At 45.5% G+C, this 129,362-nt stretch overlaps 8 protein-coding genes across 16 annotated transcripts; 3 read left to right on the top strand and 5 right to left on the bottom strand.

Moving 5' to 3' along the window:
* Nucleotides 1-9,259: 9,259 nt before the first annotated feature.
* On the bottom strand, nt 9,260-20,039 carry LOC115178072 (gastrula zinc finger protein XlCGF57.1-like). The gene is made up of 9 exons (XM_029739103.1): nt 19,795-20,039; nt 16,689-16,838; nt 16,144-16,577; nt 15,947-16,041; nt 15,442-15,627; nt 13,408-13,569; nt 12,820-12,881; nt 12,038-12,326; nt 9,260-9,508 (listed from the first exon to the last, which is right to left on the bottom strand). The coding sequence occupies exons 1-9, from the start codon at nt 19,843-19,845 to the stop codon at nt 9,366-9,368; spliced, it is 1,572 nt and encodes a 523-aa protein (XP_029594963.1). The 5' UTR covers nt 19,846-20,039; the 3' UTR covers nt 9,260-9,365.
* Nucleotides 20,040-23,982: 3,943 nt separating this feature from the next.
* LOC115178073 (zinc finger protein 391) lies at nt 23,983-35,064 on the bottom strand. 2 transcript variants are annotated; one of them, XM_029739105.1, is made up of 7 exons: nt 34,732-35,064; nt 33,689-33,824; nt 32,786-33,316; nt 32,416-32,490; nt 31,410-31,474; nt 31,043-31,235; nt 23,983-25,365 (listed from the first exon to the last, which is right to left on the bottom strand). In XM_029739105.1, exons 1-7 carry the CDS (start codon nt 34,738-34,740, stop codon nt 24,824-24,826), a joined length of 1,551 nt encoding a protein of 516 aa, XP_029594965.1. In that variant the 5' UTR covers nt 34,741-35,064; the 3' UTR covers nt 23,983-24,823. The 2 variants fall into 2 exon arrangements, with proteins under 2 accessions (XP_029594965.1, XP_029594966.1); XM_029739106.1 differs by lacking the exon at nt 33,689-33,824.
* Nucleotides 35,065-37,172: 2,108 nt separating this feature from the next.
* LOC115178069 (zinc finger protein 91) lies at nt 37,173-57,112 on the bottom strand. Of its 3 annotated transcripts, none has more exons than XM_029739093.1 (18): nt 56,702-57,112; nt 55,770-56,321; nt 55,371-55,434; nt 52,219-52,460; nt 51,241-51,634; nt 47,488-47,806; nt 47,066-47,155; nt 46,866-46,961; nt 46,567-46,696; nt 46,169-46,352; nt 45,388-45,884; nt 42,375-42,653; nt 41,770-41,929; nt 39,154-39,312; nt 38,903-39,076; nt 38,281-38,647; nt 37,781-37,852; nt 37,173-37,695 (listed from the first exon to the last, which is right to left on the bottom strand). In XM_029739093.1, exons 1-18 carry the CDS (start codon nt 56,708-56,710, stop codon nt 37,449-37,451), a joined length of 4,035 nt encoding a protein of 1,344 aa, XP_029594953.1. In that variant the 5' UTR covers nt 56,711-57,112; the 3' UTR covers nt 37,173-37,448. The 3 variants fall into 3 exon arrangements, with proteins under 3 accessions (XP_029594953.1, XP_029594956.1, XP_029594954.1); XM_029739096.1 differs by having other exon boundaries at nt 39,154-39,297; XM_029739094.1 differs by having other exon boundaries at nt 55,770-56,318.
* Nucleotides 57,113-57,128: 16 nt separating this feature from the next.
* LOC115178074 (zinc finger protein OZF) lies at nt 57,129-66,898 on the top strand. 5 transcript variants are annotated; one of them, XM_029739109.1, is made up of 9 exons: nt 57,129-57,217; nt 57,902-58,091; nt 58,169-58,228; nt 58,354-58,767; nt 58,992-59,110; nt 64,854-65,047; nt 65,721-65,889; nt 66,012-66,233; nt 66,302-66,898. In XM_029739109.1, the coding sequence occupies exons 1-9, from the start codon at nt 57,206-57,208 to the stop codon at nt 66,353-66,355; spliced, it is 1,434 nt and encodes a 477-aa protein (XP_029594969.1). In that variant the 5' UTR covers nt 57,129-57,205; the 3' UTR covers nt 66,356-66,898. The 5 variants fall into 5 exon arrangements, with proteins under 5 accessions (XP_029594969.1, XP_029594968.1, XP_029594970.1 ...); XM_029739108.1 differs by having other exon boundaries at nt 66,012-66,270; nt 66,333-66,898; XM_029739110.1 differs by having other exon boundaries at nt 58,992-59,098; nt 66,012-66,898.
* A 3,752-nt stretch (nt 66,899-70,650) lies between these two features.
* On the bottom strand, nt 70,651-72,860 carry LOC115178075 (zinc finger protein 436). Its single transcript, XM_029739112.1, has 3 exons — nt 72,719-72,860; nt 71,866-72,518; nt 70,651-71,144 (listed from the first exon to the last, which is right to left on the bottom strand). Exons 1-3 carry the CDS (start codon nt 72,837-72,839, stop codon nt 70,833-70,835), a joined length of 1,086 nt encoding a protein of 361 aa, XP_029594972.1. The 5' UTR covers nt 72,840-72,860; the 3' UTR covers nt 70,651-70,832.
* A 1,002-nt stretch (nt 72,861-73,862) lies between these two features.
* On the top strand, nt 73,863-101,993 carry LOC115178660 (bifunctional apoptosis regulator). 2 transcript variants are annotated; one of them, XM_029739917.1, is made up of 9 exons: nt 73,863-74,194; nt 75,813-76,142; nt 82,087-82,185; nt 86,533-86,632; nt 87,875-88,044; nt 88,464-88,608; nt 94,784-94,966; nt 99,510-99,706; nt 100,859-101,993. In XM_029739917.1, the coding sequence occupies exons 2-9, from the start codon at nt 75,820-75,822 to the stop codon at nt 101,049-101,051; spliced, it is 1,410 nt and encodes a 469-aa protein (XP_029595777.1). In that variant the 5' UTR covers nt 73,863-74,194; nt 75,813-75,819; the 3' UTR covers nt 101,052-101,993. The 2 variants fall into 2 exon arrangements, with proteins under 2 accessions (XP_029595777.1, XP_029595778.1); XM_029739918.1 differs by lacking the exons at nt 73,863-74,194; nt 75,813-76,142 and adding an exon at nt 77,542-77,639.
* A 3,582-nt stretch (nt 101,994-105,575) lies between these two features.
* Nucleotides 105,576-108,148, bottom strand: LOC115178659 (phospholipase A2-like). Its single transcript, XM_029739916.1, has 4 exons — nt 108,044-108,148; nt 107,319-107,547; nt 106,130-106,236; nt 105,576-105,827 (listed from the first exon to the last, which is right to left on the bottom strand). The coding sequence occupies exons 1-4, from the start codon at nt 108,084-108,086 to the stop codon at nt 105,679-105,681; spliced, it is 528 nt and encodes a 175-aa protein (XP_029595776.1). The 5' UTR covers nt 108,087-108,148; the 3' UTR covers nt 105,576-105,678.
* Nucleotides 108,149-114,231: 6,083 nt separating this feature from the next.
* On the top strand, nt 114,232-125,570 carry LOC115178054 (thioredoxin domain-containing protein 11). Its single transcript, XM_029739079.1, has 11 exons — nt 114,232-114,588; nt 115,982-116,198; nt 118,527-118,624; nt 119,914-120,043; nt 120,739-120,832; nt 121,256-121,368; nt 122,329-122,532; nt 122,795-123,578; nt 124,125-124,279; nt 124,701-124,813; nt 125,205-125,570. Exons 1-11 carry the CDS (start codon nt 114,464-114,466, stop codon nt 125,287-125,289), a joined length of 2,118 nt encoding a protein of 705 aa, XP_029594939.1. The 5' UTR covers nt 114,232-114,463; the 3' UTR covers nt 125,290-125,570.
* Nucleotides 125,571-129,362: the final 3,792 nt, after the last annotated feature.

Raw genomic sequence — 129,362 nt, 5'->3', positions numbered from 1 at the left:
TGCCAGTCATCAGGTTTCTTAGCACCATCAGGTAGCTTCAATAAAGTAAAGATAATGTGCTGTGTTGCGTCAATGAATTAAACATAAATATCTGCAATAGCGTACAGTAACTAATGATATCATAATCAATAAGCCATTGATTATTTAATAATCAATGGCTTTGATCAGGTCCTTCAAATAGAGTCAGAGCAGGAGTGAGGATTGTGTTTGGGCTCCCGAGTGGCGCAGCGGTCTAAGGCACTGCATCTCAGTGCAAGAGGAGTCACTACAGTCCCTGGTTCGATTCCAGGCTGTATCACATCTGGCCGTTACTGGGACTCCCATAGGGCGGCGCACAATTTATTTATATATATATTTTTCAAATTGAACCGTTATTTAACTAGGCCAGTCAGATAAGAACAAATTGTTATTTACAATGACGGCCTACCCCGGCCAAACCCAGACGACGCTGGGCCAATTGTGCGCCGCCCTATGGGAGTCCCAGTAACGGCCAGATGTGATACAGCCTGGAATCGAACCAGGGACTGTAGTGACTCCTCTTGCACTGAGATGCAGTGCCTTAGACCGCTGCGCCACTCAGGAGTCCAATTAACCCAGCGTCGTCTGGGTTTGGCCGGGGTGGGCCGTCATTTTAAATAAGAATTTGTTCTTAACTGACTTGCCTAATTAAGTAAAGGTTACCAAAAAAATGTATTAAATAAAAATACAAAATTTAATTCAATAAGAAAAAATATAATACATAACTGTTTTTTAAAATATTAAATAAATTAATAAATAAATGAATATATATTGAGAATATAAATACATGTAAAAACTTTATCAGGTTCTCTGTGAGGTGTTCTCTGTGAAGTGTTCTCTGAGGTGTTCTCTGTGTGGTGTTCTCTGAGGTGTTCTCTGTGAGGTGTTCTCTGTGAGGTGTTCTCTGTGTGGTGTTCTCTGTGAGGTGTTCTCTGTGTGGTGTTCTGTGAGGTGTTCTCTGTGAGGTGTTCTCTGTGAGGTGTTCTCTGTGTGGTGTTCTGTGAGGTGTTCTCTGTGTGGTGTTCTCTGTGAGGTGTTCTCTGTGAAGTGTCCTCTGTGAGGTGTTCTTTGTGCGGTGTTCTCTGTGAGGTGTTCTCTGTGCGGTGTTCTCTGTGAGGTGTTCTCTGTGAGGTGTTCTCTGTGTGGTGTTCTCTGTGAGGTGTTCTCTCTGAGGTGTTCTCTCTGAGGTGTTCTCTGTGAGGTGTTCTCTGTGTGGTGTTCTCTGTGTGGTGTTCTCTGTGAGGTGTTCTCTGTGTGGTGTTCTCTGTGAGGTGTTCTCTGTGTGGTGTTCTCTGTGAGGTGTTCTCTGAGGTGTTCTCTGTGAGGTGTTCTCTGCGCGGTGATGGTGACGTTTTTAGCTGTGTGATTTTCCTTCATGTTTGAAAAGCAAAAGGAAAAATTATAACCACAAATGTGTGCTAAGTGGCATAAAAAAAATCAGTCCAGGCACTGGGGTGGGTCCAGCCACTGGGGTGGGTCCAGCCACTGGGGTGGGTCCAGGCACTGGGGTGGGTCCAGCCACTGGGGTGGGTCCAGGCACTGGGGTATGTCCAGGCACTGGGGTGGGTCCAGCCACTGGGGTGGGTCCAGGCACTGGGGTGGTCCAGGCACTGGGGTGGGTCCAGGCACTGGGGTGGGTCCAGCCACTGGGGTGGGTCCAGGCACTGGGGTGGGTCCAGGCACTGGGGTGGGTGCAGGAACTGGGGTGGGTCCAGGCACTGGGGTGGGTCCAGCCACTGGGGTGGGTCCAGGCACTGGGGTGGGTCCAGCCACTGGGGTGGGTTTGAAAGTTAACAAGACTTTATTGTTTAAAATAAAAATACAATTATTTCATGAATATTCATGAGTCGTAAATAACCCATTGGGTGATTGGTTGAGCTTTCTTGAGCACGTGACGTCACGCAAATGCTCTACTTTACTTACTTACTTACTACAGCCGTCTGGTTAAGCTAGCACCAAATTATTACTTACTTACTACAGCCGTCTGGTTAAGCTAGCACCAAATTATTACTTACTTACTACAGCCGTCTGGTTAAGCTAGCACCAAATTATTACTTACTTACTACAGCCGTCTGGTTAAGCTAGCACCAAATTATTACTTACTTACTACAGCCGTCTGGTTAAGCTAGCACCAAATTATTACTTACTTACTACAGCCGTCTGGTTAAGCTAGCACCAAATTATTACTTACTTACTACAGCCGTCTGGTTAAGCTAGCACCAAATTATTACTTACTTACTACAGCCGTCTGGTTAAGCTAGCACCAAATTATTTGGGAAATAAATAAATCAGCTAGCTACCTATCTATTTTAGTTTCACTGTCCGATAATTCCAAAAACGAACCCAGTAATCCAGGCCGTGATTGGGAGTACCATAGGGCGGCGCACACTTGGCCCAGCGTCGTCTGGGTTTGGCCAGGGTAGGCCGTCAATGTAAATAACAATTTGTTCTTATCCGACTTGCCTAGTTACCTAAAGGTTAAAAATAAAAGGCATTGGACAGAGGATTGTGTTGTTTTGGTGGATAAAGTGTATGTCAACTGTAGGGGTGCCCATGTTGCTGGGGATTGGAAGTGTCTGGTGTGAGAGAGGCAGGTTGAGGTGGCAAGAGTCAGAGTAGTGCAGAAGCTGTATGCTGAGGCAGTGAAGAAAGTAGAGGAAGATGGGTAGGACATCGTCATTGTAAGTAAGAATTTGTTGTTAACTGACTGGCCTAGTTAAATAAAGGTTAAAAAATATATTATATATAAATAATTGGGTCAAGGGATCCTGAGAGGGTCACAGTGGGTAGTAGATCTGTGCCAGCACAGAGGGATGGGCCAACGAGTGATATATGCTTCAATAAGATTGACTTCTTAGCAATGGTTATCAACTGAACTGCAGAAATGGAACGTAAATCACAGAAAATAATTGTTGTGGTAGAACTTGGGTATACGAGATTTGACTTCAGAAGAGTTGGTGCAGGAGCAGATCGGGTCTGTGCTTCTACATCTGCATTGCTTGCTGTTTGAGGTTTTAGGCTGGGTTTCTGTACAGCACTTTGAGATATCAGCTGATGTAAAAAGTGCTTCATAAATACATTTGATTCATTGATTGATTGATAGGGTCAAAGCAGTGGAATGGGGTAGTGCGTTTTTAATTAGTGTGGAGTTAGTTGGAAGGGTTATTAAAAATAGGATTTTATTTTTCCCCGTTTCCCCGTTTCCCCTTTTATATCACAAAGTGTAATGGATTTATACTATAGTTCAGTTGGGGGCAGTAAAAGACAGATTTAAATTTCCTGCGGGGGAAGGGGTGGTCCAAAATAAGTGAGGGTTGGCAAACCTTTTTTTGTTGTTGCTGTGGGGAGAGTAGTGAGTTTTTCCCCTGGTTACATTCGCTCTTCTGCTCATATTTTCCCTTTAAACAACGTCTTGACTTACTTCTGATATTACCCTAATGAAGGTAAGAAACGTTTGGGAAGGTTTGGTGTGGCTGTTATTAAGCTTTAGCTACTGCAGGCCTATGATATGAAGGCAGTGTGGCCCTGGTGCTCCAACTGACTCAGACAGTTGAACTTGAGGTGAGGAAGACTGTTTCAGACCTACCAGAGTTACTCCTGTAATCTAACAATATATAATGCTTATCTTTATACAAATGATCAAATTACACTCCTTCTGTACATCTAAATCTGTATAGAATACAGCAGTGCTTCCCAAACTTGTTATAGTCCAGTACCCCTTCAAATATTCAACCTCCAGCTGTACCCCCTCTTGCACCAGGGTCAGCGCACTCTCAAATGTTGTTTTTTGCCATCATTGTAAGCCTGCCACACACACACTATACGATACATTTATTAAACATAAGAATGAGTGTGAGTTTTTGTCACAACCCGGCTCGTGGGAAGTGACAAAGAGCTCTTATAGGACCAGGGCACAAATAATAATGTAATAATCAATAATCTAGCTCTTTATTTAACCATCTTACATATAAAACATTATTTGTTCATCAAAAATGGTGAATAACTCACCACAGGTTAATGAGAAGGGTGTTCTTCAAAGGATGCACATAACTCTGCAATGTTGGGTTGTATTGGAGAGAGTCTCAGTCTTAAATCATTTCCCACACACAGACTGTGCCTGTATTTTGTTTCCATGCTAGTGTGTACCGAGAATCCACTCTCACATAGGTACGTGGTCGCAAAGGGCATCATTGTCTTGACAGCACGATTTGCCAAGGCAGGATACTCTGAGCGCAGCCCTATCCAGAAATCTGGCAGTGGCTTCTGATTAAATTTAATTTTCACAGAACTGCTTGTTGCAATTTCGATGAGGCTCTCTTGTTCAGATATCGGTAAGTGGACTGGAGGCAGGGCATGAAAGGGATAACGAATCCAATTATTTGTGTCGTCCATTTCGGGAAAGTACTTGTGTAATTGCGCACCCAGCTCACTCAGGTGCTTCGCTATATCACATTTGACATTGTCCGTAAGCTTGAGGTCATTTGCACACAAAAAAAATCATACAATGATGGAAAGACATGTGTTGTCCTTGTTAATTCAGACAGAGAAGAACTCCAACTTCTTAGCCTCAATTTTGTCCCGCACAATTGAATATAGTTGCGGAGAGTTCCTGTAATCCTAGATTCAGATCATTCCAGTGAGAAAAAACATCACCCAGATAGGCCAGTCGTGTGAGAAACTCGTCATCATGCAAGCGGTCAGACAAGTGAAAATTATGGTCAGTAAAGAAAACTTTAAGCTCGTCTCTCAATTTAAAAAAAATGTGTCAATACTTTGGCCCTTAATAACCAGCGCACTTCTGTATGTTGTAAAAGCATTAAATGGTCGCTGCCCGTATCATTGCATAATGCCGAAAATAAACGACAGTTCAGGGGCCTTAATTTAACAAAGTTAACCATTTTCACTGTAGTGTCCAAAACATATTTCAAGCTGTCAGGCATTCCCTTGGCAGCAAGAGCCTCACGGTGGATGCTGCAGTGTACCCAAGTGGCGTCAGGAGCAACTGCTTGCACGCCCGTTACCACTCCACTATGTCTCCCTGTCATGGCTTTTGCGCCATCAGTACAGTACCAAAACATCTTTACCACCAAAGTCCATTTAATGTCACAAAGCTGTCCTGTTGTTCTGGTTTCCAGAAGAGGATGTCTTCCTTAATTGACCCCCCATAAACGTAACGGACATATACCAGGAGCTGTGCCAGGCCCGCCACGTCTGTTGACTCATCCAGCTGTAATGCATAGAATTCACTGGCTTGTATGCGAAGCAGTAATTGTTTCAAAACATCTCCTGCCATGTCACTGATGCGTTGTGAAACAGTGTTGTTTGATGGAGGCATTGTCTGTATAGTTTCTTTGGCCTTTTCCCCCTGCATTGTCCCAGCAGCAGGAAGAATTAAATCCTCTACAATAGCATGGGGCTTGCCTGTCCTAGCCACTCGGTAGCTCACCATATAAGACGCTTCTAGCCCCCTTCTTATTAATGGTATCTGTTGCTTTTATACATGTCTTACTACTCGAAAGTCGTCTTAATTCTCAAAAAACTACCGTGGCTTATTTTTCAAATTGGCATTTTGCGTTTCTAAATGTCTGCACAAGAGTGAAGGTTTCATTTCATTTTTATTTGGCGTAACCCCGACGGCATTGCGCGCACCCCAGTTTGGGAATAGTCGGAATACAGTATATACATATGACATGAGTAATGTCAGAGTGGCATAGACTAAGAAGATACAGTAGAATAGGAAAGAAAACAGTATGTACATATGAGATGAGTAATGCAAAATATGTAAACATTATTAAAGTGACTAGTGATCCAATTATTAAAGTGGCCAGTGATTTCAAGTCTATATATATAGGGCAGCAGCCTCTAAGATGCTAGTGATGGCTGTTTAACAGTCTGATGGTCTTGAGATAGAAGCTGTTTTTTAGTCTCTCGGTCCCCGCTTTGATGCACCTGTACTGCCCTCGCCTTCTGGATTAAAGCGGGGTGAACAGGTAGTGGCTTGGATGGTTGTTGTCCTTGATGATCTTTTTGGTCTTCCTGTGACATCGGGTGCTGTAGGTGTCCTGGAGGGCAGGTAGTTTGGCCCCGGTGATGCGTTGGGCAGACCGCACCACCCTCTGGAGAGCAGACAGAAGCCATCTGACATAAAGAAATGCATGTCGGTGTCGTAGCCACCAGCATATCTCTCTCTCTGGGGTTAGACCTTCTCCTCCTTTGTATACAGTGCATTTGGAAAGTATTCAGACCCCTTCCCTTTTTTCACATTTTGTTACATTACAGCCTTATTCAAAAATGTATTAAATAAATAAAAATGATTCATCAAACTACACACAATAACCCATAATGACAAAGCAAAACAGTTTTTTTCCCAAATATTTTTGCAAAACATAAATATCTTATTTAGTTAGTATTCAGACCCTTTGCTATGAGAGTTGAAATTGAGCTCAGGTGCATCCTGTTTCCATTGATCATCCTTGAGATGTATCTACAACTTGACTGCTGTCCACCTGTGGTAAAATCAATTGATTGGACATAATTTGGAAAGGCACACACCTGTCTATATAAGGTCCCATAGTTGACAGTGAATGTCAGAGCAAAAACCAAGCCATGAGGTCGAAGGAGTTGTCCGTAGACAAGAACACAGTGGCCTCCATCATTCTTGGAAGACGTTTGGAGGCATGGGCTTGGGGAATTAAGGAGTATAAAACCAATGTAAAAGATAGGGAGAGGAGCGGAGATTCTGGGGAAGACAGATAAGGAGCTGACTGATGTATTAGAAGGTGCTGACTGATGTGTTAGAAGGAGCTGACTGATGTGTTAGAAGGAGCTGACTGATGTGTTAGAAGGAGCTGACTGATGTGTTAGAAGGTGCTGACTGATGTGTTAGAAGGAGCTGACTGATGTGTTAGAAGGAGCTGACTGATGTGTTAGAAGGAGCTGACTGATGTGTTAGAAGGTGCTGACTGATGTGTTAGAAGGAGCTGACTGATGTGTTAGAAGGAGCTGACTGATGTGTTAGAAGGAGCTGACTGATGTATTAGAAGGTGCTGACTGATGTGTTAGAAGGAGCTGACTGATGTATTAGAAGGTGCTGACTGATGTATTAGAAGGTGCTGACTGATGTGTTAGAAGGAGCTGACTGATGTGTTAGAAGGAGCTGACTGATGTGTTAGAAGGAGCTGACTGATGTGTTAGAAGGAGCTGACTGATGTATTAGAAGGTGCTGACTGATGTGTTAGAAGGAGCTGACTGATGTGTTAGAAGGAGCTGACTGATGTGTTAGAAGGAGCTGACTGATGTGTTAGAAGGAGCTGACTGATGTATTAGAAGGTGCTGACTGATGTGTTAGAAGGAGCTGACTGATGTGTTAGAAGGAGCTGACTGATGTGTTAGAAGGTGCTGACTGATGTGTTAGAAGGAGCTGATTGATGTATTAGAAGGAGCTGACTGATGTGTTAGAAGGAGCTGACTGATGTGTTAGAAGGAGCTGACTGATGTATTAGAAGGAGCTGACTGATGTGTTAGAAGGAGCTGACTGATGTGTTAGAAGGAGCTGACTGATGTATTAGAAGGAGCTGACTGATGTATTAGAAGGTGCTGACTGATGTGTTAGAAGGAGCTGACTGATGTATTAGAAGGAGCTGACTGATGTATTAGAAGGTGCTGACTGATGTGTTAGAAGGAGCTGACTGATGTATTAGAAGGAGCTGACTGATGTGTTAGAAGGAGCTGACTGATGTGTTAGAAGGAGCTGACTGATGTGTTAGAAGGAGCTGACTGATGTATTAGAAGGAGCTGACTGATGTATTAGAAGGTGCTGACTGATGTATTAGAAGGAGCTGACTGATGTGTTAGAAGGAGCTGACTGATGTGTTAGAAGGAGCTGACTGATGTGTTAGAAGGAGCTGAGATGTGTTAGAAGGAGCTGACTGATGTATTAGAAGGAGCTGACTGATGTGTTAGAAGGAGCTGACTGATGTGTTAGAAGGAGCTGACTGATGTGTTAGAAGGAGCTGACTGATGTGTTAGAAGGAGCTGACTGATGTATTAGAAGGAGCTGACTGATGTGTTAGAAGGAGCTGACTGATGTGTTAGAAGGAGCTGACTGATGTGTTAGAAGGAGCTGACTGATGTGTTAGAAGGAGCTGACTGATGTGTTAGAAGGAGCTGACTGATGTGTTAGAAGGAGCTGACTGATGTGTTAGAAGGAGCTGACTGATGTGTTAGAAGGAGCTGACTGATGTGTTAGAAGGAGCTGACTGATGTGTTAGAAGGAGCTGACTGATGTATTAGAAGGAGCTGACTGATGTGTTAGAAGGAGCTGACTGATGTGTTAGAAGGAGCTGACTGATGTATTAGAAGGAGCTGACTGATGTGTTAGAAGGAGCTGACTGATGTATTAGAAGGTGCTGACTGATGTGTTAGAAGGAGCTGACTGATGTGTTAGAAGGAGCTGACTGATGTATTAGAAGGAGCTGACTGATGTGTTAGAAGGAGCTGACTGATGTATTAGAAGGAGCTGACTGATGTGTTAGAAGGAGCTGACTGATATGTTAGAAGGAGCTGACTGATATGTTAGAAGTTAGAAGACTTTTGAGGTATTTAACGAGTGTGACTCACCCGTGAGTGTGTTGTCGGGTCAACTAGAAACGCTAGCAGGAGTGTCTGAGACTATGCCGCGCGCATACAAATAACCTGGTATAACCCCACGGTTGAACGTATCCTGCGTGAAATACGAGATAACACGCAGTAAGAACCTGGACACGCTAAAATAGCGCCCGAGCTCACTATAAATAAATATTGGATTGCTAGTTGGTGTTGTACACAGAAATAGCCCCCCGCTGACGGGTAGTATACCGTGTCACAAACTACCCGGTAAAGTGTTAACAGTAGGAAGGAGTGAACTAACCTCTGTGGCAAGCAGAGATGTACCAAGAGGGGTGACCCGGGTTGATAAAGTGAAGCCCAGGGCTCCATTGCTAACTCGGGTAGGAAGACAGGGAGGCCCTGTCTTAATAATTGTAATTAATGCAGTATGTTTTGTCATACTGCAGGTAGCCTAGGGGTTAGAGCGTTGGACCAGTAACCGAAAGGTTGCAAGATCGAATCCCCGAGCTGACAAGGTAAAAATCTGTCGTTCTGCCCCTGAACAAGGCAGTGACTCCCTAGTTAAATTAAAAATACCCGTGGTATACTATATTATATACCAGGCCAATCAGCATTCAAGGCTCAAACCACCCAGTTCATAATGATTGGCAGGTTGTTGCAACCATGATTTATTAAATCAAACACAATTATTAAATATCTGCAATAGGATACAGTAGCTAATGAACCTAATTATTTAATAATCAATAGCTTTGATCAGGTCCTTCAAATAGAGTCAGAGCAGGAGTGAGAATTGTGTTCTCTGTGTGGTGATGGTCTTTAGCTGTGTGATTCTCCTGCTGGGGAGGTCTCTCCTCACCGTCTGAGCACTGGTTAGGACTCTCTCCTATGGGAACAGTAAGTTCAGGTTACATATAGTACACAATATGGGACATATTGGGACGCAACCTAAGATTTGAGATGTTACCCAAATGGCACACTATTCCCCATTGAGCTCTGGTCTAAAGTAGGGGATAGGATGGCACCCTATTCCCCATAGAACTCTGGTCTAAAGTAGGGGATAGGATGGTACCCTATTCCCTATTGAGCTCTGGTCTAAAGTAGGGGACAGGATGGTACCCTATTCCCCATAGAGCTCTGGTCTAAAGTAGGGGATAGGATGGCACCCTATTCCCTATTGAACTCTGGTCTAAAGTAGGGGACAGGATGGCACCCTATTCCCCATAGAGCTCTGGTCTAAAGTAGGGGATAGGATGGCACCCTATTCCCTATTGAACTCTGGTCTAAAGTAGGGGATAGGATGGTACCCTATTCCCCATAGAGCTCTGGTCTAAAGTAGGGGATAGGATGGTACCCTATTCCCCATAGAGCTCTGGTCTAAAGTAGGGGATAGGATGGCACCCTATTCCCCATAGAGCTCTGGTCTAAAGTAGGGGATAGGATGGCACCCTATTCCCCATAGAACTCTGGTCTAAAGTAGGGGATAGGATGGCACCCTATTCCCCATAGAACTCTGGTCTAAAGTAGGGGACAGGATGGCACCCTATTCCCTATTGAACTCTGGTCTAAAGTAGGGGATAGGATGGTACCCTATTCCCCATAGAGCTCTGGTCTAAAGTAGGGGACAGGATGGCACCCTATTCCCTATTGAACTCTGGTCTAAAGTAGGGGATAGGATGGCACCCTATTCCCCATAGAACTCTGGTCTAAAGTAGGGGTCAGGATGGCACCCTATTCCCTATTGAACTCTGGTCTAAAGTAGGGGATAGGATGGCACCCTATTGCCCATAGAACTCTGGTCTAAAGTAGGGGATAGGATGGTACACTATTCCCCATAGAACTCTGGTCTAAAGTAGGGGACAGGATGGCACCCTATTCCCCATAGAGCTCTGGTCTAAAGTAGGGGCTAGGATGGTACCCTATTCCCCATAGAGCTCTGGTCTAAAGTAGGGGATAGGATGGTACCCTATTCCCCATAGAGCTCTGGTCTAAAGTAGGGGATAGGATGGCACCCTATTCCCTATTGAACTCTGGTCTAAAGTAGGGGATAGGATGGTACCCTATTCCCCATAGAGCTCTGGTCTAAAGTAGAGGATAGGATGGCACCCTATTCCCCATAGAACTCTGGTCTAAAGTAGGGGATAGGATGGCACCCTATTCCCCATAGAGCTCTGGTCTAAAGTAGGGGCTAGGATGGTACCCTATTCCCCATAGAGCTCTGGTCTAAAGTAGGGGATAGGATGGTACCCTATTCCCCATAGAGCTCTGGTCTAAAGTAGGGGATAGGATGGCACCCTATTCCCTATTGAACTCTGGTCTAAAGTAGGGGATAGGATGGTACCCTATTCCCCATAGAGCTCTGGTCTAAAGTAGAGGATAGGATGGCACCCTATTCCCCATAGAACTCTGGTCTAAAGTAGGGGACAGGATGGCACCCTATTCCCTATTGAACTCTGGTCTAAAGTAGGGGATAGGATGGCACCCTATTCCCCATAGAACTCTGGTCTAAAGTAGGGGACAGGATGGCACCCTATTCCCTATTGAACTCTGGTCTAAAGTAGGGGATAGGATGGCACCCTATTCCCTATTGAACTCTGGTCTAAAGTAGGGGATAGGATGGCATTTGGGGCACAGAGATAGTAAGTCCTCATTACTTCATGTTTCTCTAAGTTCAACAGCCTCCCTCCCTCTACTTACTAAGTTCAACAGCCTCCCTCCCTCCCTCTACTTACTAAGTTCAACAGCCTCCCTCCCTCCCTCTACTTACTAAGTTCAACAGCCTCCCTCCCTCCCTCTACTTACTAAGTTCAACAGCCTCCCTCCCTCTACTTACTAAGTTCAACAGCCTCCCTCCCTCTACTTACTAAGTTCAACAGCCTCCCTCCCTCTACTTACTAAGTTCAACAGCCTCCCTCCCTCTACTTACTAAGTTCAACAGCCTCCCTCCCGCTACTTACTAAGTTCAACAGCCTCCCTCCCTCCCTCCCTCTACTTACTAAGTTCAACAGCCTCCCTCCCTCCCTCTACTTACTAAGTTCAACAGCCTCCCTCCCTCCCTCTACTTACTAAGTTCAACAGCCTCCCTCCCTCCCTCTACTTACTAAGTTCAACAGCCTCCCTCCCGCTACTTACTAAGTTCAACAGCCTCCCTCTACTTACTAAGTTTAACAGCCTCCCTCCCTCTACTTACTAAGTTCAACAGCCTCCCTCCCTCCCTCTACTTACTAAGTTCAACAGCCTCCCCCCCTCTACTTACTAAGTTCAACAGCCTCCCTCCCTCCCTCTACTTACTAAGTTCAACAGCCTCCCTCCCTCTACTTACTAAGTTCAACAGCCTCCCTCCCTCTACTTACTAAGTTCAACAGCCTCCCTCCCTCTACTTACTAAGTTTAACAGCCTCCCTCCCTCTACTTACTAAGTTCAACTGCCTCCCAGTCCACTTCTTCTACTGGGGACTGAATGAATCTGCTGACTTCCTCGTCCTCTTCTTCTTTAACCGTCACCCCAACAGTTTGACTCAAGTCCTCCAGCTCCTCCTCCTCCACTACTTTAATGTTCATCCCCAGTGTCTGACTGAAGGTCTCTCTGTCGTCAGGACCCAGTGTCTGACTGAAGGTCTCTCTGTCGTCAGGACCCAGTGTCTGACTGAAGGTCTCTCTGTCGTCAGGTGACCTGGGTTTGGATCTGGATTGGTCACCCGGATTCTAGAATGAAAACAGTGATCAATAATAAAGGAAGTAATATTTCCTCTGAAGATCAGGGTCTGTGTTGATAAAACATCTCAGAATAGGAGTGATGATCTAGGATCAGGTCCCCTTGTGCATGTGATGTTGTTCAGATCAGATCCAATAGGAGTGCTGATCTAGGATCAGGTCCCCTTGTGCATGTGATGTTGTTCAGATCAGATCCAATAGGAGTGATGATCTAGGATCAGGTCCCCTTGTGCATGTGATGTTGTTCAGATCAGATCCAATAGGAGTGCTGATCTAGGATCAGGTCCCCTTGTACATGTGATGTTGTTCAGATCCAATAGGACTGATGATCTAGGATCAGGTCCCCCCTTGTCCATTATTTATAATCTAAAATGCAAAACTGATCTTAGATCAGCACTCCAACTCTGAGATGCTTGATATATTTGGCCCCTGAAATAGATGACATTAGTTTACAGTAAAATGTATAAAGCTCATTTTCTCCCACCTTGTTGATGTCTGATGTAGGAGGACTTTCTTCACTACCAGAGCCATGGACAGGACTCTCTCCTGTAGAGATAGGTTGGTATTATGGGTTATAATGAGACTACCAGAGACATGGACAGGACTCTCTCCTGTAGAGATAGGTTGGTATTATGGGTTATAATGAGACTACCAGAGACATGGACAGGACTCTCTCCTGTAGAGATAGGTTGGTATTATGGGTTATAATGAGACTACCAGAGCCATGGACAGGACTCTCTCCTGTAGAGATAGGTTGGTATTATGGGTTATAATGAGACTACCAGAGACATGGACAGGACTCTCTCCTGTAGAGATAGGTTGGTATTATGGGTTATAATGAGACTACCAGAGCCATGGACAGGACTCTCTCCTGTTCATCATTTGATGGAAGGATGGATGGTCTAAAGTAGTACACTATGTAGGGAATAGGGTGCCATTAGGGATGTATATTAGGGTAAAGTAGTGCGTTATGGAGGGAATAGGGTGCCATTAGGGATGTATCTTAGGGTAAAGTAGTGCACTACATAGGGAACAGGGAGCCATTAGGGACGAATAACCTGCCTCCACTTACTAAGATGAGAAGGGTCCCAGCCGACGTCCTCTCCATCAGAATTGATCAGACCACCAACTTCCTCCTCCCCGTCTTCCTGTCCCCCATTGTGTGTCTGTAGGTGTTTTCTCAGAGCCTGCTCTGTAGGGAGGTCCTGTCCACACACTGGGCAGCATTGAGACCCTGGGGAAATGGTTTGTGAACGTTAGAATGCTAGCAACAGCATTCTGTTTGTTTTGTGTCGGCAGTGAGGTGGCCGACAGTCTGAGAAGGCAGTGAAGTGGCCGACAGTCTGAGAAGGCAGTGAAGTGGCCGACAGTCTGAGAAGGCAGTGAAGTGGCCGACAGTCTGAGAAGGCAGTGAAGTGGCCGACAGTCTGGGAAGGCAGTGAAGTGGCCGACAGTCTGGGAAGGCAGTGAAGTGGCCGACAGTCTGGGAAGGCAGTGAAGTGGCCGACAGTCTGGGAAGGCAGTGAAGTGGCCGACAGTCTGGGAAGGCAGTGAAGTGGCCGACAGTCTGGGAAGGCAGTGAAGTGGCCGACAGTCTGAGAAGGCAGTGAAGTGGCCGACAGTCTGAGAAGGCAGTGAAGTGGCCGACAGTCTGAGAAGGCAGTGAAGTGGCCGACAGTCTGAGAAGGCAGTGAAGTGGCCGACAGTCTGAGAAGGCAGTGAAGTGGCCGACAGTCTGAGAAGGCAGTGAAGTGGCCGACAGTCTGAGAAGGCAGTGAAGTGGCCGACAGTCTGAGAAGGCAGTGAAGTGGCCGACAGTCTGAGAAGGCAGTGAAGTGGCCGACAGTCTGAGAAGGCAGTGAAGTGGCCGACAGTCTGAGAAGGCAGTGAAGTGGCCGACAGTCTGGGAAGGCAGTGAAGTGGCCGACAGTCTGGGAAGGCAGTGAAGTGGCCGACAGTCTGGGAAGGCAGTGAAGTGGCCGACAGTCTGGGAAGGCAGTGAAGTGGCCGACAGTCTGGGAAGGCAGTGAAGTGGCCGACAGTCTGGGAAGGCAGGGAAGTGGCCGACAGTCTGAGAAGGCAGGGAAGTGGCCGACAGTCTGAGAAGGCAGTGAAGTGGCCGACAGTCTGGGAAGGCAGTGAAGTGGCCGACAGTCTGGGAAGGCAGTGAAGTGGCCGACAGTCTGCGAAGGCAGTGAAGTGGCCGACAGTCTGGGAAGGCAGTGAAGTGGCCGACAGTCTGAGAAGGCAGTGAAGTGGCCGACAGTCTGAGAAGGCAGTGAAGTGGCCGACAGTCTGGGAAGGCAGTGAAGTGGCCGACAGTCTGGGAAGGCAGTGAAGTGGCCGACAGTCTGAGAAGGCAGTGAAGTGGCCGACAGTCTGAGAAGGCAGTGAAGTGGCCGACAGTCTGAGAAGGCAGTGAAGTGGCCGACAGTCTGAGAAGGCAGTGAAGTGGCCGACAGTCTGAGAAGGCAGTGAAGTGGCCGACAGTCTGGGAAGGCAGTGAAGTGGCCGACAGTCTGGGAAGGCAGTGAAGTGGCCGACAGTCTGGGAAGGCAGTGAAGTGGCCGACAGTCTGGGAAGGCAGTGAAGTGGCCGACAGTCTGAGAAGGCAGTGAAGTGGCCGACAGTCTGAGAAGGCAGTGAAGTGGCCGACAGTCTGAGAAGGCAGTGAAGTGGCCGACAGTCTGAGAAGGCAGTGAAGTGGCCGACAGTCTGAGAAGGCAGTGAAGTGAAGTGGCCGACAGTCTGAGAAGGCAGTGAAGTGGCCGACAGTCTGAGAAGGCAGTGAAGTGGCCGACAGTCTGAGAAGGCAGTGAAGTGGCCGACAGTCTGAAAAGGCAGTGAAGTGGCCGACAGTCTGAGAAGGCAGTGTGAGGTAAACATGAGTATCTGTTTCCTGTCTAAACTGCCACTACAAATAATACATGTTGCTATGCAGGCTTTCTATTACATGTAGTAAGATTAGCATTTGCAGTTTGAATACATAGAAAAATTACCTATTGGCAGCTTCGCCGTAACATTCTGGAATGTTCATTCAAATCATTCCTGAAATGTGTTACTCTGGCAACATGTTGGCTGTAAAGGGAAGTGTTGTTGAACTCACCTCCTGTCTGGTTCTCTCTTGCGTGGGTCCGGAGGTGGTACTTCAGAGTGGCAGGCTGGGCGAACCTCCTCCCACACAGGGCACAGAAGTACGGCTTCTCCCCTGTATGCACCATCTGGTGTCTCTTCAGGACGTCCGCCTGGCTGAACCGTCTCCCACAGTCAGGGCAGGTGTATGGCTTCTCACCTGATAGATGGATGGATGGACAGACGGGTGGGTGGGTGGGACAGACAGACAGACAGTGTCACTCCATAATAATGAGCCATTTACTTTATGTTCGTATTATTATGTTTTATTATTTCTTATTGTTGTTGAATTGTTGAGAAGGAACCTGCAAGTCAGTATTTCATTGGACGGTGTATACCATGTGTATCCCGTACATACGACAAATCTGTAATGTATGCTGTCAATTGCTGCATAAAGTTTCAAGTTGTATTAAAGAACCACATTGTGGACAACTCAGAGTTGAGACACTGATATCCTTTGATCGTTAAATCAACCTCACCTGTATGCACTCTCAAGTGGACTTTCAGGTGCCCGTTGTCACGGAAACCCTTCCCGCACGAGGGGCAGATGCAGGGTTTCTCTCCAGTATGAGACCTAAATCAAATCATACTTGATTCAAAGTGCATTTAAACTTGAAACAGACTTTACAGTAAAACAACAAGGAGATCAAATGAAAACAAGAATGAAATAAATGACCTCTGGTGCATCTTCAGGCTGTCCTTCTGGGTGAAACTTGCGCCACACTCCAGGCACTGGTAAGGCTTCTCCCCGGTGTGAATCCGCTGGTGTTTCTTCAAGTTTCCTATCTGAGCAAAGCCCTTGCCACACACAGAACAGGAGTAGGGCCTCTCTCCCGTGTGTGTTCGCTGGTGCACTTTCAAAAATTCATTTTGGGTGTAGCTCTTGCCACAGACGGAGCAAGAATAAGGTCTCTCCCCCGTGTGTGTCCGTAGGTGAACTCTAAGACTTCCCTTCTGGGTGAAGCTCTTCCCACACACAGAGCAGGAGTGAGGCTTCTCTCCGGAGTGTATCCTCTCATGTTCTCGGAGGCCTCCTGAGTGGGCGAACCTCTTGCCACAGTCAGGACAGGGGTAGGGCTTCTCCCCTGTGTGTACTCTCTGGTGTCTCACCTTATGGAACACAATGGAAATAAGTTGACTTGTTTTGTGTTATCCCATCACGTTTCATGTACTGTGTATATGTCATTTTTTAAACTGGCAAATAAAACCCATCAAACTCACCAGGTCACATGGGCGGGAAAACTCTTTCCCACAATCCAGACAACAGTGAGAAAAGGTTTTGGTTGGTTCTGTTTGGTTCTCTTGACCAGGTTCTCCTGATGCAGGGGGGCTGTGGGATGGGGACAGGCTGGGCTGGTTGTTAACATCATCCTAAAAGAGGATGAAGGGCAGAAGTCAGCCTTGACTAGTTCTGGAGAGGGGAACATGTGTTTTGTTGTGGTAGACTGTATGAGTGTTGTTACGGTAGCCCATATGAGTGTTTTGTTGTGGTAGACTATACAAGTGTTTTGTTGTGGTAGCCCATAATCTGCGTTTTGTTGTGGTAGACTATACGAGTGTTTTGTTGTGGTAGCCCATAATCTGCGTTTTGTTGTGGTAGACTATACGAGCGTTTTGTTGTGGTAGCCCATAATCTGCGTTTTGTTGTTTGTAGACTATACAAGCGTTTTGTTGTGGTAGAATACACAAGCGTTTTGTTGTGGTAGCCCATAATCTGTGTTTTGTTGTGGTAGACTATACGAGCGTTTTGTTGTGGTAGACTATACGAGCGTTTTGTTGTGGTAGACTATACGAGCGTTTTGTTGTGGTAGACTATATGCGCGTTTTGTTGTGGTAGACTATATGCGTGTTTTGTTGTGGTAGACTATACGCGCGTTTTGTTGTGGTAGCCCATAATCTGTGTTTTGCTGTGGTAGACTATACGAGCGTTTTGTTGTGGTAGACTATACGAGCGTTTTGTTGTGGTAGCCCATAATCTGTGTTTTGCTGTGGTAGACTATACGAGCGTTTTGCTGTGGTAGACTATACGAGCGTTTTGTTGTGGTAGACTATACGAGCGTTTTGTTGTGGTAGACTATATGCGCGTTTTGCTGTGGTAGACAATACGAGCGTTTTGCTGTGGTAGACAATACGAGCGTTTTGCTGTGGTAGACTATACGAGCGTTTTGCTGTGGTAGACTATACGAGCGTTTTGCTGTGGTAGACTATACGAGCGTTTTGTTGTGGTAGACTATATGCGCGTTTTGTTGTGGTAGACTATATGTGCATTTTGTTGTGGTAGACTATACGAGCGTTTTGTTGTGGTAGACCATAATCTGTATTTTGCTGTGGTAGACTATACGAGCGTTTTGTTGTGGTAGACTATATGAGCGTTTTGTTGTGGTAGACTATACGAGCGTTTTGTTGTGGTAGACCATATGAGCGTTTTGTTGTTGTAGACTATATTTTTATTTATTTATTTTATTTCACCTTTATTTAACCAGGTAGGCAAGTTGAGAACATGTTCTCATTTACAATTGCGACCTGGCCAAGATAAAGCAAAGCAGTTTGACAACATACAAAAACACAGAGTTACACATGGAGTAAACAACATACAGTCAATAATACAGTAGAAAAAAAAATAAGACTATATACAATGTGAGCAAATGATGTGAGATAAGGGAGGTAAAAGCAAAAAAATGCCATGGTGGCAAAGTAAATAAAGTATAGCAAGAAAAACACTGGAATGGTAGATTTGTAGTTTGAAGAAAGTTCAAATATAAATAATATGGTGCAAAGGAGCAAAATAAATAAAATAAATAAATACAGTAGGGGAAGAGGTAGTAGTTTGGGCTAAATTATAGATGGGCTATGTACAGGTGCAGTAATCTGTGAGCTGCTCTGACAGCTGTTGCTTAAAGCTAGTGAGGGAGATAAGTGTTTCCAATTTCAGAGATTTTTGTAGTTCGTTCCAGTCATTGGCAGCAGAGAACTGGAAGGAGAGACGACCAAAGGAGGAGTTGGCTTTAGGGGTGACCAGAGAGATATACCTGCTGGAGCGCGTGCTACAGGTGGGTGCTGCTATGGTGACCAGTGAGCGGAGATAAGGGGGGACTTTACCTAGCAGGGTCTTGTAGATGACCTGGAGTGTTATATGAGTGTTTTGTTGTGGTAGACTATACGAGCGTTTTGTTGTGGTAGACTATACGAGCGTTTTGTTGTGGTAGACTATACGAGCGTTTTGTTGTGGTAGACTATACGAGCGTTTTGTTGTGGTAGACTATACGAGTGTTTTGTTGTGGTAGACTATACGAGTGTTTTGTTGTGGTAGACTATACGAGTGTTTTGTTGTGGTAGACTATATGAGTGTTTTGTTGTGGTAGACTATATGAGTGATTTGTTGTGGTAGACTATATGAGTTTTGCTGTGGTAGACTATATGAGTGTTTTGTTGTGGTAGACTATATGAGTGTTTTGTTGTGGTAGACTATATGAGTGTTTTGTTGTGGTAGACTATATGAGTGATTTGTTGTGGTAGACTATATGAGTGTTTTGTTGTGGTAGACTATATGAGTGTTTTGTTGTGGTAGACTATATGAGCGTTTTGTTGTGGTAGACTATACGAGCGTTTTGTTGTGGTAGACTATATGAGCGTTTTGTTGTGGTAGACTATACGAGCGTTTTGTTGTGGTAGACTATATGAGCGTTTTGTTGTGGTAGACTATATGAGCGTTTTGTTGTGGTAGACTATACGAGCGTTTTGTTGTGGTAGACTATATGAGTGTTTTGTTGTGGTAGACTATATGAGCGTTTTGTTGTGGTAGCCCATAATCTGTGTTTTGTTGTGGTAGACTATAAGAGCGTTTTGTTGTGGTAGACTATACGAGCGTTTTGCTGTGGTAGACTATATGAGTGTCCAATACTTTGATCAGGGAATCAGGGCCTGTATTTCACAAAGCATCTAACAGTAAGAATACTGACCTCAGACCCTCCCTGTCCAGTTAATCCTAAAGCAAAACCCAGTGGCATTGTGTCAAAGTTGCGACTGCAGACTGACTGAGCAGCAGCAGTAAACAAACTGCCAGCTTGATACTTTGTAACATTGACAACTACACTCAAATCAGTTTTCAGATGACTGAGCATAAACGGACCTGGCATAACCTGTCTGTGGTATTAATCCAACTCTGTCACGCATTGTCTTGCAATAACAGCAATGAAGTTTTCACAACCCGATTTGGGACAAAGCTTGCCCATTCATGTCATGTGAGGCATTCGAGTCCGAAGGGCTAGGACAATGTTAGTAGATTTGGCTGGCTAGCTAACGGGCAGTCGTCCCTCCCGTGTCTTACCTCGTCCATTGTGGGTCGGTCAGAACCGGGAGGAGTGAATTCTGCCGACATGTTATTGATTGTTGTTCTTTTACGTTCACTTCAGCTCGAGGTCACTCACGTAAGTTGAACAATTTACTGGTCGTGAAACGATTTGAAACCTAACCAGCCATGTAAACGAAGGCAATAGATGCAGACATCCTATATGTTGCCATTTTAACAGTAACTAGCTAGCCTGTTTTGAAGAGAGGGAAATAAGCCGACTGTCTGCGTTACTACCTGGTGCAATAGCGCCACCTTGTGTACAGGAGTGAGAAGGCAGGCAATACAAGGCGCTTACAACCTGCAGGAATCTGCCTCAGTTTGTATGATGGCAATTTGCATATACTGTTGTTATGTTTTGAAGAGTGATCAGATGAATTGCAATTAATTAACATTTCCACTGCATTAATGCAGAAGGCTTCAGGGCGCCCAAGAAAGTCCAGCAAGCGCCAGGACCATCTCCTAAAGTTGATTCAGCTGTGGGATCGGGGCACCACCAGTACAGAGCTTGCCCAGGAATGGCAGCAGGCAGGTGTGAGTGCATCTGCACGCACAGTGAGGCAAAGACTTTTTGAGGATGGCCTGGTGTCAAGGGCAGCAAAGAAGTGACTTCTCTCCATGAAGAACATCAGGGACAGACTGATATTCTGCAAAAGGTTCAGGGATTGGACTGCTGAAGACTGGGGTAAAGTCATTTTCTCTGATGAATCCCCTTTCCGATTGTTTGGGGCATCCGGAAAAAAAGCTTGTCCGGAGAAGACAAGGTGAGCGCTACCATCAGTCCTGTGTCATGCCAACAGTAAAGCATCCTGAGACCATTCATGTGTGGTGTTGCTTCTCAGCCAAGGGAGTGGGCTCACTCACAATTTTGCCTAAGAACACAGTCATGAATAAAGAATGGTACCAACACATCCTCCGAGAGCAACTTCTCCCAACCATCCAGGAACAGTTTGGTGATGAACAATTATTTTTAAAATTTTTATTTCACCTTTATTTAACCAGGTAGGCAAGTTGAGAACAAGTTCTCATTTACAACTGCGACCTGGCCGAGATAAAGCAAAGCAGTTTGACACATACAACAACACAGAGTTAGTTACACATGGAGTAAAACAACATACAATCAATAATACAGTAGAAAAATAAGTCTATATACAATGTGAGCAAATGAGGTGAGATCAGGGAGGTAAAGGCAAAAAAGGCCATGATGGCGAAGTAAATACAATATAGCAATTAAAACACTGGAATGGTAGATTTGTAGTGGTAGAAAGTGCAAAGTAGAAATAGAAATAATGGGGTGCAAAGGAGCAAAATAAATAAATAAATAAATACAGTAGGGGAAGAGGTAGTAGTTTGGGCTAAATTATAGATGGGCTATGTACAGGTGCAGTAATCTGTGAGCTGCTCTGACAGCTGGTGCTTAAAGCTAGTGAGGGAGATAAGTGTTTCCAGTTTCAGAGACTTTTGTAGTTCGTTCCAGTCATTGGCAGCAGAGAACTGGAGGAGAGGCGGCCGAAGGAGGAATTGGCTTTGGGGGTGACCAGTGAGATATACCTGCTGGAGTGCGCGCTACAGGTGGGTGCTGCTATGGTGACCAGCGAGCTGAGATAAGGGGGGACTTTACCTAGCAGGGTCTTGTAGATGACCTGGAGCCAGTGGGTTTGGCAACGAGTATGAAGCGAGGGCCAGCCAACGAGAGCGTACAGGTCGCAGTGGTGGGTAGTATATGGGGCTTTGGTGACAAAACGGATGGCACTGTGATAGACTGCGTCCAATTGATTGAGTAGGGTATTGGAGGCTATTTTGTAAATGACATAGCCGAAGTCGAGGATTGGTAGGATGGTCAGTTTTACGAGGGTATGTTTGGCAGCATGAGTGAAGGATGCTTTGTTGCAAAATAGGAAGCCAATTCTAGATTTAACTTTGGATTGGAGATGTTTGATGTGAGTCTGGAAGGAGAGTTTACAGTCTAACCAGACACCTAGGTATTTGTAGTTGTCCACATATTCTAAGTCAGAACCGTCCAGAGTAGAATTGTCCACAATGCCATTTCCAGCATGATGGAGCACCTTGCCAAAAGGCAAAAGTGATAACTAAGTGGCTCGGGCTGCCATCAGTCAGGATGTGGCCCAGAAGTTAATTGACAGCATGCCAGGGCGGATTGCAGAGGTCTTGAAAAAGAAGGGTCAACACTGCAAATATTGACTCTTTGCATCATCAACTTCATGTAATTGTCAATAAAAGCCTTTGTCATTTATGAAATGCTTGTAATTATACTTCAGTTTTCCATAGTAACATCTGGCAAAAATATCTAAAGACATTTACATTTTTTTTACATTTTTAGTCATTTAGCAGACGCTCTTATACAGAGCGACTTACAGTAATGAATGCATACATTTCATACATTTTTTTTTTCTTCTGTGCTGGCCCCCCGTGGGAATCGAACCCACAACCCTGGCATTGCAAACACCATGCTCTACCAACTGAGCTACAGGGAAGGCTAAAGACACTGAAGCAGTAAACTTCATGGAAATTAATACTTGTGTCATTCTCAAAACTTTTGGCCACAACTGTATATATTTTTTTATTTAAACTTTATTTAACTAGGCAAGTCAGTTAAGAACAAATTCTTATTTACAATGATGGCCTACCCCGGCCAAACCCGGATGACACTGGGCCAATTGTGCGCTGCCCTATGGGACTCCCAATCAGGGACTGTAGTGATGCCTCTTGCACTGAGATGCAGTGCCTTAGACCGCTGCACCACTCGGTCCTCAAACCAACGTTAAAGGTGCCGCCACCTACTGTGCTGCTGGAGGGTCAATCACGGTTTACAACTTTTCTAAATCCTCCTACCTCAGTGCTTCTGAGAAAATAAAAAAGAGCCCTACTAACTTCTAAATCCTCCTACCTCAGTACTTCTGAGAAAATACAAAAATAGCTCTACTAACTTCTAATAGACCCTCCCCATCCCCCAAATCCCCGTCCAACCTCAATGACCCTACACTTCAATCTTTCCCTCTGTTCAACATACTTAAGACAATATAACAACACATGCTCCACCGTTTCATCGACCGTACACTCCAGACACAAACCATTCACATGCTGATGTGAATGATGAGTAATGATGAGTTCAATGTTAATGTCCTAAGCGCAATCACCACCTCTTCCTTCCTAATCTGACCTTTGAACCTTGGTCCACTGACCTTTCTGTAGAGGGCATATAAATGCCGGCCCTCGGGCTCAAAATGGCTCTGATCTTACATTTGGCCTCACCTCTACCCAGTGGAACGTTAATATCAATTATATCTCATTTCAAAACTCTTTTGGCTAACTGGTCTACAATTTCATTCCCTTCCACACCCGAATGTGCTGGGGCCCAGCAGAATACCACTACTGGCCTCCCAAGTGGCACAGCAGTCTAAGGCACTGCATCGCAGTGTTGCAGTGTCACTACAGCCTGGGGTTTGACCCAGTCACAACCGGCCGTGACCGGGAGTCCCATAGGGCGGCGCACAATTGGCCCAGTATCGTCCAGGTTAGAGGAGGGCTTGGCCGGGGGGGGGGGCTTTACTTGGCTCATCGCGCTCTAGAGACTCCTTGTGGCGGGCGGGGCGCCTGTAGGCTGACTTCGGTCATAAGTTAACGATGTTTCCTCTGACACATTGGAGCAGCTGGCTTCCGGGTTAAACGAGCAGGTGTTAAGAAGCGCAGCTTGGCGACCTTCGCCTCTCCTGAGCCCGTTGGGGAGTTGCAGCGTATAGTATTGAGAGAATACTACACCCATTCTCTCAATTCTTCATAATAACATGAATACCTCCAATAGTAGTTCACTCCTATCAGATTTACCAGATGATAAACTATTCAAGACAGACAGAGAATCTGAGCATACTATAGTTCTAACAGGTTGGAGGGCGACTATCATCGCCAACAGTTCAACTGAGTATACTGACAGTTCCCCTGCTGTAATCATAGTAAACACTTCAATACAGCCCTGTTACATTTTCTGCACGCCGTATAAAGCCCACGTTTACCAAGGCCGTCTTCAGGCACAGCAGATAAAACCTTATTCTTGATCTCCATCAGCTTGGCTCAGTAGTGTGAAAAGAGTTTGCATAAAATGGTCCCGAAAACAGAAACTGATTTTTTAATAGATAAAAAGTTAAGAGGCAGGTTTTTGTAACCTATTTATTCAATCACCATGACACACCTTTGTTTACTCTCTTATAGCGGCGTAAAGAACTGAATGAAATCATGGACGGAGCCATAGCTCGCTCTCTGTCATCAAATGTCCTGCGACTGAACATCATTTGGATGTCATCCAATAAAGAACAGAATTATTATATCAACATTTTTTTTTAAACAATCATTTGAACTGGGTTCCTCACACAGGATGGGGTGGACAGAGAACAAGCATTCCACGATTCCAATTTAGAACACCGTCTAGAGGCCATTTTGGGTTCCCTTTCTCTGGTTCAAGTTCAATAACAAACTAAAGACGGCACTGGTTATTTCATGTCTCGATCAGAACTGGGTGCTTCCTTCAAGTGGAATTTACAACCATGTCCATTGTAATTGTTCTAACCGAGCCTATCGTTCTTCATCATAAGTTTAATAGTTGTGTTTGTCCACCCTACTAACACCCACCCATAGTTCTACTGTCAACACTGATAAAGCCTCCCCATTCTTTCCCCCAACGGAGTAGGGTGAAGTTGCCCCGAGACGCTGGTCAGTTTTGCATCTCCCCCACTAATGGTTAAGGTTAGGATTCAGGCAGGGGAACTTGTGGGAATCTTCACCCAGCGTCTGTCCCCTCCCCCGCAGCCTGTGTCCTGCATCAGAATTCTGTGAATCGTTTAGGTGGAATTTAGAACTATGTCTATTCCAATGGAGTCTATTGTTCTCCTGTCTGATGGTGACCAAAGTGTATCATTGTTTTTGTCCAGCCGGCTAACATCACCTATAGGAATACTAAGCTTATCATGTCTTATGTTCAAAGCCTCCTGGTTATTCACTCCGTCTCCTCTCCAGTATCAGCGTGGGTCCTGTCACTGTGGTGTGTTCGCTGGTGAGCCCGTAGCTTCTGACAGCGGCCGTATCTCTTCCCACAGTAGTCGCAGCTGTACGGCCTCTCCCCTGTGTGAACTCTGTGGTGTATCCTGAGGTCTGACGCTCTAGAGAACCCTCTCCCACAGACCAGACACAGGTGAGGCTTCTCTCCACTGTGAGACTGCTGGTGCTCCCTCAGATGTCCTGATTGGGTGAAACTCTTCCCACACACAGGGCAGGAGTAAGGCTTCTCTCCCGTGTGTGTGAGTAGGTGTCGTCTCATGGCTCCCAGGTGAGCGAACTTCTTGCCACAGTTGGGGCAGGGGTACGGCTTCTCTCCCGTATGGATTCTCATGTGGATCTGTAGTACCGAAAGCTTGTAGCACTCTCTGCCACACACTGAGCAGCAGTGGGACGTCTTAGGTTTGGGACTCTCATGGTGTTCACGATGTTCTGATGTAGCGGGACTCGCTTTGCTGTCTAAGCCACAGTTGGGGCTCTCTCCTGTGTGAATAACAGTGGGTTAGGTATCGAGGCAAGTGAGTCGACTTTCATTCACAGGCCGTATCCCAAATGGTACCTTATTCTCTATCAAGTGCATCCACTTTGTCCAGGACCCTGGTCAACAAGTAGTGCACTTCATAGGAGATAGGGTGAATAGAATCCCAGTCAACTAAAGAACAGTCAGCTTCCTGCCTCCACTTACTATGTTGAACAGAACCCCAGTCAACTAAAGAACAGTCAGCTTCCTGCCTCCACTTACTATGTTGAACAGAATCACAGTCAACTAAAGAACAGTCAGTGTTCTGCCTCCACTTACTATGTTGAACAGAATCCCAGTCAACTAAAGAACAGTCAGCGTTCTGCCTCCACTTACTATGTTGAACAGAATCCCAGTCAACTAAAGAACAGTCAGCATCCTGCCTCCACTTACTATGTTGAACAGAATCCCAGTCAACTAAAGAACAGTCAGCATTCTGCCTCCACTTACTATGTTGAACAGAATCCCAGTCAGCATTCTGCCTCCACTTACTATGTTGAACAGAATCCCAGTCAGCATTCTGCCTCCACTTACTATGTTGAACAGAATCCCAGTCAGCATTCTGCCTCCACTTACTATGTTGAACAGAATCCCAGTCAACTAAAGAACAGTCAGCATTCTGCCTCCACTTACTATGTTGAACAGAATCCCAGTCAGCATTCTGCCTCCACTTACTATGTTGAACGGAATCCCAGTCAGCATTCTGCCTCCACTTACTATGTTGAACAGAATCCCAGTCAACTAAAGAACAGTCAGCATTCTGCCTCCACATACTATGTTGAATAGAATCCCAGTCAACTAAAGAACAGTCAGCATTCTGCCTCCACTTACTATGTTGAATAGAATCCCAGTCAACTAAAGAACAGTCAGCGTTCTGCCTCCACTTACTATGTTGAATAGAATCCCAGTCAACTAAAGAACAGTCAGCGTTCTGCCTCCACTTACTATGTTGAATAGAATCCCAGTCAACTAAAGAACAGTCAGCATTCTGCCTCCACTTACTATGTTGAATAGAATCCCAGTCAACTAAAGAACAGTCAGCATTCTGCCTCCACTTACTATGTTGAACAGAATCCCAGTCAACTAAAGAACAGTCAGCATTCTGCCTCCACTTACTATGTTGAACAGAATCCCAGTCAACTAAAGAACAGTCAGCATTCTGCCTCCACTTACTATGTTGAACAGAATCCGAGTCAACATTCTGCCTCCACTTACTATGTTGAACAGAATCCCAGTCAACTAAAGAACAGTCAGCATTCTGCCTCCACTTACTATGTTGAACAGAATCCCAGTCAACATTCTGCCTCCACTTACTATGTTGAACAGAATCCCAGTCAACGAAAGAACAGTCAGCATTCTGCCTCCACTTACTATGTTGAATAGAATCCCAGTCAACTAAAGAACAGTCAGCATTCTGCCTCCACTTACTATGTTGAACAGAATCCCAGTCAACTAAAGAACAGTCAGCGTTCTGCCTCCACTTACTATGTTGAACAGAATCCCAGTCAACTAAAGAACAGTCAGCATTCTGCCTCCACTTACTATGTTGAATAGAATCCCAGTCAACTAAAGAACAGTCAGCATTCTGCCTCCACTTACTATGTTGAATAGAATCCCAGTCAACTAAAGAACAGTCAGCGTTCTGCCTCCACTTACTATGTTGAATAGAATCCCAGTCAACTAAAGAACAGTCAGCATCCTGCCTCCACTTACTATGTTGAACAGAATCCCAGTCAACATTCTGCCTCCACTTACTATGTTGAACAGAATCCCAGTCAACTAAAGAACAGTCAGCATTCTGCCTCCACTTACTATGTTGAACAGAATCCCAGTCAACTAAAGAACAGTCAGCATTCTGCCTCCACTTACTATGTTGAACAGAATCCCAGTCAACATTCTGCCTCCACTTACTATGTTGAACAGAATCCCAGTCAACTAAAGAACAGTCAGCATTCTGCCTCCACTTACTATGTTGAATAGAATCCCAGTCAACTAAAGAACAGTCAGCATTCTGCCTCCACTTACTATGTTGAACAGAATCCCAGTCAACTAAAGAACAGTCAGCGTTCTGCCTCCACTTACTATGTTGAACAGAATCCCAGTCAACTAAAGAACAGTCAGCATTCTGCCTCCACTTACTATGTTGAATAGAATCCCAGTCAACTAAAGAACAGTCAGCATTCTGCCTCCACTTACTATGTTGAACAGAATCCCAGTCAACATTCTGCCTCCACTTACTATGTTGAACAGAATCCCAGTCAACTAAAGAACAGTCAGCATTCTGCCTCCACTTACTATGTTGAACAGAATCCCAGTCAACTAAAGAACAGTCAGCATTCTGCCTCCACTTACTATGTTGAACAGAATCCCAGTCAACGAAAGAACAGTCAGCATTCTGCCTCCACTTACTATGTTGAATAGAATCCCAGTCAACTAAAGAACAGTCAGTGTTCTGCCTCCACTTACTATGTTGAACAGAATCCCAGTCAACTAAAGAACAGTCAGCGTTCTGCCTCCACTTACTATGTTGAATAGAATCCCAGTCAACTAAAGAACAGTCAGCATTCTGCCTCCACTTACTATGTTGAATAGAATCCCAGTCAACTAAAGAACAGTCAGCATTCTGCCTCCACTTACTATGTTGAACAGAATCCCAGTCAACATTCTGCCTCCACTTACTATGTTGAACAGAATCCCAGTCAACTAAAGAACAGTCAGCGTTCTGCCTCCACTTACTATGTTGAACAGAATCCCAGTCAACTAAAGAACAGTCAGCATTCTGCCTCCACTTACTATGTTGAATAGAATCCCAGTCAACTAAAGAACAGTCAGCATTCTGCCTCCACTTACTATGTTGAACAGAATCCCAGTCAACATTCTGCCTCCACTTACTATGTTGAACAGAATCCCAGTCAACTAAAGAACAGTCAGCGTTCTGCCTCCACTTAATATGTTGAATAGAATCCCAGTCAACTAAAGAACAGTCAGCATTCTGCCTCCACTTACTATGTTGAATAGAATCCCAGTCAACTAAAGAACAGTCAGCATTCTGCCTCCACTTACTATGTTGAATAGAATCCCAGTCAACTAAAGAACAGTCAGCGTTCTGCCTCCACTTACTATGTTGAATAGAATCCCAGTCAACTAAAGAACAGTCAGCATTCTGCCTCCACTTACTATGTTGAACAGAATCCCAGTCAACTAAAGAACAGTCAGCGTTCTGCCTCCACTTACTATGTTGAACAGAATCCCAGTCAACTAAAGAACAGTCAGCATTCTGCCTCCACTTACTATGTTGAACAGAATCCCAGTCAACTAAAGAACAGTCAGCATTCTGCCTCCACTTACTATGTTGAACAGAATCCCAGTCAACTAAAGAACAGTCAGCATTCTGCCTCCACTTACTATGTTGAATAGAATCCCAGTCAACTAAAGAACAGTCAGCGTTCTGCCTCCACTTACTATGTTGAACAGAATCCCAGTCAACTAAAGAACAGTCAGCGTTCTGCCTCCACTTACTATGTTGAACAGAATCCCAGTCAACTAAAGAACAGTCAGCATTCTGCCTCCACTTACTATGTTGAACAGAATCCCAGTCAACTAAAGAACAGTCAGCATTCTGCCTCCACTTACTATGTTGAATAGAATCCCAGTCAACTAAAGAACAGTCAGCGTTCTGCCTCCACTTACTATGTTGAACAGAATCCCAGTCAACTAAAGAACAGTCAGCATTCTGCCTCCACTTACTATGTTGAATAGAATCCCAGTCAACTAAAGAACAGTCAGCATTCTGCCTCCACTTACTATGTTGAACAGAATCCCAGTCAACATTCTGCCTCCACTTACTATGTTGAACAGAATCCCAGTCAACTAAAGAACAGTCAGCATTCTGCCTCCACTTACTATGTTGAACAGAATCCCAGTCAACTAAAGAACAGTCAGCATTCTGCCTCCACTTACTATGTTGAACAGAATCCCAGTCAACGAAAGAACAGTCAGCATTCTGCCTCCACTTACTATGTTGAATAGAATCCCAGTCAACTAAAGAACAGTCAGTGTTCTGCCTCCACTTACTATGTTGAACAGAATCCCAGTCAACTAAAGAACAGTCAGCGTTCTGCCTCCACTTACTATGTTGAATAGAATCCCAGTCAATTAAAGAACAGTCAGCATTCTGCCTCCACTTACTATGTTGAATAGAATCCCAGTCAACTAAAGAACAGTCAGCATTCTGCCTCCACTTACTATGTTGAACAGAATCCCAGTCAACATTCTGCCTCCACTTACTATGTTGAACAGAATCCCAGTCAACTAAAGAACAGTCAGCGTTCTGCCTCCACTGACTATGTTGAACAGAATCCCAGTCAACTAAAGAACAGTCAGCATTCTGCCTCCACTTACTATGTTGAATAGAATCCCAGTCAACTAAAGAACAGTCAGCATTCTGCCTCCACTTACTATGTTGAACAGAATCCCAGTCAACTAAAGAACAGTCAGCGTTCTGCCTCCACTTACTATGTTGAACAGAATCCCAGTCAACTAAAGAACAGTCAGCGTTCTGCCTCCACTTACTATGTTGAATAGAATCCCAGTCAACTAAAGAACAGTCAGCATTCTGCCTCCACTTACTATGTTGAATAGAATCCCAGTCAACTAAAGAACAGTCAGCATTCTGCCTCCACTTACTATGTTGAACAGAATCCCAGTCAACATTCTGCCTCCACTTACTATGTTGAACAGAATCCCAGTCAACTAAAGAACAGTCAGCGTTCTGCCTCCACTTACTATGTTGAACAGAATCCCAGTCAACTAAAGAAAAGTCAGCATTCTGCCTCCACTTACTATGTTGAATAGAATCCCAGTCAACTAAAGAACAGTCAGCATTCTGCCTCCACTTACTATGTTGAACAGAATCCCAGTCAACTAAAAAACAGTCAGCATTCTGCCTCCACTTACTATGTTGAACAGAATCCCAGTCAACTAAAGAACAGTCAGCATTCTGCCTCCACTTACTATGTTGAACAGAATCCCAGTCAACTAAAGAACAGTCAGCATTCTGCCTCCACTTACTATGTTGAATAGAATCCCAGTCAACTAAAGAACAGTCAGCGTTCTGCCTCCACTTACTATGTTGAACAGAATCCCAGTCAACTAAAGAACAGTCAGCATCCTGCCTCCACTTACTATGTTGAACAGAATCCCAGTCAACTAAAGAACAGTCAGCGTTCTGCCTCCACTTACTATGTTGAACAGAATCCCAGTCAACTAAAGAACAGTCAGCATCCTGCCTCCACTTACTATGTTGAACAGAATCCCAGTCAACTAAAGAACAGTCAGCGTTCTGCCTCCACTTACTATGTTGAACAGAATCCCAGTCAACTAAAGAACAGTCAGCATCCTGCCTCCACTTACTATGTTGAACAGAATCCCAGTCAACTAAAGAACAGTCAGCATTCTGCCTCCACTTACTATGTTGAACAGAATCCCAGTCAACTAAAGAACAGTCAGCGTTCTGCCTCCACTTACTATGTTGAACAGAATCCCAGTCAACTAAAGAACAGTCAGCATCCTGCCTCCACTTACTATGTTGAACAGAATCCCAGTCAACTAAAGAACAGTCAGCATTCTGCCTCCACTTACTATGTTGAACAGAATCCCAGTCAAATTCTTCTCCTTCAGAATTTATGAAACCACCAACTTCATCCTCCTCTTTGACTTCCTCCTCTTCTACAATATCAATGTTCATCCCAGGTGTTGGAGTGATGTCCTCCTCATGTCTTGGATCAGGACCCTGGGACTCTATAGCTTTGGTGCTGGATTGGTCACCAGGATCCTACAATGAAAACATAACAACATCAATAACCATGTTAGAACTCTATTTATAAACACAATACAAGATTTATGTTCAATCTTTTCAAGACCTGAAAACTATTACATTAGGTTCCCTGTGTAGTATTTCTAATAAATACATTTAATCTCATAAAAAGTTGGTCATTTGTTCTCCCACCTTGTTGATGTCTGATGTAGGGGGACTTCCTCCTTCACTACCGGAGCCATGGACAGGACTCTCTCCTGTAGAGATAGGTTGGTATTATGGGTTATAATGAGACTACCAGAGACATGGACAGGACTCTCTCCTGTAGAGATAGGTTGGTATTATGGGTTATAATGAGACTACCAGAGACATGGACAGGACTCTCTCCTGTAGAGATAGGTTGGTATTATGGGTTATAATGAGACTACCAGAGCCATGGACAGGACTCTCTCCTGTAGAGATAGGTTGGTATTATGGGTTATAATGAGACTACCAGAGCCATGGACAGGACTCTCTCCTGTAGAGATAGGTTGGTATTATGGGTTATAATGAGACTACCAGAGCCATGGACAGGACTCTCTCCTGTAGAGATAGGTTGGTATTATGGGTTATAATGAGACTACCAGAGCCATGGACAGGACTCTCTCCTGTAGAGATAGGTTGGTATTATGGGTTATAATGAGACTACCAGAGACATGGACAGGACTCTCTCCTGTAGAGATAGGTTGGTATTATGGGTTATAATGAGACTACCAGAGACATGGACAGGACTCTCTCCTGTAGAGATAGGTTGGTATTATGGGTTATAATGAGACTACCAGAGCCATGGACAGGACTCTCTCCTGTAGAGATAGGTTGGTATTATGGGTTATAATGAGACTACCAGAGACATGGACAGGACTCTCTCCTGTAGAGATAGGTTGGTATTATGGGTTATAATGAGACTACCAGAGACATGGACAGGACTCTCTCCTGTAGAGATAGGTTGGTATTACAGATCCTGTGGAGATAATTTGTGAGTTAAATAATTGGGTGGGTAAATAAGCCAACAAGTGATCTAGGTCTAGGTTGTGTCCAAAATGGCACCGTATTCCCCACAGGGCTCTGGTCAAAAGAAGTGCACTATAAATGGAACAGGGTGTCAACTGGAACACACAACCGATACAAGTGATTGTGTTACCATTATGCCTCTACTTACTGAGATCAGGGAAACTCCAGCCAACTTCCTCTCCTTCAGCATTGATAAAACCACCAACCTCCTCCTTCACTTTCACTGGCAGGCAGAGAGAAAGACATCTGTTTGTTAATTTATGACACAGCTATTGATGTACAGGCATCTTTTGTCTAAATGTAGAACTAATCATCATCAGGTCAGGCCATGTGGTCAGGAAAACCTCCTGGAGACAGTTTCCCAGACACAGAATGGGCCTAGTCCTGGACTAACAAGCATTCTCAAAAGAGATTCTCCATTAAAAGCTCTTCTTAGTCCAGGTCTAGGCTCACTCTGTTCGGGACACCCTCAGTCCTTTATGCATTGTTTATTATTAATAAATGATCTTCCAACTCACCCTGGATAGTAGCTGCCATCTCCCTCTCCCTGTCACTTTTACCACCACCTCCTGTCCTCTGGTGAGTCAGCTTGTGAGCCCGGAGATTCTTTGATCTGATGTAGCTCTTGCCACATTCTGCACAGCGGTAGGGCCTTTCTCCCGTGTGAACTCTGTGGTGAATCTTCAGATCTTCTGCTCTGATATACTGTTTCAGACAGATCAGACAGTGGTGCTTCTCTCCGGAGTGAGACTGTTGGTGCTCTTTCAGATGTCCCGATTGGGTGAAACTCTTCCCACACACAGAGCAGGAGTAAGGCTTCTCTCCCGTGTGTGTGAGGTGGTGTCGTCTCATGGCTCCCAGGTGAGCGAACTTCTTGCCACAGTCGGGGCAGGGGTACGGCTTCTCTCCTGTGTGGATTCTCATGTGGATCTGCAGTATGGATAACTTTTGGCAGTGTCTTCCACACACTGGACAGGCGTGAAATGTCTTTGATTTCTGCTGATTCTCCTGGTGTTGTTTAGCTGCTCCTGATGGAGGTTGTATCTCTCCTGTGTGAATGATAGCACTAATGCGTTATAACTTTAGTTTTATTGGTGGAAATTCATGAATTCAACATATCTGGGTTATATCAGTGTTTCTCAATCCTGGTCCCAGGGACCCAAATGGGTGCACATTTGAGGTTTTTTAGTGCTAGGGCAAAACACCTGATTCAAATCAAGGGTTGATGATGAGTTGATTAGTTGAAAGTGTGTGAGTGGATGGCAAAAACTCAAACGTGCGCCCCTTTGGGTCCCAGGACCAGGATTGAAAAACACTGAGTTAGATGAACGTAAATCATTCAACGATAAGTAATTTTCTGTTGGATGACTATTCTGTCCCAAAAATTCAAATTCAAAACATTCCGAACTATTCCAACTTACTAAAAAGAGAATCCCAGTCAACTTTTAGCAGCTTGGGACCCTGCAGTGTTCTCTGGTTCCTGACAGGAACTGGTGACTGTGTGGGTTTAGGTCGAGTGGGACAGGAGTTAGACAGGCTGGATCTGCCATCACCGTCCTACAATAAATGTTTAATTTACATTTTAGTCATTTAACAGACACTCTAATCCAGACCGATTTACAGGAGCAGTTAGGGTTAAGTGCCTTGCTCGAGGGCACATCAACAGATTCACCAAGTCGGCTAGGGGATTCCAAGTGGCTCCCGAGTGGCGCAGCGGTCTAATGCACTGTATCTCAGTGCTAGAGGCGTCACTACAGACACCCTGGTTCGAATCCAGGCTGTATCACAACCAGCTGTGATTGGGAGTCCCATAGGGCGCCGCACAACTGGCCCAGCGTCGTCTGGGTTTGGCCGGTGTAGGCTGTCATTGTAAATAAGAATTTGTTCTTAACTGACTTGCCTAGTTAAATAAAATAAATAAAATTCTAACTAGTGACTGTCCCAATGCTTGTAACCGCTAGGCTATCTGCCACAGATACAATGATGGAACAGAGGGATGTCTGATGTTAACTAGTATTATTATACTACTACGACCATGAGTTTTACCCTGACAATGTATCCTTTCCAAATGGCTATATAGTACAGTACTTCAGTCCTATGGACCCTGGTCAAAAGCAGTGCACTATATAGGCAATCGGGTGTCACTTGGAACAGGCCAATACGATCTGATCAGGAAACGCTCCACAAGGCCCAGAGTGTTCCTGGCCAGGTCACGTGGTCTTTAGTCAGGGATAAATCTGCGGCCTATAATATGAATCTGACAGATCGCTAAAGATTGCATTTACTACCATGACCCACAGTAGTGGAATATAACGATCATTAGATGGAGCAATAACCCAGGAATCAACTGACCGCTTGCCTTTTATTCTACGATAACTAGCCACTAACATTTGGTATGACAACAAACCATGGTGCTAGCTAGCTACCTTTGCGAACGTTTGTTACTGGATGTGCGCTTTCTCACCTCATCCATCGTGAATCGACCCAACAGTTCTTCAGTAGACTTTGGGGTTTGGAGAAATTTCCACTGAAACCAACTGTCACCTCAGAACGGGGTCGGGTCAGTTGTGAAACTATTTGACAGCTAACTTGTTAGCTAAACAAGCTAAGTTACCAAAGTTGTTTTGTGCCTCCTCGCGTCTAGCTCGTTAGAGTTACATAATATTTTTGGACAGAATGTCTATGCCAATCACAACCGTATCAGAAATGGCATATGGACATATTTTATCAGTATTTTGAAGTGAAGTACCTAGCTAACTAGCGCCTGCATCCACCTACTTCCGGGATATTCTTCTTCGGTCAGTGAGCAGCTTCTGGCGCTCTACCTCCACGTATTGGAGGAGAAAGGCAGTAAAAGGAGGGAGAGGGGCAACTGCCTGGTAAACTGCCATAGACCCTAGTGACATTAATTAAAATATCATTGATTCGTTATTCTAGGGAAAGGAGCAGGTTTTTAATGGGTATTTATTCAATCATGACATTAATTGCGCATAGAAGTCAGTGAGTGGTATTGCATGTGTTGGCTACAACGCACTGGGTTTATTTCTTGGCACCACCAGAACTTTGACAAATACAAATATGATAAAATGTGAAGGAATTTAACATATTTAAATGATTGAGATGTATACAAAAAAGAACAGAATAATTACAGAATGTCTTCAGTCAGTTCAACGGAATGTTCCTGGTCAGTAGATGGGTTGGTTATTAAGCAACTACCAATGAGGACGCAACTTTGGGGAAAAACAGGCTTATATTGTTGACAATATGTAAACTATATTTTTATTATCCAAATGTTTATTGAAAACGAATACATTTGCACAATGAGCACTTGTTCAAATCGCTCAAATACATCGTTACAGTTGTTGGTTAGCTAGCTAGTGAATTTGAGCCATATTAGCGTAGATGAGACATCAGTCAAAACAAGACATGGTATCGAGAACAAAATGAAACTATGGCAGCTTCTTGTCATTGTTGCTTGCTATATGACGTTCAGAATCATAACAACAAATGGACTTCTGCGCATCATTTTCGTAACTATCAAATTGTATTAGTCACATGCGCCGAATACAACAGGTGTAGAGTTTACAGTGAAATGCTGAATACAACAGGTGTAGACTTTACAGTGAAATGCTGAATACAACAGGTGTAGACTTTACAGTGAAATGCTTACTTACAAGCCCTTAATCAACAATGCAGTTAAAAAAAATAAAAACAACCTTTCTATGCACACGAAAGTATGTGGCCACCCCTTCAAATTAGTGGATCCGGCTATTTAAGTCACATCCGTTGCTGACAGGTGTTTAAAATCGAGCACACAGCCATGCAATCTCCATAGACAAAATAATAAAATGGCCTTACTGATGAGCTCAGTGACTTTCAATGTGGCACCGTCAACTAACTGTATGTGATGTTATTGTGAAGTGGAAACTTCTTGGAGCAAAGACGGTTCAGCCGCAAAGTGGTAGGCCACACAAGCTCACAGAACAAGACTGCAGAGTGCTGATGTGTGTATAAATCGTCTGTCCTCGGTTGCAACACTCACTACCGAGTTCCAAATCGCCTCTGGAAGCAACGTCAGCACAATAAATGTTTGTCGGGAGCTTCATGAAATGGGTTTCCATGGCCGAGCAGCCGCACACAAGCCTTAGATCACCATGCTCAATACCAAGCGTCAGGCGGAGTGGTGTAAAGTTCACCACCATTGGACTCTGGTGCAGTGGAAACGCGTTCTCTAGAGTGATGAATCACGCTTCATCATCTGGCAGTCCGACGGATGAATCTAGGTTGGGCAGATGCCAGGAGTAAGGTACCTGCCCCAATGCATACTGTAGTGCCAACTGTAAAGTTTGGTGGAGAAGGAATAATGGTCTGGGGCTGTTTTTTATAGTTTGGGCTAGGCTCCTTAGTTCCAGTGAAGGGAAATCTTAACGCTACAGCATACAATGACATTCTAGACGATTCTGTGCTTCCAACTTTGTGGCAACAGTTTGGGGAAGGCCTTTTCCTGTTTCAGCATGACAATGCCCCCGTGCACAAAGTGAGGTCCATACAGAAATGGTTTGTTGAAATCAGTGTGGAAGAACTTGACTGGCCTGCACAGAGCCCTGACCTCAACCCCATCGAACACCTTTGGGATGAATTGGAACCAGGCCTAATCGCCCAACATCAGTGCCCGACCTCACTAATGCTCTTGTGGCCGAATGGAAGCAAGTCCCTGCAGCAATGTTCCAACATCTAGTGGAAAGCCTTCCCAGAAGAGTGTAGGCTGTTATTGCAGCAAACTTGGGACCGACTCCATATTAATGCCAATGATTTTGGAATGAGATGTTAGATGAGCAGGTGTCCACATACTTTTGGTCATGTAGTGTATATTTTAGATCAAACTCAATTTCTCAACACTAATAATTTTCGTCTCCGACTTTGCTGCCCTCATCTGGTGGAATTTAGAACTACAGTCCATTCTATTGGTTCTTTGTCTGCAGATCATCACCACAAAGGCTATCTGCATCCCAAATGACACCATATTTCCTATGTAGTGCTCTAGTTTTGATCAGGGGCTGGTATTTAGGGAATAGGGTACCATTTTGGACGCAGAAAATCCTATGGGGTTGGCTAGTCCTTGTTTTGGTCCATTCTATTCATTCAGTGTCTAGAGATGGTCAGCACAAAGAGGAATCTATCCTAATGTGAAAGGCTAGTCCTCGTTTTCCTCCACCCTGCTAGCATCAACTCCTTCTCCTCTTCATCACTGATACTAATAGAATCCTCTTCACTCTTCACCCCTGCAGCCAGGTTTTCCCCTGTCCCAGTCCCAGGGTTTGGTAGTGAGCTGCTGTGACTTTTCCTCTGATGGGCTCGGAGGTTCTGGGTTCGTACGTAGCTCTTCCCACACTCCTCACAGCTGTAGGGTCTCTCTCCAGTGTGGGTCCTGAATCAATCAAAACATCAATTCATGAATGAATCAGTGTATCACAATTGTATTTAACATCAGTTGTTGTCCCAAAGTGCTTTACCTGAAGTGAGCGACGAGGGCCGTAGCTTTGGAGAAGCTCCTCCAACAGACGGAACAGTCGTGTTTCTCCTCGCTGTAATAATAATAATAATAATTGCATTTTATGTGTAGACCACTTTTTATTACGCACAGAAATCACAAAGGGTACGTTTACACAGGCAGCCTAATTCTGATCTTTTGCCCAATTATTTGACAAACGAGCTGTGCCCGTATTCACAACACCTCTCAGAGTAGGAGTACTGATCTCGGATCAGTTTAGCCTTATAGATCATAATGAATAAGATTATATGGACAGATCCTAGATCAGCACTTCTTCTCTGAGAAGTTTTGTGGCCCAGATCTGATGTGCATCAGCAACAGCGGTAGAAATGTTTTTTAAAAAAGGGCTACAACCCATTTAGCCCCCAAATATGTGTATGACTAATACGACAAGATAGGCAGACTAAAAAGGAGCCAGCAAAGACTAAACAGCAGAACATCTAAACTTGACATAGAACCAACCTGTGTGTTCGCTCGTGTTCTCTCAGTCGCCCTATCTGGGTGTAGCTCCTCCCACACACAGAGCAGGAGTAAGGTTTTTCTCCGGTGTGCGTCAGCAGGTGTCTCTTCATAGCTCCTGAGTGAGCGAACCTCTTCCCACAGTCGGGGCAAGTGTAAGGTTTTTCTCTCGTGTGCACTTTCTGGTGGTCACGGAGGGCTGTTTTTTCACGGAACTGTTTCCCACACACGGAGCAAGGGTACGGCTTCTCTCCTGTGTGGATCTTCATGTGTTTTTGTAGAGCTGATAGCTTCTTACAGTCTCTTCCACATTCTGGGCAGCAGTGGGACTTCCTGGCTTCGCTGTCGGATCTGTGTTCGGAACTCTCTCCTGTCAAGTCAGATTTACAGTATTTGGGTTGTGTCCCAATTGGAACCCTATTCCCTCTAGTTCACTACTAGGGCCCATAGGGCTCTGGTCAAAAGTAGCACACTGCAAAGGGAATAGGGTGCCATTTGGAACACAACCTCAAAGTGAATTCTAAATGGTTCACAACAACATATCAATGAAAAGGAATCAAAGAATGTCATGTGGAATTCCATATTAGAACTCATCATTTAATAGGCACTCAGTGGAGACAACAACCTGAGTGTCTCTTCTGGTGTCGTCGTAGGTTAGAGATGTTGGCAAAGTCTTTCCCACATCTAAAGCAGTGGTGAGACTTGGTCTTTGTGTTGTTGTGATTCTCCTGGTGTTGTTCAGGTTCTCCTGATGCAGAGGGACTCTCCTCGCTGTCAGAAGGACGGCTGACACTCTGTCCTGTGTTGATGAAACAGTATGGGGTTAGATAATGAGTGAATCATCAAAATTCAAACTGTCCACGTTCCATCACTTACTGATACGATGACGATCCCAACCAATTTCTTCTCCGTCTGAATTGATCAGACCACCAATTTCCTCTTCTTCCATACCATAACCATCTTCTTCATCTTCATCTTGGTTCTCAAACTTTTCAGAAACTGACTTCCGGCCCTGCAATGCTGAAGATCCAGGACCTGATGATTCAGCCTATACATCAACAACCATCTAGTTCACTACAGTGGGGGGAAAAAGTATTTGATCCCCTGCTGATTTTGTACGTTTGCCCACTGATAAAGAAAGGATCAGTCTATAATTTTAATGGTAGGTTTATTTGAACAGTGAGAGACAGAATAACAACAAAAATATCCATAAAAACGCATGTCAAAAATTTTATAAATTGATTTGCATTTTAATGAGGGAAATAAGTATTTGACCCCCTCTCAATCAGAAAGATTTCTGGCTCCCAGGTGTCTTTTATACAGGTAACGAGCTGAGATTAGGAGCACACTCTTAAAGGGAGTGCTCCTAATCGCAGTTTGTTACCTGTATAAAAGACACCTGTCTACAGAAGCAATCAATCAAATTTCAAACTCTCCACCATGTCCAAGACCAAAGAGCTCTCCAAGGATGTCAGGGACAAGATTGTAGACCTACACAAGGCTGGAATGGGCTACAAGACCATCGCCAAGCAGCTTGGTGAGAAGGTGACAACATTTGGTGCGATTATTCGCAAATGGAAGAAACACAAAAGAACTGTCAATATCCCTCGGCCTGGGGCTCCATGCAAGATCTCACCTCGTGGGGTTGCAATGATCATGAGAACGGTGAGGAATCAGCCCAGAACTACACGGGAGGATCTTGTCAATGATCTCAAGGCAGCTGGGACCATAGTCCCCAAGAAAACAATTGGTAACACACTACGCCGTGAGGGACTGAAATCCTGCAGCGCCCGCAAGGTCCCCCTGTTCAAGAAAGCACATATACATGCCCGTCTGAAGTTTGCCAATGAACATCTGAATGACTCAGAGGACAACTGGTGAAAGTGTTATGGTCAGATGAGACCAAAATGGAGCTCTTTGGCATCAACTCAACTCGCCGTGTTTGGAGGAGGAGGAATGCTGCCTATGACCCCAAGAACACCATCTCCACCGTCAAACATGGAGGTGGAAACATTATGCTTTGGGGGGGGGGTTTTCTGCTAAGGGGACAGGACAACTTCACCGCATCAAAGGGACGATGGACGGGGCCATGTACCGTCAAATCTTGGGTGAGAACATCCTTCCCTCAGCCAGGGCATTGAAAATGGGTCGTGGATGGGTATTCCAGCATGACAATGACCCAAAACACACGGCCAAGGCAACAAAGGAGTGGCTCAAGAAGAAGCACATTAAGGTCCTGGAGTGGCCTAGCCAGTCTCCAGACCTTAATCCCATAGAAAATCTGTGGACGGAGCTGAAGGTTCGAGTTGCCAAACGTCAGCCTCGAAACCTTAATGAATTGGAGAAGATCTGCAAAGAGGAGTGGGACAAAATCCCTCCTGAGATGTGTACAAACCTGGTGGCCAACTACAAGAAACGTCTGACCTCTGTGATTGCCAACAAGGGATTTGCCACCAAGTACTAAGTCATGTTTTGCAGAGGGGTCAAATACTTATTTCCCTCATTAAAATGCAAATCATTTTATAACATTTTTGACATGCGTTTTTCTGGATTTTTTTGTTGTTGTTATTCTGTCTCTCACTGTTCAAATAAACCTACCATTAAAATTATAGACTGATCATTTCTTTGTAAGTGGGCAAACGTACAAAATCAGCAGGGGATCAAATACTTTTTTCCCCCCACTGTATGTAGGATTCAGCCTATACATCAACAACCATCTGGTTCACTATGTAGGATTCAGCCTATACATCAACAACCATCTGGTTCACTATGTAGGATTCAGCCTATACATCAACAACCATCTGGTTCACTATGTAGGATTCAGCCTATACATCAACAACCATCTGGTTCACTATGTAGGATTCAGCCTATACATCAACAACCATCTGGTTCACTATGTAGGATTCAGCCTATACATCAACAACCATCTGGTTCACTATGTAGGATTCAGCCTATACATCAACAACCATCTGGTTCACTATGTAGGATTCAGCCTATACATCAACAACCATCTGGTTCACTATGTAGGATTCAGCCTATACATCAACAACCATCTGGTTCACTATGTAGGATTCAGCCTATACATCAACAACCATCTGGTTCACTATGTAGGATTCAGCCTATACATCAACAACCATCTGGTTCACTATGTAGGATTCAGCCTATACATCAACAACCATCTGGTTCACTATGTAGGATTCAGCCTATACATCAACAACCATCTGGTTCACTATGTAGGATTCAGCCTATACATCAACAACCATCTGGTTCACTATGTAGGATTCAGCCTATACATCAACAACCATCTGGTTCACTATGTAGGATTCAGCCTATACATCAACAACCATCTGGTTCACTATGTAGGATTCAGCCTATACATCAACAACCATCTGGTTCACTATGTAGGATTCAGCCTATACATCAACAACCATCTGGTGCCATTGTTCTTCTCTAATTCTGTTTGTTTTTTGTCACCAATAATCTTTTACTTACTGAGGTAATCCCAATTAACTTCTTCTCCTTCGGAATTTATCAAACCACCAACTTCCTCCTCCTCTTCTTTACTATCGATATATAAGGTAGATGTTTGACTGCAGCCTTCACAGTGGCCTTGGTCAGGACCCAGAGAGCTTTTATCTTTGACGACGGTTCCCTAAATGGCAGAGGAGTCACACAGTACGCTAAGTTAAGAGACTGTTTAGTTCAAATAAAATTATTCCATCCTACTCTGATGAAATACGTGTATGCAATAAGGCACGAGGGGGTATAGCCGCGGTATATTGGCCATATACCACAAACCTCCAAGGTGCCTTATTGCTATTATAAACTGGTTACCAACGTAATTAGAGACAAAAAATGTAATGTTTTGTCATACCCGTGGTATACGGTCTGATATACCACTGCTGTCAGCCAATCAGCATTCAGGGCTCGAACCACCCAGTTTATAAAATGCTTTATCCTCTGGCATCTCTTTGTACTTTTAAACTGTACAAATGTTGAAGCCAAAAATCAATCACAATCAATAAATGAATCCTGTTAGTGACGTCCTATTCCCCCATCTGGTTTGGATAGTACACAGGTATAGTCTGATGATTTACCTGAGCATCCCCACCAGCGGTCTGACATCCTCCAGTAACAGGAGCAGACCCCTCTCCAGTGTGGGACGACCTCAGGAGCCGACCCCTCTTCACAGTAACAGCAACAGACCCCTCTCCAGTGTGGGACGACCTCAGGAGCCGACCCATCTTCATGTTAGCAGACCCATTATCTCCAGTGTGGGACTGTCTGTGTTTCCTCAGGTTTGCTGTTGAGTTGAAGCTCTCCCCACAGACAGAGCACTGGTAAGGTCTCTCCCCAGTGTGCATCCTGCGATGGACCTGTCAAGACAGAATTGAATTAAACCGCATATTAGACGGGTCACAACTCACTTTACATCATTAAAGGGATAGAAAAAAATGTAGGGAAAAGGGAATGTGGAGATAACTAGTGAACTATGTCGGTTGACATAATCCGCCTCTACCCTCTGTTCTATTGGCGAACGTGAAATCACTGGAGAACAAACTGGATGAGCTCCATTTCGGACTATCATATCAACAGGACCTGAAGAACTGGAATATTCTATGTTTCTCGGAGTCGTGGCTGAACAAAAGATATGGATTACATACATCTAGCTGGTTTTTCTATGCATCGGCAGGACAGAACGGCAGCGTCAGGTAAGCTCAAAGGGGGAGGTGTGTGTCTCTTAACAACAGCTGGTTGCTCGATCTCTAAAATTAAGGTTCTGCTCGCCTGAGTTAGAATACCTAATGATAAGCTGTAGACCACACTATTTACCAATATAGGACCATAAACAAGAAAATTAAAATGCTCATCCATAGGCGGCGCTCCTAGTGGCCGGTGATTTTAAATGCAGGGAAACTAAAATCTGTTTTACCTCATTTTTACCATCTTTACTCCACACACAGAAACTCATACAAATATCTCCCTTGCCCTCCATTTGGCAAATCTGACCATAACTCTATCCTCCTGATTCCTGCTTACGAGCAAAAACTCAAACAGGAAGTACCAGTGACTCGCTCAATACAGAAGTGGTCCGATGAAGCGGATGCTAAGCTACAGGACTGTTTCACTAGAACAGACTGGAATATGTTCAGGGATTCATCCGGTGGCATTGAGGAGTTTACCACATCAGTCAACGGCTTCATTAATAAGTGCATCGACGACATCGTCCCCACAGTGACGGTACGTAGATATCCCAACCAGAAGCCTTGGATTACAGGCAACATCTGCACTGAGCTAAAGGCTAGAGCTGTCGCTTTCAAGGAGCGGGACTCTAATCCAGAAGCTTATAAGAAATTTTGCTACGCCCTCCGATGAACCATCAAAAAGGCAAAGCATCAATACAGGATCGAATCCTCATACATTGGCTCTGACACACGTCGGATGTGGCAGGGCTTGCAAACTATCACAGATTACAAAGGGAAACCTAGCCGAGAGCTGCCCAGTGACGCGAGCCTACCAGACGAGCTAAATGCTTTCTATGCTCACTTCAAGGCAAGCAACAGTGAACCTTGCATGAGAGCACCGGCTGTTCCGGACGACTCTGTGATCACACTCTCTGTGTGAGTAAGACCATTAAATAGGTTAACATTCACTATGGCCACAGGGCCAGACAGATTACCAGGATGCATACTCAGAGCATGCGCTGACCAGCTGGCAAATGTCTTCACTTACATTTTCAATCTCTCCCTGAGCCAGTCTGTAATATCTACATGTTTCAAGCAGACCACCATAGTCCCTGTTCCCAAGAAGGCCAAGGTAACCTGTCTAAATGACTATCGCCCGTAACACACTTCTGTAGTCGTGAAATACTTTGAAAGGCTGGTCATGGCTCACATCAACACCATCATCATCCCAGACACCCTGGACCCACTCCAATTCGCATTACCGCCCCAACAGATCCACAGATGATGCAATCTCTATTGCACACCACACTGTCTTTTCCCATCTGAACAAGAGGAACACCTATGTAAGAATGCTGTTGATTGACTACAGCTCAACACCATAGTGCCCTCCAAACTCATCACTAAGCAATGGACCCTAGGATTGAACACCTTCTGCAACTGGATCCTGGACTTCCTGAAGGGCCGGCCCCAGGTGATGAGGGTAGGCAACAACACATCTGCCACGCTGACCCTCAACACGGGGGCCCCTCAGGGGTGTGTGCTCAGTCCCCTCCTGTATTCCCTGTTCACCCACGACTGCTTGGCCGTGCACGACTCCAACACCATCATTAAGTTTGCTGACAACACGACGGTGGTAGGCCTGATCACCGACGACAATGAGGCAGCCTATAGGGAAGAGGTCAGAGCACTCCCCCATTCACAATCGATGGGGCTGGAGTGGAGCAGGTTGAGAGCTTCAAGTTCCTTGGTGTCCACATCACTAAGGCTCTATCATGGTCCAAACACAGAACACAGTCGTGAAGAGGACACGACAACGCCTCTTCCCCCTCAGGAGGCTGAGAAGATTTGGAATGGGTCCTCAGATCCTCAAAAAGTTTTACAGCTGCACCATTGAGAGTATCCTGACTGGTTGCATCACTGCCTGGTATGGCAACTGCTTGGCATCTGACTGCAAGGCACCACAGAGGGTAGCGTGTACAGCCCAGTACTTCACTGGCTACAAGCTCCCAGCCATCCAGGACCTCTATACCAGGCGGAAAGCCCTAAACATTGTCAAAGACTCAAGTTATAGACTGCTCTCTGTGCTAATGCACGGCAAGCGGTACCTACGCACCAAGTCCGGAACCAACAGGACCATAAACAGCTTCTACCCCCAAGCCATAAGACTAACAAATAGTTTGTTACTCTTTATTATCTGTCACTTTATTCCTAGTTATATGTACATATCTACCTCAATTACCTCGTAACCCTGCACATGGACTCGGTACTGGCCAATTTATCGTTAGTCATTGTCTATATAGCCAAGTTATCGTTACTCATCGTGTATATAGTCTACACCTGTTGTTTACAAAGCATGTGACAAATAAAATTACATTTGAGTGATAAAAAACAATATAGGGAAGTGTGGTAATAATGGCTAAAAGACCTTGAGGGAGGACGCGTAGGAGAACCTCATCCCACAGACATCGCAAGATTGAGGTTTCTCTCCTGTATGTGTCCGCTGGTGGTCCTTCAGACGCTCAAATCGAGGGAAACTCCGTCCACACACGGAGCAGGAGTAAGGTTTTTCTCCAGTGTGTACCTTCTGGTGTTTTAACAGATTCCCTCGTTGGATGAACCTCTTCCCACAGACAGAGCAGTGATAAGGTTTCTCCCCTGTGTGCGTCAGAAGGTGTCTCTGTAGGGTGATACCCCCTGTGGAGAAACCTCTACCGCACACGGAGCAGCGGAAGGGTTTCTCTCCACTGTGTGTACGGAGATGTGCAACTAGCTTCGATGGTTTAGGGAACTCCTTTCCACACACCGAGCAGAGGTGAGGCTTCTTGGTTCTGCATCGTTTCTCCTGGATTTGTTGGTGTTGTTCAGGTTCTGCTGATGTAGAGGGAATCTCACCGCTAACAAAGACTGGGACAGGGCTTTTTCCTGTGTGGAAAAATGAAGAGGTTAAACAGTGGATCTGCCAAATTACATCCTATTCCCGACATAGAGCCCTATGGGCAAAAGTGTAGAGCAGGTTAAACAAATACTTAGCCGTTATGCTAACACTAGCTGACCGACTAACACAGAGGTTGCGTCCCAAATAGCACCCTATTCCCTAAAGGGCTCTGGTCAAAAGTAGTGCTATGTAGGGAATTGGGTGCCATTTTTGGGATGCATCCTTCAACAATGAAGAGCTCAATCAAAATCGTCATCATTCTGCCTCTTACTAGAAAGAGAAACGTGACCAACTTCCTCTCCGTCGGAATTGATCAAACCACCAACTTCCTCATCCTCTTCTTCTCTCGCCTCCTTCCCCTCCTCTTCTTTCTCCAGTTCTTCAACTATAATTTTCAGTCCCAGAGTTTCACCCAGGGACTCTTTGGGTTTGGGGCTCGATCGGTCACCAGGGTCCTAGAATGGAAATGTAATTAAATATTATTTTAAAAAAACAAGATAGGAATAACAAAGCTTTTGGCCCTAACTACCTATGAAGGTTCCCTAGATGACAAAATATTGACGTCTCCTCTTGAAACACTTGAAGCACTGTCAGTCATAATTTAAATGGAACCCTATTCCCAAGGCCCAGGCTATTGCGATTTGGGACGTGGCTATAATTGTCTCCCACCTTGCTGCGGTCTCGCTCCACCTGTCCACCATCTCCTGTGTGAGTCTGCTGGTGTTCTCTCAGGAGACCAGGCCGTGAGAAGCTCTTCCCACACACAGAGCAGGGGAATGGTTTCTCTCCTGTGTGAGACCTAAATCAAATCAAACTTTATTTAAAGTGTATTTAAAATCAACACTTAACAATGAAATATAGGAGATCACAAAAACAACAGAAGGCAATAAAAGTGATTAATAAAGGAACATCAAATAAAAGAGATGACAAAAATAATAGTGAAGTCATCGAATCAAGTCCATACTAACCTCTGGTGATCCCTGAGTCCTGAGGGTGTGAAGAAGCGCTTCCCACACACAGAGCAGCAGTGAAGTCTCTCTGCAGTGTGCTTCAGCTGGTGGGCCCTAAGATAAGATAAAAATAGATTAAAAAAACAACAAAAAACACTTGACTACTTGAAATGACCCTGTAAACCTTATAATTGATAAATAAAAAGCATAGTTTACACCTCAGGTTTCTCTGCTGGGTGTAGCTTCTCCCACACTCGGAGCAGCGGTACGGTCTCTCTCCCGTGTGCAACAGTTGGTGTCTCTTCAGGCTGATCAGTTATAAGTTAGTTATATGTAGTTCAAGTTTTATTACACGCACATAGCAGCCAGTCAAAACAAACCAATGAACTCCATGAGCATGCAAATGGCATATGCCAAACTAAATACATATATATACTTAAAAAGGACGGACAAGGGTCGTATTCACTAGGAACCAAAAGGATGCACACGGCCGTAACAGAGAAGGGATGACCTGTAGTTGTTCAATAAGAAGCGCTTGTTTTTGTTTTCCTTTGCAAAACATTTTTGCTATGGTGTGCACTAGAATCTAGGTGTGCACTAATTAATACGGCACTGGTCTACACTGATAACAACAACACACCTGATCATCTGGGAGAAGGTGTTCCCACAGTCGGGGCAGGAGTAAGGTTTCTCTCCGGTGTGGACGATCTGGTGGAGCGTCAGGCTCCCCTTCTGGGCGAAGCTCTTCCCACACACAAGGCAGGAGTAAGGCTTCTCTCCAGTGTGGATTCTCATATGGACTTGAAGCTTGTAGGCAATGGGAAACTCCTTTCCACACACAGGGCAGAGGTGGGCTCTTCTGTGACAGCTGTGATGTTGTTTATGTTGTTGTTTATGCTCTATGGCTGCAGGGAGACTCTCCTCAGTAGTCTCAGAGTGGTGGTTGTTAGAACTGTCTCCTGTGTGGATGAGGACAATAGTTTGGGTTAAATATACTAAACCATAACTAACGAACTTAACATGAGAACTGAAGGTCAAAGGGTAATGAGTCATTTAAAAAAAAGCTACAATCTGCAGTTGCTACATCCATTTTTGGACTTAAAATTAAAAAAGGAACTCTATGGGCATTTTTGACCTCAACATTGTTGTCCAGATCACGTTATGAACCTGTAGGACTGTAGATCAAAAGCTAGGTATTCTTTTTGTGTATCCGGATTTTACCATCAGTGGCATATTTGGGGCTAATCAGGGAGGAGCGAGGTTGACCAATCTCTACTTGCCTCGCCCCCTCGAATGCGGGGAAAATGTGTACGTTCCTAGTTAAACAGCCTTGAGGCTGTAATCCTGAAGATCAACTGGAGAAGACATCCTAAACCAGCGGGGCCAAGAAGACATAACAGCAGAGTAAGTGTTTTGCGCCAGCTAATCTTTTTATATTGAAAAACTGACATATAACGTTAGAGCTGTTGTGAATCGTTAGTTCTGCTATCGTTACTTAACTTAGAGATCTGCCTAGTTTCTTTACATCTAGAGCTAGCGCATTGACATAGCCTAGCTGGTAACATAGAGAAAAGTGGTAGCATTGACATAGCCTAGCTGGTAATGAAGAGAAAAGTGGTAGCATTGACATAGCCTAGCTGGTAACGTAGAGAAAAGTGGTAGCATTGACATAGAATGCTTTTCTCTACGTTACCTGCAAGGCTAACACTGACTTGAAAATTGCCATATTTGGCTGCTGGGTGTGCTCCCACAATAATATCGAAAAATAGCTGTATTTACTAGTCTCGTATAGCATTCAATAGGCTACAAGCGTGCTATGGTAATCTCCCGATTACCATAGGTAGACTTAGATCACGTTACCTTGGTATCGGCTTCATCTATCAGCTGGGTTTACTAATGTTAGAGAACACACCATCCTAACAACAAATCTGATTAGTCTTTTATTTATTTTTTCCCCCTTTCAGAAAATACCGCCTGCCTCCACAGCCTACTGTTTCTTCCTGGAGTGGATACTTCAAGGAGAAAGACTTGGGGAAAAACAAGAGTGGTTTCACCTGCCATGGTGGTTGGGCGCATTCTCCTGATGGTCAGTACACTATAGAGGCTTCATCCAGGTTGATGAGGAATATCTATCTCCTGATGGTCAGTACACTATAGAGGCTTCATCCAGGTTGATGAGGAATATCTATCTCCTGATGGTCACTACAGAGGCTTTATCCAGGTTGATGATCCTCTGGATGAACTGTAATAATGTGCAGTCATTTTTTAAAATGGTATCTGAGTTGTTTCAAAACATATTAGCTTCTTTTGGCTCAAATCCCATTAACGGGATCGATTTGACAACATCCAGTGAAATTGCAGGGCGCCAAATTCAAACAACAGAAATCTCATAATTAAAATTCCTCAAACATACAAGTATTATACACCATTTTAAAGATAAACTTCTTGTTAATCCAACCACAGTGTCCAATTTCAAAAAGGCTTTACGGCGAAAGCATACCATGCGATTATGTTAGGTCATTGCCTAGTCACAAAAAAGGATGTTTAGGATGTTTTTATCATAGATCTTCAATAATATTCCAACCGGACAATTCCGTTGTCATTAGAAAGGAAAGGAAACGACCGTCGCGCTCACGGCCACGCGCAAGACTAAAGGCTTTCAGCCTGACCGATTGTTGAAACAGCTCTTATTCGCTCCCCTTTCACAAGAGAAGTCTGAAACAACTTTCTAAAGACTGTTGACATCTACTGGAAGCCTTAGGAAGTGCAATCTGACCCCATTTACACTGGATATTGGATAGGCAATCACTTAAAAACTACAAACCTCAGATTTCCCACTTCCTGGTTGGATTTTTCTCAGGGTTTTGACTGCCATATGAGTTATGTTATACTCACAGACATTATTTTAACAGTTTTGGAAACTTTAGAGTGTTTTCTATCCAAATCTACTAATTATATGCATATTATAGCTTCTGGGCCTGAGTAACAGGCAGTTTACTTTGGGCACGCTTTTCATCCGGACGTGAAAATACTGCCCCCTTGCATAAGAGGTTAATGTAATACTAAAGTAGAATGGGGTAAGACCAAGGGTTTATATTCACTCACTGCACCAGCTGTTTTTTACATAAATGCATAGGCCCCCGCCCCGTGTTTTACCAGAGGCTACTGTTGTCTTGCCGATAGTGTATAACTCGCCAGCTGTATGTTCTTAACGTCTTCGTTCAGCCACGACTCAGTGAAACTGAACGTTAGCTAGCAGAACAGAAAGCAAGGGCATATTAGCCATTCGTCGCCTGATCCTCGCAAGTCACCCTGATCTTTTGCCTCAAAATCTCTGTCGGGTGTCTGCAGTATATCCCTCGCGTCCGACTCATTGAATAAGTACTCCTCGTCCAATTTGAGATGAATAATCCCAGTTCTGATGTCCAGAAGCTCTTTTCGGTCATAAGAGATGGTGGCAGCAACAGTATGTACAAAACAAGTTACGAACAACGCGAAAAAACAAACAAAATAACATGATTGGTTGAGAGCCGTTAAGATGGCAGTCCTACCCTCCGACGCCATTATTCTCCTGGTTCCAAAAAATAAATACAAATAAGGAGGGGACTTGGGTTTGTATCTTCCCGGTATCCAATAAGGAGGGGACTTGGGTTTCTATCTTCCCGGTATCCAATAAGGAGGGGACTTGGGTTTGTATCTTCCCGGAATCCAATAAGGAGGGGACTTGGGTTTGTATCTTCCTGATATACAATAAGGAGGGGTCATGCAGTGAGTGGAGCAACTCAAATAGAACCAAGTTCTATTTTAGCGCTTGGCTACACAGACGCTAGTTCATGTGCGCGAGTGGTGTGGGTGAAATGATTGAATGACATGTACTGTATGTGTGCACTTATTTTTGCAACGTGGCCGGAGAGGTTTGCCTGTAACAACTTGCTGTGGAGTTGTGGAGGCAAGCTGTGGAACGTTCCTTTAATGATATATACTCATTGATTCTTGTAGAATATGACTTATAAATATTTAATGAGTTTAGTTCAACTGTCGTACCACATCAGAACCCAAAATATAAAATAGTTTTGCTGCAATGTTTTTAATCAAACACTGTGTAGACTTAAAACTATACGTTTTGATATCATAGATGGTCAGTCCTTGCATTCATAGCTCAGTCTATGCATTTGAGAGTAGTTACATTTCTCCAGGCCCGTACCTCAGCTTTTTACCAAAACAGAGGCGGGGTCCCCGCTTTGTTATTGTTTTAAATAAGGACTCTAGCTTTAATGATTTATATTTTATAGGAGAAGCCCTCCTTACTTCGTTTTATTAGTAATTGGTGTGTAACTAAACCGGTCTGACACAATAAGGCGTGACTATGACTTGTGACAGAACATGTACTCACCAAAAGCAGGATCCTCCTCCTCCTTCACTATGACCTTCAGTCCTGGTACACCAGCTTCAGCTTGACCCAGGCTCTCTCCAACATGTGACAGCTGGAGTCCACCACTATGGGGCAGCGTGACGGTCTCTTCCGCATGCGCCTGCTTCCTGTGTCTCCTCAGACTGGAGGCAGTGAAGAAGTCCTTGTGACAGTAGGGGCAACGGTAACCTTTTACCCCGGTGTGTGTCCTCTGGTGTGCCCTTAGGAACCCCGGCTGGGTGAAAGTCTTCCTGCACTCGGAGCAGCTGTACGGTCTCTCCTCAGAGAAGCTCTGCTGGTGTCTCTTCAGGTCTCCCAGGGAGAGGAACCTCTTACCACAGTCGGGGCATGGATGTGGTCTCTCCTTGATGTGTACCTACACCCAGGACCACATTGAAAATAAGTGTATTTAAAAGGAATGTTTTTTTGATAAGCTATCAGAGTTTTTGCTTTGGACAAAAAGTGCTCAATCTTGAAAACTTGACTTCTGACGCACAACTTTTTTTTTGGGGGGGGGGGGGGGTTGTAGTACCATTGGCTAATGAATGAAAATACCAAAAATATATTGTTTGACTAAAGTGATCCTTTAGTCAAACCTGGAATCCGTATTTGGTGAAACTGCTGTTTGGAATATTACAATAATAAAGAAGTTACTGAAAACGATGAACACTTTACTTTTCCCTCTGACATCATTGCATGCACGCTAGAACACCATATTTTTTGGACCATCAACAACATTAGCGCCTGGGTGAACAGTGGCACTGTTTCCCCCCTTTACAGATTTCAGATTTAACACTTTCATTGTCCTCTAGGATTTATTTATTTATTATATATATATATATATATATATATATATATATATATATATATATATATATATATATATATATATTTATTTATTTATTTATATATATAGTGCACAGCTTTTGACCAGAGTCCAAATCAATCAACTCAACCTACCCTCTGGTGTGACTCCATGTACCCCCGGGCTGAGAAGCGTTGACCACAGTCTGGACAGGAGAAGGGCTTCTCTCCCCTGTGGGTGGTCAGGTGGACACGCAGCTTGTAGAAGGTAGGGAACTGCTCTCCGCACTTCTGACAGGTGTTGGTGTGGGACGTGTTGTTGTGGTTCTGCCGGTGTCGGACAGGTAGTCCTACCGGTGTAGAGGGGACGGAGCTGGGAGGAGGAGCAGGACTGTCTCCTGTGGGAATGAGATAGGATTGGTTAGATCAGAACCATGTGTTTACAGAGCTGGGAGGAGGAGCAGGACTGTCTCCTGTGGGAATGAGATGGTTCTGGTCTAACCAATCCTATGTGTTTAGACAGCTGGGAGGAGGAGCAGGACTGTCTCCTGTGGGAATGAGATAGGATTGGTTAGACCAGAACCATGTGTTTAGACAGCTGGGTGATTAAGGCTTCGGCATTATGAAGCATTTACATTACACTACAACATTCTATGGGGCCATGTTAGCACACCATTAACATAACATGGGAAACATCTAAATCATTCTATGTCACTCTATGTATAGAATTAGAACAATATTACAATTTCAAAGCTGGTCCAACGCTCTAAATACATGTCTCTGGATTAGACCAGTGGCCACCAGACCTGGGTTCAAATACTATCTGAAATCTTTCAGATACTGTTAGCGTTTGCTCTAGCTTGCCAGGAGTACCAGATGGGCGGGGTTTGCGGTTTTTGAGGCTACTCTTATTGGTTCCATTGCGCAAGACAAGCCCAATTAATCCCAGATAAAGTATTTGGAATGACTTCAAATACACTAAACAAAAATATAAATGCAACATGTAAAATTTTGGTTCCAACTTTTCCCATAAAAAGCTTATTTCTCTAACATTTTGTGCAGAAATGTGTTTACATCCTGTTAGTGAGCATTTCTCCTTTGCCAAGATAATCCATCCACCTGACAGGTGTGGCATATCAAGAAGCTGATTAAACAGCATGATCATTACACAGGTGTACCTTGTGCTGGGGACAAAAGGCCACTCAAATGTGCAGTTTTGTCACACAACACAATGCCACAGATGTCTCAAGTTTTGAAGGAGTGTGAAATTGGCATGCTGACTGCAGGAATGTCCACCAGATCTGTTGCCAGAGAATTTAATGTAACATTTTTGAGAATTTGGCAGTACGTCCAACCGGCCTTACAACCGCAGACCACGTGTAACCATGCCAGCCCAGGACCTCCACATCCGGCTTCTTCACCAGCTACCCGGACAGCTGATGAAACTGTGGGTTTTGCACAACCAAAGAATTTCTGCATAAACTGTCAGAAACCGTCTCAGGGAAGCTCATTTGCGTGCTCGTTGTCCTCACCAGGGTCTTGAACTGACTGCAGTTCGGAGTCGAAACCGACTTCAGTGGGTAAATGCTCAGCTTCGATGGCAAAAGAGTTCCTCTGTCCAGTGTCTATTCTTTTGCCCATCTTAATCTTTTCTTTTTATTGGCCAGTCTGAGATATGGCTTTTTCTTTGCAACTCTGCCTAGAAGGCCAGCATCCCGGAGTCGCTTCTTCACTGCTGACGTTGAGACTGGTGTTTTGGGGGTACTATTTAATGAAGCTGCCAGTTGAGGACTTGTGAGGCGTCTGTTTCTCCAAACTAGACACTCTAATGTACTTGTCCTCATGCTCAGTTGTGCACCGGGGCCTCCCACTCCTCTTTCTATTCTGGTTAGAGCCAGTTTGCGCTGTTCTGTGACGGGAGTAGTACACAGCGTTGTACAAGATCTTCAGTTTCTTGGCAATTTCTCGCATGGAAAAGCCTTCATTTCTCAGAACAAGAATAGACTGATGAGTTTCAGAAGAAAATGCTTTGTTTCTGGCCATTTTGAGCCTGTAATCGAACCCACAAATGCTGATTCTCCAGATACTCAACTAGTCTAAAGAACGCCAGTTTTATTGCTTCTTTAATCAGACAACAGTTTTCAGCTGTACTAACATAATTGCAAAAGGGTTTTCTAATGATCAATTAGCCTTTTAAAATGATAAACTTGGATTAGCTAACACAACATGACATTGGAACACAGGAGTGATGGTTGCTGATAACGGGCCTCTGTACGCCTATGTAGATATTCCATAAAAAATCTGCCGTTTCCAGCAACAATAGTCATTTACAACATTAACATTGTCTACACTGTATTTCTGATCAATCTGATGCTATTTTAAATGGACCAACAACAAAAAAATAGCTTTTCTTTAAAAAAACAAGGACATTTCTAAGTGACCCCAAACTTTTGAACGGTCGTGTACATTAAACATTATTCAGGATAAAAACACAATGAAACAAAACAAAGTCTGGAGGCATATTTACACTGATTATACAAAACATTAGAAACACCTTCCTAATATTAAGTTGCACCTCCCCTTTTGCTCTCAGAACAGCCTCAGTTCGTCGGGGCATGGACTCCACAAGGTGTCGAAAGTGTTCCACAGTACTGCTGGCCCATGTTGACTCCAATGCTTCCCACAGTTGTGTCAAGTTGGCTGGATGTCCTTTGGGTGGTGGACCATTCTTAATACACATAGGAAACTGTTGAGCTTGAAAAACCCAGCAGCATCGCAGTTCTTGACACAAACCGGTGCGTCTGGCTCCTACTACCATACCCTGTTCAAAGGCACTTAAATATATTTGCCCATTCACCCTCTGAATGGCACAAATATACAATCCATGTCTCAATTGTCTCAAGGCTTGAAAATCCTTCTTTAACCTGTCTCCTCCCCTTCCTCTATACTGATTGAAGTGGATTTAACAGGTGACATTAATAAGGGATCATAGCTTTCACCTGGTCAGTCTATGTTTATTTTTTACATTTTATTTAACTAGGCATGTCAGTTAAAAACAAATTCTTATTTACAATGACGGACTACCAAAAGGCCTCCTGTGGGGACGGGGGCTGGGATTTAATAAATAAATAAATAAATAAATAAATATCATGGAAAGAGCTGGTGTTCTTAATGTTTTGTACACTCACTGTATATTGTGGTCCTCAAAGGGCCAGCAACTCACTTGAACATGATTTGCAATTGAAGATGTGTGTTCGTTTGTTTGTTTGCACAGTAGCAACATGTGTTCATTAACCACCCATCAGTACCTTCAGCCAGAAGAACATCCTCTTGCTCTGGCAGCACATCCACTACAGCCTGAAGTTTACAATTCTAAAATGAAGCAACAATGAAAAGATAAAAACGGTTAAAACATACCAGTTGAAAAGTTATTGTACAGCTAGTTGTCTAGGGTCGCGTCTCAAATAGCACCCTATTCCCTATATTCTGCACTACTTTTTTACCAGGCACCAGGACCAATCTCTATTCCCTAAATAGTACACTACCTTTGACCAGGGCCCATAGGGCTGAGTAACTGATTATAGCCAGCTCCTGTCAAAAGTAGTGCACTATTTAGGGAATAGGGATGGCCCCTGGTGCCTGGTCAAAAGTAGTACACATATAAGGAGTAGGCGGCCAATTGAGACACAGCCCTAGTTCTCCCCCACCTTGTTACTAGTATCGTCCTGCTGGACAAGCAGCACATCTCCAGCAGCTCTTAGTCTAGTCGACCTCTCAGCGTGACCCCTTCCGTGTCTCAACAAGGCTCCTGATTGGTAGAAGCTCTTCCCACAGTCAGGTTCAAGGCAGCGGTAGGGCTTCTCCCCCGTGTGGCTCCTCTGGTGTATCCTAAAGGAGGACTGCTGAGAGAAGTTCTTCCCACACACGGTGCAGTGGAACGGCTTCTCTCCCGTGTGGGTCTTCACGTGTCGGTCCCGGGACTGTTTTGTAGTGAAGAGTCGTCCACACACAGAGCAGGGGAAAGACTTGTTAGTGGATGATGTCGTGTTGTAGAGGTTGTTCTGTTGTACTACAGGGACATCAGACTCACACCACACTCCTCTCTCTTCCGCTGAAACCTTTGAGGCCAGTGTTTCATAATCGTGGTTTTCCAACACCATCTTCTGCTGGCTGAACAGTGAGCTCTGGTCACCATGGTTACAGTCAGCTCCAGCGTTGTGGCGAAGAGGAGACAGGCTGGCCGCTTGGTCTGCAGACTCCTGAAGCAGAAAACAGCACAGGCTAGGCTACATCCTTACAGGTAAACAATTGAAACAAATTCAGCACTTAGTTCAGTCTACTCCGCTGGACCCTGAGTTAGGAACATCGCTACACTGCTGTGCTGTATTGTCTCCTGACGGATACTAAAGTAAAGATTCCTCAAATCAAGAAGTTGTTGCTGCTTTCTTTCATATTGCGAAACAACACAGTTAACGCTAGACACGTGATTAGCTAAAAACTACATTGTTATTACACCAACAATTCAACTGACAGCAGATACTAGTAGGCATCGGCGACAAGCTAGCAAGCTAGGTACATGAAATCTTTACACTCATATCTTGAAAGAAAGCGGTTCCTCCCCCCACAAGTTTCCTCTTACCTCGTCCATGCTGTGTTGTTAAGATGGTCCACCGGGCAGGAATATCACAGGATCACTGAGATGACACACGGATCATCAGCAGGTCGAGAAAGTTGTCATGTCACACAGGACAGGGCCATGGCTAACGGTAGCTAAACCTGTTAACTAAACCTGTTAACCTGTTAGGCTTACGATGTTGCCCAGTACCTAATATTACGGTGCTCTCCAAAAGTCGCCGTTCAACGACGTCCTGTGGCCGATGGACGTAAGACAAAAGCGAAGTTCATAGCTGAATAGTTGTATTAGCAAATGCAAAAATGGGAAGATAAGAAGCTACCATCGGCTAACTATAAACTTGCTAGCTTAACAGTAAAAAGACAGAAGTAAAAGATACTAGCTAAATCACAAGCGGTAGTTGATTACTCTCGTCTATCACGTCTGACGACACTGAGGCGGAAGCGGGAAGAAAACAACAACCAGTTTGTTTCATATTCTGAGCTTTTCTAAAGAGCACTACTATATACAATGGACGTGGTGGTGAGTAGATAACAATAAACTCAGATATTACGTGTATAATGTTTCGAAGGTGGGCGTATGTTATTTTCTTTTCACGTATAGACCCTCAAACAGACCTAATACAGGGCGGTGCTCAGCTCAGCGGCCAGTTGTGAACAAAGCAGCAGTTTCCTAGTCTGGTGGCAGCAGTCTAATCGATACGTTCACCATTCTAGTTCACGTCACATAAGGGAAGTGAAATAGCTAGAATGGTCAATGCAGCGATCATGTTGGTTCCATCAATGTAAATGTATAGATGCATGTACAGGCATGATGTAGAATAAACCACAATCTGGGTTTACGAAGGAGTCAGTTGAATATTGCGATTCTCCTCTAAGCCCAGGAAACAGCCATTCAACTTGCCATTCACAAATTTTTCAAACTTAATCATGTTAAAATATGTTCGGTACCTACCAAAGAATGGAGTTTTTCTGAACAACTATATTCATTACTACTGTTCCGGCCTGCATGTGCTTCGAAAAAAACCCCGTAAAAATAAATAAATAAATAAATAAATAAATATATATATATATATATATATATATATATATATATATATATATATATATATATATATATACTTTCTTTAGTTACATGTAACCCCAAAAATGCTTTGTCTGGAAATAATCGTAGTGCCAAATCCACTTCAGTTTTCTTCTCTCTCAGGAGACCAAAGTCCCAGGATCCCCTGGGCCCAAATGTATACATGGGGATGAAGTAACGCAGACCCTGAGGGTGGTGAAGCAGGAGGACTGTGGGCCCCTAACAACACCCTTAACAACGTACCTGAGTTTTGCCCATGTGAAAACAGAAGAAGAGGAGGAAGAGATATGGGGTGTGGCTCACCCAAGTACAGGTGCTCTTGCCTTCTCTCTCATTGTGATTTGTTTATTTACAACTTGCCGTGAATTAGATCTTGTGTGTTTCCTTCAGGGTTCTTCAACGTCAAGAAGGAGGAAGAGGAAGAATTTATAGTATATCCTATACAGCCTAGTGAGTACAGCATCACAGAGGAGCCATAGTATATCCTATACAGCCTAGTGAGTACAGCATCACAGAGGAGCTACCATGGAGTTACTAACCCTCTTATCTGACCTGAGATTTCTCTGTTCCCTCAGATGACAACCCAAGCCCCACTTCTGACATTACCAGCCACAGTTCTGACGACTCCAGCCCTGACAATGGCCCTAGAGCCACCCCTGACAAGAACAACCCCCGCCATAACAACAACCCCAGGTCTGGCCCTGCCAGTGGAGGGGCACCGGACAAGGACCCTGCATCCGGAGAGGATGGAGAGGAGAGGAGCCCCCAGATCTCAGCAAACCCAGGGACTAAGCCCAACAAGACCAAAGGCGGTCATCAGAGGCCGTTCCCCTGCTCTAGGTGTGGGAAGCGTTTATCCACCACTGTTAGCTTAGACAAACACCAGATCATCCACACCCGACTGAGACCGTACCCCTGCTCCGTACCGGCCTGCACCAAGAGGTTCTGCTCACCAGCCGAGCTGAAGAGACACACACTCACACACACAGGTTTCTTTTACTTTGGTTCCTTTCGAAAGTATTCAGCCTAAATTTATTTTCAAAGTTCAATCAAGTGAAAAATCAGAGTTGGGTTCTAAACCAATCTGGTCAATAAATATTTTTGCCACAAGTTTTGCCTACTTTTTTGGTTGAATTGTTTAAGGTCATTCTAGTGTGCCTTTTTAGACATTCAAGTTCAATACATTGTGTGTTTTGTGTCCTCGCCCATACAGGAGAGAGACCCTTCCCCTGTCCAGACTGTGACAAGAGCTTCACCATATTGGCTGCTTTAAAGACCCACCAGAGAACACACACAGGAGAGAGACCGTACGTCTGTGAGGTGTGTGGAAAGGTTGGTTATTTTATTTACATCTCTTTTACTGATTCTTTGCTTTTACTTTTTTCATTTGATTGTTTTACTGTAAAGTGTGTTGCGATTTTCAAATAGATTTTGTAGTATTTTATTGATTTTTATGGACAGTGATAGTCGGAATGTATAGGGGAGACAGATACAGAGAGAGATAGCATTTGTACCCATGTCGCCAGGTGTATACTCTGAGTGTACAAAACATTATGAACACCTGCTCTTTCCATGACATCAAATCAAATGTATTTATATAGCCCTTCTTACATCAGCTGATACCTCAAAGTGCTGTACAGAAACCCAGCCTAAAACCCCAAACAGCAAGCAATGCAGGTGTAGAAGCACGGTGGCTAGGAAAAACTCCCTAGAAAGGCCAAAACCTAGGAAGAAACCTAGAGAGGAACCAGGCTATGAGGGGTGGCCAGTCCTCTTCTGGCTGTGCCGGGTGGAGATTATGACAGAACATGGCCAAGATGTTCAAATGTTCATAAATGACCAGCATGGTCAAATAATCACAGTTGTCGAGGGTGCAACAAGTCAGCACCTCAAGAGTAAATGTCAGTTGGCTTTTCATAGCCGATCATTGAGAGTATCTCTACCGCTCCTGCTGTCTCTAGAGAGTTGAAAACAGCAGGTCTGGGACAGGTAGCACGTCCGGTGAACAGGTCAGGGTTCCATAGCCGCAGGCAGAACAGTTGAAACTGGAGCAGCAACATGGCCAGGTGGACTGGGGACAGCAAGGAGTCATCATGTCAGGTAGTCCTGAGGCATGGTCCTAGGGCTCAGGTCCTCCGAGAGAGAGAAAGAGAGAATTAGAGAGAGCATAAATTCACACAGGACACCGGATAAGACAGGACAAATACTCCAGATATAGCAGACTGGCCCTAGCCCCCGACACATAAACTACTGCAGCATAAATTCTGGAGGCTGAGACAGGAGGGGTCAGGAGACACTGTGGCCCCATCCGACGATACCCCCGGACAGGGCCAAACAGGAAGGATATAACCCCACCCACTTTGCCAAAGCACAGCCCCCACACCACTAGAGGGATATCTTCAACCACCAACTTACCATCCTGAGACAAGGCCGACATAGACTGACCAGGTGAAAGCTATGATCCCTTATTGACGTCACTTGTTAAATCCACTTCAATCAGTGTAGATGAAGGGGGAGGAGACGGGTTAAAGAAGGATTGTTAAGCCTTGAGACAATATATTTAAGTAGTCGTAGGTGTAGGTGTCAGGTGCACCGGTTTGAGTGTGTCAAGATACCGCAACGCTGCTGGGTTTTTCACGCTCAACAATTTCCTGTGTGTATCAAGAATGGTCCACCACCCAAAGCACATCCAACCAACTTGACTCAACTGTGGGAAGCATTGGAGTCAACATGGGCCAGCATCCCTGTGGGATTGTTTCGACACCTTGTAGAGGCCACGTCCCCAACGAAGTGAGGCTGTTCTCAAATCAAATCAGATTTATTTATATAGCCCTTCGTAAATCAGCTGAAATCCCAAAGTGCTGTACAGAAACCCAGCCTAAAACCCCAAACAGCAAGCAATGCATGTGAAAGAAGCACGGTGGCTAGGAAAAACTCCCTAGGAAAAACTCCCTAGAAAGGCAAAAAACCTAGGAAGAAACCTAGAGAGGAACCAGGCTATGAGGGGTGGCCAGTCCTCTTCTGGCTGTATCGGGTGGATATTATAACAGAACATGGTCAAGATGTTAAAATGTTCATAAATGACCAGCATGGTCAAATAATAATAATCATAGTAGTTGTCGAGGGTGCAGCAAGCACGTCCGGTGAACAGGTCAGGGTTCCATAGCCGCAGGCAGAACAGTTAAAACTGGAGCAGCAGCATGGCCAGGTGGACTGGGGACAGCAAGGAGTCATCATGCCAGGTAGTCCTGAGGCATGGTCCGAGGGCTCAGGTCCTCCGAGAGAAAGAAAGAAAGAAAGAAAGAAAGAGAGAATTAGAGAGAGCATATATAAATTCACACAGGACACCGGATAAGACAAGATAAATACTCCAGATGTAACAGACTGACCCTAGCCCCCCGACACATAAACTACTGCAGCATAAATATTGGAGGCTGAGACAGGAGGGATCAGAAGACACTGTAGCCCCATCTGATGATACCCCCGGACAGGGCCAAACAGGCAGGATATAACCCCACCCACTTTGCCAAAGCACAGCCCCCACACCACTAGAGGGATGTCTCCAACCACCAACTTACCATCCTAAGACAAGGCCGAGTATAGCCCACAAAGATCTCCGCCATGGCACAACCCAAGGGAGGGGCGCCAACCCAGACAGGAAGACCACGTCAGTGACTCAACCCACTCAAGTGACGCACCCCTCCCATGGACGGCATGGAAGAACACCAGTAAGCCAGTGACTCAGCCCCTGTAATAGGGTTAGAGGCAGAGAATCCCAGTGGAAAGAGGGGAACCGGCAAGGCAGAGACAGCAAGGGCGGTTCGTTGCTCCAGCCTTTCCGTTCACCTTCACACTCCTGGGCCAGACTATACTTAATCATAGGACCTACTGAAGAGATGTGTCTTCAGTAAAGACTTAAAGGTTCAGACTGAGTCTGCGTCTCTCACATGGGTAGGCAGACCATTCCATAAAAATGGAGCTCTATAGGAGAAAGCCCTACCTCCAGCCGTTTGCTTAGAAATTCTAGGGACAATTAGGAGGCCTGCGTCTTGTGACCGTAGCGTACGTGTAGGTATGTACGGCAGGACCAAATCGGAAAGATAGGTAGGAGCAAGCCCATGTAATGCTTTGTAGGTTAGCAGTAAAACCTTGAAATCAGCCCTTGCCTTAACAGGAAGCCAGTGTAGGGAGGCTAGCACTGGAGTAATATGATCACATTTTTTGGTTCTAGTCAGGATTCTAGCAGCCGTATTTAGCACTAACTGAAGTTTGTTTAGTGCTTTATCCGGGTAGCCGGAAAGTAGAGCATTGCAGTAGTCCAGCCTAGAAGTAACTGCGTCATTTTTGGACAGAAAGTTTCTGATTTTTGCAATGTTACGTAGATGGAAAAAAGCTGTCCTTGAAACAGTCTTGATATGTTCTTCAAAAGAGAGATCAGGGTCCATAGTAACGCCGAGGTCCTTCACAGTATTATTTGAGACGACTGTACAACCATCCAGATGAATTGTCAGATTGAACAGAAGATCTCTTTGTTTCTTGGGACCTAGAACAAGCATCTCTGTTTTGTCCGAGTTTAAAAGTAGAAAGTTTGCAGCCATCCACTTCCTTATGTCTGAAACACAGGCTTCTAGCGAGGGCAATTTTGGGGCTTCACCATGTTTCATTGAAATGTACAGCTGTGTGTCGTCCGCATAGCAGTGAAATTTAACATTATGTTTTCGAATGACATCCCCAAGAGGTAAAATATATAGTGAAAACAATAGTGGTCCTAAAACGGAACCTTGAGGAACACCGAAATCTACAATTGATTTGTCAGAGGACAAACCATTCACAGAGACAAACTGATATCTTTCCGACAGATAAGATCTAAACCAGGCCAGAACTTGTCCATGTAGACCAATTTGGTTTTCCAATCTCTCCAAAAGAATGTGGTGATCGATGGTATCAAAAGCAGCACTAAGATCTAGGAGCACGAGGACAGATGCAGAGCCTCGGTCTGACGTCATTAGAAGGTCATTTACCACCTTCACAAGTGCAGTCTCAGTGCTATGATGGGTCTAAAACCAGACTGAAGCGTTTCATAAACATTGTTTGTCTTCAGGAAGGCAGTGAGTTGCTGTGCAACAGCTTTTTCTAAAATTTTTGAGAGGAATGGAAGATTCGATATAGGCCGATATTTTTTTATAATTTCTGGGTCAGGATTCGGCTTTTTCAAGAGAGGCTTTATTACTGCCACTTTTAGTGAGCTTGGTACACATCCGGTGGATAGAGAGCCGTTTATTATGTTCAACATAGGAGGGCCAAGCACAGGAAGCAGCTCTTTCAGTAGTTTAGTTGGAATAGGGTCCCGTATGCAGCTTGAGGGTTTGGAGGCCATGATTATTTTCATCATTGTGTCGAGATATAGTACTAAAACACTTTAGTATCTCCCTTGATCCTAGGTCCTGGCAGAGTTGTGCAGACTCAGGACAATGGAGCTTTGGAGGAATACCCAGATTTAAAGAGGAGTCCGTAATTTGCTTTCTAATGATCATGATCTTTTCCTCAAAGAAGTTCATAAATTTATTACTGCTGAAGTGAAAGCCATCCTCCATTTGCGAATGCTGCTTTTTAGTTAGCTTTGCGACAGTATCAAAAATAAATTTCGGATTGTTCTTATTTTCCTCAATTAAGTTGGAAAAATAGGATGATCGAGCAGCAGTGAGGGCTCTTCGATACTGCACGGTACTGTCTTTCCAAGCTAGTCGGAAGACTTCCAGCTTGGTGTGGCGCCATTTCCGTTCCAATTTTCTGGAAGCTTGCTTCAGAGCTCGTGTATTTTCTGTATACCAGGGAGCTAGTTTCTTATGACAGATGTTTTTAATTTTTAGGGGTGCAACTGCATCTAGGGTATTGCGCAAGGTTAAATTGAGTTCCTCGGTTAGGTGGTTAACTGATTTTTGTCCTCTGACGTCCTTGGGTAGGCAGAGGGAGTCTGGAAGGGCATCAAGGAATCTTTGGGTTGTCTGAGAATTTATAGCACGACTTTTAATGCTCCTTGGTTGGGGTCTGAGCAGATTATTTGTTGCAATTGCAAACAAAATAAAATGGTGGTCCGATAATCCAGGATTATGAGGAAAAACATTAAGATCCACAACATTTATTCCATGGGATAAAACTAGGTCCAGAGTATGACTGTGGCAGTGAGTAGGTCCAGAGACATGTTGGACAAAACCCACTGAGTCGATGATGGCTCCGAAAGCCTTTTGGAGTGGGTCTGTGGACTTTTCCATGTGAATGTTAAAGTCACCAAAAATTAGAATATTATCTGCTATGACTACAAAATCCGATAGGAATTCAGGGAACTCGGTGAGGAACACTGCATATGGCCCAGAAGGCCTGTAAACAGTAGCTATAAAAAGTGAGTGAGTAGGCTGCATAGATTTTATGACTAGAAGCTCATTTTTTTTGTAAATTGAAATTTGCTATCGTAAATGTTAGCAACACCTCCGCCTTTGCCGGATGCACGGGGGGTATGGTCACTAGTGTAACCAGGGGGTGAGGCCTCATTTAACACAGTAAATTCATCAGGCTTAAGCCATGTTTCAGTCAGGCCAATCACATCAAGATTATGATCAGTGATTAGTTCATTGACTATAACTGCCTTGGAAGTGAGGGATCTAACATTAAGTAACCCAATTTTGAGATGTGAAGTATCACAATCTCTTTAAATAATGGCAGGAATGGAGGAGGTCTTTATACTAGTGAGATTACTAAAGCGAACACCGCCATTTTTAATTTTGCCCAACCTAGATCGAGGCACAGACACGGTCTCAATGGGGAAAGCTGAGCTGACTACACTGACTGTGCTAGTGGCAGACTAAGCTGGCAGGCTGGCTAACAGCCTGCTGCCTGGCCTGCACCCTATTTCATTGTGGAGCTAGGGGAGTTAGAGCCCTGTCTATGTTCGTAGATAAGAGCAACTCAATATTAGCAAGGCGTTCCTAATATTTTGTACACTCAGTGTAAATACTCCAGACTCTGGCAAAAGTGTGTTGTGATTTTAAATGCACTTTAAATTTGATTTGATTTTAAGGGCTTCGCCCAAACGGGGAACCTGAAATCCCACGAGCGCAGGCACACCGGAGAGAGACCGTTCTCCTGCTCCTTCTGTGGGAAGACATTTGTAGAGTCTGGTCATCTGAAGAAGCACCAGCGTATCCATACAGGAGAGAAGCCGTACCACTGCAGCAGCTGCCCCATGAAGTTCCCTTCCTCCAGCGAGCTCAGGTAACTCGGGCCTATATTCATAAATCGTCTGAGTAGGAGTGCTGATTCAGGATCTGTTTTGTCTTTTAGATTATAATGACTGGACCGAGGGATCTGATCCTAGCGCATCACTCCTATTGGATCTGATCTGAACAAAATCACATGTACAAGGGGACCTGTTCCTAGATCAGCACTCCTATTGGATCTGATCTGAACAACATCACATGCACAAGGGGACCTGATCCTAGATCAGCACTCCTATTGGATCTGATCTGAACAACATCACATGCACAAGGGGACCTGATCCTAGATCAGCACTCCTATTGGATCTGATCTGAACAAAATCACTACAAGGGGACCTGATCCTAGATCAGCACTCCTACTTTGAGATGCTTTATGAGTATGGGCCCATGTGTTACTCACCTGATAACGTAATAACCACCGGACATTGTAATAAGTTATTACGTTTTTATCTGGGGAAAAGGTATTATTAAGTAATCTGTTTGTTTTATTACGACATCCATTATGTAGTAATTTATTTCATTAAACTGTATTTACTGTTGTTATGATTCAATGTTGTCATGTCTTCTTTTTTTTTATTTACTGTCACGAACCAATTTCCCATTGTGGGATATTCCAGTGAACTAGAACTGCTACTACTTAACCAGTGTTCTTGCATTACCTGTTGTTCCAGGGTCCATGAGAAGATCCACAGCCAGGACAAGCCTCACAGCTGTTCCTACTGCGGCAAGGCATTCAAACAGCTGTCCAACCTCAAGCTCCACCAGAGAATTCACTCTGACGAGAAGCCTTACGCCTGCTCCTACTGCGAGAAGACCTTCCGTGCTCAGGGGACCTTAAAGGTCAAATATAACTATTTAGTTGTGGATTTTATTTCAGCTACACAACATAATACTTGCTATTTGCTATATACTGAAATTCTTATTAATTAAAACAATTTATATTTTGTATTTTTACTTTGAAGGTGCACCTGAGGACTCACACAGGAGAGAGGCCTTACCCCTGCTTAGACTGTGACAAGCGTTTCATCACGTCCTCAGAGTTAAAGGTACACCAGAGGATTCACACAGGAGAGAAGCCCTTCTACTGCTATGACTGTGGGAAGAGTTACTATCAGCTGAAGCAGCTGAAGGAACATATGAAGTTCAACCCGGACCACAGCACCACACGTAGCGGACTCAATAACATAGAGGACGAGGACAAGCTCTACTCTACGTCACGCCATGATGATGTAACGATGTCTTGATCAATAACATAGAGGACGAGCTCTACTCTACGTCACGACATGATGATGTAACGATGTCTTGATCAATAACATAGAGGACGAGCTCTACTCTACGTCACGCCATGATGATGTAACGATGTCTTGATCAATAACATAGAGGACGAGCTCTACTCTACGTCACGACATGATGATGTAACGATGTCTTGATCAATAACATAGAGGACGAGCTCTACTCTACGTCACGACATGATGATGTAACGATGTCTTGATCAATAACATAGAGGACGAGCTCTACTCTACGTCACGCCATGATGATGTAACGATGTCTTGATCAATAACATAGAGGACGAGCTCTACTCTACGTCACTCGTGAAGTATAGTGCAGGAAAGCACAGGGTTTAGCCCAAATGACTTAGTGTTTGGTCATAGGGTGCGTGGGCCTTTAGCAGTGCTGCAGGATGGTTGTTTGCCTGAGGAACCACCTCGGAACCTTATTGACTATGTAAATGGTTTTAGGTTGAAGTTGTATAGGCAAGTCAGTTTAGAACAAATTCTTATTTATAATGACGGCCTACCCCGGTCAAACCTGGACGACGCTGGGCCAATTGTGCGCCGCACTATGGGACTCCCAATCACGGCCGGATGTGATACAGCCTGGATTCAAACCAGGGACTGTAGTGACGCCTCTTGCACTGAAATGCAGTGCCTTAGACCGCTGTGCCACTCGGAAATCCCCTCCAAAAAAATATATATTTATCATCCTCAGTGATGCCACATCATTGGAAAGAGAGACCAATTGTAAAAAAAAAAAGATATCACATTACTTTGCTAGCTCTCTACTCGTTCCGTGATGACGTCAACATGTCTGTTAGAATGTTCTGTCGTTGCACTGAACAGACACAAGGTCAATGTTCTTTTTAAGATGCCGATAGAATGATCGTTTTGATGAAATGTTTTGAGACATTTTTTAGGTTTAGAAACTGACATGAGACACATTTTACTACATTTCCATTAGTTTTTATGTGTGTTAAGTCATACTGTATAAAACAAAAAATTTGTGACAGCTGTGAAGTTTTTGATACAATTTTATAAATGCCGACAGATCATTTGTTCGTCGACATGGTGGGATCTTTTTGTGTCGGTAAAATAATTTATGTGAGAAATGGCGCTGGAAACGCCTTTTATGTGCAAATATTGATATAATATATATCATATATATCTGTGAGCTGCTGGCTAGAGCGCACGTGCCAAAACCAGACTAGGCACATTTGCTTTTAAATGCAACAGTTTTTGTGACAAAACTATCCGTTGAGTTGAAAATGCAACGGAAACACATTGAAAAAATGTATTCGGTACCTGAAAACTTAAGTGGGATTCAGTTTGGTGGAAACACCACTGGTGGGAATATGTGCATATTTTATTTATGCTAATTTTAGAATATTAACATGGAAATCTGTCGCCTATTGGATGGAAACCTAGTTTATGATGTGAATTGTTTCTCTTGGACACATCTGTTGGCTTTCATGTTTGTGTAAAGGTTACCGTTAAACCATATCAGTCAATATAATTCATCAATACAGCCAGTCAATGAAGATAAGTCTTGAAATGAAACAAGACATGTACATCACTTTATCTGTTAAAGTAGTGTGCCTAGTAAGTACAGCCATGTTTTGGAGGGGGGTTACACACCTCTATCAGTGGCGGCTGGTGGGAGGAGCTATAGGAAGACGGGGTCATTGTAATGTCTGAAATGGAACAATATCAAACAATAAACATATGTAAACCATGTTTGGCTCCGTTCCATTTCAATCCTTTCCAGCCATTACAACAAGCCCATCCTCCTATAGATCCTCCCACCAGCCTCCACTGCTCAATAGAGTGGTTTTGCTCACCCTCCAGTTCCAATGCCAGATCTCCTTTTGAAAGGCCTCAAAGCGGATATGAAGACGTGAATATGTGGAAAACTGTTATGCTGCCAGACCTCAGCATGTGCTTTGAACTCAGCGACAAAATAAAGACAGAAATCAGATCGGAGTGCAACAACTGACCATGTCTATTTTCATCATCCATTAATTTCAGATCCAAACCAAACACTGCTCCATACACTTCATGTTCTAGTGAGCACATTTGCTGTCGGAAACAAAAGATAGCCATCACCTGTTGCACAATCCATCCAGAGAACACTTTGAGAGAACAAAAAGTAGGCTTACAAACTACATTTGTGTATGAATATAAACATCTAAAATATTTAATTACAAGTCACATACTTATGTGACATTTTGATGTAATTAAAACAGTCCTTCTGACACAACAGAAGGACTGTTGTGTTAAGATAATTAGGGCCCTGTTTTTTGACCTGGATTTTTACTTTTATTTAAAGCTTTTAATCAAACTGTCCCCTTTTCTTTTTATGTCAGCTGGTCCAGCCCCATCATCCAGTACCACACTGAGGTGATTGCTTTCATTTTTAGTCTAATTCTCATTTCTGGAAAAGGCTTAAAATAAAAGGTTAAAATCCAGGTGATGTGACATGATTCACCTGGAGAGCTACCCTCCTATAACCCAACCCTGTTCCTGGAGAGCTACCCTCCTATAACCCAACCCTGTTCCTGGAGAGCTACCCTCCTATAACCCAACTCTGTTCCTAGAGAGCTACCCTCCTATAACCCAACCCTGTTCCTAGAGAGCTACCCTCCTATAACCCAACTCTGTTCCTAGAGAGCTACCCTCCTATAACCCAACTCTGTTCCTGGAGAGCTACCCTCCTATAACCCAATTCTGTTCCTGGAGAGCTACCCTCCTATAACCCAACCCTGTTCTTGGAGAGCTACCCTCCTATAACCCAACTCTGTTCCTAGAGAGCTACCCTCCTATAACCCAACTCTGTTCCTGGAGAGCTACCCTCCTATAACCCAACTCTGTTCCTAGAGAGCTACCCTCCTATAACCCAACTCTGTTCCTGGAGAGCTACCCTCCTATAACCCAACTCTGTTCCTGGAGAGCTACCCTCCTATAACCCAACCCTGTTCCTGGAGAGCTACCCTCCTATAACCCAACCCTGTTCCTGGAGCGCTACCCTCCTATAACCCAACTCTGTTCCTGGAGAGCTACCCTCCTATAACCCAACCCTGTTCCTGGAGAGCTACCCTCCTATAACCCAACTCTGTTCCTGGAGAGCTACCCTCCTATAACCCAACTTTGTTCCTAGAGCGCCACCCTTCTATAACCCAACCCTGTTCCTGGAGAGCTACCCTCCTATAACCCAACTCTGTTCCTGGAGAGCTACCCTCCTATAACCCAACTCTGTTCCTAGAGAGCTACCCTCCTATAACCCAACCCTGTTCCTCGGGAGGTCTACCATCCTATAACCCAACTCTGTTCCTGGAGAGCTACCCTCCTATAACCCAACTCTGTTCCTAGAGCGCCACCCTTCTATAACCCAACCCTGTTCCTGGAGAGCTACCCTCCTATAACCCAACTCTGTTCCTGGAGCGCTACCCTCCTATAACCCAACTCTGTTCCTGGAAAGCTACCCTCCTATAACCCAACTCTGTTCCTGGAGAGCTACCCTCCTATAACCCAACTCTGTTCCTGGAGAGCTACCCTCCTATAACCCAACTCTGTTCCTGGAGAGCTACCCTCCTATAACCAAACCCTGTTCCTGGAGAGCTACCCTCCTATAACCCAACTCTGTTCCTGGAGAGCTACCCTCCTATAACCCAACCCTGTTCCTGGAGCGCTACCCTCCTATAACCCAACTCTGTTCCTAGAGCGCCACCCTTCTTTAACCCAACCCTGTTCCTGGAGAGCTACCCTCCTATAACCCAACTCTGTTCCTAGAGCGCCACCCTTCTATAACCCAACCCTGTTCCTGGAGAGCTACCCTCCTGTAACCCAACTCTGTTCCTGGAGAGCTACCCTGCTATAACCCAACTCTGTTCCTGGAGAGCTACCCTCCTATAACCCAACTCTGTTCCTAGAGAGCTACCCTCCTATAACCCAATTCTGTTCCTGGAGAGCTACCCTCCTATAACCCAACTCTGTTCCTAGAGAGCTACCCTCCTATAACCCAACTCTGTTCCTAGAGAGCTACCCTCCTATAACCCAATTCTGTTCCTGGAGAGCTACCCTCCTATAACCCAATTCTGTTCCTGGAGAGCTACCCTCCTATAACCCAACTCTGTTCCTAGAGAGCTACCCTCCTATAACCCAACTCTGTTCCTAGAGAGCTACCCTCCTATAACCCAATTCTGTTCCTGGAGAGCTACCCTCCTATAACCCAATTCTGTTCCTGGAGAGCTACCCTCCTATAACCCAACCCTGTTCCTGGAGAGCTACCCTCCTATAACCCAACTCTGTTCCTGGAGAGCTACCCTCCTATAACCCAACTCTGTTCCTGGAGAGCTACCCTCCTATAACCCAACTCTGTTCCTGGAGAGCTACCCTCCTGTCCCGTAGTTGTAACTAACCTGCTAGATTGGGGTTAGAGTGAAACCCTACAGGATATTAGAATCAGGTGCTAGATTGAGGTTGGAGTGAAACCCTCCAGGATATCATAGATTATTCTATATGTACTTCTATGATTCCACCACCACTGCTGCTGTGTGTGGCCTGGTGTTTCTGTAGGCTCTTGTGCCAGGCAAAGCCTTTTCCACAGACAGGGCATGTGTATGGTTTCTCTCCAGTGTGGGTGCTCTGGTGGGCCTTGTGGCTGCGCAGGTCCGAGAACCTCTTCCCACAGTCGGTGCACTGGTGGGGCTTCTCCCCAGAGCGATTCTGCCGGTGAACCTTTAAACCCCATGACGTGCCGAATGACTTCTTACAGTGAGCACACTGGTATGGTTTGTCTCCTGTGTGAGCCTTCTGATGCACCTGAGACAGAAACAAAGAATTACATATTAGAACTTCATTTTACAGGATCTCTGTGTTTAGAAATGCATCGTTCATCAAAATTGAAACAACAGGGCCACGTTCAGTAGCCGAAAAGTTGTTGAACTTTGCGGAATAGAAATGCCATAAATAGAGCCGACGTGATTCCTTATGCTACATGTCAGAGAGGCATATTTGTTCTAGATAGACTATTTCTATCTGAACGTTTCATGTACAATAGGTTTTCTATTGTACATGGTTATTTGGAGACACCATAGAAATGGAATGAATGGAACGGGCTAGGAACCGCCAACCCTGGCAAACTGAACCGCCATCCACCCATTATGACATTATTGACTTGAACGGGGACGTCCGTTCTATTCATTCTATTTCAATGGGAGAGACAGCTACTGGGCCAAGTCTGGCAACTGCATGTCAGCGTGATTGTTAGATTACTTGTTAGATATTACTGCATGGTTGGAACTAGAAGCACAAGCATTTCGCTACACTCGCATTAACATCATGTGTATGTGACAAATACATTTTGATTTGATATCTGTAGAAACGTTTGTGGTCAATACGCACATCCTTAACAAACGTTGGTGCTGGGCTAAATAAAGTCTACTTGAAAAAAACAACAGAAAGGCCAGCCCACTGTATAGGCTTGTCAATACAGGTGGTAATGGGATCAGACGTAGTGTGAGAGTGATTCTATTTTACACACCTTAAGATAGGCCGCACTGGAGAAGCTCTTCCCACACTCAGAGCAGTAGTAGTAGTCCACTCCGGCCAGAACTCTCAGAGCTCTCTTCCGCCCCATCGCTGACATCACCACCCCACTACCCTCCTTCATCCCCATCCCATCCCCGACCACGTCAGCCCCCTCCACGGCATGCAGCCGTTGGTGTGTCCGGAGGAGTCGGACCTTGGTGAAGCCCTTCCCACACACGGAGCAGTAGTGAGGCTTCTCTCCACTGTGGGTTCTCTGGTGTTCTTTGAGGTGCTGGAGTCTCAGGAAGCTCCGGTCACACTGGGAGCAGTGGTGCGTCCTCTCTGCTGTGTGAACCAAGCGGTGCTTGCTGAGGTAGCGGGCGGTGTCGAAGGTCTTGCCGCAGTCATGGCAGTAGTGAGACGGCTCACCGCTGGTGGTGGTGGTGTGGATTATTCTGGGCTGGTGGATTCTGCGGTGCGCGTTCAGTATCCCAGGGCTGACAAAACTCATCCCACAGTCGGAGCAGTACAGAGGGGAGTGGTGGGGTTCCTGGGTTTGTTTTTGCTGTTTCTTTGGTTGTGTCTGTTTTTGTTGTGGTTGTTGTTGAGGTCCTTCTGATACGGAGGGACTCTTCCCACTGACAGGCCACTGGTTGCAGTTTCCGTCTGCGTCAAGGAAATAAAGAGTGCTGGGTTAAATCTGAAGAAACAGTACCATGCTAAGGTTCATACTAGCACACTCAATATTGGTCTGCGTCCCAATTGGCACCCTATTCCCTTTATAGGGCACTACTTTTGACCAAGGCCTGTCGGGCTCTACAGGGAATAGGGTGCCATTTTGGGACGTACCCATTATCTGTACATACCTGAAAAAATAAAAACCCCTATAGCTTCTTCCTCTTCTTCTTTTTTGACCGCAAAACCCCCCTCTTCTTCTTCTTTAACTACAAGAGCTTTGTCCTTCTCTTCCTCCTCTACTTTGACCATGAAAGCATGATCTTCCTCTTCTTCTTTAACTTGCAGAGAGATATCCTCTTCCTCCTCCTTCTCTTCTTCTTTAACTTGTAGAGAGATATCCTCTTCCTCCTCCTTATCTTCTTCTTTAACTTGCAGAGAGATATCCTCTTCCTCCTCTTCTTGTTTGATGATGATGTTCAGGTCTGGAGTTTGCCAGCAGTCTACCAGTTCCAGCTTCACTAGTCTATAACTGTATTCAGGGTCCTTCGTGTTGGTATATGTGGGTGGTAGTAATCTATAAGTGTAGAGAGTATCCATGGTGACTATGGGTTTAGGTTCAATGTAGCACAATATACAGAGTTAGTTCACTGATCGCTCTTTTTTAGAGCCGTATGTAGCCAGTTTGCTCTGGGTAGCCAGTATGCTCGGGGAAGAGGTTGATATCTCTAGAACACAGTTTGACAGTTTAGCTGACATTAACCATTTGATTCTTTCAGCTTCCGCCTTACGTCACTCACGCTGCAATCGTAGACATGTACTATGATAATTACTACGTACGTGGTGTGATAGACGACTTTCCATGAAAATAATAAACAGGAAACAGATTCTACGAAAGGACAAAACAATCGAACTTTGAACTGGAAGAGCATTGGCACGTTATTTTTGACGTTTCAAAATAAAAGCCACACCACCAATTACAGTAAAGTAAAAGTACACGGAGCGCAACCAATGAGGAGCGAGAACACGGATTTGTTTTTAGCTCATGAGTTCGTCACGGCGCGGCTCGCGTGACCAGAGTGAGTTTTGCCACGTTCATAACAACTGGAAACTCGCAAATAGGAACTCAGAAAGCTCCAACATCAGTGTGTTCAAAACAACGGGGAACTCGGAAAATAAATGAAAAATTAATTGCAACTCGAGAACTCGGGGCTCTTTCTAGAGCACCGACTTTCTGACCTGAAGATCACTAACGACGATATATAAATTCGTATTTTTCCGAGTTCCCAGTTGATTTGAACGCATCATTTCCCTAGCGAGTCTGTGGGTGTATTCATTACGCGGATTCCGCTTTAAAGGGTCTCGCCTGTTGCAAAACGTTTAGCAACGGAAACCTTTAACTCCAAACTGGAAACATTTTGCAACGAAAATAAATAAATATAGGTCCCTCCCTGTTGGTTCTGTTTGCTTCCGCGTAATGAATATACCCCTGGCAAGAAAGAAGTGAAATGAGAAGCTAGCTAGCTGTTTAGCTACCCATATGACTGCTCGGAAAATGTCGACTTGTCTTATTAGCTAGCTAGCGTAATCAAAACTAACTTTGGAAAAGCATCTATTAGGCGGTGATGTGATTTTCCAGCTTGGTTGCAACGGCCGTTATTCCTGAGGTAGGAAACTAAAGATGACAAATGCTGTTTTATACCTAACGGTAGCTAACGTTAGCACAATTGGGGGTTTGCCACTGACTAGCTAACTAGTTAGCAGCTAACGTTAGATACAGTGATTTGGTCAAGAATCAGCTAACTAAAATAATAATTGTTTTTATTGAATGGCTAGCCATATATGAGAACCTGTAAGAACCCCTCTTTCCTAGGAACAGGTTTCCCGTCAGTATAATTTCATCTGCGGAGTTGACAATTACGCATGTGTTGCAGTGTTCGTGTACTGTTATGTGCATTTGAGTTGCTTCCTGTTTACTAACTGTCATTTAGCTAGCCAAACTGCATGTCTGTCAAAACGTCAGTTACTACTCAATTAAGAAAGCTATAAAAGTGGGTTCCTGTTATTAGCTATAAAATACATTGTCAGAACTCAACGCCAGTTATTCTGTAATATTTGGAAATATTTCGTCCCAAATGGCAACCTATTCCCTAGTATAGTGAGTGTACAAATTTTGACCATGGCCATAGGGCAATGGAGGAGTGCCTATGTTATGGGCCCTGAGCTCTGGTCAAAAGTAGTCGCTAGGATATTTCTTGTTTTTTTCCCTCCTTTTGGATTGTGTGTAATATTCAATATTACTGTACTGTTGGCGCTAGAAGGGTATGCATTTTGTTGTACCTGCGATAACATTGAAAATCTGTGTAAAGGACCAATACACTTTGATTTGCGGTAATAAGGTGCCATTTGGGGTCTCACACAGTTAATAGTTTTGTCTTTCTGTTTGTCTCTCTCTCTCTCCCCCTTTCTCTTTCTGTCTCTCTCCCCCTTTCTCTTTCTGTCTCTCTCCCCCTTTCTCTTTCTGTCTCTCTCCCCCTTTCTCTTTCTGTCTCTCTCCCCCTTTCTCTTTCTGTCTCTGTCTCTCTGTTTGTGTTTTTCTTTCTGTCTCTCTTGTGCTCGCTCTTTCTTTTTCTTCTCTCTCTCGCTCTCATTCCATTCAAGGGCTTTATTGGCATGGGAAACATATGTTAACATTGTCAAAGCAAATTAAGTAGATAATAAACAATAACAGTAAACATTACACTCACAGAAGTTCCAATATAATAAAGACATTTCAAATGTCATATTATGTAGATATACAGTGTTGTAACGATGTGCAAGTAGTGAAAGTTTTTTTTTACAACCCATATTCTTGTTTCTTGCTCTCTCTTTCTCGCTCTTTGTCTCGCACTCTTTCTCTCTCTCTCGCACTCTTTCTCTATTGCGCTCTCTCACACTTCTCTCTCTCTCACACTTCTCTTTCTCTCACACTTCTCTTTCTCTCACACTTCTTTCTCTCACACTTCTCTCTCTCTCACACTTCTCTCTCTCTCACACTTCTCTTTCTCTCACACTTCTCTTTCTCTCACACTTCTCTTTCTCTCACACTTCTTTCTCTCACACTTCTCTCTCTCTCACACTTCTCTTTCTCTCACACTTCTCTCTCTCTCACACTTCTCTCTCTCTCACACTTCTCTCTCTCTCACACTTCTCTCTCTCTCACACTTCTCTCTCTCTCGCGCTTCTCTCTCTCTCTCTCTCCTCTGTCCCCCTCTCACTTATTCTTTGGTTCTCTCTCTCCTCCAGACCCCAGATGATCCAGCAGATGGAGGGGGGTACTGCTGCTGCCCCCGTCCCCAACCCTCTCTCCGATCTCTCCTCCCCCCTAACCCCTCCTGTGACCTCTGACCCCCCTCCCTCTCCGTACCCCCGGCCCTCTGCCAGCCCCTTCATCAGCGAGGACCAGTTTGGGTGCCACTGTTGCTACGACGTCCTGGTCAACCCGACAACGCTGAACTGTGGTCACAGCTTCTGCCGCCACTGCCTGGCTCTCTGGTGGGAGTCTAGTAGGAAGACTGAGTGTCCTGAGTGCAGGGAGAAGTGGGAGGGCTTCCCCAAAGTCAACATCCTGCTGAGGTAAGGTACTAGAGTACATGAACTTAACGTACTGGTACGACTCTCTAGAGCTGGGAACTGCCAGAGACATCACCATATTATCACCGTACTTAGGTGCCGATACCATATGTATTCTATATAGAATTGTGACACTCGCAATACATATCGTATCGGCACCTACGTATGGTGAACGAGTTTTGATCAGTCATGGAAATAAAAGTGCTGAAAACAAATTGGCTCCCTATTTAAAAAGATGGAGAAGCAGATATGAAGGAAAAATCCTGGAGTTTTGGTTCAGGTACAGCCAACTAGCGCAGAAATAATACTGGAGTTTTGGTTCAGGTACAGCCAACTAGCGCAGAAATAATACTGGAGTTTTGGTGCAGGTACAGCCAACTAGCGCAGAAATAATACTGGAGTTTTGGTTCAGGTACAGCCAACTAGCGCAGAAATAATACTGGAGTTTTGGTTCAGGTACAGCCAACTAGCGCAGAAATAATACTGGAGTTTTGGTTCAGGTACAGCCAACTAGCGCAGAAATAATACTGGAGTTTTGGTTCAGGTACAGCCAACTAGCGCAGAAATAATACTGGAGTTTTGGTTCAGGTACAGCCAACTAGCGCAGAAATAATACTGGAGTTTTGGTTCAGGTACAGCCAACTAGCGCAGAAATAATACTGGAGTTTTGGTTCAGGTACAGCCAACTAGCGCAGAAATAATACTGGAGTTTTGGTTCAGGTACAGCCAACTAGCGCAGAAATAATACTGGAGTTTTGGTTCAGGTACAGCCAACTAGCGCAGAAATAATACTGGAGTTTTGGTTCAGGTACAGCCAACTAGCGCAGAAATAATACTGGAGTTTTGGTTCAGGTACAGCCAACTAGCGCAGAAATAATACTGGAGTTTTGGTTCAGGTACAGCCAACTAGCGCAGAAATAATACTGGAGTTTTGGTTCAGGTACAGCCAACTAGCGCAGAAATAATACTGGAGTTTTGGTTCAGGTACAGCCAACTAGCGCAGAAATAATACTGGAGTTTTGGTTCAGGTACAGCCAACTAGCGCAGAAATAATACTGGAGTTTGGTTCAGGTACAGCCAACTAGCGCAGAAATAATACTGGAGTTTTGGTTCAGGTACAGCCAACTAGCGCAGAAATAATACTGGAGTTTTGGTTCAGGTACAGCCAACTAGCGCAGAAATAATACTGGAGTTTTGGTTCAGGTACAGCCAACTAGCGCAGAAATAATACTGGAGTTTTGGTTCAGGTACAGCCAACTAGCGCAGAAATAATACTGGAGTTTTGGTTCAGGTACAGCCAACTAGCGCAGAAATAATACTGCGATACTGTCAAAACAATACCATATATGGTCAAAAATAATACCCTGATATGTAACTATCAATTTGTCCCCCCCTCCATAACTACTACCCTCTCTGTATGGTGAAATGTATAGGTCGAGCTAAGATATCAGAGGTCAGAGAGAAGTGGGAGGGCTTGGCCAAAGTCAACATCCTGCTGAGGTAGGCAGGGCACACGATTAACAACACCCACCACCTGCCAAATGCAGGTAGGTTTAGGTACTGCTAGGTTTAGATAGTGGTAGGTACCTGTTTTCAAGCTGTTTCTGCTGTTTAGTTTCATGGCTGTTAATTAGGAAGAAATAGGGTTCCTAGATCCCACCACACACAGTAATACCGCCTGGCAGGGGAGCTGTGCAATGAGGGAAGTGCTAATGGATTCATTTTCTTGGAGGCGCTGCTCAGAGGCACAAAAGTTGGTCTAATTTACTCAAGTCTACAAAGTGAGACTTTGTCCTGGTGTTTCTTGGCTATTTACATTGTGCGGTTGTTTTTCAACGTTCGTTTGAGTGCTGCTTCAACTGATAGCCAATGAGACGCCCCAGTCAGATCCCAAATCTCACACACACACATGACAAGACTCCAGTGGCCCTGTTACCACAGTAACCTCCCGCCCTTAAAGGGGCAGCTGAACATTTTGTCTCTGCTATTTTGATTAAAAGACTGAGGTCACAAAATAATGAAATTGAGAAATATATCACATTTCTTCTTACTAATACATTTCTTGTTTTAGAAACATTACAAAGCATGGTCATCTGTTATTTGTGGGGTTTTTTTAAAGTGTGTTTTTTGATGAAATTATGGCGAAAAAAATATTTTGGCTGGTAAAAATTGTGAGTGGCTGGTATATATATATATTTTAATCTAACTGTCACCGTGGCTGATAGACCAAAAAGTACATTTTAGGCCCTGGAAGTAGGGGGAACTTAACCTGTAGTACACTACTCCTGCTGAGGTAGGGGAACTTAACCTGTAGTACACTACTCCTGCTGAGGTAGGGGGAACTTGACCTGTAGTACACTACTCCTGCTGAGGTAGGGGAACTTAACCTGTAGTACACTACTCCTGCTGAGGTAGGGGGAACTGACCTGTAGTACACTACTCCTGCTGAGGTAGGGGAACTTAACCTGTAGTACACTACTCCTGCTGAGGTAGGGAGAACTTAACCTGTAGTACACTACTCCTGCTGAGGTAGGGGAACTTAACCTGTAGTACACTACTGCTGAGGTAGGGGAACTTAACCTGTAGTACACTACTGCTGAGGTAGGGGAACTTAACCTGTAGTACACTACTGCTGCTGAGGTAGGGGAACTTAACCTGTAGTACACTACTGCTGAGGTAGGGGAACTTAACCTGTAGTACACTACTCCTGCTGAGGTAGGGGAACTGACCTGTAGTACACTACTCCTGGTGAGGTAGGGGAACTTAACCTGTAGTACACTACTGCTGAGGTAGGGGAACTTAACCTGTAGTACACTACTCCTGCTGAGGTAGGGGAACTGACCTGTAGTACACTACTCCTGCTGAGGTAGGGGAACTGACCTGTAGTACACTACTCCTGCTGAGGTAGGGGAACTTAACCTGTAGTACACTACTCCTGCTGAGGTAGGGGAACTTAACCTGTAGTACACTACTCCTGCTGAGGTAGGGGAACTTAACCTGTAGTACACTACTGCTGAGGTAGGGGAACTTAACCTGTAGTACACTACTCCTGCTGAGGTAGGGGAACTGACCTGTAGTACACTACTCCTGCTGAGGTAGGGGAACTTAACCTGTAGTACACTACTCCTGCTGAGGTAGGGGGAACTTAACCTGTAGTACACTACTCCTGCTGAGGTAGGGGAACTTAACCTGTAGTACACTACTCCTGCTGAGGTAGGGGAACTTAACCTGTAGTACACTACTCCTGCTGAGGTAGGGGGAACTGACCTGTAGTACACTACTCCTGCTGAGGTAGGGGAACTTAACCTGTAGTACACTACTCCTGCTGAGGGAGGGGAACTGACCTGTAGTACACTACTCCTGCTGAGGTAGGGGGAACTTAACCTGTAGTACACTACTCCTGCTGAGGTAGGGGAACTTAACCTGTAGTACACTACTCCTGCTGAGGTAGGGGGAACTGACCTGTAGTACACTACTCCTGCTGAGGTAGGGGAACTGACCTGTAGTACACTACTCCTGCTGAGGTAGGGGAACTGACCTGTAGTACACTACTGCTGCTGAGGTAGGGGAACTGACCTGTAGTACACTACTCCTGCTGAGGTAGGGAGAACTTAACCTGTAGTACACTACTCCTGCTGAGGTAGGGGAACTTAACCTGTAGTACACTACTGCTGAGGTAGGGGAACTTGACCTGTAGTACACTACTCCTGCTGAGGGAGGGGAACTGACCTGTAGTACACTACTCCTGCTGAGGTAGGGGGAACTGACCTGTAGTACACTACTCCTGCTGAGGTAGGGGAACCTAACCTGTAGTACACTACTCCTGCTGAGGTAGGGGAACTGACCTGTAGTACACTACTCCTGCTGAGGTAGGGGAACTTAACCTGTAGTACACTACTGCTGAGGTAGGGGAACTTAACCTGTAGTACACTACTCCTGCTGAGGTAGGGGGAACTGACCTGTAGTACACTACTCCTGCTGAGGTAGGGGAACTTAACCTGTAGTACACTACTGCTGAGGTAGGGGAACTTAACCTGTAGTACACTACTCCTGCTGAGGTAGGGGGAACTGACCTGTAGTACACTACTCCTGCTGAGGTAGGGGAACTTAACCTGTAGTACACTACTCCTGCTGAGGTAGGGGAACTTAACCTGTAGTACACTACTGCTGAGGTAGGGGAACTTAACCTGTAGTACACTACTGCTGAGGTAGGGGAACTTAACCTGTAGTACACTACTCCTGCTGAGGTAGGGGAACTGACCTGTAGTACACTACTCCTGCTGAGGTAGGGGGAACTGACCTGTAGTACACTACTCCTGCTGAGGTAGGGGGAACTGACCTGTAGTACACTACTCCTGCTGAGGTAGGGGAACTGACCTGTAGTACACTACTGCTGCTGAGGTAGGGGGAACTTAACCTGTAGTACACTACTCCTGCTGAGGTAGGGGAACTGACCTGTAGTACACTACTCCTGCTGAGGTAGGGGAACTGACCTGTAGTACACTACTCCTGCTGAGGTAGGGGAACTTAACCTGTAGTACACTACTCCTGCTGAGGTAGGGGGAACTTGACCTGTAGTACACTACTGCTGAGGTAGGGGAACTGACCTGTAGTACACTACTCCTGCTGAGGTAGGGGAACTTAACCTGTAGTACACTACTACTGCTGAGGTAGGGGAACTGACCTGTAGTACACTACTCCTGCTGAGGTAGGGGAACTTAACCTGTAGAACACTACTCCTGCTGAGGTAGGGGAACTGACCTGTAGTACACTACTCCTGCTGAGGTAGGGGAACTTAACCTGTAGTACACTACTCCTGCTGAGGTAGGGGAACTTAACCTGTAGTACACTACTGCTGAGGTAGGGGAACTTAACCTCTAGTACACTACTCCTGCTGAGGTAGGGGAACTTAACCTGTAGTACACTACTCCTGCTGAGGTAGGGGAACTTAACCTGTAGTACACTACTCCTGCTGAGGTAGGGGAACTTAACCTGTAGTACACTACTCCTGCTGAGGTAGGGGAACTTAACCTGTAGTACACTACTGCTGAGGTAGGGGAACTGACCTGTAGTACACTACTCCTGCTGAGGTAGGGAGAACTTAACCTGTAGTACACTACTCCTGCTGAGGTAGGGGGAACTGACCTGTAGTACACTACTCCTGCTGAGGTAGGGGAACTTAACCTGTAGTACACTACTCCTGCTGAGGTAGGGGGAACTTGACCTGTAGTACACTACTCCTGCTGAGGTAGGGGGAACTTGACCTGTAGTACACTACTCCTGCTGAGGTAGGGGGAACTTGACCTGTAGTACACTACTCCTGCTGAGGTAGGGGGAACTTGACCTGCAGTACACTACTCCTGCTGAGGTAGGGGAACTTGACCTGCAGTACACTGAGTAATACCTGTTAATGTTAATACATTCAACCTGGCATGCTTATCGGTCGATTGGCTACAGGAATTACGTTTTTGCGTGTGTATTTTCTTTAGTCGTCGTGTATATTATTTATCACACGCAGACAGTATACAGATCCTAGTTAGTCAGTGCGCAACAAATAACAATTCTAAATGCGTGTTAAACTGTTTTGATGGCCACGATTTAAAAAAAAATATGTTTAACTTCAAATAATGAGGCATGTCTTACCTAGCTCCAAGGTAGCCTTGCCAAAATCCATCCATGTAAACACAGACAATTTATTTTATAGACTCTTCATCCCATTAACCTGATTTTCTCTTCTGTTCTATTGGTTTTCATATCAACTTTCTTTCTTACCTTTTACTCCTCCCTCTCTCATCCCCTCCTCTCTCTATCCTCTACCCCTCTCTCTCCCTCCTCTCTCCACCCTTCCCTTCTCTCTCTCATCCCCTCCTCTCTCCCTCCTCTACCCCTCTCCCTCCTTCTCCCTCCACCCCCTCCATCCTTTCTACCCGCCCCCTCCCCCTCTCAGAGATGCAGTAGAGCGGTTGTTCTCAGAGGTGGTGGGTAGGAGGAGAGCAGAGATCCAGGGGAACCCCAAGGTCTCCCAGAGCCTGCTGGCCTTTCAGAGGTACTGTACTAACACACTCAGAGCCGGCTGGCCTATTTGAGATTGTTCAAAGTAGCCACCCTTTGCCTTGTTGACAGCTTTGCACTCTCTTGGCATTCTCTCAACCAGCTTCATGAGGTAGTCACCTGGAATGCATTTCAATTAACAGGTGTGCCTTGTTAAAAGTTAATTTGTGTTATTTCTTTCCTTAATGAGTTTGAGCCAATCATTTGTGTTGTGACAAGGTAGGGTTGGTATACAGAAGATAGCCCTATTTGGTAAAAGACCAAGTCCATATTATGGCAAGAACAGCTCAAATAAGCAAAGAGAAACGACATTCCATCATTACTTTAAGACATGAAGGTCAGTCAATGCGAAACATTTTTAAAACTTTGAAAGTTTCTTCAAGTGCAGTCGCAAAAACCATCAAGCGCTATGATGAAACTGGCTCCCATGAGGACCGCCACAGGAAAGGAAGACCCAGAGTTACCTCTGCTGCAGAGGATAAGTTTGAGAGTTACCAGCCTCAGAAAACGGCAATTAACTGCACATCAGATTGCAGCCCAAATAAATGCTTCATACTTCAAGTAATAGACACATCTCAACATCAACTGTTCAGAGGAGACTGTGTGAATCAGGCCTTCATGGTCGAATTGCTGCAAAGAAACCACTACTAAAGGACACCAATAAGAAGAGACTTGCTTGGGCCAAGAAACACAAGCAATGGACATTAGACCAGTGGAAATCTGTCCTTTTGGTCTGGAGTCCAAATGTGAGATTTTTGGTTCCAACCACCGTGTCTTTGAAACACAGAGTAGGTGAAGGGATGATCTCTGCATGTGTGGTTCCCACCGTGAAGCACGGAGGTGGTGATGTGATGGTGCTTTGCTGTTGACACTGTCAGTGATTTATCTAGAATTCAAGGCACACTTAACCAGCATGGCTACCAAAGCATTCTGCAGCGATACGCCATCCCATCTGGTTTGCACATCACTTGCTTTTCAACAGGACAATGACCCAACACAGGCTGTGTAAGGGCTATTTTACCAAGAAGTAGGGTGAAGGAGTGCTGCATCACATGACCTGGCCTCCATAATCACCCGACCTAAACCCAATTGAGATGGTTTGTCTGTATAACACCCCTACCTTGTCACAACACAACTGATTGGCTCAGACACATTAAGAAGGAAAGAAATTCCACAAATTAACTTTTAACAAGGCACACCTGTTAATTGAAATGCCTTCCAGGTGACTACCTCATGAGGCTGGTTGAGAGACTGCCAAGAGTGTGCAGGGCTGTCTTCGGGGCAAGGGGTGGCTACTTTGAAGAATCTCAAATATAAAATATATTTTGATTTGTGAAACACTTTTTTGGTTACTACATGATTCCATATGTGTTATTTCATAGTTTTGATGTCTTCACTATTATTCTACAATGTAGAAAATAGTAAAAATAAAGAAAAACCCTTGAATGAGTAGGTGTGTCCAAACTTTTGACTGGTACTGTACATATACATACAGTCCCTTCGGAAAGTATTCAGACTTCTTGACTTTTTCCAAATTTTGTTAGGTTACAGCCTTAATCTAAAATTGATTAAAAAAAAATGTTTTTCTCGTTAAATTATTAATAAAAAAACAATCACATTTACGTAAGTTTTCAAAGCCTTTATTCAGTACATTGTTGAAGCGATTACAGCATCGAGTCTTCACGTGTATGACGCTACAAGCTTTGCACACCTGTATTTGGGGAGTTTCTCCCATTCTTCTCTGCAGATCCTTTCAAGCTCTGTCAGGTTGGATGGGGAGCATTGCTGCTCCAAAGATGTTTGATCGGGTTCAAGTCCGGGCTCTGGCTGGGCCACTCAAGGACATTCAGAGACTTGTCCCAAAGCCACTCCTGCGTTGTCTTGGCTTTGCGCTTAGGGTCGTTGTCCCTTTGGAAGGTGAACCTTCGCCCCAGTCTGACAACCTGCTCAGGATTTCATCAAGGATCTCTCTGTACTTTGATCCGTTCATCTTTGCCTCGATCCTGACTAGTCTCCCTGCCACTGAAAAACAGCATTATGCTGCCACCACCATGCTTCACCATAGGGATGGTGCCAGGTTTTCTCCAGACATGACGCTTGGCATTTAGGCCAAAGAGTTTAATCTTGGTTTCATCAGACAAAAGAATCATGTTTCATCAGGTCTGAGAGTCTTTAGGTGCCATTTGGGAAAACTCCAAGTGGGCTGTTATGTGCCTTTTACTGAAGAGTGGCTTCCGTCAGGCCACTCTACCATAAAGGCCTGATTGGTGGAGCACTGCAGAGATGGTTGTCCTTCTGGAAGGTTCTCCCATCTCCACAGAGGAACTCTGGAGCTCTGTCAGAGTGACCATCAGGTTCTTGGTCACCTCCCTGACCAAGGCCCTTCTCCCGACTGCTAAATTTGGCCCGGCGGCCAGCTCTAGGAAGAGTCTTGGTGGTTCCAAACGTCCTTCATTTAAGAATGATGGAGGCCACTGTGTTCTTAGGGACCTTCAATGCTACAGAATTGTTTTGGTACCCTTCCCCTGATCTGTGCCTCGACGCAATTCTGTCTCGGGGCAATACGGACAATTCCTTCGACCTCATGGCTTGGTTTTTGCTCTGACATGCACTGTCAACTGTGGGACCTTATATAGACAGGTGTGTGCCTTTCCAAATCATGTCCAGTCAATTGATTTTACCACAGGTGGACTCCAATTAAGTTGTAGAAACACCTCAAGGATGATCAATGGAAACAGGATGCACCTGAGCTCAATTTTGAGTCTCATAGCAAAGGGTCTGAATACTAATGTAAACAAGGTATTTCAGTTTTTTGTATTTTTTATTTTATACATTTGCAAACATTTCTAAACCTATTTTAGCTTTGTCATTATGGGGTATTGTGTGTAGATTGATGAGGAAAATATTTTATTTAATCCTTTTTAGAATAAGGCTGTAACATAATGTGGAAAAAGGGAAGGGGTCTGAATACTTTCTGAATGCACTGTATCTGCAGAAGTATGTGGACACCCCTTCAAATTAGTGGATTCGGCTATTTCAGCCACACCGTTGCTGACAAGTGTATAAAATTGAGCATAGAGCCTTGCAATCTCCATAGAAAAACATTCTAAGTAGAATGGCCTTAATGAAGAGCTCTGACTTTCAACGTGGCACTGTCATGCCACCTTTTCAGACGTGAAGTGGTAGGCCACACAAGCTCACAGAACGGGACCGCCGAGTGCTGAAGCACATAAAAATCATCCTCGGTTGCAACACTCACTACAGAGTTACAAAATGCCTCTGGAAGCAACGTCAACACAAGAGCTTCATGATATGGGTTTCCATGGCCGAGCAGCCGCACACAAGCCTAAGGTCACCATGCGTAATGCCAAGCGTCGGCTGGAGTGGTATAAAGCTCGCTGCCATTGGAGCAGTGGAAACGCGTTCTCTGGATTGATGAATCACGCTTCACCATCTGGCAGTCCTACAGATGAATCTGGGTTTGGCGGATGCCAGCTTAACACTACATACCCCAAAGCATAGTGCCAACTGTAAAGTTTGGTGGAGGAATAATGGTCTGTTTTTCATGGTTCAGGCTAGGCCCCTTAGTTCCAGCGAAGCGAAATCTAAATGCTACAGCATACAATGACATTCTAGACGATTCTGTGCTTCCAACTTTGTGGCAACAGTTTGGAGAAGGCTCTTTCCTGTTTCAGCATGACAATGCCCCCATGCACAAAGCGAGGTCCGTACAGAAATGGTTTGTCGAGATCAGTGTGGAAGAACTTGACTCAACACCATCGAAGACCTTTGGGATGAATTGGAACCAGGCCTAATCGCCCAACATCAGTGCCCGACCTCACTAATGCTCTTGTGGCTGAATGGAAGCAAGTCTCCGCAGCAACGTTCCAACATCTAGTGGAAAGCCTTCCCAAAAGAGGTGGAGGCTGTTATAGCAGCAAAAAAGGGGGGGACCAACTCCATATTAATGGCCATGATTTTGGAATGAGATGTTGGACGAGCAGGTGTCCACATACTGCTGGTCATCGAGTGGATTATAAAGCTCATGTCAAATCAACGGCATCTGTATGGATCCAGTGTCTGAGTAGGAGTGCTGATCTGGGATCACTTTTGGCTTTTAGATCACAATGAATACTATTACATGGACGGAGGGGGGGGGACCTGATCCTAGATCAGCACTCCTACTCTGAGATGCTTAATAGCATGGAACCCCAGCTGTATAAACATGTTGTTCATACCTAGGCCCCCTCTGTAACCGGTCTTCCTGTAACCTGTCTGTTACCGGTCTGTAACATGTCTGTAGCCTGTCTAACCTGTCTGTCTGTGTGTAACCTGTCTGTAGGTATGGTGATCAGGCAGCCAGAGGAATCCCCAAGACCAGTCCTGGTAGAGGAGCAGGAGGGTTCTTCTCTGGAGTCCTCACTGTACTCACCTGTGTCGCGGTAAGAGAGAGAGAGTGGGTTTGATTTTAACTAGGAAAAGAGCCTTGTGGTTAGAAGCCTTTTTTCCGAGCGTGACCTGGGGAGAGGTCAACAGGAAGGAGTCAGCGAGGGGGACCTGGGGAGAGGTCAACGGGAAGGAGTCAGCGAGGGGGACCTGGGGAGAGGTCAACGGGAAGGAGTCAGCGAGGGGGACCTGGGGAGAGGTCAACGGGAAGGAGTCAGCAAGGGGGACCTGGGGAGAGGTCAACGGGAAGGAGTCAGCGAGGGGGACCTGGGGAGAGGTCAACAGGAAGGAGTCAGCGAGGGGGACCTGGGGAGAGGTCAACGGGAAGGAGTCAGCGAGGGGGACCTGGGGAGAGGTCAACGGGAAGGAGTCAGCGTGTATACATAACTAGCACATAAGGGACAATTGCAAATCTGTGTGTGTGGGACAGGAATGCTTGTAGTGTGTGTCAGCTTACTTTTCTCTACGTGTGGCAGAAAGGGTCAAAGTGTGTAGTGAGGGTGTGGGGGGTAGGGGTGGGTTGGGGGGGTGTGTGTTGAAGGGTCACAGTGTGTGTGGTTTTGTCTATTTGTTCTGTCCATGTGGCAGTAAGAGAGCAACGTCTTTGTGTATCTTTCCGCGTCTGTCTGTCTGTCTGTCTGTCTGTCTGTCTGTCTGTCTGTCTGTCTGTCTGTCTATTTGAATGACAGTCTGAATGCTTCATGTTAATATGTGCGAAACTAGTGGGAATTAACTTTCTGTCTCGCCTGTCTGTGTCTCGCCTGTCTGTCTCCTACCATATCTCTGGTCCTATTCTATGCCCGTTTCACCTCTCTCACACCTGTCTGTTCCCTCTCCTCTCTCCTACCGTCTCTCCTCTCTCCTACCCGTCTCCCCTCACTCCTACCTGTCTCTCCTCTCATGTCCCTCCTACCCGTCTCTCCTCTCTTCTACCCATCTCTCCTACCCCTCCCTCCTACCCGTCTCTCCTCCCTCCTACCCGTCTCTCCTCTCTCCTACCATCTCTCCTTTCTCCTACCTGTCTCTCCTCTCCTATCTTTCCTACCTGTTTCTCCTACCTGTCTCTCTTCTCTCCTACCCGTCTCTCCTACCCGTCTCTCCTCTCTCTTACTCCTCTCTCCTACCTGTCTCTCCTCTTTCCTACCTGTCTCTCCTCCCTCCTACCTATCTCTCCTACCCGTCTCACCTTCCTCATACTGTCTACCTCTCTCATACCTGTCTCACTTCTCTCCTACCAGGTGATGTTTCTGGTGTACCACTGGTCCAGTGGAGATGGGGTCCATGACCTCTTGGTCAGTAAACCTGTGTCAAAATGGACGCCGGAGGAAGTTCTGTTCTGGTTGGAACACGTTGGGGCCTGGACCTCTCTCTATAAAGAACCCTTCCTACAGGAGAACGTTAACGGACGGTGAGGAATGTTTAACAGTTTGGGCTATGTTTGTAGTACAGTTCTGTTCTGGTTGGAAAGCCTGGGGCCTTGGACCTCTGTCTCGGTCTCTCTGTCTCTGTCTCTCTCGCTCTCTCTCTCTCTCTCTCTCTGTCTCTCTCTCTCTCTCTCTCTCTCTCTCTCTCTCTCTCTCTCTCTCTCTCTCTCTCTCTGTCTCTCTCTGTCTCTCTCTGTCTCTCTCTCTGTCTCTCTCTGTCTCTCTGTCTCTCTCTCTGTCTCTCTCTCTCTCTCTCTCGGTCTCTCTGTCTCTCTCTGTCTCTATCTCCTCGCTCACTCTCTTTTTTTCATGGTCAGGTTATTGTTGTTAGGTAGTGATGAGTTAATAACATGTAACATGGTTATGTCATGGTTATTTAATGGTTTTCTGATATATCTCTCAGGTTATTGTTGATGCTTGGTGATGAGGAGCTGACCAGAGCTCCCTATAACATAGACAACCAGGCCCACAGGAGAGCGGTGCTGGCTGAGCTGGAGAGGATCAAGGAACTGGGGGTCAAGCCACCTCAGAACCTCTGGGAGTACAAGGTGACAGAAACCAGAAATACTACATATTATATCAACTTAGAAACTGCCTGGGTCGAGCTCTGAATGCTGATTGGCTGACAGCCGTGTTACATCAGAGCGAATACCACGGGTATGACAAAACATTTATTTTTACTTCTCTAATTACGTTGGTAACCAGTTAATAATAGCAATAAGGCTCCTCGGGGGTTTGTGGTATATGGCCTATGTACCACGGGTAAGGGCTGTATCCAGGCACTCCGCGTTGCATCATGCATAAGAACAACCCATAGCCGTGGTATATTGGCCATATACCACACCCCCTCGGGTCTTATTGCTTAATTATACCATGGCATTGTTGAATACTCCTTTCTGATTGGCTTGAAGGGCATTCTAGAGCGTGCATTATTTCCCTATAACGCACGATATATTTGCATGGTAGAATTCAATTACTGTAGATTTACATGTTTTGTTAAAGCTGCTTTTGATAGCAAAAGTCGAATTTAAAACAGTATTTGGTATTGTTGAATTAGATTTTCATAATAGTGGTTTGGTTAGCTGAACTAGCAAGTCTGTCTGTTTGGTCGCCACAGCAACTACTGTCGCTATCTAGTAAACTTGCTAGCTACTTCAGTGGATGTTGAACATATTTCTACCTGAAAATGTGTTAATTCTTGAGGATACAATCCCGATAACGGGATTGGTTGGACAACAACCAGTGAGATAGCACGGCGCGATATTCAAAACAAAATAATCTCAAAATTAAAATTAAATTATTATATGGCATTTTAAAGATTTACATTTACATTTTAGTCATTTAGCAGACGCTCTTATCCAGAGCGACTTACAGTAGTGAATGCATACATTTCATTTCATGCATTTTTTTTTTTTTTTTGTGCTGGCCCCCCGTGGGAATCGAACCCACAACCCTGGCGTTGCACACACCATGCTCTACCAACTGAGCCACAGGGAAGATACTCTACTCGTTAATCCAATCACATTGTCCGATTTCAAAAAGGCTTTACGGTGAAAGAAAAACATTAGATTATTTTAGCATAGCACCTCAGCAACAAAAAAAAAAGCAATTTTCCAAGCACGATAGCCATCACAAAACCAGATATACAGCTAAAATTAAGCACTAACCTTTGACAATCTTCATCAGATGACACTCCTAGGACATCATGTTAGACAATACATGCATTTTTTGTTCGATCAAGTTTATATTTATATCCAAAAACCCAATTTTTACATTGGCGCGTGACGTTCAGAAAATGTTTTCTCCCCATACCCTTCGGTGAATAGGCACATTTCATTTACGGAAGAACTCATAAACGTTGAAAAAATGTATAACAATTATTTAAAGAATTAGAGATAATCTACTCCTTTATGCAACCACTTTGTCAGATTTCAAAATAATGTTACGGAAAAAGCAGATTGTTCAATATTCTGAGTACAGAACTTCGCCTTCAATGCTAAGCTATGCAGTTAGCCTACAATATGTTCCAAATATTTAGTTACCTTTGCTGATCTTCGGCGGAATGCACTCGGATGGGCACCCACTTCCACAAGAAATGTTCATTTGTTCTGCAAAGTCCATCATTTATGTCCAAATACATCAGTTTTGTTGACCCATCCAGAACACTTTACAATGCCATGTGGCGTGGACGCAAATCCATAGACGAAATGTTCAAAGTTCCATTACCGTTTGTAGAAACGCGTCAAACGATGTTTACGATCAATCCTTTAGGGTATTTTTTTTTACGTAAAATTGCGATAATTTTACAACCGGGCAATAGCTATTCATCCCAGAAGAAAAATATAAAAACGATGACGTCACGTGCACACGCATCATAAGACACCTCTCCTCAGACTGGCCAATGATTGACTGAGCCAAAATGATCTGCCCGGTAACAGCTGACGGTTGAAACCAGTTCATAAAGATTGTTGACAGCCAATGGAAGAGTTAGGTGTAACGTAAATCCTATGTCACTGTAGTTTTTCAAGGGATTCAAAACAAAAACTACATTTCTAAATTCTCCCACTTCCTGATTACATTTTTCTCAGGTTTTTTGCCTGCCATATGAGTTCTGTTATACTCACAGACACCATTCAAACAGTTTTAGAAACTTCAGAGTGTTTTCTATTCAAATCTACTAATAATATGCATATTCTATTTTCTGGGCCAGAGTAGTAACCTGTTTAAATTGGGTACTTTTTTCATCCAGCCGTGAAAATACTGCCCCCTAGCCCCTAGAGATTAAATTCTAGCCATGGTATTAAAGGGATAATCAACTCGGGGCTCTATGGGTTCTCTGGTATATTACTCAGCTCTGTCTGCTAGCTCGTTGTGGATAACTCATCTCTGTCTGCTAGCTCGTTGTGGATAACTCATCTCTGTCTGCTAGCTCGTTGTGGATAACTCATCTCTGTCTGCTAGCTCGTTGTGGATAACTCATCTCTGTCTGCTAGCTCGTTGTGGATAACTCATCTCTGTCTGCTAGCTCGTTGTGGATAACTCAGCTCTGTCTGCTAGCTCGTTGTGGATAACTCAGCTCTGTCTGCTAGCTCGTTGTGGATAACTCATGTCTGTCTGCTAGCTCGTTGTGGATAACTCAGCTCTGTCTGCTAGCTCGTTGTGGATAACTCATCTCTGTCTGCTAGCTCGTTGTGGATAACTCATCTCTGTCTGCTAGCTCGTTGTGGATAACTCATCTCTGTCTGCTAGCTCGTTGTGGATAACTCATGTCTGTCTGCTAGCTCGTTGTGGATAACTCAGCTCTGTCTGCTAGCTCGTTGTGGATAACTCAGCTCTGTCTGCTAGCTCGTTGTGGATAACTCAGCTCTGTCTGCTAGCTCGTTGTGGATAACTCAGCTCTGTCTGCTAGCTCGTTGTGGATAACTCAACTCTGTCTGCTAGCTCGTTGTGGATAACTCATCTCTGTCTGCTAGCTCGTTGTGGATAACTCATCTCTGTCTGCTAGCTCGTTGTGGATAACTCATCTCTGTCTGCTAGCTCGTTGTGGATAACTCATCTCTGTCTGCTAGCTCGTTGTGGATAACTCATCTCTGTCTGCTAGCTCGTTGTGGATAACTCATGTCTGTCTGCTAGCTCGTTGTGGATAACTCAGGTCTGTCTGCTAGCTCGTTGTGGATAACTCATCTCTGTCTGCTAGCTCGTTGTGGATAACTCAACTCTGTCTGTTAGCTCGTTGTGGATAACTCATCTCTGTCTGCTAGCTCGTTGTGGATAACTCATCTCTGTCTGCTAGCTCGTTGTGGATAACTCATCTCTGTCTGCTAGCTCGTTGTGGATAACTCATCTCTGTCTGCTAGCTCGTTGTGGATAACTCATCTCTGTTTTCTGTAGAACACACAGCCCCACGTTGATTATCGCTTAACATGTCATAACTTAACGTGTCATAACTTAACGTGTCATAACTTAACGTGTCATAACTTAACGTGTCATAACTTATGCTGTTTTAATGCTAATGTGATGTACTGTCAATCCTATGTCATTAGCAATTAGATATACTGTATTTCTGCTAACAGAAACATAGGCTGCATCCTGAAGGGCACCGTATTCCCTATATAGTGCACTACTTTGGACCACAGCACTACATAGGTTATAGGGTGCTATTGACGCACACTTAATGAATACTTTATATGCTCTGGTTGAAGTAAGCCCATTAAGATATGCTGTGTGCATCATTTGATGATAAGTCATTTAGGGTTTAATGATTGTTTGAACTGTCTCTCTCCCTCTGTCCTCTTCTCTCCTGTCTCCCTCTGTCTACCTCTCTCCTGTCTACCTCTCTCCTGTCTACCTCTCTCCTGTCTACCTCTCTCCTGTCTACCTCTCTCCTGTCTCCCTCTCTCCTGTCTCCCTCTGTCTACCTCTCTCATGTCTCCCTCTGTCTACCTCTCTCCTGTCTCCCTCTGTCTACCTCTCTCCTGTCTCCCCCTGTCTACCTCTCTCCTGTCTCCCCCTGTCTACCTCTCTCCTGTCTCCCACTGTCTACCTCTCTCCTGTCTCCCTCTGTCTACCTCTCTCCTGTCTCCCTCTGTCTACCTCTCTCCTGTCTCCCTCTGTCTACCTCTCTCCTGTCTCCCTCTGTCTACCTCTCTCCTGTCTACCTCTCTCCTGTCTACCTCTCTCCTGTCTTCCTCTGTCTCCCTCTCTCCTGTCTACCTCTCCCTCTGTCTCCCTCTCTCCTGTCTCCCTCTCTCCTGTTCCCTCTCTCCTGTCTCCCTCTCTCCTGTCTCCCTCTCTCCTGTCTCCCTCTCTCCTGTCTCCCTCTCTCCTGTCTCCCTCTCTCCTGTCTCCCTCTCTCCTGTCTACCCCTCTTCTGTCTACCCCTCTCCTGTCTCCCTCTCTCCTGTCTCCCTCTCTCCTGTCTCCCTCTCTCCTGTCTCCCTCTCTCCTGTCTCCCTCTGTCTCCCTCTCTCCTGTCTCCCTCTGTCTCCCTCTCTCCTGTCTCCCTCTGTCTCCCTCTTTCCTGTCTCCCTCTGTCTCCTCTCTCCCTGTCTCCCTCTCTCCTGTCTCCCTCTCTCCTGTCTCCCTCTCTCCTGTTTCCCTCTCTCCTGTTTCCCTCTCTCCTGTCTACCTCTCTCCTGTCTCCCTCTGTCTACCTCTCTCCTGTCTCCCTCTCTCCTGTCTCCCTCTGTCTCCCTCTCTCCTGTCTCCCTCTGTCTCCCTCTCTCCTGTCTCCCTCTCTCCTGTCTCCCTCTCTCCTGTCTACCCCTCTTCTGTCTACCCCTCTTCTGTCTACCCCTCTTCTGTCTACCCCTCTTCTGTCTACCCCTCTTCTGTCTCACCCTCTTCTGTCTCACCCTCTTCTGTCTACCCCTCTTCTGTCTCCCTCTCTCCTGTCTCCCTCTCTCCTGTCTCCCTCTCTCCTGTCTCTCTGTCTACCCCTCTCCTGTCTACCCCTCTCCTGTCTACCTCTCTCCTGTCTCCCTCTGTCTCCCTCTCTCCTGTCTCTCTCCTGTCTCCCTCTCTCCTGTCTCTCTCCTGTCTCCCTCTCTCCTGTCTCTCTCCTGTCTACCTGTCTCCCTCTCTCCTGTCTACCTCTCTCCTGTCTCCCTCTGTCTACCTCTCTCCTGTCTCCCTCTGTCTACCTCTCTCCTGTCTCCCTCTGTCTACCTCTCTCCTGTCTCCCTCTGTCTACCTCTCTCCTGTCTCCCTCTGTCTACCTCTCTCCTGTCTCCCTCTGTCTCCCTCTCTCCTGTCTCCCTCTGTCTACCTCCTGTCTACCTCTCTCCTGTCTCCCTCTGTCTACCTCCTGTCTACCTCTCTCCTGTCTCCCTCTGTCTACCTCTCTCCTGTCTCCCTCTCTCCTGTCTCCCTCTGTCTACCTCTCTCCTGTCTCCCTCTCTCCTGTCTCCCTCTCTCCTGTCTCCCTCTCTCCTGTCTCCCTCTCTCCTGTCTCCCTCTCTCCTCTCTCCCGTCTACCTCTCTCCTGTCTACCTCTCTCCTGTCTACCTCTCTCCTGTCTACCTCTCTCCTGTCTCCCTCTCTCCTGTCTCCCTCTGTCTACCTCTACCTGTCTACCTCTGTCTACCCCTCTCTTGTCTCCTCTGTCCTCCTGTCTCCCTCTGTCCACCTCTCTCCTGTCTACCCCTCTCCTGTCTCCCCCCTCCTGTCTCCCTCTGTCTACCTCTCTCCTGTCTACCTCTCTCCTGTCTACCTCTCTCCTGTCTCCCCCTCTCCTGTCTCCCCCTCTCCTGTCTCCCTCTGTCTACCCCCCACCTCTCTCCCACCGTCTCTCTACCCCGCACCTCTCTCCCCCCACCTCTCTACCCCCCCACCTCTCTCCCACCGTCTCTACCACCCACCTCTCTCCCACCGTCTCTCTACCCCCCCACCTCTCTCCCACCGTCTCTCTACCCCCCCCACCTCTCTCCCACCGTCCTCTCTACCCCCCCACCTCTCTCCCACCGTCTCTCTACCCCCCCACCTCTCTCCCACCGTCTCTCTACCCCCCCACCTCTCTCCCACCGTCTCTCTACCCCCCCACCTCTCTCCCACCGTCTCTCTACCCCCCCACCTCTCTCCCACCGTCTCTCTACCCCCCCACCTCTCTCCCACCGTCTCTCTACCCCCCACCTCTCTCCCACCGTCTCTCTACCCCCCCACCTCTCTCCCACCGTCTCTCTACCCCCCCACCTCTCTCCCACCGTCTCTCTACCCCCCCACCAGGCTGTGAATGCAGGTAAATCTCTGTTCCTGCTCTATGCTTTGAAGAGTTCTCCTCGGCTCACCATCCTCTACCTCTACCTCTTCGACTACTCCGAAACCTTCCTCCCCTTCCTGCACACCTGCTGCCCCGCCCTCTCACGCACCAGCGAGCCAATGGAGGACAGCCTCCCCCTCAACCACCAGGTACCATTGGACGGCTCAACTGTCATGTTGATTGTATTTATTTGATAAAGGTAGGCGTGACGGTACGACTCCAGTCATAGACAACTAGACGTAGGCTACTGTACATGTTGTCAGTATGGCTGGTCATAGAGAACAAGACGTAGGCTACAATACATGTTGTCAGTATGGCTGGTCATAGACAACAAGACGTAGGCTACTGTACATGTTGTCAGTATGGCTGGTCATAGACAACTAGACGTAGGCTACTGTAGATGCTGTCAGTATGGCTGGTCATAGACAACAAGACGTAGGCTACTGTACATGCTGTCAGTATGGCTGGTCATAGACAACTAGACAGGCTACTGTTCATGTTGTCAGTATGGCTGGTCATAGACAACTAGACGTAGGCTACTGTACATGTTGTCAGTATGGCTGGTCATAGACAAGACGTAGGCTACTGTTCATGTTGTCAGTATGGCTGGTCATAGACAACTAGACGTAGGCTACTGTACATGTTGTCAGTATGGCTGGTCATAGACAACTAGACATAGGCTACTGTAGATGCTGTCAGTATGGCTGGTCATAGACAACAAGACGTAGGCTACTGTACATGCTGTCAGTATGGCTGGTCATAGACAACTAGACGTAGGCTACTGTACAGGTTGTCAGTATGGCTGGTCATAGACAACTAGACGTAGGCTGCTGTACAGGTTGTCAGTATGGCTAGTCATAGACAACTAGACGTAAGCTACTGTACATGTTGTCAGTATGGCTGGTCATAGACAACTAGACGTAGGCTGCTGTACAGGTTGTCAGTATGGCTAGTCATAGACAACTAGACGTAAGCTACTGTACATGTTGTCAGTATGGCTGGTCATAGACAACAAGACGTAGGCTACTGTAGATGTTGTCAGTATGGCTGGTCATAGACAACAAGACGTAGGCTACTGTACATGTTGTCAGTATGGCTGGTCATAGACAACTAGACGTAGGCTACTGTAGATGCTGTCAGTATGGCTGGTCATAGACAACAAGACGTAGGCTACTGTAGATGTTGTCAGTATGGCTGGTCATAGACAACTAGACGTAGGCTACTGTAGATGTTGTCAGTATGGCTGGTCATAGACAACTAGACGTAGGCTACTGTAGATGCTGTCAGTATGGCTGGTCATAGACAACTAGACGTAGGCTACTGTAGATGCTGTCAGTATGGCTGGTCATAGACAACTAGACGTAGGCTACTGTACAGGTTGTCAGTATGGCTGGTCATAGACAACTAGACGTAGGCTGCTGTACAGGTTGTCAGTATGGCTAGTCATAGACAACTAGACGTAAGCTACTGTACATGTTGTCAGTATGGCTGGTCATAGACAACTAGACGTAGGCTGCTGTACAGGTTGTCAGTATGGCTAGTCATAGACAACTAGACGTAAGCTACTGTACATGTTGTCAGTATGGCTGGTCATAGACAACAAGACGTAGGCTACTGTAGATGTTGTCAGTATGGCTGGTCATAGACAACAAGACGTAGGCTACTGTACATGTTGTCAGTATGGCTGGTCATAGACAACTAGACGTAGGCTACTGTAGATGCTGTCAGTATGGCTGGTCATAGACAACAAGACGTAGGCTACTGTAGATGTTGTCAGTATGGCTGGTCATAGACAACTAGACGTAGGCTACTGTAGATGTTGTCAGTATGGCTGGTCATAGACAACTAGACGTAGGCTACTGTAGATGCTGTCAGTATGGCTGGTCATAGACAACTAGACGTAGGCTACTGTAGATGCTGTCAGTATGGCTGGTCATAGACCAAATCAAATCAAATTTATTTATATAGCCCTTCGTATATCAGCTGAAATCTCAAAGTGCTGTACAGAAACCCAGCCTAAAACCCCAAACAGCAAGCAATGCATGTGAAAGAACCACGGTGGCTAGGAAAAACTCCCTCGGAAAAACTCCCTAGAAAGGCCAAAAACCTAGGAAGAAACCTAGAGAGGAACCAGGCTATGAGGGGTGGCCAGTCCTCTTCTGGCTGTGCCGGGTGGATATTATAACAGAACATGGTCAAGATGTTAAAATGTTCATAAATGACCAGCATGGTCAAATAATAATAATCATAGTAGTTGTCGAGGGTGCAACAAGCACGTCCGGTGAACAGGTCAGGGTTCCGTAGCCGCAGGCAGAACAGTTGAAACTGGAGCAGCAGCATGGCCAGGTGGACTGGGGACAGCAAGGAGTCATCATGCTAGGTAGTCCCGAGGCATGGTCCTAGGGCTCAGGTCCTCCGAGAGAGAGAAAGAGAGAATTAGAGAGAACATATTTAAATTCACACAGGACACCGGATAAGACAAGAGAATACTCCAGATGTAACAGACTAGCCCCCCGACACATAAACTACTGCAGCATAAATACTGGAGGCTGAGACAGGAGGGATCAGAAGACACTGTGGCCCCATCCGATGATACCCCCGGACAGGGCCAAACAGGCAGGATATAACCCCACCCACTTTGCCAAAGCACAGCCCCCACACCACTAGAGGGATGTCTACAACCACCAACTTACCGTCCGAAGACAAGGCCGAGTATAGCCCACAAAATCTCCGCCATGGCACAACCCAAGGGGGGGGCGCCAACCCAGACAGGAAGACCACGTCAGTGACTCACCCCACTCAAGTGACGCACCCCTCCCATGGACGGCATGGAAGAACACCAGTAAGTCAGTGACTCAGCCCCTGTAATAGGGTTAGAGGCAGAGAATCCCAGTGGAAAGAGGGGAACCGGCAAGGCAGAGACAGCAAGGGCGGTTCGTTGCTCCAGCCTTTCCGTTCACCTTCACACTCCTGGGCCAGACTATACTTAATCATAGGACCTACTGAAGATATAAGTCTTCAGTAAAGACTTAAAGGTTGAGACTGAGTCTGCGTCTCTCACATGGGTAGGCAGACTATTCCATAAAAATGGAGCTCTATAGGAGAAAGCCCTACCTCCAGCCGTTTGCTTAGAAATTCTAGGGACAATTAGGAGGCCTGCGTCTTGTGACCGTAGCGTACGTGTAGGTATGTACGGCAGGACCAAATCGGAAAGATTGGTAGGAGCAAGCCCATGTAATGCTTTGTAGGTTAGCAGTAAAACCTTGAAATCAGCCCTTGCCTTAACAGGAAGCCAGTGTTGGGAGGCTAGCACGGGAGTAATATGATCAAATATTTTGGTTCTAGTCAGGATTCTAGCAGCCGTATTTAGCACTAACTGAAGTTTGTTTAGTGCTTTATCCGGGTAGCCGGAAAGTAGAGCATTGCAGTAGTCCAGCCTAGAAGTAACAAAAGCATGGATTAATTTTTCTGCGTCATTTTTGGACAGAAAGTTTCTGATTTTTGCAATGTTACGTAGATGGAAAAAAGCTGTCCTTGAAACAGTCTTGATATGTTCTTCAAAAGATAGATCAGGGTCCAGAGTAACGCCGAGGTCCTTCACAGTTTTATTTGAGACGACTGTACAACCATCCAGATGAATTGTCAGATTGAACAGAAGATCTCTTTGTTTCTTGGGACCTAGAACAAGCATCTCTGTTTTGTCCGAGTTTAAAAGTAGAAAGTTTGCAGCCATCCACTTCCTTATGTCTGAAACACAGGCTTCTAGCGAGGGCAATTTTGGGGCTTCACCATGTTTCATTGAAATGTACAGCTGTGTGTCGTCCGCATAGCAGTGAAATTTAACATTATGTTTTCGAATGACATCCCCAAGAGGTAAAATATATAGTGAAAACAATAGTGGTCCTAAAATGGAACCTTGAGGAACACCGAAATTTACACTTGATTTGTCAGAGGACAAACAAATTCACAGAGACAAACTGATATCTTTCCGACAGATAAGATCAAAACCAGGCCAGAACTTGTCCATGTAGACCAATTTGGGTTTCCAATCTCTCCAAAAGAATGTGGTGATCGATGGTATCAAAAGCGGCACTAAGATCTAGGAGCACGAGGACAGATGCAGAGCCTCGGTCTGACGTCATTAGAAGGTCATTTACCACCTTCATAAGTGCAGTCTCAGTGCTATGATGGGGTCTAAAACCAGACTGAAGCGTTTCGTATACATTGTTTGTCTTCAGGAAGGCAGTGAGTTGCTGTGCAACAGCTTTTTAAATTTTTTTTGAGAGGAATGGAAGATTCGATATAGGCCGATTTAGTTTTTTATAATTTCTGGGTCAAGATTCGGCTTTTTCAAGAGAGGCTTTATTACTGCCACTTTTAGTGAGCTTGGTACACACATAGACAACAAGCTTGGTACACACATAGACAACAAGACGTAGGCTACTGTACATGTTGTCAGTATGGCTGGTCATAGACAACAAGACGTAGGCTACTGTACATGCTGTCAGTATGGCTGGTCATAGACAACAAGACGTAGGCTACTGTACATGTTGTCAGTATGGCTGGTCATAGACAACAAGACGTAGGCTACTGTACATGTTGTCAGTATGGGTTGTCATAGACAACAAGACGTAGGCTACTGTAGATGTTGTCTTGTCATACTGACGATATTAGTATATCTCTCCCCCCCAGGTGCACCCCAGCTGGCGCCAGTGGGCGGAGTTCCTAGTTAAGTACCTCCTCCTTCCGTACCAGCTGATCGCTGAGTTTGCCTGGGATTGGCTGTCGGTTCACTACTGGACGTCACGGTTCATCATCGTCAACGCCATGCTACTGTCTGTCCTGGAGGGCTGTGTTCTGTGGAGGTTCTATAACCGAGCTGAGATCAGGTACCGTGTGTGTTTCTCTCTATCTATCCCTGTCACACCAACTTTCTCCCTCTCATCCTTTACCCTGAATTATCTACCCCTCTTTCTGTCCCTCTCTCACACTCATCCCTTCCTCTCTCCTCATCTCATCCTTCACTACCCCTATCTCCCCCCTCATCTCATTCCTCACTACCCCTCTCTCCCCCCTCATCTCATTCTTCACTACCCCTCTCTCTCCCCCCTCATCTCATTCCTCACTACCCCTCTCTCTCCCCCCTCATCTCATCCCTCACTACCCCTCTCTCACACTCATCCCTTCCTCCCCCCTCATCTCATTCCTCACTACCCCTCTCTCTCCCCCTCATTTCATCCCTCACATCCTCTCTCCTCTTTTTTCTTCTCATCCCTCACTACCTCTCTCCCCCTTATCTCATCCCTCACTACCCCTCTCTCTCCCCCCTCATCTCATCCCTCACTACCCCTCTCTCCCCCCTTTCTCATCCCTCACTACCCCTCTCTCTCATCCTCATCTCATCCCTCACTACCCCTCTCTCTCCCCCCTCATCTCATCCCTCACTACCCCTCTCTCTCCCCCCTCATCTCATCCCTCACTACCCCTCTCTCTCCCCCCTCATCTCATCCCTCACTACCCCTCTCTCTCCCCCCTCATCTCATCCCTCACTACCCCTCTCTCTCCATCCTCATCTCATCCCTCACTACCCCTCTCTCTCCCCCCTCATCTCATCCCTCACTACCCCTCTCTCTCCCCCCTCATCTCATCCCTCACTACCCCTCTCTCTCCCCCCCTCATCTCATCCCTCACTACCCCTCTCTCTCCCCCCTCATCTCATCCCTCACTACCCCTCTCTCTCCCCCCTCATCTCATCCCTCACTACCCCTCTCTCTCCCCCCTTATCTCATCCCTCACTACCCCTCTTTCTCCCCCTCATCTCATCCCTCACTACCCCTCTTTCTCCCCCTCATCTCATCCCTCACTACCCCTCTCTCTCCCCCCTCATCTCATCCCTCACTACCCCTCTCTCTCCCCCCTCATCTCATCCCTCACTACCCCTCTCTCTCCCCCCTCATCTCATCCCTCACTAGCTCTCTCTCCACCATCTCTGCATAGTTTGTTGTTTAATGTAATGAACCAAAGTCTCCTCTCCCCTCCAGGAGTCTCCCTCAGAAGATGTGGGGTCACTTGTGGAGGATGTCCTCCCAGGGTTTTGCCTTCGCCCTGTTCTGGCCGGTGATCCCTCAGTTTGTGTGTAACTGTCTGTTCTACTGGGCTCTGTATTTCAACCCCATCATCAACATAGACCTGGTGGTGCAGCAGCTAATGCATCCTGACACACAAGGGCCGTGAAGGACTGACCTGTTCCCTACGTAGTGCACTACTTTTGACCAGTGCCCCTATGGGTAGTGCACTATATAGGGAACAGGTACGCAAGAGCCGTGAGTGAGGAGGTACCGTTTAAACACAGGATGTGTCTTTTTAATGGCTCCCTATTCCCTTTATAGTGCACTACTCCATAGGGACTCTGGTCAAAAGTAGTGCACTATGTAGGGAATAGGGTGCCAAGTGCCATAAATGAGGAGATACTATGGCCTGCCTCCCAAATGGCTCCCTATGGGGCCCACTGTAAAGGGAATAGGATGCCAGCGTAGCCCACAGTATCATAGCAACAGGATGGATGCCAGCGTAGCCCACAGTATCATAGCAACAGGATGGATGCCAGCGTAGCCCACAGTATCATAGCAACAGGATGGATGCCAGCGTAGCCCACAGTATCATAGTAACAGGATGGATGCCAGCGTAGCCCACAGTATCATAGCAACAGGATGGATGCCAGCGTAGCCCACAGTATCATAGTAACAGGATGGATGCCAGCGTAGCCCACAGTATCATAGCAACAGGATGGATGCCAGCGTAGCCCACAGTATCATAGCAACAGGATGGATGCCAGCGTAGCCCACAGTATCATAGCAACAGGATGGATGCCAGCGTAGCCCACAGTATCATAGCAACAGGATGGATGCCAGCGTAGCCCACAGTATCATAGCAACAGGCAGCCATCTGTGAGCCAGACAACCCAATGTCTTAATGTGTCTGCGTCTCAAAAGGCTCACTATTCCCTATATAGTGCACTACTTTTGACCAGGGTCCGTAGGAAGCCCCATAGGGCTCTGGTCAACAGCAGTGCACTATATAGGGAATGGGTTACCATTGGGGACTCAGACCAAGTTCTATATAATATTGGATGGTTTCTCCTAATGTCTTAATTAAAATTGTATATTTAAGCAATAAGGCACGAGGGGGTGTGGTAAATGACCAATATACCACGGCTAAGGGCTGTTCTTAGGCACGAGGGGGTGTGGTATATGAACAATATACCACGGCTAAGGGCTGTTCTTAGGCACGAGGGGGTGTGGTATATGACCAATATACCACGGCTAAGGGCTGTTCTTAGGCACGAGGGGGTGTGGTATATGACCAATATACCACGGCTAAGGGCTGTTCTTAGGCACGAGGGGGTGTGGTATATGACCAATATACCACGGCTAAGGGCTGTTCTTAGGCACGAGGCATCGCGGAGTAGCCTAGTGGTTAGTGTTGGGCCAGTAACCGAAAGGTTGCTAGATCGAATCCCCGAGCTGACAAGGTAAGAAATCTGTCGTTCTGCCCCTGAACAAGGCAGTTAACCCACTGTTCCTAGGCCGTCATTGTAAATGAGAATTTGTTCTTAACTGACTTGCCTAATTAAACAAAGGTTAAATAAAAAAATATATATAAAAAAATACCACAAACCCCCGAGGAGCCTTAATGCTATTATAAACTGGTTACCAACGTAATTTTGTCATACCGTGGTATACGGTCTGATATACCACGGCTGTCAGCCAATAAGCATTCAGGGCTCGAATCACCCAGTTTATAAATATGTATAATGAGGGTAATTCATATTGAAGGTAAGAGGTTGTGTGTTTGTCTGTTATGGTGGTCAGTGGTAACAACTGTAGAGGGGATTGATATGATTCTGTTATGGGGTCAGTGGTAATAACTGTAGAGGGGATTGATATGATTCTGTTATGGGGGTCAGTGGTAATAACTGTAGAGGATTGATATGATTCTGTTATGGGGGTCAGTGGTAATAACTGTAGAGGATTGATATGATTCTGTTATGGGGGTCAGTGGTAATAACTGTAGAGGATTGATATGATTCTGTTATGGGGGTCAGTGGTAATAACTGTAGAGGATTGATATGATTCTGTTATGGGGGTCAGTGGTAATAACTGTAGAGAGGATTGATATGATTCTGTTATGGGGGTCAGTGGTAATAACTGTAGAGAGGATTGATATGATTCTGTTATGGGGGTCAGTGGTAATAACTGTAGAGGATTGATATGATTCTGTTATGGTGGTCAGTGGTAATAACTGTAATAACCCTGTTCCTGGAAAGCTACTATCCAGTAGGTTTTCACTCCAACCCCAGTTGCAACTAACCTGATTCATCTTATCAACCAGCTAATTACTAGAATCAGGTGTGCTAGATTAGGGTTGGCATGAACCTACAGGACAGTAGCTCTCCAGGAACAGGGTTGGAGATAAAAACCTACAGGATGGTAGCTCTCCAGGAACAGGGTTGGAGATCAAACCTACAGGATGGTAGCTCTCCAGGAACAGGGTTGGAGATAAAAACCTACAGGGTGGTAGCTCTCCAGGAACAGAGTTGGAGATAAAAACCTACAGGATGGTAGCTCTCCAGGAACAGGGTTGGAGATAAAAACCTACAGGATGGTAGCTCTCCAGGAACAGGGTTGGAGATAAAACCTACAGGATGGTAGCTCTCCAGGAACAGGGTTGGAGATAAAAACATACAGGATGGTAGCTCTCCAGGAACAGGGTTGGAGATAAAAACCTACAGGATGGTAACTCTCCAGGAACAGGGTTGGAGATAAAAACCTACAGGATGGTAGCTCTCCAGGAAAATGGTTGGAGATAAAAACCTACAGGATGGTATCTCTCCAGGAACAGGGTTGGAGATGATAACCTACAGGATGGTAGCTCTCCAGGAACAGGGTTGAAGAGCCCTGCCCTATTCACACAGCGTGTCAGAGTTGGAGTACTGATCTAGAATCAGATTCCCTCCCCGTCCATAAAATCTCATTCATTATAATCTAAATGATGATCCATAATCATATTGATTGATCTCAAAACTGATCCTAGATCAGCACTCCAACTCTGAGAACCTTAGTGAATACGGGCCCAGGTTCTTGTTAGTTTTATTCTGTCTGCATTCCGAATGGCACCCTGTCCTATTCCCTATATAGTGCACACTGCACTATATTGACCAGAACGTCTGGTCAAAAGTAGTGCACTACATAGGGAATAGGGTGCCACTTCATTCTGTTTCCATGGTGATGCGGAGCTAGCTCAGCTTGTCTTGTTGGAAGGCAACACATATAATGCCTTTTTTTTTTACAAGGAGTTACTTTAAAAAAAAGTTACGCACTTGAGTTTCAGATAATAATAGTAAATAATAACAATTTCTACTTCCTGCATTCAGAAAGAGTTTAAACATGGCGATATCCAACTGTTGTCATTTTCAATTTAAGGAAATCACCTGTTTGAGTGTTTGTCTCAAATGGCAACCTCTTCCCTATGTAGTGCACTACTTTTGACCAGGACCTAGAGGGTAAGCCATAGGGCTTTGGTCAAAAATAGTGCACTACATAGGGAATAGGGTGCCATTTGGGATGAACACTAGGACAGGTTGAACTCCATTGTTTAACATAAAAGGGCTATCGCTTCATTGGTCCCTCTCATGTAACCAATGGCCTGAAGGATGTTTTATGTTTGTATGTGACAAAATGTTAAAATGTTGTTTTTAAATTGTCCATTTGTTTAATTGTTCATGAATAGGTTCATTTTTTGCGGTATTCTGTCCACCTGTCCTGCGGTTGGTTGTTTCTAATTGCGTAGATTGAATTATTCAATATCTGTCTTTTTTAATTTTTATCTGATTTATTTTTTCATTTAGAGGAATTCTATATAGGGGTGGCAGGTAGCCTAGTGGTTAGTGTTGGGCCAGTAACCGAAAGGTTGCTAGATCGAATCCCCGAGCTGACAAGGTGAAAATCTGTCGTTCTGACCCTGAACAAGGCAGTTAACCCACTGTTCCTAGGCCGTCATTGTAAATAAGAATTTGTTCTTAACTGACTTGCCTGGTTAAATATAAGGGATGCCATTCGGGACAAACTAAGTTGTATACTGGAGATGATGAATGAGGGTTAACAGTGGTGGAATGTCCCTTTAAATGAAACTGGTAGTACTACTTCTGGTGCACTGTGATTCCCTCTGATGAGTTACCAGGGTTAGGAACACAAGCATTTTGCTACACCCGCAATAACATCTGCATGTGACAAACAAAATTTGATTTGACTGTGATTCCCTCTGCTGCATTACCTGGGTTGTTCTGGTTTCTCCAAAAAATGAAGACTTAGCAAACAAACAAATTAATAAAATACTTTTCTTTTTTTTTGTGATGAAACTTTGTGTTTGTTCCAAAGATTTGTCCTACAGATGAAATGAGAGAATGTATTTTCCTTTTAGGCCTACAGATGAAATCACGCCATTAGATTCTAACATGCACACGCCAACAATCTGATGGCTTTGTTTTGGAGCAATGCCGTCATATTGCTGTGGGATTCTAACACACACACGCCATTAGAATAATGTCCTTACTGTTTTCTTTGTACATTGAAAATGTCAGTCTACAACCTGTTTATAGAGCTGCTGTTTGAGTCCTCAGTCATGGACTTACTGGTACACCCCCACCAGGTCTGTCATGGTGATATAATCAGACTGTTAATCAGACCCATGAATCACATGGGCAGTGGGTACAGTCAAGTACTGTAGGTCTTTATTATACACACACCACTAGCCAGGACAAACCACTAGTCTCTCTCTCTCACACACACACTGTGTAACAGCATCAGTGACGGGGACAGGTGGGCTGTTCGTATCCACACAGGAAGTCAGGCCAGACAGAGTATTTAGGGATGAAGGGAGCTCTCCTCAGACACCTGGCCGCCTCCCGGTCACACCTGCACAGAATCTTGTCACACCTGTCCTTGAGAGACTCTAGAACCACCGGACAGAACAGACAGGGTGGAATTTAGAACTCTTAGAATGCAATAGGACTAAATAGAATACAATAGAACTGTACTTTTTCACATTATCGATGGAAAATTGCCCCTTGTCTTCAGACCTGGAAATACAGCTTGTATCCACAGTTGTTACTAGTTACCGCAACCACAAAGTCAATATTGGCTATATCATAAATGTGATTTTCATTTAAGGTTAGGCATAATGATGAACCACTATCCCAGAGTGCTTAGGAGAACAGAAATACAGTGTTGCATTATGGGATGTGTAGTTCATACCGCAGTTTGACATCTTGTTCTCACAGGTCCACTGGTACTTGTCTGTCTTGGTCTGACAACCCAGATCCTCAGCCTTCCCATAGCAACAGTCATGCTTGTGACAGCACCTTGTGGACAGAAAACAACAAAATCATGTTGTTGATGGGAGTTAACTCTGGTACAATGTATAAAGCACTTTGAGTAATTGGAGAAATTATGTAAATCCAGTCTGTTATACAATCCATTATGTGAGGACAATGGCTTTGGGTTGTGTTCTCTTCAGCCTCGGACTATGTAGTAGCTCATCAACAAAGCAGAATTCAGCATATTTTTCCAAGCTCAAAATGGAGGGTCTGAGAAACTAGCTGTTGGCCATGGGATAGGAGACAGCAGGGCCGGATCTAGCCTTTTGGGGGTCCTAACCCGAGATTTGGTAAACTATTAGGCAAACTATTAGAATTTTAGCAACCAGAAAATGGCTGAGCGATTTCTACATATTGCACCTTTAATGATATCTGTGAGTGTGACTAACAAAATCAATTGGGGCCCACTGGAGGTTAGGCCCCCTGGGCACGTGCCCTGAATGCCCAGCCGGTATTTGGCCATGATTCCTACAAGTTTAGATTACTGGCTAGACTAATTTACCAATCTGAAAATTGTTAGCTGACATCGGCTATTGAGTGTCTGTCAGTGACTGACAAAACAATAGAAAACCTGCTGATGCACCACAAAATCTCAAACTGTACACCTATTCTAACTCTCAACAAGAAGTTGAGACACCGACTGAGCTCCTAAAATAAAATACAAATACATGTATTTTTTTGGGTGGGGCCAAAAGCCACCACTTATGTTGCTTATGCCTGGAACCGGCCCTGGCAGACAGACACCACATTACAGGATGAAATGACTGTTTGTGGATGTTCATGGAACCGGCCCTGGCAGACAGACACCACATTACAGCATGAAATGACTGTTTGTGGATGTTCATGGAACCGGCCCTGGCAGACAGACACCACATTACAGGATGAAATGACTGTTTGTAGATATTCATGGTCTGTGGATGGATTTAGAAATCAGAGTTGGTGCCAACAGGGTCTGTGCCAAGCCACAGCTGTATTTACACCAGGGCTAAGTGCTGAGACCTAGGAGACTTTGGACCAGGGCCAACCAGTCCTTGTCCAGTAGTAGCTGTGTGTGTGATGGTACTCACCAGTCAGCCTTGTCTCGGGGCCATCCCTGGCCTCCCAGCCCGCAGTAACATCCATACATGATGTAAGCCACCGCCGACCTCCCAGTGCTGCATTTAACGACGCCCGCCAAGTCCAACAAGCCCCGCTTGTCTCGCCGCCGCCACCGCTCTGGTAGCGGTGAGGTGACGGTCGGTGTTGTCGCTAACTCAGTCCCTTCATAAGATCTGGTTATCCCGTCGATAACATGCTCTAAATTTAGATTGTAATAGGTATTGTTAAATAAACGGTTGATGTATTAACTATAACCGCTGTGAGTGTGTGTATACTTGCAGAGAGACAAACACACACAGGCTACAGTGTACAACAAACTAAAAAAAATGTTGAGAAATGTTCTCATATTGCTGTAGGATTCTAACACGCACACGTCAACTTTCCCCTGCTCTGTAGGCTGTCCTATATAGACCAGACAACAGTCTGCTGTACAATGCAGGAACACCACTGTGGGATTCACCTGTATGACAAATACATACATAAAACTGGTTTGTGTCGAAAAGGATGAAAATCCCTTTTATTGACAGCCTATAGCCTTCAGCCCGTTGGGCATGTGTGCACCTACTCCAATTTACGCACAGCTTTTTTGCTTTTCTGAAAATAACCACGCAATACAATTTGACATCAATGCTGCTGTTTAGATACAATTGTGTACAACTACTTTTGTGAAAGTGACAGAGAACAGAACACTTACCCGATAACAGCAGCAAAGCGAGGTATAAAGCAGACATCTCCATGCAAACCACGCGCCTAGTAATGGTCTACTGTTCTAGAACGCGTCAGCTTAGGACCGCGTTTCCCAAACTAGGGGTCGCGACTCCATGTGAGGTCGCCTGATATGAACATGGGGTTGCGGGAGCAGTGGCGACCATCATTCAGTTTTGATCCCCACATTTTTAGCACTTTTTTTTATGAATGACAAATCACGTTATATGTATGGTAGCTTTGATTGGACTGATCATGTCAACATCTTACTTTCAAAATATTAGCTAGCAGTCATCATGACAGTCGACAATCTACTGACAAATCCTTTTTAATCCTTGTCATATGAAGAAAAATAATGAAGAGAAATTATCGGCCATTGAACATAAAGATTACACAACAAGCTGGAAATAGCAAATTCAACAATGAATCGTTTGGAAGGAACCAGTGGCCAACTGCAAGCATTGCAAAGCAACCACGAACGAATGGAGTGGCAGTGTGTTTTGTTTTTCGAGTTCCCACCATAAATACAGAGAACGCCAGACTTTGATGACAAAATTTGACCACAAAGGACCGCTGCGCCACCTTCACAAGGTGAGGTGTTGGGACAGCTTTATGTAGACCCAAACAGTTTGAGGGCACCGTTTGTCACCGTTATAGTGCAATTAAGGTATTGTTTAGTGTTGTGTAGTGGCTCTGCTGGCATGCATCCCACATTTCTTATGTTTGCCCCACTAAGATTTACATGCTGAAATCGCCACTGTGCGGGAGAATTGACAAAATCCGGAAGAAAAAAGGTATATACAGTATGTACAATAAATAGCATACAATATTGAAGAAAGAGGAGGAAGGGAAGCGCTACTGAGGTCCACAATAGTAAATGTTGGTAGACAGAAGGTGCTCTTTGGTAAAAGGGTTGAGTTGGTCTTCAAAAAGAAAGGAGGACCAAGGCACTCTTCATACAATTGATTAAAATGCCTTTATTAGTATGGCATGTTCAATAGAAACAATGTTTTAAAAAATCCGACGCGTTTCGGCTGCATGGCCTTCATCAGGGAGTACAAAGAAATAATACAATGTTCTCTGTTTAACATCTTTTCCAATTAGCCCTAATTTGAAGAGGGAGTGGTTAAAATTGATTGGACACACCTAGTAAGCAATACTATACACACTTTAAAGTGAAATACTGTAGCTATGTTATCATAAAAATTTAACTCCAAGCTAGAAGTATCAGAACACTTAGAAAGGTAGTTCTAACCTTAAATATGGCTGAGAGAAGTGTCAAGAATAAGAAAGCAATATATTCCATAGTACACTAGAACACAGAAAAACATGAACAACAAGAGTCTAAACATAGCTGAGGGCAATTGAACAAAATGTCCACTAGATGACAGCAAATGGACCCATCACGACCCTACAGGAAGGGTGAGAAATCCATATCTTCATTTAAACCCGGGTATTTAGTGGCCTGTAGTTTGTAAATCCCAAAACTTTCCCTTTGGTTTAACTGTTTAAGACAGTCCCCTTTTCTAATAGAGGCCGGGATATGATCAATACCCATAGCTTGTAGGGAGGCAGGGTTGCCATGGTGTAAGGACGTGTAGTGCCTTGCCATGGGGTAGTCTTCATTGCCTACCCGTATTGTGTACTTGTGTTCCGCTAGGCGATCTTGAAGGCGTCTCTTTGTCCGTCCAATGTAGAACACCTTGCACTGTGGACATTCCAATCTATAGATGACATGAGTGGTTTTGCAGTTAATGAAATGCTTGACGTAATACTCCATTTTGGAAGCTGTATCAACAAAATACTTTTTCTGTGCAATATTTCTGCAATGGTTGCACTGGTTACATTTAAAAGAGCCCTTGGGTTTGTGGCCAAGCCAAGTTTTTTGAGAGTCACCCGGAAGATAACTGTGGACTAATTTGTCCTTTAGGGTAGGACATCTCTTAAAGCTTATGACTGGTGGCTCAGGAAAGACTTGGCGTAGTAGCGTATCACTTTGGATGATTCCCCAATTATTTTTAATGATTCTTTTAATGTTCTCTGCTTCAGTGCTGTATTTTGTAACAAAATACACTCTCTCTGATGCATCACGAGGCACTCCCCTTCGCAACAAGTTCTCTCTGTCAAGTAATCCAGCCCATATACCTGCATCTTTCAGGACCTGAATGCTGTAGCCCCGATTCAAGAAGCGATTCTCCAATTCAGCAGATTTGACACTATAGTCTGTTTCCTGATCGCAAATTCTGCGGACTCTTTGGAATTGGCCATATGGAATATTCTCTTTTAGCCTTTTGGGGTGAAAGCTGTCTGCTCTCAGAATGGTATTACCATCTGTAGGCTTCCTAAAGATTGATGTGTGCAAACAACCTTTGTCATTTTTACTGATGTCGAGGTCCAAAAAATGAATGTTATCCTTGCTGTACTCCATAGTTAGTTTGATGTTAGGGTTAATGCTGTTAAGGTATTGGTGGAAGGAAATAAGTTCATCTTCTGAGCCGGACCAAAAAAGGCAAACATCATCTATATATCGTCCCCACCATATAATCCGGTCAAAGAACTGGTTATTAGAAGGATCCAAAATGAAGTCATTTCCCCATTTACCCAAGTACAAACCAGCATAGGAAGGGCTATAGCAAGCTCCCATGGCACATCCTTTGACCTGTTTAAAAATACGGTCCTGAAAGATAAAGATGTTATGATTAAGAGTCCATTCAGTCAGTGAGACAATGAATTCTGTAGGAGGCATCTCAGTTTCCGGTCGGGTACTCAAGAAATGGTGCATAGCTGCCAAACCTTGTTCATGTTCAATGGTGGTGTATAGAGACTCCACATCCATGGTGACTAAAAAGGAAGCTGTACCTATATTATTCAATTCCTTAATTTTGTTCAACACATCTGTGGTATCTTGAAGATAGGCTGGGAGTGACGTCAGAAAAGGTTTAATAAAGTAATCAATGTACTTAGAGATGGGTTCTGTCAGACTTTCATTACCACTAATGACTGGCCTGCCTGGGGGATTTTCAAGATTTTTGTGGACTTTTGGAAGAAGGTAAAAAGAAGCCATACGTGGACTGCCATTGAAAAGAAATTTGAAGTCATTGTCTGAAATGTAGCCATTCTCCTTAGCTTCTGTGAGGATCCCTTTCAACTCAATTTTTAGGTTCTCTGTAGGGTTGAAGCTAAGAGATTGGTAGAATTCATCATTGTCTAATTGACGGTAGGCTTCTGTCACATATGTCTTTACTCCACACTACTGTAGCGCCACCTTTGTCTGCTTTTTTAACCACAACCCGTTCATTTTTGGACAATGATTCAACTGCATCCCTCTCTATCTTAGAAAGGTTACGTCGTCTTTGGTTGGAGTCAATTTTACCCTTAAACAGATTCTCCACATCAAAATTCACCTTCTTGGCAAATGTATTTAGTGTGGCATTCTGGACAATGGGACAAAAGGTGGACTTGGGCTTAAAAGGTGTTTTTGAGGGAACAGAAACTGCCTGACCTGAGACACTGGCGTCTGTAGTTGGAGAGATGTTTTGCTTATACCAGGCCTTCAGATGTAGATTCTTGTAGAAGCGAAATAGGTCAATCTTTGTATTAAATTCATTAGTTGAGTATGTGGGGGCAAAGGACAGTCCTTTAGACAATACCCTTAAGCAATCATCAGAAAGGGGTTCTCCAGAAATGTTGATCACAGCCTTGTTCTGGTCCTGATCCGTGTGGTTGGATAGTCTTGATTTCTTCCTCCCCCTGATAACATAGCTACAGTATTTCACTTTAAAGTGTGTATAGTATTGCTTACTAGGTGTGTCCAATCAATTTTAACCACTCCCTCTTCAAATTAGGGCTAATTGGAAAAGCTGTTAAAAAGAGAACATTGTATTATTTCTTTGTACTCCCTGATGAAGGCCATGCAGCCGAAACGCGTCGGATTTTTTAAAACATTGTTTCTATTGAACATGCCATACTAATAAAGGCATTTAATCAATTATATGAAGAGTGCCTTGGTCCTCCTTTCTTTTTAATTATAATATTGTATTTGTATTTCAAAATCATTGTAATGTGATCAACCTTAAAAATCTAAATGAACATTTTTCAAATCTAAAAGATCAAATTAAATCAAATAGCGCCCTTAGATCACGCGAAAAGGCCAAAGGCCGCACTTGACCGTTGCACTTTAATCGTTCCCACAGTGAATGGCTAAGCCCACAATGCGATGAAACCACAACACTATTCATATTTGATATTGACTTTGATATTACCGGTCGCAACTGATATGGCGAAAACAATTTGTGGTGAGGCAGTCACAGAAACTCACACCAATACCTTTGTTAGATAACATTGCTAAACGAAGTATTTATGTTCTGACTGAACGAATCAAAAACTCCCCAGTTTATGCTGTCCAAATGGCCGTTAGCTGTGAGGACCTAGATGCCCATGCTTTTGTTCGCTATACATGTCAGGGGATGCTATTTTCGATGACATTGTTATGTTTCACGATTCCCGAGCATGAACTGAAGAAAAACAGTTTCCATATAAGATCGAATCGTGGGCATTTGCACAGATGGTGCTACATCTATGGTGGGACGGCGGGCAGGCCCCTGCATTCTAGTTATCAGGGTGTCTCCCTCTGCCATATGGACGCATTGTATGATACATTGAGAGCAACAGGCTTGAAAAAGGGCTGAGCACAGAACCCGGAGATGTACTGCAGCAGGTAACTTCGATTGTAAACTATGTACATCAAACCATAACCAATACCCTGCCCTCTCCCACTGAACATTAATGACGCGTTCAAAACAACTGTGAACTCGGAAATCTCTGATTTCAGTGCGTTCAAGACAACTGAGAACTCGGAAAGAAACGAACTCCGACGGGAAAATCGTTTTGAACGGTCATCCAACTCGGAATTCCAACATCTTTCTAGGGCTCCGAGCTCCGACTTTTTCGACCTGAAGATCACTGACGTCATGATTTGACCTCGTATTTTTCCAAGTTCCCAGTTGTCTTGAAAGCACCATAAAACGTATGATAGGCTACCCTTTGCCAGCTCATATATGTGTGAAGCTGGATTCAGTGCTATCCTCTGCATTAAAACACAATATCGATCCAGGTTGATCCTGACTTTGAGAAGCTTCGAGGCGACATGCATCAAGCACACCCATCTCATTAGTGGTGGTATACATTTATGTCAGACTAATTTGCAATTTACTGTCATAGCCCCACATTAAAGTGTGTGGTGGTGAGTTAAGAAGACGATCAGAAATATTGTTAGAATGTTTTTCAATTGACTGCCATAGCCCCAAATAAAAAACGAAACATTGGCTGTTAATTACATCTGTTTTTTTAACGAATTTTCAGATATCAAAATGGGGTCGTGGGCCAAAAAGGTTTGAGAACTCCTGCCATAGGCGATTAAAAAGAAATTGGTTGCCCCGGAAGCTGATCTTAGGCCAGTCCCCCGACCCGTTTAAGGTTAGAATGAATGTACTTCGATTTTAGGACAGGGCAGCATCCACCCAGGAGGCGATACCTGTGATTGAATACACCTTTCTTGGTCATGGACACTTTAGCCGTGTTGGTCTTGGGGTGGCAGGTAGCCTAGTGGTTAGAGCGTTGGGCCAGTTATCGAAAGATTGTTGGATCGAATCCCCGAGCTGACTAGGCAGTTATCCCGCTGTTCCCCGGTAGCCGGGGTTCTTGCCTACTTATATAAACGTTTTTTTTTTTTAAATGACTGCATCAAAACCGTGATGGGGTCAATTGTGACCAACTAACTGATCTACAAATAATATTGAGTATTTATTATGCAAGATTATTTGTATTAGTCAGTCTCGCCTTTAAAGTCGGCTGCAATGCCGAACACTCAGAAAGCATTGTGGTGGAGAACGAACCCGACCTAGTGGTCTTTGACAGTAATACCACAGATATGACAGCTGCGGTTTTGCAGTTTGAGAGACAATCTGACAATAACGAAGCAATTCATAATACGAAACCTTACAAAACAACCCCCTTACTTTTACGATGCAATACGTATCCATTCAGAACTATAAGCAATGGAGTAAATTCATACTTTAAGACACTTTTGTTCTGATTGCCTATTTGACAAATTTCACAAATTCGAACGATTCTACTTTTCAGATTTGACCGATTACTTCCCGACGCTCCCTTGACGTGAAGTAGCGTCATTGCGGAAGTAGCTAAGTCTACGTGGGGAAGGAAGGTTGGCTTGTTCGTGTTTGAACTAAACTCTGCCTAATACACGATAAATGTGCAACGTACGGAACCTACAATAACCCTACCGCAACCTCGCCAAGTCTTCATACAACCACCCGCCCGCTAGCTGAATGGCCTTGTACCGCCAGGGCGTGTAGATCCGATGGGAGGGCTAGCCGGGTAGTTCCCTGTAATGCTTCGGTGGCTGCGGCAGTCTCTTAGGCAGGTGTCTAGTCTGATGGCCCGGAGACCAGTGCTTGTCTGCGGGGCGATACTGCTGAGCGTCCTGCTACTACTGGCCGTTACATTTACCTGCAGGTAGGTATCATCATTCTGATGGTTGGTAATCTACCGGCAGTTATCCGTGGTTTTCAGTGACAAACCCCCAGGCATTTCACAGGTTTGTTGTGGCTCTGAACAAGCTCACCTGATTCACAACGGCTTGATGATTCGTTGACAAGTTGAATCAGGTGTGATAACTCTAGATCAAATACATGGAATAACTGGGGGTCCCCGAGGAGAGGTAAAACCCCCTGATCTAGCTATCTGTCTAGCCAACTGCTGGTTAACGTTACAACTTCAGCCTGTGTTCCAATAGCTAACGTTATGGTTAGCCATCAGATCTGACCCGATTGATTACAACTGCACTAGGGTCGAACAGCATTCCTGTGTAGATTAACACACCACGGAGTCGGTGCGAGATATGGCTCGGAAAACGTACCTCAATCCAGGCATTAGAAATGCGTTGTACTCCTAATTGTCCTACTGCTTGTCATCAGAGACTGACTGTCTGCCAGTCGCCTGTCTCATGTCCTGCTGCTTGTCGTCAGAGACTGACTGTCTGCCAGTCGCCTGTCTCATGTCCTGCTGCTTGTCGTCAGACTGACTGTCTGCCAGTCGCCTGTCTCGTCCTGCTGCTTGTCGTCAGAGACTGACTGTCTGCCAGTCGCCTGTCTCATGTCCTGCTGCTTGTCGTCAGAGACTGACTGTCTGCCAGTCGCCTGTCTCATGTCCTGCTGCTTGTCGTCAGAGACTGACTGTCTGCCAGTCGCCTGTCTCATGTCCTGCTGCTTGTCGTCAGAGACTGACTGTCTGCCAGTCGCCTGTCTCATGTCCTGCTGCTTGTCGTCAGAGACTGACTGTCTGCCAGTCGCCTGTCTCATGTCCTGCTGCTTGTCGTCAGAGACTGACTGTCTGCCAGTCGCCTGTCTCATGTCCTGCTGCTTGTCGTCAGAGACTGACTGTCTGCCAGTCGCCTGTCTCGTCCTGCTGCTTGTCGTCAGAGACTGACTGTCTGCCAGTCGCCTGTCTCATGTCCTGCTGCTTGTCGTCAGACTGACTGACTGTCTGCCGTGTCCTCCTGTACTTCTAGCAGTTGTCAGAGATTCTGTCTTCAGGCTGTCAGACATACTTATGGTCCTAGGAGATGTAAATATTGTTTCTCCCGTGGCAGCCCAGAGTCCATAGCACTTATGGTCCTAGGAGATGTAAATATTGAAATAGTCATTTAGACTGAGCAGTTATGGATGGACTGACATGTTAGAATGAGGAAAGCCTAGAGAAGACTCAAAGCATGTTGTTACACACAACTTATTTCAAGACGAGACAAACGATAAGCAACTTGTATAGAAGTCCTTCCTGTCTCTTCCTAGCATCTTTCTCTCCCTCTCTCGGACACCCACCCCCATTCCATCCCTCTTCTCCCTCCTAGCCGGGCTAAGAATGTGGTTGCGTCAGCGCGTCCCCCGGTGAGGTTCTTCTCTGCCGAGGCCCCTGTAGTGGACCTGTACCTGGGTCAGCTGGAGCAGGTAGAGAGGCTGAGGGGCGCGGCAGAGGTGTCTGTCATCTTCTTCTATGCTCCCTGGTGTGCTCACTCCATCGCCGCTCGCCACGAGGTCCAGGAGGTCGCATGGAGGCTGGTCAAACAGGTACACACACGCGCAGGAACGTGCGCACACACACGCGCAGGAACGCGCGCACACATGCAGGAACGTGCGCACACACACATGCGCAGGAACACATACACACGCAAGAACACACGCAGGAACGTGCACACACACATGCAGGAACACATGCGCACATACAGTGGGGGAAAAAAGTATTTGATCCCCTGCTGATTTTGTACGTTTGCCCACTGACAAAGAAAGGATCAGTCTATAATTTTAATGGTAGGTTTATTTGAACAGTGAGAGACAGAATAACAACAAAAAATTCCAGAAAAACGCATGTCAAAAATGTTATAAATTGATTTGCATTTTAATGAGGGAAATAAGTATTTGACCCCCTCTCAATCAGAAAGATTTCTGGCTCCCAGGTGTCTTTTATACAGGTAACGAGCTGAGATTAGGAGCACACTTAAAGGGAGTGCTCCTAATCTCAGCTTGTTACCTGTAGAAAAGACACCTGTCTACAGAAGCAATCAATCAATCAGATTCCAAACTCTCCACCATGGCTAAAACCAAAGAGCTCTCCAAGGATGTCAGGGACAAGATTGTAGACCTACACAAGGCTGGAATGGGTTACAAGACCATTGCCAAGCAGCTTGGTGAGAAGGTGACAACATTTGGCACGATTATTCGCAAATGGAAGAAACACAAAAGAACTGTCAATCTCCCTCGGCCTGGGGCTCCATGCAAGATCTCACCTCGTGGAGTTGCAATGATCATGAGAACGGTGAGGAATCAGCCCAGAACTACACGGGAGAATCTTGTCAATGATCTCAAGGCAGCTGGGACCATAGTCACCAAGAAAACAATTGGTAACACACTACGCCGTGAAGGACTGAAATCCTGCAGCGCCCGCAAGGTCCCCCTGCTCAAGAATACATATACATGCCCGTCTGAAGTCTGCCAACATCTGAATGACTCAGAGGACAACTGGTGAAAGTGTTGTGGTCAGATGAGACCAAAATGGAGCTCTTTGACATCAACTCAACTCGCCGTGTTTGGAGGAGGAGAAATGCTGCCTATGACACTAAGAACACCATCTCCACCATCAAACATGGAGGTGGAAACATTATGCTTTGGGGGTGTTTTTCTGCTAAGGGGACAGGACAACTTCACCGCATCATTTGACGGGGCCATGTACCGTCAAATCTTGGGTGAGAACCTCCTTCCCTCAGCCAGGGCATTGAAAATGGGTCGTGGATGGGTATTCCAGCATGACCATGACCCAAAACACACAGCCAAGGCAACAAAGGAGTGGCTCTAGAAGAAGCACATTAAGGTCCTGGAGTGGCCTAGCCAGTCTCCAGACCTTAATCCCATAGAAAATCTGTGGAGGGAGGTGAAGGTTCGAGTTGCCAAACGTCAGCCTTGAAACCATAATGACTTGGAGAAGATCTGCAAAGAGGAGTGGGACAAAATCCCTCCTGGGATGTGTGCAAACCTGGTGGCCAACTACAAGAAACGTCTGACCTCTGTGATTGCCAACAAGGGTTTTGCCACCAAGTACTAAGTCATGTTTTGCAGAGGGGTCAAATACTTATTTCCCTCATTAAAATGCAAATCATTTTATAACATTTTTTACATGCGTTTTTCTGGATTTTTTTGTTGTTATTCTCTCTCACTGTTCAAATAAACCTACAATTAAAATTATAGACTGATAATTTCTTTAAGTGGGCAAACGTACAAAATCAGCAGGGGATCAAATAATTTTTCCCCCCACTGTACACGCAGGAACACATGCACGCACACACACACACTCACGCTCCATCGCCGCTCGCCAAGAGGTCACCCGGAGGCTGGCCAGACAGGCAGGGAACTGCACATTGTGGACTGGCTTATAGTGCTGAGGGATGGTTCAGAACAGTACATTTAAGAACAGGGTTGTATTCATTAGTCACAGACCTTTGCAAAATGTTTGGCCTGTTGCAAAACCTTTTGCAATGGAAACCGTTTACTGCTCAGGAAGCAAACAGGGTGGGACCTACTTGAATTTGTTGTATAGAAACTTGTTTTCATTGCAAAATGTTTTTCATTTGGAAGAAGCGGTTTCTGTTGCAAAATGTTTTGCAACAGACCAAATGTATTTGCACCGGTTTTCGACTAATGAATACACCCCTGGTCTATTGCACAGCTACAATATGGTGCTATATAGTCTGGGTGCCAGTCTGTTTCTACTGTAGACAGCACAACTCGATACACCTCAGAGTTACTGTATTAAATTGTGAAGCTGTTTATAAATGTGACTCCTTGTCTGTGCAGGTGGTGTGCTGTGGTATCATTCTGTCTCTGCTGTCTGCACTGTTTGTACAGGTGCAGTTTGTGGCAGTGAACTGTTGGTGGAGCCAGGGGAAATGCAGGAAACAGAAGAGCTTCTACCAATACCCTGTCATCCACCTGTTCTACAAGAGGTAAAGGGGAGAGTCTAGTTGCTCTATATCTATACCCTGTTATCTACCTGTTCCACTGGAGGAAAGGAGATAGCTTTTTCATTTTGTGTCTCGTGGGAGAGTCTATTCATTTTGTGTCTTGTTTGGTTGTTACTGTCATTGTGATAATATTCTGTTGTGTCCTTGATGAGGTATTATTCCCCCTCTGTCCATGTAATCTTCATTCTGATCTAAAGGCTGACTCTAAATGGGTCCTACTCTGACATGCCTGGTACATAGGACCTGTTGTATCTGTCTCTCCCCTGTCTGACTCTAAATGGGTCCTCCTACTCTGACATGCCTGGTACATAGGACCTGTTGTATCTGTCTCTCCCCTGTCTCTCTAAATGGGTCCTCCTACTCTGACATGCCTGGTACATAGGACCTGTTGTATCTGTCTCTCCCCTGTCTCTCTAAATGGGTCCTCCTACTCTGACATGCCTGGTACATAGGACCTGTTGTATCTGTCTCTCCCCTGTCTCTCTAAATGGGTCCTCCTACTCTGACATGCCTGGTACATAGGACCTGTTGTATCTGTCTCTCCCCTGTCTCTCTAAATGGGTCCTCCTACTCTGACATGCCTGGTACATAGGACCTGTTGTATCTGTCTCTCCCCTGTCTGACTCTAAATGGGTCCTCCTACTCTGACATGCCTGGTACATAGGACCTGTTGTATCTGTCTCTCCCCTGTCTCTCTAAATGGGTCCTCCTACTCTGACATGCCTGGTACATAGGACCTGTTGTATCTGTCTCTCCCCTGTCTCTCTAAATGGGTCCTCCTACTCTGACATGCCTGGTACATAGGACCTGTTGTATCTGTCTCTCCCCTGTCTCTCTAAATGGGTCCTCCTACTCTGACATGCCTGGTACATAGGACCTGTTGTATCTGTCTCTCCCCTGTCTGACTCTAAATGGGTCCTCCTACTCTGACATGCCTGGTACATAGGACCTGTTGTATCTGTCTCTCCCCTGTCTGACTCTAAATGGGTCCTCCTACTCTGACATGCCTGGTACATAGGACCTGTTGTATCTGTCTCTCCCCTGTCTCTCTAAATGGGTCCTCCTACTCTGACATGCCTGGTACATAGGACCTGTTGTATCTGTCTCTCCCCTGTCTGACTCTAAATGGGTCCTCCTACTCTGACATGCCTGGTACATAGGACCTGTTCTATCTGTCTCTCCCCTGTCTGACTCTAAATGGGTCCTCCTACTCTGACATGCCTGGTACATAGGACCTGTTGTATCTGTCTCTCCCCTGTTTGTCTCTGGAGGTTTGGCCCTATAGAATACAAAGGTCCGTTCATGGCTTCCTATGTAGAGAGGTTCATCCTGAGAGTCATCACCCCACTGACCTACCTACCATCACGAGCCACACTACAAGACTTCCTGTCTTTTCATGAGGTATGGGGGAGGGGGGAGAGGTGAGGGAGGAGGGGTTGATGCTGAAGGGAATAAGAATGAAGGTAGAGCTGAGAAACAGATCAGAGGAAATGAGTGTTATGCTTTGGGTGTTATGTTCTGTTGTTAGAGAGAAAGACAGAGTTCTATGTAACAATGAGCGACACTATCTCAAATGGAACCTGGTTCCCTTTATCGTGCGCTACAGGGCCATGGTTAACAGTAGGACACTATATAGGGAAACGGGTGCCATTTGGGAGTGGCCCGCTAGGTGTGGTGTACCTGTGGGTCAGGTGTAGTGTACGGTATGGTGGAGGGTGTTATGGTGTTGAGGAGCTGCTTAGCCAGTTTCCTGTTTAATCCTTTCTGTAGTGCCTCTGTCTCTCACAACAGAGAGCCTGGTTTGTTTTGCTAGCAGGGTTTAGCCTGTAGATATGACCTAGATAAAAGTGAGTCTTTCTGACATGGCTGACTGCTTCTACTGTTCTGTGATGTCACAGTACCTTTCCCATAATGCCCAGGTTGAACAGATATCCTGTTTGGAGGATTCACAGATTCAGGAGGGAATAAACAGGAAATCCAGAATCCTCTAACCAAGGTTTCTGGAAAACCTTTGAATTTTGAGGAAGTTACTGGATTTTTGCAACCCAAGTCACATGTTTCATGTCTGTTGTCTGTTCTCCTCTCCTGCCTCCCAGCCGGGGGTAGTGGGTTATTTCCAGTTCACCTCTTCTCCTCAGCCTCCCGGCTACATCACATACCTCTCCTCAGCTCTGCAGGCCTTGAAGAGAGGTAAGCTAACTGCTACATGCTAACTGGCTAACTCCTTAAAGCCCTGAAGAGAGGTAAGCTAATCGCTACGTGCTAACTGGCTAACTCCCTAAAGCCCTGAAGAGAGTTAAGCTAAACATTAACATCCATGTTGTCCCAATACTTTACAGTTATTACATTTCTGGATTTCCTCTCCTTGATGGGAGATGGATAAATGTAAATGCTCTAATCCAGTGTCTCTTTGATAACCGCAACTCGCTGGGCTTTGCTGCTGGAGTAGAATGTCATAGCCATTGAAATAGAATGAATAGACAAGACTTGGAAGCTCTGCCCATAGCAAGGCCTGTTCTGCTCATTCTAGATCTGTGACTATAGAATTGATAAGTGGCAAACCTGCGTTAATAAAGGATGAATGAAAGTGTGTGTTGCTCTTCCCCGCTGCAGACTTCCGTGGTGCGGTGCGTTTCGGGGTGGTGACCAGTAGACAGGTGGCAGAGTCCATCTCTGTCAGAGATGACCAGACTGTCTACCTGCACCGACACTTCAACTCCTCATTGGTCAGTCAACACCCACACACACCCCTGTCTACTGACACTTCAACTCCTCATTGGTCAGTCAACACCCACACACACACCCCTGTCTACTGACACTTCAACTCCTCATTGGTCAGTCAACACCCACACACACACCCCTGTCTACTGACACTTCAACTCCTCATTGGTCAGTCAACACCCACACACACACCCCTGTCTACTGACACTTCAACTCCTCATTGGTCAGTCAACACCCACACACACCCCTGTCTACTGACACTTCAACTCCTCATTGGTCAGTCAACACCCACACACACCCCTGTCTACTGACACTTCAACTCCTCATTGGTCAGTCAACACCCACACACACACCCCTGTCTACTGACACTTCAACTCCTCATTGGTCAGTCAACACCCACACACACACCCCTGTCTACTGACACTTCAACTCCTCATTGGTCAGTCAACACCCACACACACACCCCTGTCTACTGACACTTCAACTCCTCATTGCTCAGTGGTGATGTCATCAGCACATGACAAACAGACTTGTCAGGACCCAGAGTTTCTCGCAGCATTGCATTAGTGGAAACCAAGACTGTTCTCAGGGCAGACCTGGTTGTAGATAGATATGTTCGAGTCGTGTCGGGGGACAATTTTAGCATTTGAGCTAACCCTAAACCTTTTCCTAACCTTAACCTAATTCCACTAACCTGCCACGTTAATTATCCTAACCTGCCACGTTAATTATCCTAACCTGCCACGTTAATTATCCTAATCTGCTGGGAAAAGTCACTTCTGCTAGTGAGCACCAGCAGGCCGGCCCTGAGAGTAGTCTTGGTTTCCTCTAATGCGATAGTGACTTTCTCCTGGTCGGGTCAAATGTTCAGGGATAAACTCCCGGCACTCATTTGTTCCTATGGAGGTTTAGCTCTTCCTTTCTGTCTCCCACCTCTGCCCCCCGTCTCCTCCCTCCCCCCTCAGATTTTCCCTAGTTGGGAGCGTAACTTCACCTCTGAAGGCATCTGTTCCTGGGTCTTTGAGCACCGCGAGACCGTCCTCCAATGGCTGGCGCCGACTGGCGCTAAGTCCCGCCTCCTGGAGCAGGAACTGACCAAAGGCCCTGCCCTCCTGCTCTTCCTGCCCCACAATCCCCTGGGGCCCGGCCCCGACCTGCTGCTGACGCAGGTGAGTCACCACGACAACGACGACCCTTACACAACAACCACTACTACAACTACAATAAAAAAAGAATACATTTTATTACAACATTTAATATTTTGATGTGATGAAGAAAAAAACATGGCTCAGGAGCATCATTGTGAATTGTTCTATCTAGATGAATGTAGTTGGATGGCTGTAGATCTCTGAAGAGAATTTCTAAATCTCTCCATGTTTATATCCACATTAATTGAACTCTTCGACTCCCCCCCCCCCCCCCCCCTTCTAGATTGCAGACGTCGCAGTTCGCTACCATTCCTGTAGCGACTCCCCTCACCACCACCACCCCTCTGACCACTACTACTACAGTGGACCCTCCCAGCCCCTGTCCCCCCCTCTCTGCTGCCTGTCAGTGGTTCTGCCCAGGCCACACCCCCTCCCAGGCTCCACCTCCAGGGTGTGTGAGCTTTGTCTCAACCAGTCCCAGTCCAACCCGGGTCGCTCTCCCCGCTGCACCTTCCCCTCCCAGACAACAGGTGGTGCTGCCGTGCTCCAGTCCTACCTCAGACGATGCTGCCTACCTGTTGCTGTGACGGCGACGGCAACGACGGTTGCCTGTAGTAACATCCTGAGTAGCTACAGCCCGTCGTCAGGTCGCTATAGTGCCTGTTGTAGAACTCTGGGACAGCTAGGGGTTTCCCTGCCCCCGCAGCAGGGGCTAGGGCTAGACAGCGAGGGGTTAGGGACACCCCCTCCCTCACCATCCTCCTCCCAGGACTCCTCCCCGTCTTCTCAGGACCAGGAAGCAGGCGTGTTTAAAGGGCTGAGGTGTCGGACAAATAAGACGCTCAGGTTCTACATCCTGGACTCCGCCCTCCACTGGCCGCTGGCGGTGCGTCTCGGGGCGCTAGGCAACAACGAGATGGGTGGCGGTGGCCTGGGGAAGTTAGGAAGGTTGCTAGGCAACGGGACCGGTGATGGTGCACGGTCGTTTGCGACCATCGTGAACCTGAAGGATGAGGTGCACTACGTTCTGGACCACAGAGGAACCGCTACTGTTACAGAGTCTCTGGGTAAGACTGGGGAGTTACTGGGTCAACTAGCTACTGTTAGAGTCTCTGGGTAAGACTGGGGAGTTACTGGGTCAACTAGCTACTGTTACAGAGTCTCTGGGTAAGACTGGGGAGTTACTGGGTCAACTAGCTACTGTTACAGAGTCTCTGGGTAAGACTGGGGAGTTACTGGGTCAACTAGCTACTGTTACAGAGTCTCTGGGTAAGACTGGGGAGTTACTGGGTCAACTAGCTACTGTTACAGAGTCTCTGGGTAAGACTGGGGAGTTACTGGGTCAACTAGCTACTGTTACAGAGTCACTATCTAGTTGGAAACAGACCTGGGTTTAAATACCATTTGAAATCATTTAACATTCTGCAGCTGTGCTTGATTGAGCTTGCCTGGATTAATGGACCAATAGAAAAGTCCTGAAACAGCAAACCCCACCCATCTGGCACTCCAGGCAGGCTAAAGCAAAGTATTTGAAAGATTTCTAATAGTATTTGAACCCAGGTCTGGTCTAGGGGAAAGTAGCCAGCTTTACACATGTCTTCTTGCCCCTCCAGAGTTGTTCATCAGGAACTTTAGCACCCCCCACAGCCCACTGCAGAGACGTCTGGTGGGGAGGAGAGAGGAGGAGGAGGAGAGGCCCCAGAAGAGACCCCTCATCTCAGAGCTGACCACCTCCTCTTTCCTTAGTACTGTCATGGATCCTCACAGGGTGGGTGAGAGAGAGGAGGCAGGAGGGGAGAGGGAGGAGAGAGGGAGGAGAGAGGGAGGTGAGAGGAGGAGCAGGAGAGAGAGGAGGAGAAAGGAGAGAGAAAAATGAGGAGGGGATAGGGGAGAGGGAGGAGCAGGGAGGGAGGGGGAGAGGGTGGGTGGGCCTCACCCCCACCTCACACTGGTTTAACATCATAATAACTGTGGTTTGATTTGACAGACCTTTAAAGACATGTCTTAGTTGTAGCTGTTCAGTTCAGACTGGTTTCTGGTTTCTAGAATGGACAGTGGTTATGTTCTAGCTGTTCAGTTCAGACTGGTTTCTAGAATGGAAAGGGGTTATGGCTATAAAACGGCTGTGGTAAAGGCTTTTCTTCATGAATGTGATAAATGACGACTATTTGACATGTTGTGTTGTCCAGGATGTGGTGGTGTTCTACTACAGTCAGTGGTGTGGCTACTGCTCTGTTCTAAACCACGTTATCATCCAGCTGGCTAGAATGTTCCATGGAAACAGCACCGTCACCATCGCCAGGTAGGGTTGACTGACTGGCAGCTTGGGTGACTGGCAGCTTGGGTGACTGGCTGGTTGACTGGCTGGCTGGTTGGCTGGTTGGCTGGCTGGCTGGCTGGTTGACTGGTTGACTGGTTGACTGGCTGGCTGGCTGGCTGGCTGGTTGACTGGCTGGCTGGCTGGTTGACTGGTTGGCTGGTTGACTGGCTGGCTGGTTGACTGGCTGGCTGGCTGGTTGACTGGTTGGCTGGCTGGTTGGCTGGTTGGCTGAGTTGTTTCTATTTTGTGAAACAACTCGTGTTGGGTTGTTGATTTAACTTCTGTTTTATTTAGTTTTTTTTACATTCCGTTGATATTCAACTGTTTACAGTTAAACTTCCTGTAGTAACAGGATGTGACGTCATGTGTGTAGGGTGAACGTGGCGCGTAACGACCTGCCGTGGGAGTTCATGGTGGATCACTTCCCCTCTGTCCTCCTGTTCCCCAGACACAGGTAAGACAGAACACATACCTGTACCTCCTGTTCCCCAGACACAGGTAAGACAGAACACATACCTGTACCTCCTGTTCCCCAGACACAGGTAAGACAGAACACATACCTGTACCTCCTGTTCCCCAGACACAGGTAAGACAGAACACATACCTGTATGTACATGACCTGCTCAGACTGTTGTTGAATACACTGTTCTCTTTGTACTGAACCAGACCTGTTGGCTATGATTCAGTAATATGGAAAGATATCCCACAGCCTCTCATGCCTCATTTAGACTAACTAGTCTTATGTTACTTCCTGATTCTCTTCGTCTCTTAGGAAACACATGTCCGTCAAGTTCCCGGAGGACAAGCCCATCACTCTCCCCACCCTATTACGCTTCATCCTGAAGCACTCCGACTCCGCCCACCAGCCAATGAAAGCAGACGGATCCGACCCTAACCCTCACGTTCTCCTCAAGGCGGAGTTCCGCGCTCTCCAAGGAGAAGTCCAGACATTACATCGTGCACGCCAGCGCCTCTCCAACCAACTGGCCCAGCTATGGCGAGACAACCGGCGGTTATCCTTCAACGCCGCGGCCCTGGAGACCCACAATGCACTGCTGCAGTCCCAGAATGGCGAGCTGCAGCGTGAGAGGCTGAGCCTAGTGGAGCAGCACAAGGAGAAGAGTCGTCAGTTAGGGGAGGCGGTCAGGAGACTACAGGAACTAGCAGACGCTTCAGAGAACCTTCTCACTGAGAATACACTGCTGAGGGTTTTACTGGGAGCCCTGAGAGCCAGGGAAACGGAGAGGGGGGAGGAGGAGGAGAGGGGGGAGGAGGAGAGAGGGGAGGAGAGGGGGGAGGAGGAGAGGGGGGAGGAGGAGAGGGGGGAGGAGGAGAGAGGGGAGGGGAGGAGGAGGAGAGAGGGGAGGAGGAGAGGAAGGAGAGCGAAGAGGAGACAGGGGACAAGAGGAGTTATATGGCCTCTTGACGGGGGAGGAGAATACACTGCTGAGGGTCTTACTGGGAGCCCTGAGAGCCAGGGAGACGGAGAGGGGGGAGGAGGAGGGGAGGAGAGGGGGGAGGAGAGGGGGGAGGAGAGGGAGGAGGAGAGAGGGGAGTAGGAGAGCGAAGAGGAGACAGGGGACAAGAGGAGTTATATGGCCTCTTGACGGGGGAGGAGAATGCACTGCTGAGGGTCTTACTGGGAGCCCTGAGAGCCAGGGAGACGGAGAGGGGAGGAGGAGAGAGGGGAGGAGAGAGGGGAGGAGGAGGAGGAGAGAGGGGAGGAAGGAGAGCGAAGAGGAGACAGGGGACAAGAGGAGTTATATGGCCTCTTGACGGGGGAGGAGAATACACTGCTGAGGGTCTTACTGGGAGCCCTGAGAGCCAGGGAGGAGGAGAGGGGGGAGGAGGAGGAGAGGGGGGAGGAGGAGGAGAGGGGGGAGGAGGAGGAGAGGGGAGGAGAGAGGGGAGGAGAGCGAAGAGGAGACAGGGGACAAGAGGAGTTATATGGCCTCTTGACGGGGGAGGAGAATGCACTGCTGAGGGTCTTACTGGGAGCCCTGAGAGCCAGGGAGACGGAGAGGGAGGAGGAGAGGGAGGAGGAGAGGGAGGAGGAGAGGGAGGAGGAGGAGAGCGAAGAGGAGACAGGGGACAAGAGGAGTTATATGGCCTCTTGACGGGGGAGGAGAATACACTGCTGAGGGTCTTACTGGGAGCCCTGAGAGCCAGGGAGACAGAGGGGGGGAGGAGAGCGAAGAGGAGGAGACGGGGGGGGGGGGGGAGGAGTTATATGGCCTCTTGATGGAGAAGGGGGGCATGTCATGCCAAGTAATGCTGGTAGAGAGGAAACAGAGCTGATGAATCACAGCCTCTTGACACCCTCCAAGAAGAAAGAGGTACTACGGGGGCCCTGACAGGTGGCGGGAGTAGAGGAGGAGGGAGACCAATCACAGCCTCATAATGCTCTCCTAGTGGAAGGAGGGAACAGCAGCTTTAGAACCATGTACCATAGGATGTCCTTGGGGACCAGAGAGAGAGGGGGGAAAGGGAGACGGGAAGGGGGAAGGGAAAGCGAGAAAGGAGATGATACTACAGAGAGTGCAGAGGAACAAAATGGCTGTAAAATGTGTTGTTGATGACGTCTCTAAGCTCCGGACTTAGAATGTGTGGAACACTCTAGAATGTCCAATCATAATGCGAACTCTAGAATCCTTAAGGGCTAGTGGTCCGGGAGAAGGTTCTACCCAGTGAGGTCAGAGAAGCGACCAGGCCCCGTCACAGGGACACAAATACATGTCAAATGGGTAGTCGGTGACATGGAACTAAAAGAAATGGAATAAGCCCAATGGGCCGACGAACACTAGAAATATGTCCCAAATGGCACCCTATTCCCTATGTAGTGCTAGTCTAGCTAATAGGGTTCCATTTGGGGCATAACCCTAGGTGAGTTTAGTAGTGAGTAGCTGTCTTCTGAAGCCTTCTCCTTGGTTTTTGGTTGTTTTTTTATTTTCCAGGGAGCACCAAGTGATTTCTCCATAGAGAATGTGTATTTTGTTTTTGTTTCTTTTGTTAAATTAATCTATTTTTACAAGAATCGCTAAAAATACGTCTTTCTATGTAACGTTAATTCAGGTATAAAGAAGATGCAGCTGTTTTACATGTGAAATATTGCACAGATTTTTACTAATTAAAATGTTTTAATTTAATCAACGTTGTGAACTATTCGTTTTCTTCAGACTCTCACAGTTAGAATGGAGATGCATTGGCCTTCACCCGACGGCCAATAGGATTGCTGGTTGCATCTCGACAGCCAATAGGATAGCTGGTTGCATCTCATCTGACATTGGTTGAGCACCTTCTTACTTCGCTCCAACCTTCTTCAGTATGTAAATTATTTTACTGCATATTGTCTGCTTAAAGAATCCCTTGTATCTGAGTAGAACTGTGTCAATATGGACAGTAGAGGGCGCCACACGTCTAAAATCAGTTTGCCAGTGACACTACATACATACATACATACATGCATGCATACATACATACATACATACATACATACATACATACATACATACATGCAATCATTGGCGCATAAAATATGCTGAGGAAGGATAATGTTTCATTAGATGATTGGGCACATGACTTCCTGAGAGGTGGCCAGATTCTCATGACCTGGCCTGTGTGTGTTGGGTGGGCGGGCCTGAGCGTTATCAGCGTAACCTAGTTCTGCACCCTGAGAACACGTGCTCCTCATTTCAGCTCATCTCAGAGAAGACGGCCTGGTTTCAGTTCTTCACTCCGTTAGCTATTCTCTCTCGTCATCTGTAACACTGAGATAAACATCCAACGGTTTACTGCTCCCCTTTTCAGCCCGTTGTTCAATCAAAGTGGAAAAACTACAAAATGAGGAATAGGCTGCTGTTTGTCCCCTTCAACTCCATCCATCCTGAAGCAGTAACTATTCCAACAATGCATGGACACTATGGGCTGATTCACACATACCTGGCTGATGGTGAGGTGGGATGATTCTCAGCTGGTGGGTGGTGGATGGGACAGACATACCTGGCTGATGGTGAGGTGGGATGATTCTCAGCTGGTGGGTGGTGGATGGGACAGACATACCTGGCTGATGGTGAGGTGTGGTGATTCTCAGCTGGTGGATGGGACAGACAGGCTGCGTCTGAAATGGCATCCTAAGGGACCTTGTCTATAGTAGTGGACTATATAGGGAATAGGGTGCATTATGCTCTGGTCTATAGTAGTGGACTATAGAGGGAATAGGGTGCATTATGCTCTGGTCTATAGTAGTGGACTATAGAGGGAATAGGGTGCATTATGCTCTGGTCTATAGTAGTGGACTATAGAGGGAATAGGGTGCATTATGCTCTGGTCTAAAGTAGTGGACTATAGAGTGAATAGGGTGCATTATGCTCTGGTCTAAAGTAGTGGACTATAGAGGGAATAGGGTGCATTATGCTCTGGTCTATAGTAGTGGACTATAGAGGGAATAGGGTGCATTATGCTCTGGTCTATAGTAGTGGACTATAGAGGGAATAGGGTGCCATAAGGCTCTGGTCTAAAGTAGTGGACTATA

Source organism: Salmo trutta, chromosome 38, assembly GCF_901001165.1.
Source record: "Salmo trutta chromosome 38, fSalTru1.1, whole genome shotgun sequence".
Lineage (NCBI taxonomy): Eukaryota > Metazoa > Chordata > Actinopteri > Salmoniformes > Salmonidae > Salmo > Salmo trutta.
This window is presented reverse-complemented; position numbering and strand designations above follow the sequence as displayed.

What these genes read in the sequence shown, in the direction of transcription:
- LOC115178072 (XM_029739103.1), bottom strand. Translation starts at nt 19,845, where the DNA reads ATGTCGGCAGAATTCACTCCTCCCGGTTCTGACCGACCCACAATGGAC. An exon ending in CTGGGACCCTTCTCATCTTA is followed by an intron (nt 12,882 to 13,407) that starts GTAAGTGGAGGC and finishes CTATCTCTACAG; the next exon opens with GAGAGAGTCCTGTCCATGGC. An exon ending in CTACATCAGACATCAACAAG is followed by an intron (nt 12,327 to 12,819) that starts GTGGGAGAAAAT and finishes TTTTCATTCTAG; the next exon opens with AATCCGGGTGACCAATCCAG.
- LOC115178073 (XM_029739105.1), bottom strand. An exon ending in GATGGCAGCTACTATCCAGG is followed by an intron (nt 32,491 to 32,785) that starts GTGAGTTGGAAG and finishes TCTGCCTGCCAG; the next exon opens with TGAAAGTGAAGGAGGAGGTT. An exon ending in CTGGGATTCTGTTCAACATA is followed by an intron (nt 25,366 to 31,042) that starts GTAAGTGGAGGC and finishes TTATTCACACAG; the next exon opens with GAGAGAGCCCCAACTGTGGC.
- LOC115178069 (XM_029739093.1), bottom strand. An exon ending in AGGACGATACTAGTAACAAG is followed by an intron (nt 55,435 to 55,769) that starts GTGGGGGAGAAC and finishes GCTTCATTTTAG; the next exon opens with AATTGTAAACTTCAGGCTGT. An exon ending in CCTACGCGTCCTCCCTCAAG is followed by an intron (nt 42,654 to 45,387) that starts GTCTTTTAGCCA and finishes CTGTCTTGACAG; the next exon opens with GTCCATCGCAGGATGCACAC.
- LOC115178074 (XM_029739108.1), top strand. An exon ending in TCTGTGAGGTGTGTGGAAAG is followed by an intron (nt 59,111 to 64,853) that starts GTTGGTTATTTT and finishes TTTGATTTTAAG; the next exon opens with GGCTTCGCCCAAACGGGGAA. An exon ending in CCTTCCTCCAGCGAGCTCAG is followed by an intron (nt 65,048 to 65,720) that starts GTAACTCGGGCC and finishes CTGTTGTTCCAG; the next exon opens with GGTCCATGAGAAGATCCACA.
- LOC115178075 (XM_029739112.1), bottom strand. Translation starts at nt 72,839, where the DNA reads ATGGTCAAAGTAGAGGAGGAAGAGAAGGACAAAGCTCTTGTAGTTAAA. An exon ending in AGGGGTTTTTATTTTTTCAG is followed by an intron (nt 72,519 to 72,718) that starts GTATGTACAGAT and finishes TCCTTGACGCAG; the next exon opens with ACGGAAACTGCAACCAGTGG. An exon ending in CCAGTGCGGCCTATCTTAAG is followed by an intron (nt 71,145 to 71,865) that starts GTGTGTAAAATA and finishes TTTCTGTCTCAG; the next exon opens with GTGCATCAGAAGGCTCACAC.
- LOC115178660 (XM_029739917.1), top strand. Translation starts at nt 75,820, where the DNA reads ATGATCCAGCAGATGGAGGGGGGTACTGCTGCTGCCCCCGTCCCCAAC. An exon ending in AAAGTCAACATCCTGCTGAG is followed by an intron (nt 76,143 to 82,086) that starts GTAAGGTACTAG and finishes TCCCCCTCTCAG; the next exon opens with AGATGCAGTAGAGCGGTTGT. An exon ending in TATAACCGAGCTGAGATCAG is followed by an intron (nt 99,707 to 100,858) that starts GTACCGTGTGTG and finishes TCTCCCCTCCAG; the next exon opens with GAGTCTCCCTCAGAAGATGT.
- LOC115178659 (XM_029739916.1), bottom strand. Translation starts at nt 108,086, where the DNA reads ATGGAGATGTCTGCTTTATACCTCGCTTTGCTGCTGTTATCGG. An exon ending in CGCTTTGCTGCTGTTATCGG is followed by an intron (nt 107,548 to 108,043) that starts GTAAGTGTTCTG and finishes ATCTAAATTTAG; the next exon opens with AGCATGTTATCGACGGGATA. An exon ending in CCCCGAGACAAGGCTGACTG is followed by an intron (nt 106,237 to 107,318) that starts GTGAGTACCATC and finishes TCTGTCCACAAG; the next exon opens with GTGCTGTCACAAGCATGACT.
- LOC115178054 (XM_029739079.1), top strand. Translation starts at nt 114,464, where the DNA reads ATGCTTCGGTGGCTGCGGCAGTCTCTTAGGCAGGTGTCTAGTCTGATG. An exon ending in GCCGTTACATTTACCTGCAG is followed by an intron (nt 114,589 to 115,981) that starts GTAGGTATCATC and finishes TCTCCCTCCTAG; the next exon opens with CCGGGCTAAGAATGTGGTTG. An exon ending in CATGGAGGCTGGTCAAACAG is followed by an intron (nt 116,199 to 118,526) that starts GTACACACACGC and finishes CTGTTTGTACAG; the next exon opens with GTGCAGTTTGTGGCAGTGAA.